The sequence below is a fragment of the Salmo trutta genome, chromosome 13, assembly GCF_901001165.1.
Source record: "Salmo trutta chromosome 13, fSalTru1.1, whole genome shotgun sequence".
Lineage (NCBI taxonomy): Eukaryota > Metazoa > Chordata > Actinopteri > Salmoniformes > Salmonidae > Salmo > Salmo trutta.
This window is the reverse complement of record NC_042969.1, coordinates 36,445,459-36,589,637: the sequence shown is the minus strand read 5'-3', so window position 1 is coordinate 36,589,637 and position 144,179 is coordinate 36,445,459. Positions and strand designations below refer to the sequence as shown.

Here is a 144,179-nt window from a genome sequence, read left to right as displayed (position 1 = left end):
TGTACCTGCTGGAGCGCGTGCTACGGGTGGGTGCTGCTATGGTGACCAGTGAGCTTAGATAAGGCGGGGCTTTACCTAGCAAAGACTTGAAGATGACCTGGAGCCAGTAGGTTTGGTGACGAGTATGAAGTGAGGGCCAACCAACGAGAGCGTACAGGTCGCGGTGGTGGGTATTATATGGGGCTTTGGTGTCAAAACAGTTTGTCATAAATATTCAATCATATTTCAACCGGACAATATCTTCGTCAAAAGAAAAGGAAAAACAAGAAAGGCACGCTCCCGGTCACGCTCTGGACTCATGTTTGGAAATGTCCACTGTCCACTCATTGAAAGTGCTGTTTCTCCATAATTTTTCAGAGTAAAAGCCTGAAACAATTCCTAAAGACTGGCCACATGTTGTGAAAGCCATAGGGATCGTGAACTGCGTCATAAGTCTTTGTATGGTGGATATGCTTTCAATGGAATAACAGGCTTTTCAAAATATAGGCACTTCCTGGATGGATGTTCCTCAGGTTTTCGCCTGCCATGTCAGTTCTGTTATACTCACAGACATTATTTTAACAGTTTTGGAAAATTTAGAGTGTTTTCTATCCAAATCTACCAATTATATGCATATCCTAGCTTCTGGACCTGAGTAGCAGGCAGTTTACTTTGGGCACGCTTTTCATCCAAAATTCCAAATGCTGCCCCCTACCCTAGTGAGGTTAACACAGTGTCCAAAGAAGGGCCAGAAGTATACAGAATGGTGTCGTCTGCGTAGAGGTGGATCAGAGAATCACCAACAGCAAGAATGACATCATTGATGTATACAGAGAAGAGAGTCGGCCTGAGAATTGAACCCTGTGGCACCCCCATAGAGACTGCCAGAGGTGCGGACAACAGGCCCTCCGATTTGACACACTGAACTCTATCAGAGAAGAAGTTGGTGAACCAGGCGAGGCAGTCATTTGAGAAACCAAGGCTGTTGAGTCTGCCGATAAGAATGTGGTGATTGACAGAGTTGAAAGCCTTGGCCAGGTGATGAATATGGCTGCACAGTAATGTCTCTTATCGATGGCGGTTACGATGTCGTTTAGGACCTTGAGCGTTGCTGAGGTGCACCCATGACCGGCTCTGAAACCAGATTGCATAGCGGAGAAGGTACGGTGGGATTCGAAATGGTCGGTAATCTGTTTGTTAACTTGGCTTTCGAAGACCTTAGAAAGGCAGGGTAGGATAGATATAGGTCTGTAGCAGTTTGGGTCTAGAGTGTCTCCCCCTTTGAAGAGGGGGATGATCGGGGCAGCTTTCCAATCTTTGGGAATCTCAGACGATTGCGAAAGAGAGGTTGAACAGGATACTAATAGGGGCTGCAACAATTCCAGCAGATCATTTTAGAAAGAGTGGATCCAGATTGTCTAGCCCGGCTGATTTGTAGGGGTCCAGATTTTGCAGCTCTTTCAGAACGTCAGCTATTTGGATATGGGTGAAGGAGAAATGGGGGAGGCATGGGCAAGTTGCAGTGAGGGGTGCATGGCAGTTGACCGGGGTAGGGGTGGCCAGGTGGAAAGCATGGCCAGCCGTAGAAAAATGCTTATTGAAATGTTCAATTATAGTGGATTTATCGGTGGTGACAGAGTTTCCTCTCTTCAGTGCAGTGGGCAGCTGGGAGGAGGTGCTCTTATTCTCCATGGACTTTACAGTGTCCCAGAACTTTTTTTGAGTTAACAGTGTAACAGTATGTATCTCTCAAGTCTGTATAACAGTAGGTCTGTATAACAGTATGTATCTCTAGGTCTGTAGAACAGTATGTATCTCTCTCTAGGTCTGTATAACAGTATGCACCTCTAGGTCTGTATAACAGTATGTATCTCTAGGTCTGTATAACAGTATGTAGCTCTAGGTCTGTATAACAGTATGTATCTCTAGGTCTGTATAACAGTATGTATCTCTAGGTCTGTATAACAGTATGTATCTATAGGTCTGTATAACAGTATGTATCTCTAGGTCTGTATACCAGTATGTATCTCTCTCTAGGTCTGTATAACAGTATGTATCTCTAGGTCTGTATAACAGTATGTATCTCTAGGTCTGTATAACAGTATGTATCTATAGGTCTGTATAACAGTATGTATCTCTAGGTCTGTATAACAGTATGTATCTCTCTCTAGGTCTGTATAACAGTATGTATCTCTAGGTCTGTATAACAGTATGTATCTCTAGGTCTGTATAACAGTATGTATCTCTAGGTCTGTATAACAGTATGTATCTCTAGGTCTGTATAACAGTATGTATCTCTAGGTCTGTATAACAGTATGTATCTCTAGGTCTGTATAACAGTATGTATCTCTAGGTCTGTATAACAGTATGTATCTCTAGGTCTGTATAACAGTATGTATCTCTTTCTAGGTCTGTATAACAGTATGTATCTCTTTCTAGGTCTGTATAACAGTATGTATCTCTAGGTCTGTATAACAGTATGTATCTCTAGGTCTGTATAACAGTATGTATCTCTTTCTAGGTCTGTATAACAGTATGTCTCTCTAGGTCTGTATAACAGTATGTATCTCTAGGTCTGTATAACAGTATGTATCTCTAGGTCTGTATAACAGTATGTATCTCTAGGTCTGTATAACAGTATGTATCTCTAGGTCTGTATAACAGTATGTATCTCTAGGTCTGAATGACAGTATGTATCTCTAGGTCTGTATAACAGTATGTATCTCTAGGTCTGTATAACAGTATGTCTCTCTAGGTCTGTATAACAGTATGTCTCTCTAGGTCTGTATAACAGTATGTATCTCTAGGTCTGTATAACAGTATGTATCTCTAGGTCTGTATAACAGTATCTCTCTCTAGGTCTGTATAACAGTATGTATCTCTAGGTCTGTATAACAGTATGTATCTCTTTCTAGGTCTGTATAACAGTATGTATCTCTAGGTCTGTATAACAGTGTGTATCTCTAGGTCTGTATAACAGTATGTATCTCTCTCTAGGTCTGTATAACAGTATGTATCTCTAGGTCTGTATAACAGTATGTATCTCTCTCTAGGTCTGTATAACAGTATGTATCTCTAGGTCTGTATAACAGTATCTCTCTCTAGGTCTGTCTAACAGTATGTATCTCTAGGTCTGTATAACAGTATGTATCTCTCTCTAGGTCTGTATAACAGTGTGGACAGTTGGATGATTGTCCCCAACATCAAGCAGAACCACTACACGGTGCACGGTCTGCAGAGTGGAACACGTTATGTCTTCTTTGTCAAGGCCATCAACCAGGCAGGCAGCCGCAACAGCGAACCAGCTCGCCTCAAAACCAACAGTAAGTCCCCCAGCCCTCTGGTCCCTCTGTCCCTTCAGCTCGCCTCAAAACCAACAGTAAGTCCCCCAGCCCTCTGGTCCCTCTGTCCCTTCAGCCCGCCTCAAAACCAACAGTAAGTCCCCCAGCCCTCTGGTCCCTCTGTCCCTTCAGCCCGCCTCAAAACCAACAGTAAGTCCCCCAGCCCTCTGGTCCCTCTGTCCCTTCAGCCCATCTCAAAACCAACAGTAAGTCCCCCAGCCCTCTGGTCCCTCTGTCCCTTCAGCTCGCCTCAAAACCAACAGTAAGTCCCCCAGCCCTCTGGTCCCTCTGTCCCTTCAGCCCGCCTCAAAACCAACAGTAAGTCCCCCAGCCCTCTGGTCCCTCTGTCCCTTCAGCCCGCCTCAAAACCAACAGTAAGTCCCCCAGCCCTCTTATCCCTCTGTCCCTTCAGCCCATCTCAAAACCAACAGTAAGTCCCCCAGCCCTCTGGTCCCTCTGTCCCTTCAGCCCGCCTCAAAACCAACAGTAAGTCCCCCAGCCCTCTGGTCCCTCTGTCCCTTCAGCCCGCCTCAAAACCAACAGTAAGTCCCCCAGCCCTCTGGTCCCTCTGTCCCTTCAGCCCGCCTCAAAACCAACAGTAAGTCCCCCAGCCCTCTGGTCCCTCTGTCCCTTCAGCCCGTCTCAAAACCAACAGTAAGTCCCCCAGCCCTCTGGTCCCTCTGTCCCTTCAGCCCGCCTCAAAACCAACAGTAAGTCCCCCAGCCCTCTTATCCCTCTGTCCCTTCAGCCCATCTCAAAACCAACAGTAAGTCCCCCAGCCCTCTGGTCCCTCTGTCCCTTCAGCCCGCCTCAAAACCAACAGTAAGTCCCCCAGCCCTCTGGTCCCTCTGTCCCTTCAGCCCGTCTCAAAACCAACAGTAAGTCCCCCAGCCCTCTGGTCCCTCTGTCCCTTCAGCCCGCCTCAAAACCAACAGTAAGTCCCCCAGCCCTCTGGTCCCTCTGTCCCTTCAGCCCGCCTCAAAACCAACAGTAAGTCCCCCAGCCCTCTTATCCCTCTGTCCCTTCAGCCCATCTCAAAACCAACAGTAAGTCCCCCAGCCCTCTGGTCCCTCTGTCCCTTCAGCCCGTCTCAAAACCAACAGTAAGTCCCCCAGCCCTCTGGTCCCTCTGTCCCTTCAGCCCGCCTCAAAACCAACAGTAAGTCCCCCAGCCCTCTGGTCCCTCTGTCCCTTCAGCCCGTCTCAAAACCAACAGTAAGTCCCCCAGCCCTCTGGTCCCTCTGTCCCTTCAGCCCGTCTCAAAACCAACAGTAAGTCCCCCAGCCCTCTGGTCCCTCTGTCCCTTCAGCCCGCCTCAAAACCAACAGTAAGTCCCCCAGCCCTCTGGTCCCTCTGTCCCTTCAGCCCGCCTCAAAACCAACAGTAAGTCCCCCAGCCCTCTGGTCCCTCTGTCCCTTCAGCCCGCCTCAAAACCAACAGTAAGTCCCCCAGCCCTCTGGTCCCTACGTCCTTCACAGCTTCTTACCCCAGCATTGGGTTCTGCTCTCTTGGTTAGCTCAGTTAGTAAGTCCCCGCACCCTCCAGGCCTCTGCCCCTTCAGCCCTCCTCAAAACCAACACTAAGTCCCCCAGCCTTGTTGCCCCACCATACCGCCAGGCTCCCGGCCCTCCAGACCCTGTCTTCACAGCTGCTTACCTCAGCCTGGGGCTCTACTCTCTGGGTAGACCCACTGGCCCCTGGCCTCCAATTAGATCTGTTCTTCCAGACATTAGAGAACAGCCACTGGCTAGACAGATGAGAGAATAGGCTTTATTGGTATACCATACATGGACCGGCGCCACCCAACCAGTGATAATGACTTCATTAGACCCATCACTCACTTTCCCTCTCTCCCCCTCCCTCTATCTCCCTCCCTCTGTCCCTCTCTCTCCCTCCCTCTTTCCCTCCCTCTCTCTCCCTCCCTCTCTCCCTCCCTCCGTCCCTCCCTCCCTCTTTCCCTCTCTCCCCCTCCGTCCCGCCCTCTTTCCCTCTCCCTCCCTCTCTCCCTCCCTCCCTCTCCCTCCCTCCCTCCCCCCCTCCCTCCCTCCCTCCCTCTCCCTCCCTCCCTCTCTCTCTCTCTCTCTCTCTCCCTCCCTCCCTCCCTCTCTCCCCTCTCTCTCTCTCTCTCTCTCTCTCTCTCTCTCTCTCTCTCTCTACCTCCGTCCTGGTCACACGATAGGTTGGCTAATGCCAAGATCTCTCCCTCCTCAGGTACAGCATCACACCTCTACAGCCCTGCCTGTCTGCCTCTCTCTCGCTCAGGGCTTCAATTACTTACAAATGCCCCTGTTACAGCCGGATAGGTGCTGACAGCATTCACATGGATTATTGCATCAGCGAGGCTATGGAGTCACCCGGGGGGAGGTTTGGAGGTGAAACACAGGGTATCTGGAGCTAGCAGTGAGTTAGCATGTCCTCCCTCTCTCATCCCTCCGTCCCTCTCTCATCCCTCTATTCCCTGTCGGTAGAGCCGTAGGCTGCCAGAGGTTTATCACTGGGCCCAGCAGCTAGGCTAAGCTCACACACACACACCCACACACACCCACACACACCCCCACACACACACACACACACACACACACACACACACACACACACACACACACACACACACACACACACACACACACACACACACACACACACACACACACACACACACACTGTCTCGCTGTATCTCTCGTTATGATGCCTACTGGTTTGCGCCCACAGCATCAGCCAAGTCGTGGCATGCAGTCCTCTGTCTCTCCTTCCCTGCTCTCCTCTCCTCCCCTCCCCTCCTCTCTTCCCCTGTCCCCTCCTCTCCTCTCCTCTCGCCTCCCCTGCTCCTCTTCGCCTGTCCCCTCCCCTCCTCTCTCCTCTCCTAGATATATATATATAGAGAGAGATGAATAGATTAGTGTAGCAGCCTGTCCTCCCACTCTATCTCTCAGATTTAATGCAGATTAAGCCCTGTATACTATACTGGATTGGCACCTGGCATTTCTCTTCATTATCAGAATCAGCCAACTAGCATAATAACACAAAGATAGATGCTATTCTCTCTCTCACTCTTTCTCTCTCTTTCTCTCTCTGTCTGTCTGTCTGTCTGTCTCTCTCTTTCTCTGTAATTAATATACACAGAAGAAGCTTTTCACTACCATGTAGAGGTAGAGAGAAAATGGGTCACAACAATCAAGAAACATTCATGGTGTATGGTTGGTCCCTCTCCTCAAGCACACAGCCAGCAGCCATTGAGACGAAGTGTCGAAGCCTTTAAGTACCACAGGATACGTTTTAGTCAAAGCCTGAGGCCTCAGCAGTAAGATGGGAGGATTTTCTTGGTTGTTGTCATATTTTCAGACGGATGAGCAAGAAGCGGCTTAGAGATTTTAGCTTGTCACATTTCAGGGTTGCTGAAACACGTTTCACAAATAACAGTGACATGTAATGTTAATCCCTAAACTCCTTCCACTAGAATACTACTGTGAAACAAGTTGAAACATGAATGCTGTACTCCTGATGGGTATACTGTACATAGGCCGAGCTGTTATCTACTCTATTACTAGGTAATCATTTAAGACAACCAGACATAAATAGAATCACTTGATGTACTTATAAAGGCTGTGACTTCACATTGACAGGCTCGGACATTCATCATCATTCTCAGTAGAAAAAGAGTTCATCAATGAATAATACTGGTGTAGTGAGAATGGAGGAGGAGGATGAGGATGGGGAGATATAGGGAGGATGAAGGAGGAAGATGAGGAAAGATATATAGATATATATATATATATATATAGGGAAGAGGAGGAGGAGGAGATATAGGGAGGAGGAGGAGGAGGGATATATAGGGAGGAGGAGGAGGAGGAGGAGGAGGGATATATAAGGAGGAGGAGGAGGAGGAGAAGGAAGAGGAGGAAGGATATATAGGGAGGAGGAGGAGGAAGGATATATAGGGAGGAGGAGGAGGAGGAGGGATATACAGGGAGGAGGAGGAGGAGGGATATATAGGGAGGAGGAGGAGGAGGAAGGATATATAGGGATGAGGAGGAGGAGGAATAGGGATATACAGGTAGGCGGAGGAGGAGGAGGACGAGGACGAGGATGGGGAGATATAGGGAGGATGGAGGAAGAAGATGAGGAAAGATATATATATATATATATATATATATATATATATATAGGGAAGAGGAGGAGGAGGAGATATAGGGAGGAGGAGGAGGAGGAGGGATATATAGGGAGGAGGAGGAGGAGGAGGAGGAGGGATATATAGGGGGGAGGAGGAGGAGGGGGGATATATAGGGAGGAGGAGGAGGAGGATGAAGGATATATAGGGAGGAGGAGGAGGAGGAGGAGGGATATATAGGGAGGCGGAGGAGGAGGAGGACGGATATATAGGGAGGAGGAGGAGGAGGAGGAGGAGGAGGAGGAGGGATGCAGAAGGAGGATGGAGGAGGGGGTTGAGGGATGCGTTGCAGAGGGCTTGCTCTGGTCTGGTCGCCTTGTTCTCTGGGGCAGTGTCCTTGTGCTTTCTGCTTGTCTCTCTGACCCTCAGCCTGCAACCATGGCACATCATCTCACTGCCCTCCCTATCTCCTCCTTCTCCTCCATGCCATCTGTCCATCTCTCTGTCTGTGTGTCCCGAGGATAGAGCTGTCATCTAGTCCAGGTCTCTCTCTCTCTCCATCTCTCTCTCTCTCTCTCTCTCTCTCTCTCTCTCCTGTAGCAGGGAGCGTGATAGTGTAAGCCAGACTCCCTCTCCTTGCCTCTGACAGGTTTACTCCAGCACTCATAAAGTGTGTGTGTGTGTGCTTTTGAAATGCATTTTCCATAATTTCCCTTCCTCTGATAGCTAGATACACAACCAGAATGGGTACACAGCTGACACAGAAACACATTGCTCCAGCTTTCATTCCATCTCCTCAGTGCCTCAACAATACACAGACACTAATAGAACGGTGAGCATCAGTGAATTACACGTCTGTCATTTATAAAGTATTGTAGGAAAGATGAAATGTCTAATCTTATTTGTGAAAAAATCCCATGTCTGTTCCCTCAAATAGTTGTATTATTTATCCCGCAGAGGGAAGCCCTTCAACTATGGACTGACACCTCTGTCCTCTCTGACATCTCTCTGTGTCCCAAATGACACCCTATTCTATATATTATATAGTGCACTGGCATTTTGGGTTGCAAACCCGGTCTCCGTGGTAACAGGATGGAACCCTGTAATGAGGTAGTGATGACATTAAGTAACACCTTGGCTCTGTCTGTCACAGCCCTTTGATTTACAGCTCTGTAGGTGTTGGAATACACTGGTAATGAGAGGGAGGGCGTGCGTGTGTTTGTGATGACTGTTTCTGGTTTGTTGTTTGCCATGTCGGTGTGCGTCAGTGTGTACACGCCTGTGTGTGCGTTTTTTGTACCTCTGTTGCCCGTGCACGTGCAGCAGCTTCAGTCCCCCTCCTCTTCTCACTCAGCCAGCCAGACCCGCTCTCAGGAGCAGTCCCCAGGAAACCTGTGACAGAGCCAGTGTGTGTTTGAAAATGGCTGCGCTCGTCGAGATAAGCAGATCAAAGCATGCTATTCATGTAATTGGCTTTCAGAAGCACACAGCCAAACCGTCTCATATCCATGTGCAGTAACACTCAGTCGGAAGGGAGATTATTGGGGCAGGCAGGCAGGGAGAGAGAGAGGAGGAGGGGAGTGCATGGAGGGAGCTTCATTGTTGCTCATTAAAGCCGTGGAAGACGAGGAGGAGAAGCAGGGATGGAGGAAAAGGAGATTGGAGGTGTCCAGAGTTAAATGTCAGGTCGTTCAGGACCAAGAACAACCTCCAAGTATCCTATACATAGACAGAGAAAGATGCTACTTTGTCATTTTATACCCACACTACCCGTTTCATCCCCAATTCTCTTTCTTTCTGTTTTCCCACTTTCTCAATCGATGACCTCAAATGAAAATGTTCCATGGGCATGTTGTTATAGATGTAAATATGATGTTCCCTGTCATAAAACTCACAGTAATATTCACAATATCCTATTTCTGATGTTCATCTGAGACACTTGACCTGAGGCTGAGTGTCCGCCTGTCTTTCTTCTGCTGCTGATGTTGAATGCTACTGTCTGCTAGACCTAGAGAACCTCTGTGAAGCTAAACGTCTCCCCTGTCTTCTGCTCCACCGCACTTCCAGGTCAGCCTTTTAAGCTTGACCCAAAGACGGCCCACAAGAAGCTGCGTCTGTCCAACGACTGCCTGACCATGGAGAAAGATGAGAGCTCCCTGAAGAAGAGCCACACTCCAGAACGCTTCAGCAGCACGGGGTCATATGGAGCAGCAGGAAACGTCTTCATCGACAGCGGCTGTCACTACTGGGAGGTGTTGCTGGGCGCCTCCACCTGGTGAGTTGTGATATTGATAATACTGTATGTAAACTGTTCGTTGCCACACGACTTCATGCAGAAACACTTGATTTTCCTCCCATCGATCATATAGTGGTGGAATAAGCTTTATCGATACAACATATGTATACTGAATAAAATATATAAACGCAGCAGGCAATAATTTCATATATTTTACTGAGTTACAGTTCATATAAGGAAATAATAGTAAATAATGTATTATTTATTTCATAAGGCCCTAATCTATACATTTCACATGACTGGGAATACAGATATGCATCTGTTGGTCACAGATACTTAAAACAAAATGGGCCTCACGATCTCATCTGTGCATTCAAATTGCCATTGATAAAATGTAATTGTGTTTGTTGTCCGTAGTTTATGCCTTCCTGACACTCTGTAATCCCCTCTGACAGGTACGCTGTGGGCGTGGCTTACAAGTCCGCCCCTAAGAACGAGTGGAGTGGTAAGAACTCCTCCTCCTGGGTGTTGTCCCGCTGTAACAACAACTTCATGGTGCGTCACAATGGCAAAGAGATGCTGGTGGAGGCCAGCCACCAGCTCAGACGTCTGGGAGTCCTTCTGGACTACGACAACAACTCCCTGTCCTTCTACGACGCCATGAACTCCCAACACCTGCACACGTTTGAGGTCAGCTTCCTGCTCCCCGTGGCGCCCACCTTCATGATCTGGAACAAGTCAGTGATGATCCTGTCGGGGCTTCCGGTGCCGGACTTTGTGGACTGCCCTGAGGAACACCAGGAGGGGATGATGACCCTGTGTCGTCAGCAGGAGTCACCCTACATGTCGGGTCTGAAGGGCTGTCACTGAGTCCGGGACAGGGGTGACTCCCAGTCCCGGAGACCGACAAGGGCTTGGACTGGGCTAGACTCACTTACTTCCTGGGTTTGTGGGCCAATGGGGTTGAATCTTTCTTCTCCTCAGTTTCCTACTTCCTCCTCTTCCTCATTTTACCCAGCTTTCCTCTTTTCTCTTCGTGGATGGTTTGTTACATTACCTACTACTTGTCTCAGTGTGAGGATGTGTGTTGTTGTTTATGATATTTACAAATCAACACAGAAGCTTGACTTGCATTGTGTGACTACTAGTCTTGTATTATAAGAAACTTTATTGATCATGATTGATTAGAGGAAAACATGTTAATTATTTATGAATAATAAGTTGGTTTGCTTTTATTTTCTTCTCAATCTCAATGTATTCATGGGACACTTTTTAGATTGGTCTTTATTTCCTCCGTGTTTAAAAAAAGACAGAAAATGTATTTGGACATGGTTGTTCTTCCTCTAGATAGCATAGTGGATTTATCTTCTATAGAAATGGGGTAAGATTATGACGTTTATGCGATTTTTAACACAGTGAAATTAACAAAACTGACGGATAAAAAAAATTACGAAAGTTGAATATTCAGGGAGGGAAGAGAGGGTTATAACATTCGATTTGCTATCGGTTTTGATGTCATAGCATGATATGTATTTCCTCTGTGATTGGTTCACACTTCATGTTTTGTTTAGTTCTGTTTTGCTGTGAGAAAAGCATGCTGCATTATAGGATCCCACTTCACTGCCCTTCACTGGTTCACTTCCAGGTTATCATGAGGTAATTCTTGACTCCTGACTTATAGAATCCCTCACTGGTTCACTTCCAGGTTATCATGAAGTAATTCTTGACTCCTGACCTATAGAATCCCTCACTGGTTCACTTCCAGGTTATCATGAGGTAATTCTTGACTCCTGACCTATAGAATCCCTCACTGGTTCACTTCCAGGTTATCATGAAGTAATTCTTGACTCCTGACCTATAGAATCCCTCACTGGTTCACTTCCAGGTTATCATGAGGTAATTCTTGACTCCTGACCTATAGAATCCCTCACTGGTTCACTTCCAGGTTATCATGAAGTAATTCTTGACTCCTGACCTATAGAATCTCTCACTGGTTCACTTCCAGGTTATCATGAGGTAATTCTTGACTCCTGACCTATAGAATCGCTCACTGGTTCACTTCCAGGTTATCATGAGGTAATTCTTGACTCCTGACCTATAGAATCCCTCACTGGTTCACTTCTAGGTTATCATGAGGTAATTCTTGACTCCTGACCCATAGAATCCCTCACTGGTTCACTTCCAGGTTATCATGAGGTAATTCTTGACTCCTGACCCATAGAATCCCTCACTGGTTCACTTCCAGGTTATCATGAGGTAATTCTTGACTCCTGACCCATAGAATCCCTCACTGGTTCACTTCCAGGTTATCATGAGGTAATTCTTGACTCCTGACCTATAGAATCCCTCACTGGTTCACTTCCAGGTTATCATGAGGAAATTCTTGACTCCTGACCTATAGAATCCCTCACTGGTTCACTTCCAGGTTATCATGAGGTAATTCTTGACTCCTGACCTATAGAATTCCTTACAGTCACCGCGGAGCTCCACCACCTCCCCTCACATCCAATCCTTGGTCGAAGTTTACCTATTCCAAAAGGGGTGTGTTGTTATTGGCCGTTGATTTGTATAAAGTCCCAAGACAATGTAGATCTGTTATTTGTCTACCTACCAGTTACCATCCCGATATTCTATCTCTCATAGAAACCATCAGATTTCTATTCAAGAAAATCCCAAAACATTTCACCAGATATGGTTAAGATTCCACAGGGAAGACCTTGTAGCTCTATGACATCATCATTCAAAAAACGTAAAGCGTTACATCATCAGATACTTATTATTTATTTTGGCTTTTTCTTTATGTATAGCTTTGGTGGTGTGGACTATGATTTTTACTGATTTTCCTCTGATTTAATATTCAGGGATTGAATACGTAGTGGGTCTGATCAAGACAATCAATAGTATATCTATTATGCAGAGAAAACATAAGTAGTGTGTAGCTTGAAAAACCACTGAACTAGCATGATGTAATACTTTAGATACTAACTGTTAACTTTCTGAAAACCTACGGATGCTTTATTTTTTTCATCGAATTAAACGTAGTAGTGAGGATATTGGGAACAGACAGACTCGTACTACTGATGACGCCACCGTCCTGATGCCGGTGGTTCAATCTCTCACCACACATCAAGGTATTTAGCGCGTGTCCCAAATGGCACCCTATTCCCTATATAGTGCACTACTTTTGAATGTAAAAAATAATAAATGATGCACTATGTATGGAATAGGGTGCCATTTCAGACACAGATTTAGTTTTCCATGCTAAATGTCATATTTCCTGTTTTTTAAGTTTTCTGTTTTTAATTCGAAAGCACAAACTAACCATCATGCAGATTTGTCTTTGGCACCGTGAAAGTGGGAGACAGAGAGACAGACATATGAATGGGTCTGGAGCTAACTGGTCCGTCCTCAAGCTTCTTCAAAGAAACAATAGCTACTTTAAGGCTGGAGTGAGTCTTGAGTTCCATTATGGACCCAACAGAACACAATGGTTCAATAGTAAGATGAGAATGGTAGTTCCATTATGGACCTAACAGAACAGCAGTTCAAGCCAATGAGAATGGTGAGTTCCATTATGGACCCAACAGAACACAGCGGTTCAATAGTAATATGAGAATGGTGAGTTCCATTATGGACCTAACAGAACACAATGGTTCAATAGTAAGATGAGAATGGTAGTTCCATTATGGACCTAACAGAACAGCAGTTCAAGCCAATGAGAATGGTGAGTTCCATTATGGACCCAACAGAACACAGCGGTTCAATAGTAATATGAGAATGGTGAGTTCCATTATGGACCTAACAGAACACAATGGTTCAATAGTAATATGAGAATGGTGAGTTCCATTATGGACCTAACAGAACACAGCGGTTCAATAGTAATATGAGAATGGTGAGTTCCATTATGGACCTAACAGAACACAGCGGTTCAATAGTAAGATGAGAATGGTGAGTTCCATTATGGACCCAACAGAACACAGCGGTTCAATAGTAATATGAGAATGGTGAGTTCCATTATGGACCTAACAGAACACAATGGTTCAATAGTAATATTGGAATGGTGAGTTCCATCATGGACCCAACAGAACACAATGGTTCAATAGTAATATGAGAATGGTGAGTTCCATTATGGACCCAACAGAACACAATGGTTCAATAGTAATATGAGAATGGTGAGTTCCATTATGGACCCAACAGAACACAGCGGTTCAATAGTAAGATGAGAATGGTGAGTTCCATTATGGACCTAACAGAACAGCAGTTCAAGCCAATGAGAATGGTGAGTTCCATTATGGACCCAACAGAACACAGCGGTTCAATAGTAATATGAGAATGGTGAGTTCCATTATGGACCCAACAGAACACAATGGTTCAATAGTAAGATGAGAATGGTGAGTTCCATTATGGACCCAACAGAACACAGCGGTTCAATAGTAATATGAGAATGGTGAGTTCCATTATGGACCTAACAGAACAGCAGTTCAAGCCAATGAGAATGGTGAGTTCCATTATAGACCCAACAGAACACCAGTTCAAGCTGATGAGAATGGTGAGTTCCATTATAGACCCAACAGAACACCAGTTCAAGCCGATGAGAATGGTGAGTTCCATTATAGACCCAACAGAACACCAGTTCAAGCCGATGAGAATGGTGAGTTCCATTATAGACCCAACAGAACACCAGTTCAAGCCGATGAGAATGGTGAGTTCCATTAAAGACTCAACAGAACACCAGTTCAAGCCGATGAGAATGGTGAGTTCCATTATGGACCCAACAGAACACAATGGTTCAATAGTAAGATGAGAATGGTGAGTTCCATTATGGACCTAACAGAACACAGCGGTTCAATAGTAATATGAGAATGGTGAGTTCCATTATGGACCTAACAGAACACAGCGGTTCAATAGTAAGATGAGAATGGTGAGTTCCATTATGGACCTAACAGAACACAATGGTTCAATAGTAAGATGAGAATGGTGAGTTCCATTATGGACCTAACAGAACACAGCGGTTCAATAGTAATATGAGAATGGTGAGTTCCATTATGGACCCAACAGAACACAGCGGTTCAATAGTAAGATGAGAATGGTGAGTTCCATTATGGACCTAACAGAACACAATGGTTCAATAGTAATATGAGAATGGTGAGTTCCATTATGGACCTAACAGAACACAGCGGTTCAATAGTAAGATGAGAATGGTGAGTTCCATTATAGACCCAACAGAACACCAGTTCAAGCCGATGAGAATGGTGAGTTCCATTATAGACCCAACAGAACACCAGTTCAAGCCGATGAGAATGGTGAGTTCCATTATAGACCCAACAGAACACCAGTTCAAGCCCATAAGAATGGTGAGTTCCATTATGGACCCAACAGAACACCAGTTCAAGCCGATGAGAATGGTGAGTTCCATCATAGACCCAACAGAACCCCAGTTCAAGCCGATGAGAATGGTGAGTTCCATTATGGACCTAACAGAACACCAGTTCAAGCTGATGAGAATGGTCTTCCATTTAAAGAGCTAGCTGAATACTGGACTCAAGAGGTCAGAGGTCTTTTAAATAACACTGCTTTGATTATAACAGGTGGTAACACTTCACTTAACCCTTACGTATGCATTCATAAAGCCTTTATAACAGCTACATAAGACATAACAGCAGTTAAATGCTGTTTTAAGGGTAATATCAGTGCTGACTGAAGGGGAGGTGTTGTTTGTGCTTTCATTTTTCTTTTTTAGTCTAGCAGCAGATTTGTGAATGTTAGCCCTTACAAAAAAAAAGATTGGGGTTTTAAAACTGTAGTAAAAGTGTAGTAACTACAGTCGACTGTGGTATTTTGGACGCAGTGATTGCAGAATAACTGCAGTGTTCTGCAGTTGAACTGCAGTTATACTACAGTGTACTGCAGTTATACTGCATTCTAACTACAGTTGTACTACAGTGTACTGCAGTTATACTACATTTTAACTACAGTTTACTGCTACAATACTGCATTATAACTACAGTTATACTACAGTGTACTGCAGTTATACTGCACTCTGACTGCAATCTTTTTTCGTAAGGGACGTTTCTTGAATTATCAGAAAGACGATCAATTTGAAGAAAACATCAGAGGTGATAACTGTGGCTGCTGATTTCTGGGCTGAACTGACAAGATACCTATTATTTGTACAAGAAGTGCATTTGACTGGGTCACCTACTGCATGCATGACTTGGTCCATACAGTCTGTGTATCTCATGAAGGTTTTATAGAAACAGATTCACAACAAAATGTCCATTTGAAATAGATAACTTTATTGAGACATGTGTGTTCATGCATATCATTCAGGTAGTTTTGCTGTGCTTTGTGCTACTACTACCGGTCAATAAACATACTGAGAATAATTGACTCTCTTTGTAGTTCAGTCAGTATACAGTACCTTCTAGACATGATGGAATAGATCATCATTTTGCATTTCTTTTGTGTTTCTAAAAGGAATAATTTTTTACAACTCTAGAAATAGATTCTTTACTTCCTCTGATATTTGAATCAAAACAACAGCTCTATGTTCAGTAAAACAACATCAACATAACACTTTTGTTTCAAAAAGATCTCTGACTCGTAGAAAGACAATGTATTATATACAATATACAATATTATATAACATTTTATAATATACAAAAATATATTAACTCATGTTATTTATGTGAACTTAAAAAGTCCAATTTAAAAGTCGTATTCCAAAGTCATTAGTTATTGTATTCTGTTATTATCCTCACTGTCCTTCGCATTTTCCACAGATAGGTCTGTTGTGTAGCCGTCACATGGAGATATTAGTAGATAACATCTGCCCGAGACACTGGACTCAGAACGGAGGACCTTCTAACTTCCATGATGGACAGAAAGATATGGCATGCCATCATTCAGCAAGTAGCTAAGCATCTCATGGGTTTGTAGGAAGGGGTTGTCTAAGCCTGCATTTTCAGGCCTGGGGGTTGTGGGCATGGTTATGAGAGAGGCCTGCTGGGCTGGCAGGGCATACAGGGCCCAGGGTTAGTTGGAGGGGCATCGCCCTGTACCCCTCATCTGCTGTCCCTGGCACTGGGAATTAATGTGCACTTCAGGTCTCTCTTTCTGCCCTGAATGTAATTGTTTTTATTCTAGGCATGGAATGGCTCATAGGTCCCTGTCTGCTCCATGCCAAGTCAAATGACGGCAGAACACCCTTGTGTAGTAACGGCTGTTATCATTGTCAACATGCAATGCATTTGGGGAAAATCCTCCCAGAAAAATGAAACATTTATATTCCTCTCATTAGTGGCTTTTTAATTGCTTTGCCTCTTGCAGCTGCACGATGCTGGCAACCAGAAACTCAACTTCCCAGTCAGAAGGAAAACCAACCAAATTACGAGCCACTAACAAAATGTTCACTGCATGTGTGCATCCGCCTCTATCCACATGAAATGTTGATCTAATTACATATCAAAGGCAGCGTTAGATAACACTACCCTTCATTAGCCATTCATGAGTCATGTTGAAGGCAGGTAGCCTAGTGGTTAGAGCGTAGGGGCGGCAGGTAGCCTAGTGGTTAGAGCGTAGGGGCGGCAGGTAGCCTAGTGGTTAGAGCGTAGGGGCGGCAGGTAGCCTAGTGGTTAGAGCGTAGGGGCGGCAGGTAGCCTAGTGGTTAGAGCGTAGGGGCGGCAGGTAGCCTAGTGGTTAGAGCGTAGGGGCGGTAGGTAGCCTAGTGGTTAGAGCGTAGGGGCGGTAGGTAGCCTAGTGGTTAGAGCGTAGGGGCGGCAGGTAGCCTAGTGGTTAGAGCGTAGGGGCGGTAGGTAGCCTAGTGGTTAGAGCGTAGGGGCGGCAGGTAGCCTAGTTGTTAGAGCGTAGGGGCGGTAGGTAGCCTAGTGGTTAGAGCGTAGGGGCGGCAGGTAGCCTAGTGGTTAGAGCGTAGGGGCGTCAGGTAGCCTAGTGGTTAGAGCGTAGGGGCGGCAGGTAGCCTAGCGGTTAGAGCATAGGGGCGGCAGGTAGCCTAGTGGTTAGAGCGTAGGGGCGGCAGGTAGCCTAGTGGTTAGAGCGTAGGGGCGGCAGGTAGCCTAGTGGTTAGAGCGTAGGGGCGGCAGGTAGCCTAGTGGTTAGAGCGTAGGGGTGGCAGGTAGCCTAGTGGTTAGAGCGTAAGGGTGGCAGGTATCCTAGTGGTTAGAGCGTTGGACTAGTAACCAAAAGGTTGATAGATCGAATCCGCGAGCTGACAAGGTAAAAATCATCATTCTGCCCCTGAACAAGGCAGATAACCCACTGTTTTTTAGGCCGTCATTGTAAACAAGAATTTGTTCTTTTTATTTTATTTTATTTCACCTTTATTTAACCAGGTAGGCAAGTTGAGAACAAGTTCTCATTTACAATTGCGACCTGGCCAAGATAAAGCAAAGCAGTTCGACAACATACAACAACACAGAGTTACACATGGAGTAAAACAACATACAATCAATGATGAAGTAGAAAAAAATAAGACTATATACAATGTGAGCAAATGATGTGAGATAAGGGAGGTAAAGGCTAAAAAAATGCCATGGTGGCAAAGTAAATAAAGTATAGCAAGAAAAACACTGGAATGGTAGATTTGTAGTTTGAAGAAAGTTCAAAGTTAAAATATAAATAATATGGTGCAAAGGAGTAAAATAAATAAAATAAATAAATACAGTAGGGGAAGAGGTAGTAGTTTGGGCTAAATTATAGATGGGCTATGTACAGGTGCAGTGATCTGTGAGCTGCTCTGACAGCTGGTGCTTAAAGCTAGTGAGGGAGATAAGTGTTTCCAGTTTCAGAGATTTTTGTAGTTCGTTCCAGTCATTGGCAGCAGAGAACTGGAAGGAGAGACGACCAAAGGAGGAGTTGGCTTTAGGGGTGACCAGAGAGATATACCTGCTGGAGCGCGTGCTACAGGTGGGTGCTGCTATGGTGACCAGTGAGCGGAGATAAGGGGGGACTTTACCTAGCAGGGTCTTGTAGATGACCTGGAGCCAATGTGTTTGGCGACGATTATGAAGCGAAGGCCAGCCAACGAGAGCGTAAAGGTCGCAGTGGTGGGTAGTATATGGGGCTTTGGTGACAAAACGGATGGCACTGTGATAGACTGCATCCAGCTTGTTGAGTAGGGTATTGGAGGCTATTTTGTAGATGACATCGCCGAAGTCGAGGATTGGTAGGATGGTCAGTTTTACGAGGGTATGTTTGGCAGCATGAGTGAAGGATGCTTTGTTGCGAAATAGGAAGCCAATTCTAGATTTCACTTTGGATTGGAGATGATTGATGTGAGTCTGGAAGGAGAGTTTACAGTCTAACCAGACACCTAGGTATTTGTAGTTGTCCACAAATTCTAAGTTAGAACCGTCCAGAGAAGTTATGCTGGACGGGCGGGCAGGTGCAGGCAGCGATCGGTTGAAGAGCATGCATTTAGTTTTACTTGTGTTTAGGAGCAGTTGGAGACCACGGAAGGAGAGTTGAATGGCATTGAAGCTCGTCAGGAGGGTTGTTAACACAGTGTCCAAAGAAGGGCCAGAAGTATACAGAATGGTGTCGTCTGCGTAGAGGTGGATCAGAGATTCACCAGCAGCAAGAGCGACATCATTTATGTATACAGAGAAAAGAGTTGGCCCAAGAATTGAACCCTGTGGTACCCCCATAGAGACTGCCAGAGGTCCAGACAGTAGGCCCTCCGATTTGACACACTGAACTCTGTCAGAGAAGTAGTTGGTCTTAACAGACTTGCCTAGTTAAATAAAAAATAAAAAAAATAAAAAATAGTTCAGTAGTACTCTGTAGGTAGGAGGAGAGGACTGGTCTCTGATGACTGTTTAGTTCAGTAGTACTCTGTAGGTAGGAGGAGAGGACTGGTCTCTGATGACTGTTTAGTTCAGTAGTACTCTGTAGGTAGGAGGAGAGGAATGGTCTCTGATGACTGTTTAGTTCAGTAGTACTCTGTAGGTAGGAGGAGAGGAATGGTCTCTGATGACTGTTTAGTTCAGTAGTACTCTGTAGGTAGGAGGAGAGGAATGGTCTCTGATGACTGTTTAGTTCAGTAGTACTCTGTAGCGAATTAGAGCAATTTCTCTCTCTGAGAACATCAGTATTGCTTGTTGAGATCTGGAAGACATCTCTTAAAGCTGGGCCAATGCTAAGGACTGTTAAATTAAACAATAGCAATCAATGTTTAAAGATAACAGCTCAGGGAAAGCAAATGGTAAAATGGTTAAATGACTTCAAACATACACTGTATTTCATTGGTCAAAAACAAGAGATGTGAAATGGATATTTGTACAATACAGCACGTGTTGTCTGCATGACGGATCCTTCCAATAGCATACCGATCTCACCACTACTCCTTCTCCACCACCTCCTCCACCTTCTCCTCCACCTCCTTCTCCCGCTCCTCCTCCTCCACCTCCTCCTCCAGCTCCTCCTGCAGCTCCTCCTCCTCCACCACCACCACCTCCACCTCCTCCTCCCCATCCTCCTCCAGCTCCTCCTCCTCCCCATCCACTCCTCCTCCTCAATCTCCTCCACTTCCTCCCCATCCACCTCCTCCCCATCCACCTGTTCCACCTCCTCCCCATCCTCCACCTCCTCTTCCCCATCCTCCTCCAGCTCCTCCTTCTCCTCCACCTCATCCTCCTCCTTCACCTCATCCTCCTCCTCATCCTCATCCTGCTCCTCCACCTTCTCCTCCACCTCATCCTCCTTTTCCCCATCCTACTCTTCCTCAATCTCCTCCATCTGCTCCCCATCCTCCACCTCCTCCTCCTCCTCCTCAACCTCCTCCTCATCCTCCCCATCCACCTCCACCTCCACCTCATCCTCCTCCTCCCCATACTCCCCATCCTCCTACTCCTCAACCTCCTCTTCCTCATCCTCCTCCTCCTCCACCTCATCCTCCTCCCCCCATCCTCCCCATCCTCCTCCTCCACCTAATCCCCCACCTCCCCATCCTCCTCTTCCTCAACCTCCTCCTCCACCTACTCCCCATCCTCCTCCTCCTCCTCCACCACCTCCTCCTCAACCTCCTCCGCTTCCTCCCCATCCTCCTCCTCAACCTCCTCCGTTTCCTCCCCATCCTCCTCCTCCTCCTCAACCTCCTCCCCCTCCTCCTCATCCTCCTCCTCCTTCTCCTCCACCTCCTCCTCCTCCTCCCATCCTCCTCTTCCTCAACCTCCTCCATCTGCTCCCCATCCTCCACCTCCTCCTCATCCTCCTCCTCCTCAACATTCTCCCCATCCTCCTCCTCCTCCTCCACCTCACCCTCCTCCTTTCCATCCTCCTCTTCCTCAACCTCCTCCTCCACCTGCTCCCCATCTTCCACCTCCTCCACCTCCTCCTCCTCCTCCTCCTCATCCCCATCCTCCACCTCCTCCTCCACCTCCTCCTCCTCATCCTCCTCCTCCTCCTCCTCCTCCTCATCCCCATCCTCCTCATCCTCCTCCTCCTCCTCCACCTCCACTTCATCTTCCTCCTCCTCATCAACCTCCTCCCCATCCTCCCCATCCTCCTCATTCTCCTCCTCCCCATCCTCCTCCTTCTCCTCCACCTCATCCTCCTCCTCCTCATCCACCTCTTCCTCAACCTCCTCCACCTGCTCCCCATCCTCCACCTCCTCCCCATTCTCAACCTCCTCCTCATCCTCCTCCTCCTCCACCTCCTCCACCTCGCCTCCTCTTCCTCAAACTCCTCCTCCACCTGCTCCCCATCCTCCCCATCCTCCTCCTACTCCACCTCCTCCCATCTACCATCAGCTGATATAGGCCAGTTATACACATAAACATATCAATCTGTCTGTGATCTATAGGCTCTAGTCAGGGACGCTCATAACTATCCACCATCCACAATACTTTTAAGGCCTCTCTCTCTCTCTCCAGCTGCCAGTTCCATTTCCATGGGAGCAGATTCTGCTGAGATCTATCTAAAATATCCAGCTCCATCACTCTCTGTCACTGGGTATTATAAAGGACTGGGGCTCTCAGTCCATCTCCTCTATCTCTCTCTTGCCTTCTCTCTCGCTCCCTCTATTTCCCTCTCTCTCTCTCTCTCTCTCTCTCTCTCTCTCTCTCTCTCCCCTCTCTCTCTCTCCCCCTCCCTCCCTCTCTCTCTCCCCCCCCTTTCTCTCTCTCTCTCTCTCCCCCCTCCCTCCCTCTCTCTCTCCCCCCCTTTCTCTCTCTCTCTCTCTCTCTCTCTCACCTCCTCTCTCTCTCCCCCCACTCTCTCTCTCTCTCTCTCTCTCAATCCCCCCTCCCTCTCTCTCTCTCTCCTCCCCTCTCTCTCTCCCTCTCTTTCTCTCTCTCTCTCTCCTCCTCCCTCTCTCACTCCCCCTCTCTCTCTCTCCTCCTCTCGCTCTCTCTCTCTTCATCTCTTGGTGGCTGGTTTGATGGATTCCCACCTCAGGAGATGAATCTGGATGGAGTTGTGTGGAGCAATGATCTACTGCCTGTTTAGATCCTATTTTCCTGAGACTCTGAGTCCCTCACCATCAGCCTCCCCTCCCCTCCCACACCCTCCCCTCCCCCACAACGCCATGGGCTAGACGCCAAGTCCTCCTCCTCAGCCTGAATTGTTCACTTACAAAGGTAAAGCCTTCCTCGGCCTCCCCCACTATAGCACACATCTCTACTGTAGTGAATAACTGTCTCACAAACGACGACCCACAGAGAGACAGATTATGTGGATTCATGATATTTTGCTGTATGCTTCTTTTGAATGTCAAACTAGGAAGTGGTACTTTATTAACTGGAAGGTGTTATTCTGTCTGTTGATTTGTGTTTACTGTGGCAGCACCATTTCATCTCATCTAATTCTGGCTAAATGAAAATCTACTTGGTGAATTTTGAATTCTGATTGGTATTTTGGTGTGTCATTTAAGTGTGTTGTCATGTGGAGCTGTAGCAGGTGATAGTGGAGCTGTAGCAGGTGATAGTGGAGCTGTAGCTAGTGATAGTGGAGCTGTAGCGGGTGATAGTGGAGCTGTAGCGGGTGATAGTGGAGCTGTAGCGGGTGATAGTGGAGCTGTAGCTAGTGATAGTGGAGCTGTAGCGGGTGATAGTGGAGCTGTAGCAGGTGATAGTGGAGCTGTAGCAGGTGATAGTGGAGCTGTAGCGGGTGATAGTGGGGCTGTAGCGGGTGATAGTGGAGCTGTAGCTAGTAATAGTGGAGCTGTAGCGGGTGATAGTGGAGCTGTAGCAGGTGATAGTGGAGCTGTAGCGGGTGATAGTGGAGCTGTAGCGGGTGATAGTGGAGCTGTAGCGGGTGATAGTGGAGCTGTAGCAGGTGATAGTGGAGCTGTAGCGGGTGATAATGGAGCTGTAGCGGGTGATAGTGGAGCTGTAGCGGGTGATAGTGGAGCTGTAGCGGGTGATAGTGGAGCTGTAGCGGGTGATAGTGGAGCTGTAGCGGGTGATAATGGAGCTGTAGCGGGTGATAGTGGAGCTGTAGCGGGTGATAGTGGAGCAGTAGCGGGTGATAGTGGAGCTGTAGCGGGTGATAATGGAGCTGTAGCGGGTGATAGTGGAGCTGTAGCGGGTGATAGTGGAGCTGTAGCGGGTGATAGTGGAGCTGTAGCGGGTGATAGTGGAGCTGTAGCGGGTGATAGTGGAGCTGTAGCGGGTGATAATGGAGCTATAGCGGGTGATAGTGGAGCTGTAGCGGGTGATAGTGGTAAACCAACCAGCTGGATCTTTATTTAGTTTTCTGCTCTTAAGTCCAGAAGTGACCCTCCCAGCCAGTTATGATACACACACACACACACACACACACACACACACACACACACACACACACACACACACACACACACACACACACACACACACACACACACACTGTCATGACCCATTCCCAAAACACAGGAAATGGGGTCTACTGGTGGTACACTGATAATTCTGTTCTGACAGTTTTAGTGCATGATCCTTGGGCAACAGGTTTACCCTTCACCCCCCCCCTCCCTACCTCTCTCCCTCCCCCCCAACCCCCTAGCCCGTATCTAATGAATATGTTGTTTTACACCACGTTAGTGGCCGGGTCACAAATGATCTAACGAGCTACTAACGGGCTGTCTGTAATTGGTTCTGCAATTAGACATGTAATTATGGGGTGCTCATACTGCTGGCTGCCTGGATGGGTGTGTGTGTGTGTGTGTGTGTGTGTGTGTGTGTGTGTGTGTGTGTGTGTGTGTGTGTGTGTGTGTGTGTTTGGTTTTACTATCCTTGAGGGGACCGGAAGTCCTCACAAGGATAGTAAAACAAGGAGAATTCGGACAAGTAGGGACATTTCGCTGGTCCTAACAAGGAAAAAAAGGCTATTTTAGTCTTAGGGGTTAGGTTTAGCAGTTAAGGTTAGTGTTAGGTTTATGGGTTAGGGAAAATATGATTTTGAACTGGAATCAATTGTTTGGTCCCCACAAGGATAGTACAAATAAATGTGTGTGCTTGTGTGTGCATACAGAACCAGAGTTAACATCACATTTAGCTACTGGCCAATCTGTCACACATAAACAGTAAGAATATCCTAGCCATGATTCCATAGACACTGTTATGGAGGCTACAGCCATATCAGGGCTAAGGATATCCTATGGAGGCCACAGCCATATCAGGGCTAAGGATATCCTATGGAGGCCACAGCCATATCAGGGCTAAGGATATCCTATGGAGGCTAAAGCCATATCAGGGCTAAGGATATCCTATGGAGGCTACAGCCATATCAGGGCTAAGGCTATCCTATGGCTACAGCCATATCAGGGCTAAGGCTATCCTATGGAAGCTACAGCCATATCAGGGCTAAGGATATCCTATGGAGACTACTGCCATATCAGGGCTAAGGCTATCCTATGGAGGCTACAGCCATATCAGGGCTAAGGCTATCCTATGGAAGCTACAGCCATATCAGGGCTAAGGATATCCTATGGAGGCTACAGCCATATCAGGGCTAAGGATATCCTATGGAGACTACAGCCATATCAGGGCTAAGGATATCCTATGGAGGCTACAGCCATATCAGGGCTAAGGATATCCTATGGAGGCTACAGCCATATCAGGGCTAAGGATACCCTATGGAGGCTACAGCCATATCAGGGCTAAGGATATCCTATGGAGGCTACAGCCATATCAGGGCTAAGGATACCCTATGGAGGCTACAGCCATATCAGGGCTAAGGCTATCCTATGGAGGCTACAGCCATATCAGGGCTAAGGATACCCTATGGAAGCCACAGTCATATCAGGGCTAAGGATATCCTTTGGAGGCCACAGCCATATCAGGTCTAAGGCTATCCTATGGAAGCCACAGCCATATCAGGGCTAAGGATATCCTATGGAAGCCACAGCCATATCAGGGCTAAGGATATCCTAGCTACCATCACACGGTGAGAAACTACACTGACTATAGAACAATATCTACTGTTTAGAATTTCCACATGGGTGCTCGGAATTGGAGTATGCATTGCTTGCTTCGAATATACCTTCAAATATACTGTATGTATGTATGTATGTATGTATGTATGTATGTATGTATGTATGTATGTATGTATGTATGTATGTATGTATGTATGTATGTATGTATGTATGTATGTATGTATGTATGTATGTATGTGCGTGCGTGCGTGCGTGTGTATGTATACACTATGTATTTATGTGTGTAGACTTGAGAACCATGTCCTTGGTTACCATCTATTAGGCTGTGTGTTATAATCCAGCATCCTAATCTGAACGAAGCATCATTATGACAGTCGATTCTCTTACGGAATGCTTCAGGAGGTGCTGATTCTGCAGGTACCAGACTACGTTTGAACCTGGCGAAATGTGAAAGCTATCATACTATAAAACTGGATATGGCTGACATCAAAGAGATGAAAAGCTTTGAGAAGCGATCTGTGGTCTTTTTCCTCGCTTGCATCCGCTTTGTGTCCCAGTAGCTTCCCGCCAATGTTTTGCCCTCGGAGGAAGCAAGAAATGAGTTTGTTAGTGAATCATTGATCAACTATGGATGCCGGTTTGGATAAGTGAGGGGGTGGGGGTGGATCATTCCAGCCTGCTGCAGTGGGTGAAGGTGGTTTTACTTCCTGTGAGACACACACCAACACACACACCCACACCAACACACACTCACACACACACACACACACACACACACACACACACTCACACTCACACACACAGGCATTGGTTTTCTTCTGAGAGCAATGCTTCTGGAACAGTGGGATGTCGTTGAGCGTTTTGAGAGGAGAGAAACTGCTGGAACGTCTCAAATGGCACCCTATTCTCTTCATACTCTTCAAACCTGGGGGCCCACAAGGCTCTGATCCGATGTGACGTGGGGGCCCACAAGGCTCTGGTCCGATGTGACCTGGAGGCCCACAAGGCTCTGGTCCGATGTGACCTGGAGGCCCACAAGTCTCTGGTCCGATGTGACCTGGAGACCCACAAGGCTCTGGTCCGATGTGACCTGGGGGCCCACAAGGCTCTGGTCTAATGTGACCTGGAGGCCCACAAGGCTCTGGTCTAATGTGACCTGGGGGCCCACAAGGCTCTGGTCCGATGTGACCTGGGGGCCCACAAGGCTCTGGTCCGATGTGACCTGGGGGCCCACAAGGCTCTGGTCCGATGTGACCTGGAGGCCCACAAGGCTCTGGTCCGATGTGACCTGGAGACCCACAAGGCTCTGGTCCGATGTGACCTGGGGGCCCACAAGGCTCTGGTCTAATGTGACCTGGAGGGCCACAAGGCTCTGGTCTAATGTGACCTGGGGGCCCACAAGGCTCTGGTCCGATGTGACCTGGGGGCCCACAAGGCTCTGGTCCGATGTGACCTGGGGGCCCACAAGGCTCTGGTCCGATGTGACCTGGAGGGCCACAAGGCTCTGGTCTAATGTGACCTGGAGGCCCACAAGGCTCTGGTCCGATGTGACCTGGGGGCCCACAAGGCTCTGGTCCGATGTGACCTGGAGGCCCACAAGGCTCTGGTCTAATGTGACCTGGAGGCCCACAAGGCTCTGGCCTAATGTGACCTGGAGGCCCACAAGGCTCTGGTCTAATGTGACCTGGAAGCCCACAAGGTCTAATGTGACCTGGAGGCCCACAAGGCTCTGGTCTAATGTGACCTGGAGGCCCACAAGGCTCTGGTCTAATGTGACCTGGAGGCCCACAAGGCTCTGGTCTAATGTGACCTGGGGGCCCACAAGGCTCTGGTCCTATGTGACCTGGAAGCCCACAAGGCTCTGGTCTAATGTGACCTGGAGGCCCACAAGACTCTGGTCTAATGTGACCTGGAGGCCCACAAGGCTCTGGTCTAATGTGACCTGGAGGCCCACAAGGCTCTGGTCTAATGTGACCTGGGGGCCCACAAGGCTCTCGTCCGATGTGACCTGGAGGCCCACAAGGCTCTGGTCTAATGTGACCTGGAGGCCCACAAGGCTCTGGTCTAATGTGACCTGGAGGCCCACAAGGCTCAGGTCTAATGTGACCTGGGGGCTCCCGAGTGGTTTAGCAGTCTTAGGCACTGCATCTCAGTGCTAGAGGTGTCACTACAGACCCTGGTTCGATGCCAGGCTGTATCACAACCGGCCGTGATTGGGAGTCCCATAGGGCGCCGCACAATTGGCCCAGCGTTGTCCGGGTTAGGGTTTAGCCGGGGTAGGCCGTCATTGTAAATAAGAATTTGTTCTTAACTGACTTTCCTTGTTAAATAAAGGTTAAAATAATAATAATAATTAATTTTGTAAGTGATAGAGGGAAGAGGGTGTCATTTGGGATGCACATACTGAAAATCTTTGTCAAAGTCTGGATAGCTGGCTGGCTGGCTGGGCTGGCTGACTGTGCTGGCTGGCTGGCGAGCTGGCTGGCTGGCGAGCTGGCTGGCTGGCTGGCAGGCTGGCTGGGCTGGCTGGGCAAGCTGTTATATTGTCTCTGTTGTATTAGTGGTGTTATATGTTATATTGTCTCTGTTGTATTAGTGGTGTTATATTATCTCTGTTATATTAGTGGTGTTATATGTTATATTGTCTCTGTTGTTTTAGTGGTGTTATATTGTCTCTGTTGTATTAGTGGTGTTATATGTTATATTGTCTCTGTTGTATTAGTGGTGTTATGTTATATTGTCTCTGTTGTTTTAGTGGTGTTATATTGTCTCTGTTATATTAGTGGTGTTATATGTTATATTGTCTCTGTTGTTATAGTGGTGTTATATTGTCTCTGTTGTATTAGTGGTGTTATATGTTATATTGTCTCTGTTGTATTAGTGGTGTTATATGTTATATTGTCTCTGTTGTTTTAGTGGTGTTATATTGTCTCTGTTGTATTAGTGGTGTTATGTTATATTGTCTCTGTTGTTTTAGTGGTGTTATATTATCTCTGTTATATTAGTGGTGTTATATGTTATATTATCTCTGTTGTTTTAGTGGTGTTATATGTTATATTGTCTCTGTTACATTAGTGGTGTTATATGTTATATTATCTCTGTTGTATTACTGGTGTTATATGTTATATTGTCTCTGTTGTATTAGTGGTGTTATATTGTCTATGTTGTATTAGTGGTGGTATATGTTATATTGTCTCTGTTGTATTAGTGGTGTTATATTGTCTCTGTTGTGTTAGTGGTGTTATATTGTCTCTGTTGTATTAGTGGTGTTATATTATCTCTGTTGTATTAGTGGTGTTATATTGTCTCTGTTGTATTAGTGGTGTTATATTGTCTCTGTTGTATTAGTGGTGATATATGTTATATTGTCACTGTTGTATTAGTGGTGTTATATTATCTCTGTTGTATTAGGGTGTCATGATATATTGTCTCTGTTGTATTAGTGGTGTTATATTGTCTCTGTTGTATTAGTGGTGTTATATGTTATATTATCTCTGTTGTATTAGTGGTGTTATATGTTATATTGTCTCTGTTGTATTAGTGGTGTTATATGTTATATTATCTCTGTTGTATTAGTGGTGTTATATGTTATATTGTCTCTGTTGTATTAGTGGTGTTATATGTTATATTGTCTCTGTTGTATTAGTGGTGTTATATGTTATATTGTCTCTGTTGTATTAGTGGTGTTATATTATCTCTGTTGTATTAGTGGTGTTATATGTTATATTGTCTCTGTTGTATTAGTGGTGTTATATTATCTCTGTTGTATTAGTGGTGTTATATGTTATATTGTCTCTGTTGTATTAGTGGTGTTATATTATCTCTGTTGTATTAGGGTGTCATGATATATTGTCTCTGTTGTATTAGTGGTGTTATATTATCTCTGTTGTATTAGTGGTGTTATATGTTATATTATCTCTGTTGTATTAGTGGTGGTATATGTTATATTGTCTCTGTTGTATTAGTGGTGTTATATTGTCTCTGTTATATTAGTGGTGTTATATGTTATATTGTCTCTGTTGTATTAGTGGTGTTATATTATCTCTGTTGTATTAGTGGTGTTATATGTTATATTGTCTCTGTTGTATTAGTGGTGTTATATTGTCTCTGTTGTATTAGTGGTGTTATATTGTCTCTGTTGTGTTAGTGGTGTTATATTGTCTCTGTTGTATTAGTGGTGTTATATTATCTCTGTTGTATTAGTGGTGTTATATTATCTCTGTTGTATTAGTGGTGTTATATTATCTCTGTTGTATTAGTGGTGTTATATGTTATATTGTCTCTGTTGTTTTAGTGCTGTTATATTATCTCTGTTGTATTAGTGGTGTTATATGTTATATTGTCTCTGTTGTTTTAGTGGTGTTATATTATCTCTGTTGTATTAGTGGTGTTATATGTTATATTGTCTCTGTTGTTTTAGTGGTGTTATATTATCTCTGTTATATTAGTGGTGTTATATGTTATATTGTCTCTGTTGTATTAGTGGTGTTATATGTTATATTGTCTCTGTTGTTTTAGTGGTGTTATATTGTCTCTGTTATATTAGTGGTGTTATATGTTATATTGTCTCTGTTGTATTAGTGGTGTTATATGTTATATTGTCTCTGTTGTATTAGTGGTGTTATATTGTCTCTGTTATATTAGTGGTGTTATATGTTATATTGTCTCTGTTGTATTAGTGGTGTTATATGTTATATTGTCTCTGTTGTATTAGTGGTGTTATATTGTCTCTGTTGTATTGGTGGTGTTATGTGTTATAATAAATTGGATGCAGTCTATCACAGTACCATCCGTTTTTTCACCAAAGCCCCATATTCTACCCACCACTGCGACCTGTACGTTCTCGTTGGCTGGACCTCGCTTCATACTCGTCGCCAAACCCACTGGCTCTAGGTCATCTACAAGACCCCTCTAGGTAAAGTTCCCCCTTATCTCAGCTCGCTGTTCACCATAGCAGCACCCACCTGTAGCACGCGCTCCAGCAGGTATATATCTCTCTGGTCAACCCCAAAGCCAATTCCTCCTTCTGCCACCTCTCCTTCCAGTTCTCTGCTGCCAATGACTGGAAGGAACTACAAAAATACCTGAAACTGGAAACACTTATCTCCCTCACTAGCTTTAACCTCTCTGGGCAAGGTGGGACGTTTGCGTTACCTCATAAATGCTATAACTTCAATTTCTCAAACATATGACTATTTTACACCATTTTAAAGACAAGACTCTCGTTAATCTAACCACACTGTCCGATCTCAAAAAGGCTTTACAGCGAAAGCAAAACATTAGATTATGTCAGGAGAGTACCCTGCCAAAAATAATCACACAGCCATTTTCAAAGCATGCATGTATGTCACAAAAACCAAAACCACAGCTAAATTCAGCACTAACCTTTGATGATCTTCATCAGATGACACTCCTAGGACATTATGTTATACAATACATGCATGTTTTGTTCAATCAAGTTCATATTTATATCAAAAACCAGCTTTTTACATTAGCATGTGATGTTCAGAACTAGCATACCCACCGCAAACTTCCGGTGAATTTACTAAATTACTCACGATTAACGTTCACAAAATACATAACAATTATTTTAAGAATTATCGATACAGAAGTCCTTTATGCAATCGTGGTGTCAGATTTTAAAATAGCTTTTCGGCAAAAACACATTTTGCAATATTCTGAGTAGATAGCTCGCCATCACGGCTAGCTAATTTGACACCCACCAAGTTTGGCCCTCACCAAACTCAGATTTACTATAAGAAAAATTGGATTACCTTTGCTGTTCTTCGTCAGAATGCACTCCCAGGACTTCTACTTCAACAACAAATGTTGTTTTGGTTCGAAATAATCCACAGTTATATTGAAATAGCTCCATTTTGTTGGTGCGTTGAGGTCAGTATCCGAAGGGTGACGCGCGGGCGCATTTTGTGACAAAAAAATTCAAAATATTCCATTACCGTACTTCGAAGCATGTCAAACGCTGTTTAAAATCAATTTTTATGCGATTTTTCTCATAAAATAGCGATAATATTCCAACCGGGCGACGTTGTATTTGTTCAAAGAGAGAAAGAAAAACATGGAGTCCTCTCGTGCACACGCGCTCCAGTGTCAGTGTTCCCTGCATGACCACTCACAAAATCTCCTGCTGTTTTTCACCCAGAGACTGCAGAGCTCTCATTCCACTTTCTGGCGCCTTCTGAGAGCCAATGGAAGCCTTAGAAAATGTCACGTTACAGCAGAGATGCTGTATTTTTGATAGAGATGCCCTAGAAGGACAACAAATTGTCAGACAGGGCACTTCCTGCATGGAATCTTCTCAGGTTTTGGCCTGCCATATGAGTTCTGTTATACTCACAGACACCATTCAAACAGTTTTAGAAACTTCAGAGTGTTTTCTATCCAAATATACTAATTACATGCATATTCCCATGTCTGGGTAGGAGTAGTAACCAGTTTAAATCGGGTATGTTTTTTATCCGGCCGTGAAAATACTGCCCCCTAGCCCCAACAGGTTTTAAGCACCAGCTGTCAGAGCAGCTCACAGATTACTGCACCTGTGCATAGCCCATCTATAATTTAGCCCAAACAACTACCTCTTCCCCTGCTGTATGTATTCATTCATTTATTTTGCTCCTTTGCACCCCATTATTTCTATTTCTACTTGCACTTTCTTCCACTGCAAATCTACCAAATCTACTATTCCAGTGTTTTACTTGCTATATTGTATTTACTTTGCCACCATGGCCTTTTTTGCCTTTACCTCCCTTATCTCACCTCATTTGCTCACTTTGTATATAGACTTGTTTTTCTACTGTATTATTGACTGTATGTTTGTTTTACTCCATGTGTAACTCTGTGTCGTTGTATGTGTCAAACTGCTTTGCTTTATCTTGGCCAGGTCACAATTGTAAATGAGAACTTGTTCTCAACTTGCCTACCTGGTTAAATAAAGGTGAAATAAAAAATGAATAAATATGTTATATGATATATTGTATATGTTATATGCTATATTCTATATGTTGTATGTCATGCTATATTCTATATGTTATATGCTATATTCTATATGTTATATTCTATATGTTATATGCTATATCAAATCAAATCAAATCAAATTTATTTATATAGCCCTTCGTACATCAGCTGAAATCTCAAAGTGCTGTACAGAAACCCAGCCTAAAACCCCAAACAGCAAGCAATGCATGTGAAAGAAGCACGGTGGCTGGGAAAAACTCCCTAGGAAAAACTCCTGAGAAAGGCCAAAAACCTAGGAAGAAACCTAGAGAGGAACCAGGCTATGAGGGGTGGCCAGTCCTCTTCTGGCTGTGCCGGGTGGATATTATAACAGAACATGGTCAAGATGTTAAAATGTTCGTAAATGACCAGCATGGTCAAATAATAATAATCATAGTAATTGTCGAGGGTGCAACAAGCACGTCCGGTGAACAGGTCAGGGTTCCGTAGCCGCAGGCAGAACAGTTGAAACTGGAGCAGCAGCATGGCCAGGTGGACTGGGGACAGCAAGGAGTCATCATGCCAGGTAGTCCTAGGGCTCAGGTCCTCCGAGAGAAAGAAAGAAAGAAAGAGAGAATTAGAGAGAGCATATTTACATTCACACAGGACACCGGATAAGACAAGAGAATACTCCAGATGTAACAGACTGACCCTAGCCCCCCGACACATAAACTACTGCAGCATAAATACTGGAGGCTGAGACAGGAGGGATCAGAAGACACTGTGGCCCCATCCGATGATACCCCCGGACAGGGCCAAACAGGCAGGATATAACCCCACCCACTTTGCCAAAGCACAGCCCCCACACCACTAGAGGGATATCTACAACCACCAACTTACCGTCCGAAGACAAGGCCGAGTATAGCCCACAAAGATGTCCGCCACGGCACAACCCAAGGGGGGGGCGCCAACCCAGACAGGAAGACCACGTCAGTGGCTCTACCTACTCAAGTGACGCACCCCTCCCATGGACGGCATGGAAGAACACCAGTAAGTCAGTGACTCAGCCCCTGTAAAAGGGTTAGAGGCAGAGAATCCCAGTGGGAAGAGGGGAACCGACAAGGCAGAGACAGCAAGGGCGGTTCGTTGCTCCAGCCTTTCCGTTCACCTTCACACTCCTGGGCCAGACTATACTTAATCATAGGACCTACTGAAGAGATAAGTCTTCAGTAAAGACTTAAAGGTTGAGACTGAGTCTGCGTCTCTCACATGGGTAGGCAGACCATTCCATAAAAATGGAGCTCTATAGGAGAAAGCCCTACCTCCAGCCGTTTGCTTAGAAATTCTAGGGACAATTAGGAGGCCTGCGTCTTGTGACCGTAGCGTACGTGTAGGTATGTACGGCAGGACCAAATCGGAAAGATAGGTAGGAGCAAGCCCATGTAATGCTTTGTAGGTTAGCAGTAAAACCTTGAAATCAGCCCTTGCCTTAACAGGAAGCCAGTGTAGGGAAGCTAGCACTGGAGTAATATGATCAAATTTTTTGGTTCTAGTCAGGATTCTAGCAGCCGTATTTAGCACTAACTGAAGTTTGTTTAGTGCTTTATCCGGGTAGCCGGAAAGTAGAGCATTGCAGTAGTCGAGCCTAGAAGTAACAAAAGCATGGATTAATTTTTCTGCGTCATTTTTGGACAGAAAGTTTCTGATTTTTGCAATGTTACGTAGATGGAAAAAAGCTGTCCTTGAAGCAGTCTTGATATGTTCTTCAAAAGAGAGATCAGGGTCCAGAGTAACGCCGAGGTCCTTCACAGTTTTATTTGAGACGACTGTACAACCATCCAGATTAATTGTCAGATTCAACAGAAGATCTCTTTGTTGTATGTCATGCTATATTCTATATGATATATGCTATATTCTAGATGTTATATGCTATATGTCATGCTATATTCTATATGCTATATTCTATATGCTATATTTACATTTTAGTCATTTAGCAGACGCTCTTATCCAGAGCGACTTACAGTAGTGAATACATACATTTCATTTCATTTCATTAATTAAAAAAATAATAATAATTCTGTGCTGGCCCCCCGTGGGAATCGAACCCACAACCCTGGCGTTGCAAACACCATGCTCTACCAACTGAGCTACAGGGAAGACGTATATGTTATATGCTATATGCTATATTCTATATGTTGTATGTCATGCTATATTCTATATGTTGTATGTCATGCTATATTCTATATGTTATATGCTATATGCTATATTCTATATGTTATATGCTATATTCTATATGTTATATTCTATATGTTACATGCTATATCCTGTTGGGGCTAGGGGGCAGTATTTGCACGGCCGGAAAACACTCTAAAGTTTCTAGAACTGTTTGAATAGTGTCTGTGAGTATAACAGAACTCATATGGCAGGCCAAAACCTGAGAAGATTCCATGCAGGAAGTGGAAATCTGATTTGTGGAATCACCTTCAACACTTTGCCTATGAAACACACCGTGAGTTAGGATTCATTTAGCACTTCCTAAGGCTTCCACTAGATGTCAACAGTCTTTACAAAGTGGTTTGAGTCTTCTCCGGTAGAAACTGACCGAACAAGAGGCCTGGAAAGTTGGTGATAGGGGGGGCCATTACTACTATGACGCGGGCGCCCGTGGGTACCCTTTTGTTCTGAAACGTTTAGTAAGACAATGCAATCGTTCGTCTTGAATATTATTGAAGCTCTGATTGAAAAAGGCCCTAAAGATTTATGTTATACAACGTTTGACATGTTTGAACGAACGTAAATATATATTTTTTGCACATTCGTGACAACAAGTCCCGCGCGCCTCGTACATTATGAGTAGCCTTCAGAACGCGTTAACAAGAAGGAGCTATTGGGACATAAATTATTAACTTTTTCGAACAAAACTACATTTGTTGTGGACCTGGGATTCCTGGAAGTGCCTTCTGATGACAAAGGTAAGGGAATATTTACAATAGTATATTTGATTTTAGATGGTTCCAAGATGGCGCTAACCTGTATCGCCTAGCTTATTTTTCTGAGCATAGCACCTCGTTTATTGCAAAGTGTGATTTCCCAGTAAAGTTATTTTTAAATCTGGCAATGCGGTTGCATTCACGAGATGTTAATCTATAATTCTTTGAATGACAATATTACATTTTAACAATGTTTTCGAATAGTAATTTTGTAAATTTTAGCGCTAATTTACCGGAAGCATTTCAGGGAAAATATTTTCTGAACGTCACGCGCCGATGTAAAATGCTGTTTTTATATGTACAAAAACAAATGCATGAAATGAAATGAAATGTATGCATTCACTACTGTAAGTCGCTCTGGATAAGAGCGTCTGCTAAATGACTAAAATGTAAATGTAAAAATATATAAATATGAACTTTATCGAACAAAAAATGCATGTATTGTGTAACATGATGTCCTAGGAGTGTCATCTCATGAAGATTGTCAAAGGTTAGTGCTGCATTTAGCTGTGTTTTGGGTATTTGTGATGCATGCTAGTTGCTTTGAAAATGGCAGTGTGATTATTTTTGGCTAGGTACTCTCTTAACATAATCTAATGTTTTGCTTTTGCTGTAAAGCCTTTTTGAAATCGGACTATGTGGTTCAATCCAGGAGAGGTGTATCTATAAAATGGTGTAAAATAGTCATATGTTTGAGAAATTGAAGTTATAGCATTTATGAGGTATTTGTATTTCGCGCGACACGATTCCACTGGCTGTTGACTAGGGTGGGACGCAAGCGTCCCAGGTTCCCAGACAGGTTAAGCTATGTTCTATATGTTATATGCTATATTCTATATGTTATATGCTATATGCTATATTATATATGTTATATGTTATATGCTATATTATATATGTTATATGCTATATGCAATATGCTATATTGTCTTTATATTAGTGCTGTTGGTTGGCAGGCAGTGTTGGGATCATCAGCGCAGTGAGAAATCAAGGCCACGGGGATATCATTTCAACTGTCATGACTTCCATCGAAGTCGGTTCCTCTCCTTGTTCGGGCGACGTTCGGCGGTCGGCGTCACCGGTCTTCTAGCCATCGTCGATCCACTTTTCATTTTCCATTTGTTTTGTCTTGTTTTCCTACACACCTGGTTCTCATTTCCCTCATTTAGTGTTGTGTATTTAACCCTTTGTTTCCCCTATGTCTTTGTGTGGAATTGTTTGTTGTAAGTGTTTGTGCACATGTTTACTGGTGCACGTCGGGTTTTTGTACCCATGTTGGTTATTCCTTTATGACGTTGGTTTTGAAATTAAACTGCTCCGGCTATTAACTAGTTCTGACTTCACAGCCACCAGTTACGCACCCCTTTACATTAACAATGAAGTGCAAGGATTATATTTGCAGTGTTTTAATGACCTTGCTTTGAATTCCTGTGACCGGATCCCCAAGAACATCTCTCTACAATGTAGCAACATCTTAATCTGATGTTCCCCTGATTCCGTCCAACAGAGTCAAGGAGGAAAAACACTTAAAAACTTGCATACTCACAACGCTATATTGACCAGCGTCATTTTGTCAATACATTTTTTGGGGGGGAGAGGTGTTTAACTCACCTTGCTGTGCTTAATTGATGGATCAAATGATGATAATCAGTTTATGACCGACTGACCAATATCTACAGATCAGTGTTCCTCCATGTCACGTTAATGTCGATCACCATCACCCTTCCCTTCTCCCCCTCTCCTGCTTTTCAAATGTAAATTGCAGAGAGGTGGAGAAGTGACAGACCCCCCCCCCCATTTTTAGATCCCACATCAGAAGGCAGGGCAGCAGCTACACACTCATTACAGCTGCTATATGTCACTTTTTTTGCTCGACTCTACCAAATTCACATAGAAATGTCTGTTATAGATCTGTCATTCTCATTGAAAGCAAGTCTAAGAGGCATTACATCTGTTCTGATTTGTGCTATTTGTATGGTTCCCGCGCTTAAGTTTAGTTTTTGTGCATCTTTTACTTTCGGTTTTATACACCAGCTTTAAAACAGCTGAAAGAACAATGTGTTTGGTTATGAAAAATATATTTCACTGTAACTGCTGTCGTATAGAAGGGACCAAGGCGCAGCGTGTTGAGTGCTCATAATGACATTTATTTAAACTCAGAACACTAAAGAAAATAACAAAGAGAAAATGATCAGCTAACAGTTCTGTCAGGTACTGAAGACTACACAGAACACAACTAAACAGAATACAACTGCCCACAAACACAATAGATAAAACCCCAACATATATATGATCTCCAATTAGAGACAACGCGAGCCTGCTGCCTCTAATTGGAGATCATCCCAAAAAACTCCAACATAGAAATAGAATACTAGAACTAAACATAGAAATAGAAAACAGAAAACCACCCAAAACACCCCCTGTCACGCCCTAACCTACTCTACTATAGAAAATGACATCTTACAAGGGTCAGGATGTGACATTTCACAGTGCTTTAGATGGTACAATGATTCTCTACACTATACTTGCTTGTTTTGTCACATAAACTGAAATTAGGTGAACTATTACAATTTTAACAACCATGAAACAGTGGAGCGATTTCTTCCTCGTGCATCTTTAACTTGACATTTAACGGGAGGAGCTGACATTAAAATGATGCTTTCAGCCACAACATCTGTATGTCAGCTTAATCATATCTGTTTCTCCATTAGAGCACTGCTCCTCGTGTTCCCTGTCAATCATAGACGGAGAGGAGAGGAGAGGAGGGGAGGGGAAGAGAGGAGAGGAAAGGAGATGAAAGGAGAGGAGGGGAGAGGAAGGGAGAGGAAGGGAGGGGGAGGGAGGAGAGGAAAGGAGATGAAAGGAGAGGAGGGGATTGGAGGGGAGACAACACCACAAACATTACATTAAGTGACAGCAGCCAGCCTGTTACAGCTCTGTTTCATTGATCTGACTGCTAAATCAGTGTGTGGACATGCTGAACATTTAGTTACAGTGGACCATAACTCGATGTGATGCAAAATACACCTTTTTCACTCTGAAGTCAGATATTTTCTGGAAACATAGTCCTACAGTTGAATCAAACCATGAATACACTTGAAAATAAATTGTCCAGTAGTACAGTGGACTATAGGAAGCCCTGGATAAAGGAATTGTCCAGTTGAACAGTGGACTATAGGAAGCCCTGGATAAAGGAATGGATGGGTCAGATCAGAGATGGGTCAGATCAGAAATGGGTCAGATCAGAGATGGGTCAGACCAGAAATGGGTCAGATCAGAGATGGGTCAGATCAGAAATGGGTCAGATCAGAGATGGGTCAGATCAGAGATGGGTCAGATCAGAGATGGGTCAGACCAGAAATGGGTCAGATCAGAGATGGGTCAGATCAGAGATGGGTCAGATCAGAAATGGGTCAGATCAGAAATGGGTCAGATCAGAGATGGGTCAGATCAGAGATGGGTCAGATCAGAAATGGGTCAGATCAGAAATGGGTCAGATCAGAGATGTGGAGGTAGATGTTAGATCAATGCACTTTACCAAATATTCTTGCAAATACAGTTTACAACAATAAAGAGGAGAGTTTACTCAAACATGTGAACAGTTCAACTATAAATCTGTGTGGTTTTTCTTCTGTGTTACTTCCAGATTGAGGACAGAAGCTCAATATAATGCCTCAAGGTGCATTATTTTGCTAATCGTGTTGTCGATACATAATGTATAGGCCGTAATACATCATTCATACATAATGCAGTGTTTGTTGTTGTCATGCAGCTGACCATAGAATGTCACTTACACACTGTTGGCTATTCACCTCACTACTGTTGGTGCTGCACGTCCACTCTCTCCAGCTGGATTGGGGGAGGCTGTTTTCACATAGTGGTTGGGTTGGACTAAAGCATATCCCTTAGGAGGGGGCTCTCAGACCTGTCTTAATCTGAAACCCAGGCCACTCTCAGACCTGTCTTAATCTGAACCCCAGACCACTCTCAGACCTGTCTTAATCTGAACCCCAGACCACTCTCAGACCTGTCTTAATCTGAACCCCAGACCACTCTCAGACCTGTCTTAATCTGAACCCCAGACCACTCTCAGACCTGTCTTAATCTGAACCCCTGCTCTCTGGAGAGGATGAGGGAGTGGGTTATAAGGCAAACCAAAGATATATGTCATTCTATTACATCCCATCATGCTCCACTCACATGTCATAGGAAAGCAATTCCTAGTAGTGGAGAAAAAAACCTACAAAATCAATTTCCAATCTCATGTTGCAGGGATTTAAAACATCTGTTTTCTTAGCAGGTCAGGGGACATTAGCTATGTATTTATGTTCCCTGTTCAACATGTGCACGTGTTCATACAGTAAAATGGGAAACTGCCCCAGAATGTTGTTCAGTTGAATGCTGTTTGTGTTGTTTCCCTGGTGGTAATCCAAGCAGATAGTAGCTATGCTCACTGACCTGGGGATAAATCTGTCTGTATTAATATACATTGGCTGTAGCACCACTAGCCCATGAATACACCCCGTGACCTGTAGCACCCCATGAATATACCCCGTGAACTGTAGCATACCATGAATATACCCCGTGACCTGTAACACTACATGAATATACCCCGTGACCTGTAGCACCACATGAATATACCACGTGACCTGTAGCACCACATGAATATACCCCGTGACCTGTAGCACCACATGAATATATCCCGTGACCTGTAGCACCCCATGAATATACCCCGTGACCTGTAGCACCCCATGAATATACCCCGTGACCTGTAGCACCCCATGAATATACCCCGTGACCTGTAGCACCCCATTAATATACCCCGTGGCCTGTAGCACTATATGAATATACCCCGTGACCTGTAGCACTACATGAATATACCTCGTGACCTGTAGCACCCCATGAATATACCCCGTGACCTGTAGCACTACATGAATATACCCCGTGACCTGTAGCACCACATGAATATACCCCGTGCCCTGTAGCACCACATGAATATACCCCGTTACCTGTAGCACCACATAAATATACCCCGTGACCTGTAGCACCACATGAATATACCACGTGACCTGAAGCACTACATGAATATACCCCGTGACCTGTAGCGCCCCATGAATATACCCCGTGCCCTGTAGCACCACATGAATATACCCCGTGACCTGTAGCGCTACTGTAGATGGGGTCATGTACAGGTAGACTACACTCTGTATCAGTGGTGGAAAAACTACCCAATTGTCATACTTTGAATAAAAGTAAAGATACCTTAATAGAAAAGTCTAAAAGTATTTTTGTTTTAAATACAGTGCATTCGGAAAGTATTCAGACCCCATTACTTTTTCCACATTTTGTTACTTTACATCCATTCTAAAATTGATTCAATCTACACACAATACCCCATAATGACAAAGCAAAAACAGCTTTTTAGAAATGTTTGCAAATTTTTATTAAACAGAAATATCACATTTACATATGTATTCAGACCCTTTACTCAGTACTTTGTTGAAGAACCTTTGGCAGCGATTACAGCCTCGAGTCTTCTTTGGTATGACGCTACAAGCTTGTCACACCTGTATTTGAGGAATTTCTCCCATTCTTCTCTGCAGATCTTCTCAAGCTCTGCCAGGTTGGATGGGGAGCTATTTTCAGGTCTCTCCTGAGATGTTTGATTGGGTTCAAGTCTCTGGCTGGGCCACTCAAAGACATTCAGAGACTTGTCCCGAAGCCACTTCTGCATTGTCTTGGCTGTGTTCTTAGGGTCATTGTCCTGTTGGAAGGTGAACCTTCGCCCCAGTCTGTGGTCCTGAGCACTCTGGAGTGGGTTTTCACCAAGTATCTCTCTGTACTCCGCTCATCTTTCTCTCAAAGACTCGTCTCCCAGTCCCTGCCACTGAAAAACATCCCCACAGCATGATGCTGCCACCACCATGCTTCACCGTAGGGAGGGTGCCAGGTTTCCTCCAGACGTGACGCTTGGCATTCAGGCCAAAGTGTTTAATCTTGGTTTCATCAGACCAGAGAATCTTGTTTCTCATGGTCTGAGAGTCTTTAGGTGCTTTTTGACAAACTCCAAGCAGGCTGTCATGTGCCTTTTACTGAGGAGTGGCTTCCATCTGGCCACTCTACCATAAAGGTCTGATTGATGGAGTGATGCAGAGATGGTAGTCCTTCAGTACTCGTTACAATTTGAATGCTTAGCATGACAGACAATGGTCCAATTCACAGACTTATCAAGAGAACATCCCTGGTCATCCTGTGCCTCTGATCTGGCGGACCCACTAAACACAAATGCTTAGTTTGTCTGAGTGGTGGAGTGTGCCCCCTGTCTGTCAAAAAAATAAGATAATAATAAGGAAGTCATGCCGTCTGGTTTGCTTAATATCAGGAATTTGATGTATAGATTTTACTTTTACTTTGTACTTTTACTCAAGTATGACAATTCAAATCAAGTTGTATGTGTCACATGCGCCAAATACAACAGGTGTAGAACTTACAGTGAAATGCTGAATACAACAGGTGTAGACCTCACAGTGAAATGCTGAATACAACAGGTGTAGACCTCACAGTGAAATGCTGAATACAACAGGTGTAGACCTCACAGTGAAATGCTTACTTACAAGCCCTTAACCAACAATGCTTTAAGAAGTTAAGCATTTTTTTTAATAAGTGTTAATAAGTTAAAAAAAATAGATAAGTAAAACATTTAAAATAAAAGTAACAAATAATTCATCAGCAGCAGTAAAATAACTAGCGAGGCTATATACAGGGGGTTCCGGTACAGAGTCAATGTGTTAGTTGAGGTAATTCAGGTAATATGTACATGTAGGTAGAGTTAAAGTAACTATGCATAGATAATAAACAGAGAGTAGCAGCAGCGTAAAAGAGGGGTCTGGGTAGCGCTTTGATTAGCTAACAGTGTACATGACTAACAGGAGGAGACCTACCTAGCTAGCATAGCTAACAAGTTAGCATGAAAACGGTTAAAACCAAAATACATTTCACATTACAACAAACTACATGTCATTACGTTGTACATTAGTTCATAGAACTTCTGTGACAGTTTGAACATAATTATATATCATCACACAACATAATAATATTTATATGTTCCCTACATTTACAGCATCAAATGCCCTCTGGTCACCCTGTGTTGTTGTCTGTGCATGACTGGCCTTCTCATTAGGCAGGATTAGGTGGCGGTCTATGGCCAAGATGCTGTCACGGTTGTCGTCGGTGATGGAGGACCAAAACGCAGCAGGTATGTGTATGCTCATCTTGAGAATTTATTAACTTCAAAAAATGAACGTACAAAATAACAAAACAAAAGAATGAACGAACAACTACAAACAGTCTGGCCAAGCAAAGCTCAACACAGAACAATCACCCACAAATACCAAACACAAACACACCCTACTATATGGGACTCTCAATCAAAGGCAGATAGACAACACCTGCCTTCAACTGAGAGTCCCAACCCCAATTAACCAAACATAGACATACACTCACTAGACTCCACATAGAAATACCTAAACATAAACCAAAACCCGGAATTACTAAATCAAACACCCTTTTAACAAAACACACCACCCTGAACCACATAAAACAAATACCCTCTGCCACGTCCTGACCAAACTACAAAACAATTAACCTTATACTGGCCAGGACGTGACAGATGCACCTCCAACAACACATAAAACCTCACATAATTCTGCCCCAAAAAAAACAATTACAATTTCTCTCAACCTGTGGCATATGAGCTTTATATGCCGCCCTGTGATAAGCAGTGCCCACTTTGTCAAAGGCAAGGGACACAACATATTTCTCATGTACACTCCCAGCTCACCTCTCCAGGGTGCTGTTGGAGAGATGCATCGCTGAGGCGTTCCACTAACGTTCCGTCAAGAAAACCATCTGACATAAATCATGTAGCAGATGGAGGATATGGTAGAAAGAGTATGTGGCCTTTTCTGTAGCCTACAGACTGGCGATAAAATGGACGACAATGTAATGAGACGGACACTTTTTACATCATGCAAGTTTCTCCGATTGGGTAGCCTAACCTAAATGACGCCCAATCAAATAAAAAAATGCACTTACATGTTAACAAACAACATATCCTAAAAACAGGTCAGGTCAAAGTATAATGGATAATATGGAATGGACAACCAGGCTACTCACAACTGCTGTCCAGGAGTTTATTCCCGTGGGCTAAATTGTCATGATCAGTGGTTTCAAGTTTGTATCTGTACATTTTTTTTGCGAGCTGATCATAGCGGGAAAATTAAACACTTCTGCATTTCCCGTTGTGTAAACACACTGCAAATAGGCTCAGAATAACTCCTCCTGATAAAGTTGGATAGCTGATTTTCAGAGCTTAAATAGCCACATTGATTAGTCACAGGAATCAGGACTAATAAAGTCAATGCAACGGCTTTTTTTTTTACAAACGATAGGCCTACCACCTAGATGTCGACACTGTAGGCTATACCTCAATAAGCATGGTCCGATGCTGATGCCGGTCTGGACGTCTGTTTTTGGTCCTGTCCGGACAAGCCTTAATTTCCCGTTTGCAGACGTTGTGTTTTTGTGTCCGGTCAACTTTCATTCAGAACTGAACATTTTACCTGATTTCAACATCTAGAAAATACTTATTTTCAAAGTCTGGAAAATATGTATTTTCAACTTTAATTCAGAACCTAAATCTTCAACTTCTGGAAAATACGTATTTTAGACATCTTTTCAACGTAATTTTACCTACTGGGACTATTCTAGTTTTATAGGGGGGCAGAACGGCCAGGACCGGCCCTGTGTGTGTGTGTGTGTGTGTGTGTGTGTGTGTGTGTGTGTGTGTGTGTGTGTGTGTGTGTGTGTGTGTGTGTGGTGTGTGTGTGTGTTTGTGACCTCAGCATTGCCCTCTGCTCAGTGTTAATGCCCTGAGTCTGTGTTCTCTATAGCTCATGTCATCAGCATGGTATTTTACCAACCTCCTGCTGGCTTCTGGCTGTTCCTAAGGTCCACACACACACACACACACACACACACACACACACACACACACACACACACACACACACACACACACACACACACACACACACACACACACACACACACACACAGAGAGAGACACAGACACACACACAGACAGACATACACACACATACACATACACATACACACACACACAAACACACACACACACACTGAAACAAATAGAAAATTAGTCTTGTGAGAGTATGCAACAGAAGCTCGAGATCAACCAGAGAGAACCAAGAGAGGGACAGTCATCAACTCGGCAACACTTCCGAATAGAAACCCAATACGCAATAGCCTGAAAGTGTTGCCCTTATGAACACATGCGTAATGTTTCCCCTTCAAAAAAACAAACAATCTCTGTTATGTCTTCAGTTACCCCAGCAGTCTCATCTAATTTCCGACATTATGATCTGAGAAACTAACTAATGTTTTTATTAGAGCTCAGTCCCTTGGTCTCTGGAGAGATGACGTGTGCAGAGATGACAGCTGTAAAGGTTATTTGTTAAAGTCTGTCTTCCCTGTTCCCTGCAGTCATAATTAGGAACGAAGGTTCACAGACACACACACACACACACACACACGGTTCAACACAGATAAGGTTAATTGCCGTCCATATTATCATCCTGGCACAGCAAAGATGTTTTCCGTCACAGGGTTTGGTTCTCGGAAAATGTTAATTCTGAAATGTTAATTCTGAAATGTTAATTCTAAAATGTTAATTCTAAAATGTTAATTCTACAATCTGAGTTAGACAGTTATTTGCTGTATCATAAAGGCTTTAGAATAATCCATGACTGATGTTCACTGAAATACTGGGATGTACTTACCCCTTATATTTCATGGTGTTGGGTTCACATACAACAAGTTTCTTAAAGGGGTGAATCTGTTGCATAGGAGGGCAAGGGGGGGGGCAGACTCAGTGGGCTGTTTTGAAAACTGTACACTGTGTTCATGTACCTCAGATATCAAATATTTATCTATCTATCTCTGAACAGCTCCATCACAGAGATTCTGTCTATGGGCCCGATTCAGACTTAGGACATTTACGCCTTTACTACGCACTTCTCAGTAGTTGGTATTCACACTTACCTTACGCAGGTGCATAATGGGCTTTGCAGGCATGGTTCCCTTGAGTACTGAATACATGTAATTCAACCGCTGAAAACCATCCTACATACTGGCCAACAAGATTTTCTAATGGAGTTTTAATTTAATAGGGTTTTCAGTACATTTATCTAAAGCCATCACTTTCAATATGGTTTTCTCGACAGACACTACAGTACATGGAGAGAATGGTTGAGAATATCAGGGACCAATGAAACAAAGCCATGTAGGCCTAAATACAGAAATATTAATAATCTCCTTTTCAACACTAATTGGTTGATTTAAAAATACTCTGATCTTGTATATTATTTAGGGTTAGGAAAGTATTTATGAAATCAAAAAAAAGAAAATGGAGAGCCTTTACACACAAAATATATTAGTGAATCAAAAAGACAATAGCTTGACTCATCCTAAAAGTTGCCCTATTTAATTGTTCAATCCATGAAATATTGGAAGGTGATAACAGTGTACAATAGGGGTTAAACAGTATTCCTATAAAACGATAATAATCCTCACTAACCATGGAACTGATGACATAATATTGGAGCGGAACACCTGCTCCAATATCCAATGATGGGCGTGGCGCGAAATACAAAAAACTTCAATTTTTCAAACATATGACTATTTTACACCATTTTAAAGACAAGACTCTCCTTTATCTAACCACACTGTCCGATTTCAAAAAGGCTTTACAGCGAAAGCAAAACATTAGATTATGTCAGCAGAGTACACAGCCAGAAATAATCACACACCCATTTTTCAAGCTAGCATGTAATGTCACAAAAAACAAAACCACAGCTAAATGCAGCACTAACCTTTGATGATCTTCATCAGATGACACTCCTAGGACATTATGTTATACAATACATGCATGTTTTGTTCAATCAAGTTCATATTTATATCAAAAACCAGCTTTTTACATTAGCATGTGACGTTCAGAACTAGCATACCCACCGAAACTTCCAGTGAATTTACTAAATTACTCACGATAAACGTTCACAAAAAACATCACAATTATTTTAAGAATTATAGATACAGAACTCCTTTATGCAATCGCTATGTCCGATTTTAAAATAGCTTTTCGGTGAAAGCACATTTTGCAATATTCTGAGTAGATAGCTCGCCATCACAGGCTAGCTAATTTGACACCCACCAAGTTTGGCCCTCACCAAACACAGATTTACTATAAGAAAAATTGGATTACCTTTGCTGTTCTTCGTCAGAATGCACTCCCAGGACTTCTACTTCAATAACAAATGTTGGTTTGGTTCCAAATAATCCATAGTTATATCCAAATAGCGGCGTTTTGTTGTGCGTTCAAGACACTATCCGAAGGGTGACGCGCCCGCCACGTTTTGTGACCAAAAAATTCGAAATATTCCATTACCGTACTTCGAAGCATGTCAACCGCTGTTTAAAATCTATTTTTATGCGATTTTTCTCGTAAAAAAGCGATAATATTCCGACCGGGAAACCCTGTTTTCGTTCAAAGACGAAAAAATAAAAACATGGTGTCGGCTCGTGCACGCACCCCCAGTCTCAATGTTCTCTGATCGACCACTATCCAAATGCGCTACTGTTTTTCAGCCATGGCCTGCAAAGGCATCATTCAACGTTTTGCCGCCTTCTGAGAGCCTATGGAAGCCGTAGGAAGTGTCACGTTACAGCAGAGATCCTCAGTTTTCAATAAAGAGAGTGTAGAAGGCCAAGAAATGGTCAGAGAGGGCACTTCCTGTAAGGAATCTTCTCAGGTTTTGGCCTGCCAAATGAGTTCTGTTATACTCACAGACACCATTCAAACAGTTTTAGAAACTTTGGAGTGTTTTCTATCCAAAGCTAATAATTATATGCATATTCTAGTTTCTGGGCAGGAGTAATAATCAGATTAAATCGGGTACGTTTTTTATCCGGCCGTGAAAATACTGCCCCCTATCCATAACAAGATAATTAAAACATTCTAGAAATCATAAATCAACTTGGTAGGTTTGGCGCTGTACTGTCATTTGTGCATGGTTACGGAAGCCTACAGCTTGGCTCTCCACATTTCATCCCTGCAGGTCATAAGGCCAGCATTTCATAAACTTCACTGTGGAAAAGGTGATATGTTGATATGCTTCAGTTGTCTGCGGTTATGACTGGTTTCACAGACATCATAAATGTAGATCTAAAACATGTCATTTATATTTAAAATCCCCTCATCCCAACGGATTACTCATTAACCCAGCTCTTATCAACAGCTCTTATCAATGGCTTTTATCAATAGCTCTTATCAATAGCTCTTATCAATAGCTCTTATCGATCGATAGCTCTTATCAATAGCTCTTATCGATCGATAGCTCTTATCAATAGCTCTTATCGATAGCTCTTATCAATGGCTCTTATCGATCGATAGCTCTTATCAATAGCTCTTATCGATAGCTCTTATCAATAGCTCTTATCGATCGATAGCTCTTATCGATAGCTCTTATCGATAGCTCTTATCAATAGCTCTTATCAAGTTGTAAATGACAGTCATGGAGAATGGTAGGAACCAATAGGTTTCTGGACCTTATTCATCGTTTCATCGCTGCCTGCACCTGCCCGCCCGTCCAGCATCACTACTCTGGACTGTTCTGACTTAGAATATGTGGACAACTACAAATACCTAGGTGTCTGGTTAGACTGTAAACTCTCCTTCCAGACTCACATCAAACATCTCCAATCCAAAGTTAAATCTAGAATTGGCTTCCTATTTCGCAGCAAAGCATCTTTCACTCATGCTGCCAAACATACCCTCGTAATACTGACCATCCTACCGATCCTCGACTTCGGCGACGTCATTCACAAAATACCCTACTCAATAAATTGGATGCAGTCTATCACAGTGCCATCCGTTTTGTCACCAAAGCCCCATATACTACCCACCACTGCGACCTTTACGTTCTCGTTGGCTGGCCCTCGCTTCACACTCGTCGCCAAACCCACTGGCTCCAGGTCATCTACAAGACCCTGCTAGGTAAAGTTCCCTCTTATCTCAGCTCGCTGGTCACCATAGCAGCACCCACCTGTAGCACGCGCTCCAGCAGGTATATCTCTCTGGTCACCCCCAAAGACAATTCCTCCTTCGGCCGCCTCTCCTTCCAGTTCTCTGCTGCCAATGACTGGAACGAACTACAAAAATCTCTGAAACTGGAAACGCTTATCTCCCTCACTAGCTTTAAGCACCAGCTGTCAGAGCAGCTCACAGATTATTGCATCTGTACATAGCCCATCTATAAATTAGCCCACACAACTACCTCTTCCCCTACTGTGTTTATTTTGCTCCTTTGCACCCCATTATTTCTATTTCTACTTTGCACTTTCTTCCACTACAAACCTACCATTCCAGTGTTTTACTTGCTATATTGTATTTACTTCGCCACCATGGCCTTTTTTGCTTTTACCTCCCTTATCTCACCTCATTTGCTCACTTTGTATATAGACTTATTTTTCTACTATATTATTGACTGTAGGTTTGTTTTACTCCATGTGTAACTCTGTGTTGTTGTATGTGTCAAACTGCTTTGCTTTATCTTGGCCAGGTCGCAATTGTAAATGAGAACTTGTTCTCAACTTGCCTACCTTGTTAAATAAAAGTGAAATAAAGTCAAGGTCAAAATATTTCAAACTCTGTAGACACACCTCCTCCACATCTTCATTTCTTAGATCTCCAGATGGAGGAGAGGGATGAGGAGAGGGATGAGGAGAGGGATGAGGAGAGGGATGAGGAGAAGGATGGAGGAGGGGGATGAGGAGAGGGATGAGGAGAGGGATGGGGGAGAGGGGTGGAGGAGAGGGATGGAGGAGAAGGATGAGGAGAGGGATGGAGGAGAGGGGTGGAGGAGAGGGATGGAGGAGAGGGATGAGGAGAGGGATGGAGGAGAGGGGTGGTGGAGAGGTATGGAGGAGAGGGGTGGAGGAGAGGGATGGAGGAGAGGGATGGAGGAGAGGGATGAGGAGAGGAATGGAGGAGAGGGATGAGGAGAGGGATGGAGGAGAGGGATGGAGGAGAGGGGTGGAGGAGAGGGATGGAGGAGAGGGGTGTAGGAGAGGGATGGAGGAGAGGGATGAGGAGAGGGATGGAGGAGAGGGGTGGAGGAGAGGGATGGAGGAGAGGGATGGAGGGATGATGAGAGGGATGAGGAGAGGGATGGGGGAGAGGGATGAGGAGAGGGATGGAGGAGAGGGATGGAGGAGAGGGATGAGGAGAGGGATGGAGGAGAGGGGTGGAGGAGAGGGATGGAGGAGAGGGATGGAGGGATGAGGAGAGGGATGAGGAGAGGGATGGAGGAGAGGGATAAGGAGAGGGATGGAGGAGAGGTGTTAAATGGGATGATTCAAGGTTACATCTCAAGTGTAACTATTGATTAGATTGGACTGATTTACTGTACCAGTACTGTACATACCTGTCTCTGGTGAAGGGCAGGTTTCCCAGATACAAACTGCCCTTAGTGTTCTGTTTTCTACTTTGTTTCCTGACTGTAGGTTAACTTGAGAAGAAAGACATGTTTGTTGAGGAATGATAGCCTGTTTAAACCAGACTGAAATCTGTAGCTACACTGGTTTAAGTCTTTCAGTCTGATTTAACCAGGCTATGGAAATTTGTAAACTGGTTTACATCCATCTAGGTCTCCAGTTGCCTTCCAGAGCTGTGCTCCGCAACACAACAGCTTTCAAATGTCAACCAGACCTTTGTCTCCTCCGTATTGAGCCTTCACAGTGCATTCAGAGTGAACCAAAAAAGATTACTTACAAGTACCACAGAGTTCCTAATGTCTCAGAGAGCGGTGAACTGGAGAATGGCCAAAATAGGATTACTGAAGCTTGAATGCCTTGGATGTACTGTAGTGTCACTATCTCTATCTCCCCTGCAGGTCTCACAGGGAAGTCCTTCTACTGTTAGAGTACATCGTACAGGGAAGTCCTTTTACTGTTAGAGTACATCGTACAGGGAAGTCCTTTTACTGTTAGAGTACATTGTACAGGGAAGTCCTTTTACTGTCAGAGTACATCGTACAGGGAAGTCCTTCTACTGTTAGAGTACATCGTACAGGGAAGTCCTTCTACTGTTAGAGTACATCGTACAGGGAAGTCCTTTTACTGTCAGAGTACATCGTACAGGGAAGTCCTTTTACTGTTAGAGTACATCGTACAGGGAAGTCCTTTTACTGTCAGAGTACATCGTACAGGGAAGTCCTTCTACTGTTAGAGTACATCGTACAGGGAAGTCCTTCTACTGTTAGAGTACATCGTACAGGGAAGTCCTTTTACTGTCAGAGTACATCGTACAGGGAAGTCCTTTTACTGTCAGAGTACATCGTACAGGGAAGTCCTTTTACTGTCAGAGTATATCGTACAGGGAAGTCCTTTTACTGTCAGAGTACATCGTACAGGGAAGTCCTTTTACTGTCAGAGTACATCGTACAGGGAAGTCCTTTTACTGTCAGAGTACATCGTACAGGGAAGTCCTTTTACTGTCAGAGTACATCGTACAGGGAAGTCCTTCTACTGTTAGAGTACATCGTACAGGGAAGTCCTTCTACTGTTAGAGTACATCGTACAGGGAAGTCCTTTTACTGTTAGAGTACATCGTACAGGGAAGTCCTTTTACTGTCAGAGTACATCGTACAGGGAAGTCCTTTTACTGTTAGAGTACATCGTACAGGGAAGTCCTTTTACTGTTAGAGTACATCGTACAGGGAAGTCCTTTTACTGTTAGAGTACATCGTACAGGGAAGTCCTTCTACTGTTAGAGTACATCGTACAGGGAAGTCCTTTTACTGTTAGAGTACATCGTACAGGGAAGTCCTTTTACTGTTAGAGTACATCGTACAGGGAAGTCCTTTTACTGTTAGAGTACATCGTACAGGGAGTCCTTTTACTGTTAGAGTACATTGTAGTGAGGTGTGCCTGGCAATCCAACTCGACAGTTAGCTCCTAAACCATGCAGAGATTATGGAAACAGTAGTTTGGGGGGGGGGGGTGGAAAACAGAGTTTAATACCAAGAAGTTCATGCATTATAAAATGTAATATCTCTCATCATCTTCTCTCTTATATGGATTAATGGGATTTTTGATCCCAAATATATATATATATTTTCCTCAAATAATCCCTCTATGAACTAAATACTGTAACGGCCTAAACGATTTTAAAGATATGAAATGGTGAAAAAGCACAATCAGTCCAGTGATCCTACCAGTGAAGTTTAAAGTGTGTGAAGACTATGGGCCCTTGTTTAAAGTAGTGCACTATAAAGGGAATAGGGTGCCATTTGGGATTTACCCCATGAGTCAAGGACAAGCAGGTTGTGAAGCTGAGAACGTCCCGTCCCCCCCTTTTTTTCTTTTACACAACCTAATAAGTCATATAGGGTTGAGAATCAACCTAATAAGTAATATAGGGTTGTGAATCAACCTAATAAGTCATATAGGGTTGAGAATCAACCTAATAAGTCATATAGGGTTGAGAATCAACCTAATAAGTCATATAGGGTTGAGAATCAACCTAATAAGTCATATAGGGTTGAGAATCAACCTAATAAGTAATATAGGGTTGAGAATCAACCTAATAAGTCATATAGGGTTGAGAATCAACCTAATAAGTCATATAGGGTTGAGAATCAACCTAATAAGTCATATAGGGTTGTGAATCATCAACATATCGTCAATCATACAAATATCAATCGATTAACAACATAAAGTTTCAAATTGCTGGCGGTGCAAAGAGTTGTCGTATGCAGCCCACTCCACTCAGTCTACAGTACAGACAATCATCTTAAAAAACTAAAGCTTCTATGTATTTACTTAAACCTTTATTTAGCCAGGGATCAGGAGACGTGAGTCAAAGCGCAACCTTCTTGTGCCCTTCTTTTGGAAAACACTATAATACGTCATGTAAGGCGAGAAAATAATCATATACATATCAATTGATTATAACATACATTTGGAGATTGCTTGTGCTCCTTGGTTCACAGATTTCTCGATCTATACGCAGCTGTCTTCAACTTTAGAGTAAGTACTACAGTACAGACAAACTGCTGGGGAACACTGTTCTTGACTCAGTCGCCAAGCCACTGCCAGAGTTTACTAGATTGCTGTTGACAAAGATAATTTGCAAGGGCATCTGTAATCGATCAGGTAGAGACTCTCATTACCTCCGCTCCGTTTCCACACACACACGCATGCACACACATACACACAAACACACACACACAGAAACAACCCCCAGAGCTGTAAGTAAAGCCAATACTGTGGCCCGGTATACCCACAGACTCAAGGTCTCCTTCATGACTGAGGAACTCTGGGTAATAAAGTGGAATTATGGGTAATGACACCTCAACATAATGAGCACTTGGGACTGTAAGGTTCTATCCACAAAAAGATCATTCTGAGATACACTATACAGTGCCTTTGGAGGCTATTCAGACCCCTTCACTTTTTCTACATTTTGTTACATTACAGCCTTATTCTAAAATGTATTATATAAAACAATTTCCTCAGCAATCTACACACAATACCCCATAATGACATCACAATACCGAATAATGACATCTCAATGCCTCATAATGACATCACACTACCCCATAATGACATCACAATACCTCATAATGACATCACAATACCTCATAATGACATCACAATACCTCATAATGACATCCCAATACCCCATAATGACATCACAATACCCCATAATGACATCACAATACCCCATAATGACGTTTTTAGAAATGTGTGCAAATATATTACACGTTTCAGACTCTTTGCTATGAGACTCGAAATTGAGCTCAGGTGTATCCTGCTTCCATTGATCATCCTTGAGATGTTTCTACAACTTGATTGGAGTCCACCTGTGGTAAATTCAATTGATTGAACATGATTTGAAAAGGCACACACCTGTCTTTATAAGGTCCCACAGTTGACAGTGCATATCAGAGCAAAAACCAAGACATGAGGATTGTACTTCTACACAATCCTGTCTCAGAGCTCTGCGGACAATTCCTTGGACCTCATGGCTTGTTTTTTGCTCTGACATGCTCTGTCAACTGTGGGACCTTATATAGACAGGTGTGTGCCTTTCCAAATCATGCCCAATCAATTGAATTTACCACAGGTGGACTCCATCTCAAGGATAATCAATGGAAACAGGAAGCACCTGAGCTCAATTTCGAGTCTCATAGCAAAGGGTCTGAATACTTATGTAAATAATGTATTTCTGTTTTCTATTTTTAATACATTTGCTAAAATTTCTAACAGCCTTTTTTGGTTTTATCATTATGTGGTATTGTGATGTCATTATGTGGTATTGTGATGTCATTATGTGGTATTGTGATGTCATTGTGTGGTATTGTGATGTCATTATGTGGTATTGAATATTTAATACATTTTAGAAATAAGGCTGTAACGTAACAAAATGTGCAAAAAGTCAAGGGGTCTGAATACTTTCCTAATGCACTGTAGGTAAGGAACATTGAACAGAAAACGGTTTAGTCAATAACTCAAATGTTGACACAAATCCGGATAGAACCTTATAGTCCCAAACTCTCGATATTGAAGACTTTCTGTGATCTGCTGTGCACCTGATCTGAGATGGAGCTCTAACAGGAAGAAACAGATCACTTTATAGACTAGAGACGTACTAGCAGATCACTTTATAGATGAAGTGTTTGGACTGTATATCTTGTTCAGTTGAACCTTAACTGGCCAGGTGGGTGTAGCAACCTCAGTAACAAAGGGAAAAAGCAGCCGCAGTTTTGTTAATTGCTAACGTTTCAGCCTCACTTTATGACAGTGAACTTTTACAGACATGAGGACCTTTGGTTTGATTTGTGTACATGACAATAATGACAACGATTAGTTACAAGGATGGACCATAGAGACAGTAATTATCACTATGACACTAAAAAGTACCGACTTCTCATACTTGAGTAAATGTAGATACCTTAATAGAAAATGACTCAAGTAAAAGTCAAAGTCACCCAGAAAAATTTAGCAAAAATCTAAAAGTATTTGGTTTTAAATATACTTAAGTATTCAAAGTAAATGTAATTGATAAAATATTCTTAAGTATCAAAAGTATAAACCATTTAAAATTCCTTATATTAAGCACCATTTTCTTGTTTTTTATTTATTTACGGATAGCCAGTGGCATGCTGCAACCCTCAGATATAATTTACAAACGAAGCATGTTTTTTTTTGTGTCTGCCTAGCATTCATAAATGTAACGAGTACTTTTGTGTGTCAGGGAAAATGGATGGAGTAAGAACTATATAATATTCTTTAGGAATGTAGTGAAGTATAAGTAAAAGTTGTCAAGAATATAAATAGTAAAGTAAAGTACAGATACACCCAAAAACTACTTAAGTTGTACTTTAAAGTATTTTTACTGAAGTACTTTACGCCACTGCTCTCATACGTCCAGTGTATGGAGGTGACATAGGATTAGGACTAGGATTACATAAACCTATTTTCTGAGGTAAAAACAGAGAAAATAACTGGGTTTCAGTGTGTTGAGAGGTTTCTAGTGAGACGTGCTTTCCTCTGGGAGTCAGACTGAGAAGGTTAAAGTGCAATCTACTGTCACCTCCGTCCTTCCTCCTGCCTCGCTCTGCTAATGCTGCACACACACACACACACACACACACACACACACACACACACACACACGCGCGCGCACACACACACACACACACACACACACACACGCACACACACACACACACACACGCACACACACACACACACACACACACACACACACACACACACACACACGCACACACGGACAGACACACGCAGACACACGCAGACGCACGCACACAAACACACACACAGACAGACACACGCAGACACACGCAGACGCACGCACACAAACACACACACACGGACAGACACACACACACACAGACAGACACAAACACACACACACACAGACAGACACACGCAGACACACACACACAGACAGACACACGCAGACACACGCAGACACACGAAGACACACACACACAAACACACACACAAACACACACACAAACACACACACATACCTTCCACTATCTTCGGTTTCTCCTGATGGGAACTAGCTTTCACCTTGAGGAGAGGTCATGCTGGATGATCCCATGTTAAAATAACATCTAACACTATTTGCATTGACTCTGTACCAGTACCCCCTGTATATAGCCTCCACATTGACTCTGTACTGGTACCTGTATATAGCCTCCACATTGACTCTGTACCGGTACCCCCTGTATATAGCCTCCACATTGACTCTGTACCGTAACACTCTGTATATAGCCTCCACATTGACTCTGTACCGTAACACCCTGTATATAGCCTCCACATTGACTCTGTACCGTAACACCCTGTATATAGCCTCCACATTGACTCTGTACCGGTACCCCCTGTATATAGCCTCCACATTGACTCTGTACCGGTACCCCCTGTATAGAGCCTCCACATTGACTCTGTACCAATACCAGCCTCGCTACTGTTATTTACTGCTGCTCTTTAATTATACGTTAGTCTTATTGCTTACTTTTTGGGGGATGTGGGGGTTTATTTTTCTTAAAACTGCATTGTTGGTTAAGGGCTTGTAAGTAATCATTTCACTGTAAGATCTACACCTTTTGTATTCGGCACATGTGACAAATACAATTTGATTTGATTTGAAGAGTAGAACATTCATTTATGTTGAGGCCTGTAGGTGTTAGATGTGGTTAAGGAAGAGAGGGGAAAACAGAAATTGCTTTTCTGTAAAGAAACAAAAAACGTTACTGTACAGTCGTGGCCAAAAGTTTTGAGAATGACACAAATATTAATTTTCACAGTCTGCTGCCTCAGTTTGTATGATGGCAATTTGCATAAACTCCAGAATGTTATGAAGAGTGATCAGATGAATTGCAATTAATTGCAAAGTTCCTCTTTGCCATGCAAATGAACTGAATCCCCAAAAGTAATTTACACTGCATTTCAGCCCTGCCACAAAAGGACCAGCTGACATCATGTCAGTGATTCTCTTGTTAACACAGGTGTGAGTGTTGACGAGGACAAGGCTGGAGATCACTCTGTCATGCTGATTGAGTTCGAATAACAGACTGGAAGCTTCAAAAGGAGGGTGGTGCTTGGAATTATTGTTCTTCCTCTGTCAAACATGGTTCCCTGCAAGGAAACACATGCCATCATTGCTTTGCACAAAAAGGGCTTCACAGGCAAGGATATTGCTGCCAGTAAGATTGCACCTAAATCAACCATCTATCGGATCATTAAGAACTTCAAGGACAGCGGTTCAATTGTTGTGAAGAAGGCTTCAGGGCGCCCAAGAAAGTCCACCAAGCGCCAGGACCGTCTCCTAAAGTTGATTCAGCTGCGGGATCGGGGCACCACCAGTACAGAGCTTGCTCAGGAATGGCAGCAGGCAGGTGTGAGTGCATCTGCATGCACAGTGAGGCGAAGACTTTTGGAGGATGGCCTGGTGTCAAGAAGGGCAGCAAAGAAGCCACTTCTCTCCAGGAGAAACATCAGGGACAGACTGATATTCTGCAAAAGGTACAGGGATTGGACTGCTGAGGACTGGGGTAAAGTCATTTTCTCTGATGAATCCCCTTTCCGATTGTTTGGGGCACCCGGAAAAAAGCTTGTCCGGAGAAGGCAAGGTGAGCACTACCATCAGTCCTGTGTCATGCCAACAGTAAAGCATCCTGAGACCATTCATGTGTGGGCTTGCTTCTCAGCCAAGGGAGTGGGCTCACTCACAATTTTGCCTAAGAACACAGCCATGAATAAAGAATGGTACCAACACATCCTCCGAGAGCAACTTCTCCCAACCATCCAGGAACAGTTTGGTGACGAACAATGCCTTTTCCAGTATGATAGAGCACCTTGCCATAAGGCAAAAGTGATAACTAAGTGGCTCGGGGAACAAAACATCGATATTTTGAGTCCATGGCCAGGAAACTCCCCAGACCTTAACCCCATTGAGAACTTGTGGTCAATCCTCAGGAGGCGGGTGGTCAAACAAAAACCCACAAATTCGGACTAACTCCAAGCATTGATTATGCAAGAATGGGCTGCCATCAGTCAGGATGTGGCCCAGAAGTTAATTGACAGCATGCCAGGGCGGATTGCAGAGGTCTTGAAAAAGAAGGGTCAACACTGCATATATTGACTCTTTCCATCAACATCATGTTATTGTCAATAAAAGCCTTTGACACTTATGAAATGCTTGTAATTATACTTCAGTATTCTTCCATTGTAACATCTGACAAAAATATCTAAAGACACCGAAGCAGCAAACTTTGTGTCATTCTCAAAACTTCTGGCCACAACTGTATTAGACAAACTCTGAGTTATGTTCTATGTTTTTATGCCAGTGATGCATCATCATTTAAATTAATCACACTATCTTGCCTGTAATGTTACTGTGGACAGGTACCACATAGCCACATAGATACACTGGAAGGAAAAAAGACAAGAGAGGTGTCGTCCCAATGTGTCAAAACGTGACAAGGAGGCAATTAATCACGTTGTCTTTCTAACCTCCTCATACATGATCAAACATATTTTCATCTCACTGATATCATTCTGTTTGTCTTTGACAGCTCAAAGTCCCCCAGATGGTGTTCTGATCAATCAGGTCAGGATTTCTCAATAGGCTGTGTGTTTTAATGTGGGAAACACGTGGGTGGAGGATATCGACTGATTCCATTTGCCAAGCTAATCATCATCCGTCTACGGATGAATTTGTTCCACAACAGTGTGTCAGATCATAGGGAAAGTTATTTCTTCAGTCATTTAAAGCAGCGAAGAAGAAAATATGTTCAGTGACTATTGGTAAAGCCTGGTGTTCCGTCTACGGAGGCCATTTTTAACCACAACTACAGTTTTATCAGTCATATTATACGCTGAGTGTACAAAACATTAGGAACACCTGCTCTTTCCATGACATAGACTGACAAGGTGAATCCAGATGAAAGTTATGATGCCTTATTGACGTCACCTGTTAAATCCACTTCAAATCAGTGTAGATGAAGGGGAGACAGGTTATAGAAGGATTTATAAGCCTTGAGACAACTGACAAATGGATTGTGTATGTGTGCCTTTCAGAGGGTGAATGGGCAAGACAAAAGATTGAAATGCCTTTGAACGGGGTATGGTAGTAGGTGCCAGGTGCACTGGTTTGTGTCAAGAACTGCAACGCTGCTGGGTTTTTCACACTCAACAGTTTCCTGTATGTGTCAAAAAACATTCAACCAACTTGACACAACTGTGGGAAGCATGGGCCAGCATCTCTGTGGAACGCTTTCAACACCTTGTAGAGTCCATTTCCCCGATGAATTGAGGCTGTTCTGAGGGCAAAAGGGGTGCAACTCAATATTAGGAAGGTGTTGCTAATGTTTTATACACGTACTGTACGTGTAGTATAATGATTAAACCATATGAGAGTTATAGTACTTAAGAACAATCATTAACAAAAATGTTATATTATTCCATTCCCATATTGAAAACAAATGGATATTTGAGAAGAAAGCACATTATCTTGACATAGTCGATGCCTCTCAGAGTCTTTAAGATAAAGATGGATGAAGGGATGAAACACTGACCAGATCTTAAGTGTCATCGGGCAGACAGAGATATAGTGAAGGGATTGCTGGTAAGAAGAGAGGAGTCGAGGAGACGAGTCGAGGAGGAGAGGAGGAGACAAGGAGTTGAGGAGTCGAGGAGGAGAGGAGGAGAGGAGGAGAGGAGGAGAGGAGGAGACAAGGAGTTGAGGAGAGGAGGAGAAGAGAAGAGGAGAGAAGGAGAGGAATAGAGGAGAGGAGGAGAAGAGGAGAGGAGGAGATGAGGAGACAAAGAGTGGAGAGGAGGAGAAGAGGAGAGGAGGAGACAAGGAGAGGAGAGGAGAGGAGCGGAGAAGAAGTGGAGAGGAGAGGAGAGGAGAGGAGAAGAGAAGAGGGGAGGAGAAGTGGAGGAGAGGAGAGAAGGAGAAGAGGGGAGGAAAAGTGGAGGAGGAGAGGAGGAGAGGAGAGGAGGAGAAGAGGAGAGGAGGAGAAGATGAGAGGAGAGGAGGAGAGGAGAGGAGTATAGGAGGAGGAGTGGAGAAGAGGGGGAGAGGAGATGAGGAGTGGACAGGAGGAGATGAGGAGAGGAGGAGAAGAGGGGAGGAGGAGTGGAGGAGAAGAGGAGTATAGGAGAAGAGGAGAGGAGAGGAGGAGAGGAGTATAGGAGGAGGAGTGGACAGGAGGAGAGGAGAGAAGGAGTCGAGGAGAGGAGAAGAGGTGGAGAAGAGGGTGCGGTCCAAACACTTAAAAGACACACCCTATCCCCTCAGTCCTCAAATTAAGTGTACACTTCTGATGACGTGTCATGACGTCTGACGAGTATACACTTGCAGGGCGAGGGAGGAAGGAATGATTTTTAAATGGAACACCGCGGGACCGGAAATTCGTCACTCGTTCATTCCGCGACGATTGTGTTTTCAGCCACCGGTAGCTTGTGGGTGCTTTATATGCGCTACAGTCAATTATGAGTGCATGTCTACATATTTTAAATATCTAATTACTAATATACACCTACTGTATGATAGCTAGTAAATGGATTAGCTAACTAACGTTAGCCTGCCTAGCTGGAACTTCTGAAGAAGAAGGAAAATGTTTTATTTCTACAATTTCCAAAAGATAACCAAACAAAAACATATTTACCTTTTACGAGACGTGTTTGTGCCGTCATGTTCATTAGTAGCACCATTTCTATCTTATTTGCATTTGTTTTTACACTTGTATGTTGACTTCTCCATTGATGTTGTTTTTAAGTTTTCGCTGTGAACATAATTGAACACTCGCAAAGCCGACTAAAAACGAGGGCTGAGCAGCTTACGTTGCGAACTTCCCTTGCTTGGCTAATCAATTGGACCACCCTCCAAGATGGCGACGGGGATTCCCCCAAGGGCATAAGGCGAGGGTAAGTGGACGAGGGTGTGTCTTTTAAGTGTTTGGACCGCAGCCCTGGTTATTGTTCTCTACTGACTATTCTGCAGTCAGTACACAACGGCACTTACAGTGATGCACAGTGGGAAATAAATAAACACAATGTGCATCCACACACACACACACACACACACACACACATACACACATCCCCTGGGAACATAACCTGAAACGTCTCATGTTTCAACCCTTTCCCCCTGGGAACATAACCTTGAAGAACACAGTGTGTTTTCCAAGGGTTCCTGCTGAATCTTTTATGACAAAAGTTGTTTTCCCCCCTGCTGTGATGACCCACCCTTACTGGAGTTCAAGTGAAGTGCAATTTCTTTATTTGCTCCATGGGATTTCAAAGCCAATGTACATCTATGTATTCACTTCAGCTAGTTTACACAGACACGCTACTGGTTTGGTGCATAGCAGCAGTATCTCAGCTAGTTACCACCAGGGCTTCTACAGACTCTATCTCCTGGTTTCTCTGGGGAACTCTGACAGCAGCAGTATCTCAGCTAGTTACCACCAGGGCTTCTACAGACTCTATATCCTGGTTTCTCTGGGGAACTCTGACAGCAGTATCTCAGCTAGTTACCACCAGGGCTTCTACAGACTCTATCTCCTGGTTTCTCTGGGGAACTCTGACAGCAGTATCTCAGCTAGTTACCACCAGGGCTTCTACAGACTCTATCTCCTGGTTTCTCTGGGGAACTCTGACAGCAGAATCTCAGCTAGTTACCACCAGGGCTTCTACAGACTCTATCTCCTGGTTTCTCTGGGGAACTCTGACAGCAGCAGTATCTCAGCTAGTTACCACCAGGGCTTCTACAGACTATATCTCCTGGTTTCTCTGGGGAACTCTGACAGCAGTATCTCAGCTAGTTACCACCAGGGCTTCTACAGACTCTATCTCCTGGTTTCTCTGGGGAACTCTGACAGCAGCAGTATCTCAGCTAGTTACCACCAGGGCTTCTACAGACTCTATCTCCTGGTTTCTCTGGGGAACTCTGACAGCAGTATCTCAGCTAGTTACCACCAGGGCTTCTACAGACTCTATCTCCTGGTTTCTCTGGGGAACTCTGACAGCAGTAGTATCTCAGCTAGTTACCACCAGGGCTTCTACAGACTATCTCCTGGTTTCTCTGGGGAACTCTGACAGCAGCAGTATCTCAGCTAGTTACCACCAGGGCTTCTACAGACTCTATATCCTGGTTTCTCTGGGGAACTCTGACAGCAGTATCTCAGCTAGTTACCACCAGGGCTTCTACAGACTCTGTCTCCTGGTTTCTCTGGGGAACTCTGACAGCAGTATCTCAGCTAGTTACCACCAGGGCTTCTACAGACTCTATCTCCTGGTTTCTCTGGGGAACTCTGACAGCAGAATCTCAGCTAGTTACCACCAGGGCTTCTACAGACTCTATCTCCTGGTTTCTCTGGGGAACTCTGACAGCAGCAGTATCTCAGCTAGTTACCACCAGGGCTTCTACAGACTCTATCTCCTGGTTTCTCTGGGGAACTCTGACAGCAGTATCTCAGCTAGTTACCACCAGGGCTTCTACAGACTCTATCTCCTGGTTTCTCTGGGGAACTCTGACAGCAGCAGTATCTCAGCTAGTTACCACCAGGGCTTCTACAGACTCTATCTCCTGGTTTCTCTGGGGAACTCTGACAGCAGTATCTCAGCTAGTTACCACCAGGGCTTCTACAGACTCTATCTCCTGGTTTCTCTGGGGAACTCTGACAGCAGCAGTATCTCAGCTAGTTACCACCAGGGCTTCTACAGACTATCTCCTGGTTTCTCTGGGGAACTCTGACAGCAGCAGTATCTCAGCTAGTTACCACCAGGGCTTCTACAGACTCTATCTCCTGGTTTCTCTGGGGAACTCTGACAGCAGCAGTATCTCAGCTAGTTACCACCAGGGCTTCTACAGACTCTATCTCCTGGTTTCTCTGGGGAACTCTGACAGCAGTATCTCAGCTAGTTACCACCAGGGCTTCTACAGACTCTATCTCCTGGTTTCTCTGGGGAACTCTGACAGCAGCAGTATCTCAGCTAGTTACCACCAGGGCTTCTACAGACTCTATATCCTGGTTTCACTGGGGAACTCTGACAGCAGTATCCTTCTGAAAAGTTCTTATTTGTCTTAATTCTGGTGCGGCAATAAAAAACAACTAAACAAAACATGAAAGGCCCACTGAATATTCCTAACAGGTCATTACATTGAATCTACCAATATACCTTTTTACAAACATACAGTAACATACAGGCGATAGACACAGCTGTACTATTTGGAGGTAACTAACGTAGGAGAAAACCTATAGCATGAACTGCCACTTTCTATTGTGCTAACTTTCTATTGATCAGATCCCGATGGGCCCTGGTGAAAGTAGTGCACTATATAGGGAATAGGGTGCCATAGTGTTTTGGTCTAAAGTAGTGCACTATATAGGGAATAGGGTGCCATTTGAGGCTCATCCTGTTTGCAGTGAAGTCGTTGTTTTTTTGTTTTTTTTAACTTTATTTAACTAGGCAAGTCAGTTAAGAACAAATTCTTATTTTCAATGACGGCCAAGGAACAGTGGGTTAACTGCCTTGTTCAGGGGCAGAACAACAGATGTATTTACCTTGTCAGCTCAGGGATTCGATCTTGCAACCTTTCGGTTACTAGTCCAAACCCCTGGAGCAGTGTCCCTGTTAGTAGTGAAGTCCTTGTGAAGGCCAAGCCCCTGCAGCAGTGTCCCTGTTAGTAGTGAAGTCATTGTGAAGGCCAAGCCCCTGCAGCAGTGTCCCTGTTAGTAGTGAAGTCATTGTACAGGCCAAGCCCCTGCAGCAGTGTCCCTGTTAGTAGTGAAGTCATTGTGAAGGCCAAGCACCTGCAGCAGTGGAAGGACATAACACAACAGACTGTCTTTAGTGGAACACCAATTACATTCAACCCCTGGAGTTTCTCCAGTCTGCTAGTCTGTTACTAGGGATGAAACGCAATGCGTTGTGTTCCTCCTGCTTCTAAATGCTGTTTGGTATCATTTCATCAGCTCATATTTTGCCGCTTTTAAAGATGTCTAGTCTTTCAGCATGCCAGCATTGTTTGTGGGGAGCACTTCTGTAAATCACATTGCATACCAAGATGGCTGGGTAGCTAACGATATTTATTATAACAAAGCCACGTTTTTATTATGAACACTATGCAGGATCTTAAATACTGTATTTGTGTCAAACAAGCGTCAATAAAACATATTTGGCTATAGACTGACATCTAGTGACCATGAATGGACAGCATTCCAAAGATGGTATTTAACCAACATTCTGGTAGGAATCAGATTTGGAACTCTCTCAAGTAGCATTGGTACCATCTAGTGGATGTGTACGGAACAACATCACATCTTTAACAGGCCAGGAACATAATGTACACATCCTCCTACAACTGAGCTATAATTGACTCCTTCCAGCTAAGGTTAGATATGATTGGTTTGGTTGGTGGAAGTGTAACAGCGATCAGATTATATTTGTTTTTTTGGGTTGAACATGTCCACTGATATTTGTTGTGAGGCCTTCCTCTTCTCCTTCTCCTCTTCTCTTCTTCCTGTTCTCCAATTTCATCTTTTATAACCACACAATCAAACACAGCCTGAAACCAACTGTGATTCACTCATACACAGGCATAACTGTGTCCCTCCATCACAGTGAAACAGTGAATGTGGTGCCTCAGTCACACACTGGTTGAATTCTCTCTGCATCCAGCTCCCCCCCGTAAACATTGTAAAAGGGGGGCTAAAGCCAGAAGCAGTCTAGCCTACAGACCAGAGCTGTTCCAGTCCAGCCCTGGAGGGCCAATACACTTCTCGTTTTTGTTTCTACCTGGTAGTTAATTGCACTTACCTGGTGTCCCAGGTCTGAATTAGTCCCTGATTAGAAGGAGAGGATAAAAACCAGAAGGGTTTGGCCCTCCAGGACAACATTGAACAACCCTGCATATATATATGTACACTACTATTCAAAAGTTTGGGGTCACTTAGAAATGTCCTTGTTTTTGAAAGAAAAGCACACACATAAAATTGATCGGAAATACAGTGTAGACATTGTTAATGTTGTAAATGACTATTGTAGCCGGAAACAGCAGATTTTTAATGGAATATCTACATAGGCGTACAGAGGCCCATTATCAGCAACCATCACTCCTGTGTTCCAATGGCACTCCTGTGTTCCAATGGCAAGTTTATCATTTTAAAGGCTAATTGATCATTAGAAAACCCTTTCGCAATGAAATTATCACAGCTGAAAACTGTTGCTCTGATTAAACAAGAAATAAAACTGTCCTTCTTTAGATTAGTTGAGTATCTGGAGCATCAGCATTTGTGGGTTCGATTACAGGCTCAAAATGGCCAGAAACAAACAACTTTCTTCTGAAACTCGTCAGTCTATTCTTTTTCTGAGAAATGAAGGCTATTCGATGCGAGAAACTGCCAAGAAACTAAAGATCTCGTACAACTCTGTGTACTACTCTCTTCACAGAACAGCGCAAACTGGCTCTAACCAGAATAGAAAGAGGAGTGGGAGGCCCCGGTGCACAACTGAGCAAGAGGACAAGTACATTAGAGTGTCTAGTTTGAGAAACAGACGCCTCGCAAGTCCTCAACTGGCAGCTTCATTAAATAGTACCCGCAAAACACCAGTCTCAACGTCAACAGTGAAGAGGCGACTCCGGGATGCTGGTCTTCTAGGCAGAGTTGCTAAGGAAAAGCCAAATCTCAGACTTGCCAATAAAAATAAAATATTCTGATGGTCAAAAGAACACAGGCACTGGACAGAGGAAGATTGGAAAAAAAGTGATATGGACAGATAAATCTAAGTTTAATGTGTTCAGATCACAAAGAAGAACATTCGTGAGACGCATTGGACTTCTGCCTGGCCGGCTCCCCTCTCTCCACTGGGATTTTCACCCTCTAACCCTATTACGGGGGCTGAGTCACTGGCTTACTGGTGCTCTTCCATGCCGTCCCTAGGAGGGATGCGTCACTTAAGTGGGTTGAGTCACTGACGGGATCTTCCTGTCCGGGTTGGTGCCGTGGGGGAGATCTTTGTGACCTATGCTCGGCCTTGTCTCAGTGTAGTAGGTTGGTGGTTGAAGATATCCCTCTAGTGGTGTGGGTAGGTATGCTCCCTCTAATTCTCTCTTTTTCTCTCTCTCTTTCTCTCTCTCTCTTTCTCTCTTCTCTCGGAGGACCTGAGCCCTAGGACCATGCTTCAGGACTACCTGGCCTGATGACTCCTTGCTGTCCCCAGTCCACCTGGTCATGCTGTTGCTCCAGTTTCAACTGTTCTGCCTGCGGCTATGGAACCCTGACCTGACCTGACATTAACTCCTGAGGTGCCGACCTGTTGCACCCTTTATAACCACAGTGATTATTATTATCTGACCCTGCTGGTCATCTATGAATGTTTGAACATCTTGGCCATGTACTGTTATAATCTCCACCCGGCACAGCCAGAAGAGGACTGGCCACCCCTCAGAGCCTGGTTCCTCTCTAGGTTTCTTCCTAGGTTCTGGCCTTTCTAGGGAGTTTTTCCTAGCCACCGTGCTTCTACATCTGCTTTGCTTGCTGTTTGGGGTTTTAAGCTGGGTATCTGTATAGCACTTTGTGATATCTGCTGATGTAAAAAGGGCTTTATAAATACATTTGATTGATTGAATGTGATGTTCTGGGGGTGCTTTGGTGAATGTAAAGTGGGAGATTTGTAAAACGGATCTTGAAGAAGGAAGGCTATCACTCCATTTTGCAATGCAATGGTTTGTCTGACAGATGTTATTTCTATGTAAAATATTCTGTAACAAGTGTTTTTTTGTGCTCAATGGTGGATCTATTCATATTCCTGTGGACGGCGCTTAATTGGAGCCAATTTCCTCCTACAACAGGACAATGACCCAAAGCACAGCTCCAAACTATGCAAGAAGTATTTAGGGAAGAAGCAGTCAGCTGGTATTCTGTCTATAATGGAGTGTCCTGCACAGTCACAGGATCTCAACCCTATTGAACTGTTGTGGGAGCAGCTTGACCGTATGGTACGTAAGAAGTGACCATCAAGCCAATCCAACTTGTGGGAGGTGCTTCAGGAAGCATGGGGTGAAATGTCTTCAGATTACCTCAACAAATTGACAACTAGAATGCCTAAGGTCTGCACCGCTGTAATTGCTGCAAATGGAGGATTCTTTGATGAAAGCCAAGTTTGAAGGACACAATTATTATTTCAATTAAAAATCATTATTTATAACCTTGTCAACGTCTTGACTATATTTCCTATTCATTTTGTTACTCATGTCATGTATGTTTTCATGGAAAACAAGGACATTTCTAAGTGACCCCAAACTTTTGAACAGTAGTGTATATATATTTATTTTATTTAACCTTTATTTAACTAGGTAAGGCTATGATAAGTAAGGATACTATAGTATAAAGCCCCTTGCCTGCCAAAAGTCACTGTGAGAGAATGTGAGACAAGAGACAACATGACAATGTGAGAATATAACAATTTGATATGACAATGGTAACTATGAACACAACTCTGCTTTGATTCACTCCAGGATGTCATCCTGAACTTTCACCTAAAACTTGATATTGTGTCTAGCCCTCAAATCAAACATTACAACCAAAGTATCTATTGACCAGACCATTCATACACAGTGCCAGTGTAAACGTTGCACCTTTTTATTTAACTCAAGGGAATAAAATCATGAAATGAGCAAAAGCATAATTTACATTTTAGCAGATGCTCTTATCCAGAGCGACTTACAGTAGTGAATACATACATTTCATACATTTTTTTTTCTCTGTACTGGTCCCCCGTGGGGATCAAACCCACAACCCTGGTGTTGCAAACACCATGCTCTACCAACTGAGCCACACGGGACTATTGTTCGTCTCTAGACCCTACATCCTCTGCAGGGGAAGTAGATACAACAATTCCACTGGTTCAGCAGCTGTATAGCCTATATACTGTATATGATGGCCCAGTATTAATCATTATTAATCAAATGGCCAGCCGGACTATTTACATTGACACCCATTAGTAGTTTGTACACTGCTGCTACTCGCTGTTTATTATCTATGCATAGTCACTTCACAAATTACCTGGACTAACCTGTAGCCCCACACATTGACTCGGTACCGGTACCCCCTGTATATAGCCTCCACATTGACTCTGTACTCTGTACTTTTTGCTATTTAATTTTCTTGTGTTACTTTTTTTATATATAATTTTTTTCATTAACTTCTTAAAGCATTGTTGGTTAAGGGCTGGTAAGTAAGCATTTCACGTTAAGATTTACACCTGTTGTGACAAATAAACTTTAATTTGATTTGAGTATGAGCTCTCCTGAGGATGGGTAAAGGTTTCCAAAAAACAAAAAGCCCCATCTCCGTGGCCATGCCATCTGACCACGAGCATTGAACTTTGGAAGTTGTGTTGTAACTGAGTTAAATGTCAAACCAGTTATCAACTACACACAGCAGGCTACATATTGACATTGTGTGTGTCACCAAGGCCAGCCACGAGCGGGCTAGCCGTCTCTCTTTCTCTCTTTCTCTCTCTCGCTCTCTATCTCTCTCTGTCTTTCACACACACAGGTCCCCTACTCAGACTTTGCATGAATCAAAGGTTGCGTGTCACGTCATTGAATGTGTAATCGACTGACAGATTGCTATAACATATGATGTGGTTAACTGATAGGTAAAATACCTATCCAGGCGTTGTAAGATTTGGAAGCCAGCATCTCTGCTCCGGACCATACCCCTCCCAGAACACGAGGTACTGAAGGCCCCTCGTCCGACGTCTCGAATCCAGTATGGAACGAACGGAGTACGCCGGGGCCCCCTCGATGTCCAAAGGGGGCGGAGGGGGTGGAGGGGGTGGAGGAACCTCCCGTACCTCAGACTCCTGGAGCGGGCCAGCCACCACCGGCCTGCGGAGAGACACATGGAACGAGGGGTTAATGCGGTAATCGGAGGGAAGCTGTAACCTGTAACAAACCTCGTTCAATCTCCTCAGGACTTTAAATGGCCCCACAAACCGCGGACCCAGATTCCGGCAGGGCAGGCGGAGGGCAGGTTTCGGGTCGAGAGCCAGACCCGGTCCCCCGGTGCGAACACCGGGGCCTCACTGCGGTGACGGTCTGCGCCCACTTTCTGGTGCAGTACGGTGCGCTGAAGGTGGACATGGGCAGCCTCCCATGTTTCCTCCGTGTGCCGGAACCACTCGTCCACCGCAGGAGCCTCGGTCTGACTCTGATGCCAAGGAGCCAGAACCGGCTGATACCCCAATACACACTGGAAGGGAGAAAGGTTAGTGGAGGAGTGGCGGAGCGAGTTCTGGGCCATCTCTGCCCAGGGCACGAATGCTGCCCACTCCCCCGGCCCGGTCCTGACAAGAAGACCTCAGAAACCTACCCACATCCTGGTTAACTCTCTCCACCTGCCCGTTACTCTCGGGGTGAAAACCTGAGGTAAGGCTGACCCAGACCCCCAGACGTTCCATGAACGCCTTCCAGACCCTCGACGTGAACTGGGGACCCCGATCAGACACTATATCCTCAGGCACCCCGTAGTGCCGGAAGACGTGCGTAAACAAGGCCTCCGCAGTCTGTAGGGCCGTAGGGAGACCGGGCAATGGGAGGAGATGGCAGGACTTAGAAAAACAATCCACAATGACCAGGATCGTGCCATCAGGCAAGAGGCCGGGAGTATGGGAGTGGGATCCATGGGCCACTCCTCTGTGTCATACAGCCGGGACAATGCGTCTGCCTTAATGTTCTGAGAGCCTGGTCTGTAGGAAAGGGTAAACACAAAACGGGTGAAAAACATGGCCCACCTTGCCTGGCGAGGGTTCAGTCTCCTCGCCGCCCGGATGTACTCCAGATTGCGGTGGTCAGTCCAGATGAGAAAAGGGTGTTTAGCCCCCTCAAGCCAATGTCTCCACGCCTTCAAGGCCTTGACGACAGCCAACAGCTCCCGGTCCCCCACATCATAGTTTTACTCCGCCAGGCTGAGCTTCTTCGAGAAGAAGGCACAGGGGCGGAGCTTAGGTGGCTGAGAGACCACCGCTCCTATCCCAGCCTCGGATGCGTCCACCTCCACTATGAATGCCAAAGAGGGATCCAGATGGGCCAACACGGGAGCCGAGGTAAACAGAGCCCTCAGGTGACTAAAAGCCCTGTCCGCCTCAGCTGACCACTGCAAGCGTACCGGGCCCCCCTTCAGCAGTGAGGTAATGGGAGCCGCCCCCTGACCAAAACCCCGGATAAACCTCCGGTAGTAGTTGGCAAACCCTAAGAACCACTGCTCCTCCTTTACCGTGGTGGGAGTCGGCCAATTACGCACGGCTGCAATGCGGTCACTCTCCATCTCCACCCCTGAAGTGGAAATGCGATACCCTAGGAAGGAGACGGACTGCTGGAAGAACAGCCATTTCTCACAGTACGTCTCAGCCTTGACATACAGGTCATGCTCCAACAGGCGACCAAGCACTCTGCGCACCAGGGACACATGCTCAGCGCGTGTAGCGGAGTATATCAAAATGTCATCAATATACACCACTCCACCCTGCCCGTGCAGGTCCCTGAAAATCTCATCTACAAAGGCTTGGAAGACTGATGGCGCATTCATCAACCAGTATGGCATGACGAGGTACTCATAGTGCCCAGAGGTGGTACTGAAAGCTGTCTTCCACTCGTCTCCCTCTCGGATACGCACCAGGTTGTAAGCGCTCCTGAGATCTAGTTTAGTGAAGAAGCGTGCATTGACTCTATCGCTGTGGCTTTGAGCGGTAGCGGGTAGCTATACCTCACAGTGATCTGATTCAGACCCCGATAGTCAATACACGCCATAGACCTCCCTCCTTCACAAAAAAGAAACTCAAGGAGGCGGGTGAAGTGGAGGACCGAATGTACCCCTGACGCAGGGATTCGGAGACATATGTTTCCATAGCCTCCGTCTCCACTTGTGAGAGGGGATACACGTGACTCCTGGGAAGTGCAGCATCTACCAGGAGATCTATCGCACAATCGCCCCATTGATGAGGTGGTAATTGAGTCGCCTTCAAATCGGCATATTCAGGGGGAATGCACACGGTGGAGACCTGGTCTGGACTTTCCACCGTAGTAGCACCAATGGAACCCCTAAACACCTACCTGAGCACTCTCGCGACCACCCCGTGAGAGCCCTCTGTTGCCATGAAACAGTGGGGTTATGACAAGCTAACCAGGGTAGGCCCAGCACCATGGGAAACAATAAGGAAGACACTAATTCTCTCCGTATGACCCCCCTGCGTCACCATGCCCAACGACGCGGTGACCTCCCTAATTAACTCTGAACCTAATGGTCAACTATCTAAGGTGTGAATGGGGAAGGGCACATCCACGGGAACAATAGGGATCCCTAAGCTATAGGCTAAAGCATTATCAATAAAATTCCCAGCCAGGCCTGAATCGACGAGCGCCTTATGCTGGGAATGCGGGGGAAATTCAGGGAACGTAACAGACACAAACATATGTACAACAGAGGGCTCTGGGTGAGAATGGTGCCGGCTCACCTGGGATGATGCCAGAGCGCCCTGCCTGCTGCCTTGATTCTCAGAGGAACCAACCCGGCACCAACCGGCAGTGTGACCTCTGCGGCCACAGATGGTGCATGAGCGGGGACCCCCTCCGGTCTCCCTGCGCACTGCCCCTCCCAGCTCCATGGGTATTGGAGAGGGGGTGCGGGAGGATGGAACCACCAGACCCCGATCTGAACGTCCGCGAGTAGCCAGCAGGTTGTCCAGCCGGATGGACAGGTCCACCAGCTGGTCAAATGTGAGGGTGGTGTCTCTGCAGGCCAGCCGCCGACAGACGTCCTCGTGCAGACTGCAACGATAATGGTCGATCAGGGCCCTGTTGTTCCATCCCGCGCCGGCAGCCAGGGTCCTAAACTCCAGGGCAAACTCCTGGAAGCTCCTCATCTCCTGCCTCAGATGGTAGAGGCGCTCACCCGCCGCTCTACCCTCTGGCGGGTGGTCGAAGACTGCCCGGAAACGGCGGGTGAACTCCTCAAACTGGTCCAACGCCGCATCTCCCTCTCTCCACATGGCGTTGGCCCACTCCAGGGCTCTCCTGGTGAGGCACGAGACGAGGGCGGACACCCTCTCACGGTCCGATGGAGCCGGGTGGACGGTGGCCAGATAAAGGTTTAACTGTAACAAGAACCCCTGGCAGTTTGCAGCCCTCCCGTCGTACTCCTGGGGCAAGGAGAGACGGATCCCACTGGGTTCCTGCGGGAAAGGGGTGATCAAGAGAGACCCCGGCTGTGCGGGTGGAGGCGCTGGAAGAACTCCAGCGGTCCATTGTCTGGACAACGCGATCCATGGCGACGCCAAGATGGTGAAGCATAACTGCATGCTCTTGGACGCACTCCTCCACCTCAATGGCCGGGGTACCTTCTCCTGCTGACTCCATAGTTGTGGTCGGAGATTTTGTAATGGGTGCGTGTTGGTGGCAGGGAAGTCAGGTGCAGGAGAACGAACTCGGTATAAACAGAGTCGTTTAATAAGTGCTCACAAAACTCCGAAAACCAAAACATATAAAAACAACAGTGGGTACAAAAGTGGGTACAAAACCCGTTGCACACCAACACATACTAGCACAATCACATACAATAAAACAATCTCCGACAAGGACATGAGAGGAAACAAAGGGTTAAATACACAACATATAATTGATGGGATTGGAACCAGGTGTGAAGGAAGACAAGACAAAGCCAATGGAAAATGAAAAATGAATCAGTGATGGCTAGAAGGTCGGTGGCGTTGACCGCCGAACACCGCCCGAACAAGGAGAGGGACCGACTTCGGTGGAAGTCGTGACATGTTTACATTGCCAAAGCAAGTGAAATAGATAATAAACAAAAGTGAAATAAACAGTAAACATTACACTCACAAAAGTTCCAAAAGAATAAAGACATGTGTCACGGGTGTCGTTGTGTAGAGATGACCAAAATGCAGCGGGGAAATGTGCACTCATCTTCTTTATTATATTCGGACAAGAAGGAGAACCAAAATAAACACGTACACAAAGAAAACACAACGACTATTCACAGGCTGGTAAGGCACAAGCTATACACAGAACAATATCCCACAAAGCACTCAACAAACACATACCTATATATAGGACTCTCAATCAGAGGCAACTAGAAAACACCTGCCTCCAATTGAGAGTCCAACCCCAATTAACAAAGACTAGACAGAACATAGAAATACACTAACATAGAACAGTGCTCAAAAACCCCCGGAATACATAAATCAAATACCCTACTAAACAAACCACCACCCCGAATCACATAAAACAAATACCCTCTGCCACGTCCTGACCAAACTACAATAACAAATAACCCCTATTACTGGTCAGGATGTGACAACATGTCAAATGTCATATTATGTATGTATACAGTGTTGTAATGATGTGCAAATGGTTAAAGTACAAAAGGGAAAATAAATCAACATAAATATGGGTTGTATTTACAATGGTGTTTGTTCTTCACTGGTTGCCCTTTTTTATGGCAACAGGTCACAAATCTTACTGCTGTGATGGCACACTGTGGTATTTCACCTAATAGATATGGGAGTTTATCAAAATTGGATTTGTTTTCGAATTCTTTGTGGGTCTTTGGCTCTCTCTCTCTCTCAATTCAATTCAAGTCAAGGGACTTTATTGGCATGGGAAACATATGTTAACATTGCCAAAGCAAGTGAGGTAGATAATATACAAATTCTCTCTCTCTTTCTCTGTCTCTGTCTCTCTTTCTCTCTCTCTCAACGTGAATTTTATTAAGTAACTTATTGTGATTATGTCCATTATAAAACTGATTTGCTTCTCATAACACCTGTCCTCACATTATGGAAAGAAAATGTGTAATTCCTAATAAAAAAAATAATTAACATTTAAAATTGTCGTTTGGTCACGCTGTAATCTGTTGCATGTGTTTCATCATTATTAATCTGAACCATGCGCCTCCTGCCTCAGGCTGGCCCTTTAAAGGCCACGCTTTTGCAGAAAGCAGCTGCATGAGGCAATATTGCGCAATCCTCGCATGCATGCCACACCACACATGAGCGGCTCCCATCCGAACCGTGTCAGCACATTCTGGACGAACGGGACTCGTTTCAACCGCGGTAAAATAACGCACGCATATGCACTTTGCTCAGACCACCGGCTATATCTTTAATACACCCTAATGTACATACAACTAAATCTTATTTTTTTACTTCCACATGGATGGATGACTCAATATCGCCTTATCTCCTCCTCTGAATGATTGACATATCACCAGATCCGTTCATCGACAGTCAAGGTCTGGTTATACGGTAAGGGAAATCCCGTCCTAACATAACGCGTCAGATAGCAGACACCGAAGACCCCCATTTTTTTACCCAGATGATTATTCATGCGTAATTGTTCTCTCCCCTCCCTTATTCCGCGCATCAGTATGGTCAGTTCTGCACCTTATGGATGTGGAAAGCCAACTCATACACGCGCATTATGGTCAACGCTTATTTAAACACGAGCACTCAACAAGTTTCCATTAGTCTGCCAGTAATAACACTCAACATTCCATCGGCTGATAATTGATGCTGTTAGTATCACTAAATACTAACAGTAATAGTTATTCTGAGCCCTTTTTGTTCTCTCAATATATATATATATATTTTAAGCATCAAACATGGACACCAAAGGTAAGAATGAAATGGTTTACATCCTCTATCGACTGTAAATAACAGTGTGGGTTTATTCAATGTGGTTGACATTTTCTTATCAGACGTTAATAATACAAGGTTTTTTTGGCCCAACATGTGTTCTGAGTTTAGTATATTCACGCAAATGATGGAAGTAACGCAAACTGCTGTAGATGAGTTCTGGAGTGTTTTTACATTCCAGTTTACTACTGGATGATACATTGATAGTTGATACGTTGATAGTAGGCTAGTTGGCTACTAATCGAGATTGCTGCTGCAGTTTTATTGCCTGGCTACCCAAACTCCTTTCTCCCTCCAAACGCTATGCCAAACCCACGAACCCGAACGACAGAGCAGCGGAATAATTCAGTTTGAGTCGTCAGGCTGTTATAGTGATTTATGAATGATTATGACCTGTTATGTGACCGTTATATAACCTGTTAGCAGTAGTTGTGATTGTTGTTATTTTGGTTCATATTGCTTTTAGGTATTTGAGGTTGTGGTGGTAGTATATGACAGTAATTGACGTGACAAACGTTTTCATTGTGTTGGCATTCTTTACAAAACAGTGGTTGATTTCTACAATATTTTGTTCCAGTGATTTAGAGTTTTGGAGAGTAGTACCTCTTGTTGTTGCTCTCGTTCTATTGTAACACTACAGTATCAAACTCAGTTTACCACTTCCTGTAGTCTACAATAGCTTTAAAATAGAATAGCATAGAATAACATAGCATAGAATATAATAACATAGCATATAATAACATAGAATAGAAGGGCATAGAATATAATAACATAGCATTTAATAACATAGAATAGAATAACATGGCATAGAATAGCATAGAATATAATAACATATAATAACATAGAATAGCATAGAATAGCATAGAATATAAAAGAATAGCATAGAATAGAATAGCATAGAGTATAATAACATAGCATGAAATAACATAGCATAGAATAGCATAGTATAGCATATAATAGCATAGAATATAATAACATAGCATAGAATAGAATAGCAAAGAATAGCATAGACTAGAATAGCATAGCATAGAATATAATAGAATAACTTATCATAGAATAATATAGCATAGAAAATAATCACATATCATAGAATATAATAACATACCATAGAATAACAGAATATAATAGTATAGAATATAATAACATAGCATAGAATAGAATAGCAAAGTATAGCATAGAATAACATAGCATAGAATAATATAGCATAGAATGCATAGAATAGAATCACATAGCATATAATAACATAGAATAGCATAGAACAGAATAGCATAACATAGAATAACATAGCATGGAAAACATAGCATAGAATAGCATAGAATAACATGGAATAGAATTGAATAACATAGCATATAATATTATAGCATTGAATATAATAGAATAGCATAGAATAGAAAAATGTAGCATAGAATGACAGAATAGAATAGCATAGAATAACATAGCATAGCATAGAATAGAATGGCAATTCCTAGCAAAATAACTCACAGACTGGGTACATAAAACAATATACAAATACAGTATGTTGTTGTTGGTGTTATTGTTGTTGTGTATTTGTCCAGCAGTTTGCTTTAGTTCTTCTCTCCACTCTGAGTAAAGAGGAGTACGATGACAGAGTTCTGGAAGGAGCACAGCCGCCAGGCCACGGTTGAGGAAATGATGTTGGACTCTCATGCCCAGGAGCTGACCCAGCACGAACTGCCTGAGATCCTCTCCCTGCTGCCCAGCCTTTCCGGTCAGAGGGTCCTGGAGCTGGGCGCCGGCATCGGGTCAGTGGGTCTATTGAACTATATCCATAAAACAACTGACCAGATAGACCGTTAATAACAACAAGCATATACTGCGTCATGATCTCTGTAGAGACATGAGGTTTAACTGACCATGTGACCTGACAGGTAAAACTCCGTGGCCCTGGGCTATGATGGGAACCTGTTTTTCCTGGTCAGGTGACATTGACTCTTGTTGACAGTTGGCAGTTGACTCTCGCTGTCTGATGTGGAGGTGTTTGACCTTTGTGTTTGTTTGTTTGGTCTCTTCCAGTAGATTCACCAGCCACCTGTTGACCCAGGCCAGTCACGTGACAGCGGTCGACTTTATGGAGAGCTTCGTGGAGAAGAACAGACAGGACAACAGTCACCATGGCAACGCCTCCTTCCTCCAGGCAGACGTCACCAAGCTAGACTTCCCCAAAAACAGGTCTGCTGTTTGATAGGATGTGTATAATATAATAATATTATAATAATATATTATACAAGAGGTTTACATAGTTTACCACAGTTACCAAAATCTTCTGTAATTTTGGTAATTAACAGGTAAATCTATGGCAATTTGGAAAAAATGTATTAATATATATGATATTTTTTTTTATACCTGTGGCCATATTGTCAATGTGTTTCTAGTGGATGGACCAAATGGTTCAAGAGAAAATAGCCTAATTAATGAAAGAACTCTGCAACTCTTCCTACTGTTGACTTGTTTCATAACTGCCATCAGTTTGGCCCCAAAACATCAACAACAACACATAGTGACATAGTAAAATAAATACAAGAGTATGAAAAAATATGTCAAGGATATTTCATGCTGAAACCCTCATATTAAACAAAAAAATTATTCACTAAGTTGATGGTATATATTTAAGATAATGTTTTACAGCTTTGCCATACTATTGATTATTTTAAAATCATCTTATATATTTTCCATGTGATAAGGCCAACAAAGGGCCAGAGATCATTACAGACACCTGTGATAATCTGTAGTACCAAAAAAGGACACTAGATTTCATCTTCTAAGATTCCATTTATTAATCGAAAGATACCAAAATTCTGTCAGGTTACTGGTAAGCTTCAAAAGTTACTGGTAAACTTCGAAAGTTTCCAGTAATATACCATCCTCTCTTTGCACCTCTAGGCCTGCGTCTCAGTATAAATTCTCTGTTGGGATTTTGGGGTGTTTTGTTGGCTCCCGAGTGGTGCAGCGGTCTAAGGCACTGCATCTCAGTACAGAAGGTGTCACTATAGTACCTGGTTTGAATCCAGGCTGTATCAGATCTGGCTGTGATTGGGAGTCCCATAGGGCGGCGGCACAATTGGCCCAGCGTCGTCAGGGTTTGGCCGGAGTAGGCCGTCATTCTAAATAAGAATAGGAACTGACTTGCCTAGTTAAATAAAGGTTAAATAAGAAAATACATTAATCTGTTGACATTGTGACTTTGGATTGATAAGGCTAAGGTTATTGTTTGGCTAAGGTTGGCTAAGGTGATTGTTTGGCTAAGGTTGGCTAAGGTTATTGTTTGGCTAAGGTTGGCTAAGGTGATTGTTTGGCTAAGGTTGGCTAAGGTGATTGTTTGGCTAAGGTTGGCTAAGGTGATTGTTTGGCTAAGGTTGGCTAAGGTGATTGTTTGATGAGATGTCTCACCTACACCTTTAGCATTCCGTTATCCACTGGGTTGGTGTCGCTATTTCTTCACTCTTAATAAAGGCCAGGACATATTTTGGAAACACTCAATTTCTCAATGAATCTCTTGGAACTGAAAACACCGATATGAGGTAACAAATTAGTGCTGTGTTCCAGATGGTGCCCTATTGCTCAGGTAGTGCACTACTGTAGACCAGGACCAATAGGGTAGTGCACTACTGTAGACCAGGACCAATAGGGTAGTGCTCTACTGTAGACCAGGACCAATAGGGTAGTGCACTACTGTAGACCAGGACCAATAGGGTAGTGCTCTACTGTAGACCAGGACCAATAGGGTAGTGCACTACTGTTGACTAGGGCCCTTAGGGTAGTGTACTACTGTTTACCAGGGCCAATATGGCTCTAAAGTAGTACAATATAAAGGGAATACGGTGCCATTTTTGACACAGGGGTTGCATAAAGCTGATGGGTACCCCCCATCAGTTATGATGTTATTCTGATGTGTACCCCCCCCCATTAGTTATGATGTTATTCTGATGTGTACCCCCCCATCAGTTATGATGTTATTCTGATGTGTACCCCCCATCAGTTATGATGTTATTCTGATGTGTACCTGTTATTCTGATGTGTACCCCCCCATCAGTTATGATGTTATTCTGATGTGTACCCCCCATCAGTTATGATGTTATTCTGATGTGTACCCCCCATCAGTTATGATGTTATTCTGATGTGTACCCCCCCCATCAGTTGTGATGTTATTCTGATGTGTACCCCCCATCAGTTAGGATGTTATTCTGATGTGTACCCCCCCATCAGTTATGATGTTATTCTGATGTGTACCCCCCATCAGTTATGATGTTATTCTGATGTGTACCCCCCCATCAGTTATGATGTTATTCTGATGTGTACCCCCCCATCAGTTATGATGTTATTCTGATGTGTACCCCCCATCAGTTATGATGTTATTCTGATGTGTACCCCCCATCAGTTATGATGTTATTCTGATGTGTACCCCCCCCATCAGTTATGATGTTATTCTGATGTGTACCCCCCCATCAGTTATGATGTTATTCTGATGTGTACCCCCCATCAGTTATGATGTTATTCTGATGTGTACCTGTTATTCTGATGTGTACCCCCCCATCAGTTATGATGTTATTCTGATGTGTACCCCCCATCAGTTATGATGTTATTCTGATGTGTACCCCCCATCAGTTATGATGTTATTCTGATGTGTACCCCCCCATCAGTTGTGATGTTATTCTGATGTGTACCCCCCACCAGTTAGGATGTTATTCTGATGTGTACCCCCCCATCAGTTATGATGTTACTCTGATGTGTACCCCCCATCAGTTATGATGTTATTCTGATGTGTACCCCCCATCAGTTATGATGTTATTCTGATGTGTACCCCCCCATCAGTTATGATGTTATTCTGATGTGTACCCCCCATCAGTTATGATGTTATTCTGATGTGTACCCCCCCCATCAGTTATGATGTTATTCTGATGTGTACCCCCCATCAGTTATGATGTTATTCTGATGTGTACCCCCCCCATCAGTTATGATGTTATTCTGATGTGTACCCCCCCATCAGTTATGATGTTATTCTGATGTGTACCCCCCCATGAGTTATGATGTTATTCTGATGTGTACCCCCCATCAGTTATGATGTTATTCTGATGTGTACCCGCCATCAGTTATGATGTTATTCTGATGTGTACCCCCCCCATCAGTTGTGATGTTATTCTGATGTGTACCCCCCATCAGTTATGATGTTATTCTGATGTGTACCCCCCCCCCCATCAGTTATGATGTTATTCTGATGTGTACCCCCCATCAGTTATGATGTTATTCTGATGTGTACCCCCCCATCAGTTATGATGTTATTCTGATGTGTACCCCCCCATCAGTTATGATGTTATTCTGATGTGTACCCCCATCAGTTATGATGTTATTCTGATGTGTACCCCCCCCCCATCAGTTATGATGTTATTCTGTTGTGTACCCCCCTCAGTTATGATGTTATTCTGATGTGTACCCCCCCCATCAGTTATGATGTTATTCTGATGTGTACCCCCCCATCAGTTGTGATGTTATTCTGATGTGTACCCCCCATCAGTTGTGATGTTATTCTGATGTGTACCACCCCCATCAGTTATGATGTTATTCTGATGTGTACCCCTCCCATCAGTTATGATGTTATTCTGATGTGTACCCCCCCATCAGCTATGATGTTATTCTGATGTGTACCCCCCATCAGTTTTGATGTTATTCTGATGTGTACCCCCCATCAGTTATGATGTTATTCTGATGTGTACCCCCCCATCAGTTATGATGTTATTCTGATGTGTACCCCCCCATCAGTTATGATGTTATTCTGATGTGTACCCCCCATCAGTTATGATGTTATTCTGATGTGTACCCCCCCCATCAGTTATGATGTTATTCTGATGTGTACCCCCATCAGTTATGATGTTATTCTGATGTGTACCCCCATCAGTTATGATGTTATTCTGATGTGTACCCCCCCATCAGTTATGATGTTATTCTGATGTGTACCACCCCATCAGTTATGATGTTATTCTGATGTGTACCCCCCCATAAGTTATGATGCTATTTTGATGTGTACCCCCCCATCAGTTATGATGTTATTCTGATGTGTACCCCCCATCAGTTATGATGTTATTCTGATGTGTACCCCCCCATCAGTTATGATGTTATTCTGATGTGTACCCCCCATCAGTTATGATGTTATTCTGATGTGTACCCCCCTTCAGTTATGATGTTGTTCTGATGTGTACCCCCCATCAGTTATGATGTTATTCTGATGTGTACCCCCCCATCAGTTGTGATGCTATTTTGATGTGTACCCCCCATCAGTTATGATGTTATTCTGATGTGTACCCCCCCATCAGTTATGATGTTATTCTGATGTGTACCGCCCCCATCAGTTATGATGTTATTCTGATGTGTACCCCCCCATCAGTTATGATGTTATTCTGATGTGTACCCCCCCCATCAGTTATGATGTTATTCTGATGTGTACCCCCCCATCAGTTATGATGTTATTCTGATGTGTACCCCCCCATCAGTTATGATGTTATTCTGATGTGTACCCCCCATCAGTTATGATTTTATTCTGATGTGTACCCCCCATCAGTTATGATGTAATTCTGATGTGTACCCCCCCATCAGTTATGATGTTATTCTGATGTGTACCCCCCATCAGTTATGATGTTATTCTGATGTGTACCCCCTCATTAGTTATGATGTTATTCTGATGTGTACCCCCCCATCAGTTATGATGTTATTCTGATGTGTACCCCCCCATCAGTTATGATGTTATTCTGATGTGTACCCCCCCATCAGTTATGATGTTATTCTGATGTGTACCCCCCATCAGTTATGATGTTATTCTGATGTGTACCACCCCATCAGTTATGATGTTATTCTGATGTGTACCGCCCCATCAGTTATGATGTTATTCTGATGTGTACCCCCCATCAGTTATGATGTTATTCTGATGTGTACCCCCCCATCAGTTATGATGTTATTCTGATGTGTACCCCCTCATCAGTTATGATGTTATTCTGATGTGTACCCCCCCTTCAGTTATGATGTTGTTCTGATGTGTACCCCCCCCATCAGTTATGATGTTATTCTGATGTGTACCCCCCCATCAGTTATGATGTTATTCTGATGTGTACCCCCCCATCAGTTGTGATGCTATTTTGATGTGTACCCCCCCATCAGTTATGATGTTATTCTGATGTGTACCCCCCCTTCAGTTATGATGTTATTCTGATGTGTACCCCCCCATTAGTTATGATGTTATTCTGATGTGTACCCCCCCATCAGTTATGATGTTATTCTGATGTGTACCCCCATCAGTTATGATGTTATTCTGATGTGTACCCCCATCAGTTATGATGTTATTCTGATGTGTACCCCCCCATCAGTTATGATGTTATTCTGATGTGTACCACCCCATCAGTTATGATGTTATTCTGATGTGTACCCCCCCATAAGTTATGATGCTATTTTGATGTGTACCCCCCCATCAGTTATGATGTTATTCTGATGTGTACCCCCCCCATCAGTTATGATGTTATTCTGATGTGTACCCCCATCAGTTATGATGTTATTCTGATGTGTACCCCCATCAGTTATGATGTTATTCTGATGTGTACCCCCCCATCAGTTATGATGTTATTCTGATGTGTACCACCCCATCAGTTATGATGTTATTCTGATGTGTACCCCCCCATAAGTTATGATGCTATTTTGATGTGTACCCCCCCATCAGTTATGATGTTATTCTGATGTGTACCCCCCATCAGTTATGATGTTATTCTGATGTGTACCCCCCCATCAGTTATGATGTTATTCTGATGTGTACCCCCCATCAGTTATGATGTTATTCTGATGTGTACCCCCCTTCAGTTATGATGTTGTTCTGATGTGTACCCCCCATCAGTTATGATGTTATTCTGATGTGTACCCCCCCATCAGTTGTGATGCTATTTTGATGTGTACCCCCCATCAGTTATGATGTTATTCTGATGTGTACCCCCCCATCAGTTATGATGTTATTCTGATGTGTACCGCCCCCATCAGTTATGATGTTATTCTGATGTGTACCCCCCCATCAGTTATGATGTTATTCTGATGTGTACCCCCCCCATCAGTTATGATGTTATTCTGATGTGTACCCCCCCATCAGTTATGATGTTATTCTGATGTGTACCCCCCCATCAGTTATGATGTTATTCTGATGTGTACCCCCCATCAGTTATGATTTTATTCTGATGTGTACCCCCCATCAGTTATGATGTAATTCTGATGTGTACCCCCCCATCAGTTATGATGTTATTCTGATGTGTACCCCCCATCAGTTATGATGTTATTCTGATGTGTACCCCCTCATTAGTTATGATGTTATTCTGATGTGTACCCCCCCATCAGTTATGATGTTATTCTGATGTGTACCCCCCCATCAGTTATGATGTTATTCTGATGTGTACCCCCCCATCAGTTATGATGTTATTCTGATGTGTACCCCCCATCAGTTATGATGTTATTCTGATGTGTACCACCCCATCAGTTATGATGTTATTCTGATGTGTACCGCCCCATCAGTTATGATGTTATTCTGATGTGTACCCCCCATCAGTTATGATGTTATTCTGATGTGTACCCCCCCATCAGTTATGATGTTATTCTGATGTGTACCCCCTCATCAGTTATGATGTTATTCTGATGTGTACCCCCCCTTCAGTTATGATGTTGTTCTGATGTGTACCCCCCCCATCAGTTATGATGTTATTCTGATGTGTACCCCCCCATCAGTTATGATGTTATTCTGATGTGTACCCCCCCATCAGTTGTGATGCTATTTTGATGTGTACCCCCCCATCAGTTATGATGTTATTCTGATGTGTACCCCCCCTTCAGTTATGATGTTATTCTGATGTGTACCCCCCCATTAGTTATGATGTTATTCTGATGTGTACCCCCCCATCAGTTATGATGTTATTCTGATGTGTACCCCCCATCAGTTATGATGTTATTCTGATGTGTACCCCCCCATCAGTTGTGATGCTATTTTGATGTGTACCCCCCATCAGTTATGATGTTATTCTGATGTGTACCCCCCCCATCAGTTATGATGTTATTCTGATGTGTACCGCCCCCATCAGTTATGATGTTATTCAAAATCAAATCAAATCAAATGTATTTATATAGCCCTTCGTACATCAGCTGAAATCTCAAAGTGCTGTACAGAAACCCAGCCTAAAACCCCAAACAGCAAGCAATGCATGTGAAAGAAGCACGGTGGCTGGGAAAAACTCCCTAGGAAAAACTCCTGAGAAAGGCCAAAAACCTAGGAAGAAACCTAGAGAGGAACCAGGCTATGAGGGGTGGCCAGTCCTCTTCTGGCTGTGCCGGGTGGATATTATAACAGAACATGGTCAAGATGTTAAAATGTTCGTAAATGACCAGCATGGTCAAATAATAATAATCATAGTAATTGTCGAGGGTGCAACAAGCACGTCCGGTGAACAGGTCAGGGTTCCGTAGCCGCAGGCAGAACAGTTGAAACTGGAGCAGCAGCATGGCCAGGTGGACTGGGGACAGCAAGGAGTCATCATGCCAGGTAGTCCTGAGGCATGGTCCTAGGGCTCAGGTCCTCCGAGAGAAAGAAAGAAAGAGAGAAAGAGAGAATTAGAGAGAGCATATTTACATTCACACAGGACACCGGATAAGACAAGAGAATACTCCAGATGTAACAGACTGACCCTAGCCCCCCGACACATAAACTACTGCAGCATAAATACTGGAGGCTGAGACAGGAGGGATCAGAAGACACTGTGGCCCCATCCGATGATACCCCCGGACAGGGCCAAACAGGCAGGATATTATTCTGATGTGTACCCCCCCATCAGTTATGATGTTATTCTGATGTGTACCTGTTGTTCTGATGTGTACCGCCCCCATCAGTTATGATGTTATTCTGATGTGTACCCCCCATCAGTTATGATGTTCTTCTGATGTGTACCACCCCATCAGTTATGATGTTATTCTGATGTGTACCGCCCCATCAGTTATGATGTTATTCTGATGTGTACCCCCCCATCAGTTATGATGTTATTCTGATGTGTACCCCCCATCAGTTATGATGTTATTCTGATGTGTATCCCCCCATCAGTTATGATGTTATTCTGATGTGTACCCCCCCATTAGTTATGATGTTATTCTGATGTGTACCCCCCTTCAGTTATGATGTTGTTCTGATGTGTACCCCCCCCATCAGTTATGATGTTATTCTGATGTGTACCCCCCCATCAGTTATGATGTTATTCTGATGTGTACCCCCCCCCCCCCATCAGTTATGATGTTATTCTGATGTGTACCGCCCCATCAGTTATGATGTTATTCTGATGTGTACCCCCCATCAGTTATGATGTTATTCTGATGTGTACCCCCCATCAGTTATGATGTTATTCTGATGTGTACCCCCCATCAGTTATGATGTTATTCTGATGTGTACCCCCCATCAGTTATGATGTTATTCTGATGTGTACTCCCCATCAGTTATGATGTTATTCTGATGTGTACCCCCCCATCAGTTATGATGTTATTCTGATGTGTACCCCCCCATCAGTTATGATGTTATTCTGATGTGTACCCCCCCATCAGTTATGATGTTATTCTGATGTGTACCCCCCCATCAGTTAGGATGTTATTCTGATGTGTACCCCCCCATCAGTTATGATGTTATTCTGATGTGTACCCCCCCATCAGTTATGATGTTATTCTGATGTGTACCCCCCATCAGTTATGATGTTATTCTGATGTGTACCCCCCATCAGTTATGATGTTATTCTGATGTGTACCCCCCCATCAGTTATGATGTTATTCTGATGTGTACCCCCCCATCAGTTATGATGTTATTCTGATGTGTACCCCCCCATCAGTTATGATGTTATTCTGATGTGTACCCCCCCATCAGTTATGATGTTATTCTGATGTGTACCCCCCATCAGTTATGATGTTATTCTGATGTGTACCCCCCCCATCAGTTGTGATGTTATTCTGATGTGTACCCCCCCATCAGTTATGATGTTATTCTGATGTGTACCCCCCCCATCAGTTATGATGTTATTCTGATGTGTACCCCCCATCAGTTATGATGTTATTCTGATGTGTACCCCCCCATCAGTTATGATGTTATTCTGATGTGTACCCCCCCATCAGTTATGATGTTATTCTGATGTGTACCCCCCATCAGTTATGATGTTATTCTGATGTGTACCCCCCCATCAGTTATGATGTTATTCTGTTGTGTACCCCCCTCAGTTATGTTATTCTGATGTGTACCCCCCCATCAGTTATGATGTTATTCTGATGTGTACCCCCCCCATCAGTTATGATGTTATTCTGATGTGTACCCCCCCATCAGTTATGATGTTATTCTGATGTGTACCCCCCATCAGTTGTGATGTTATTCTGATGTGTACCCCCCATCAGTTATGATGTTATTCTGATGTGTACCCCCCCATCAGTTGTGATGTTATTCTGATGTGTACCCCCCATCAGTTATGATGTTATTCTGATGTGTACCCCCCCCCATCAGTTATGATGTTATTCTGATGTGTACCCCCCATCAGTTATGATGTTATTCTGATGTGTACCCCCCCATCAGTTATGATGTTATTCTGATGTGTACCCCCCCATCAGTTATGATGTTATTCTGATGTGTACCCCCCATCAGTTATGATGTTATTCTGATGTGTACCCCCCCCATCAGTTATGATGTTATTCTGTTGTGTACCCCCCTCAGTTATGATGTTATTCTGATGTGTACCCCCCCCATCAGTTATGATGTTATTCTGATGTGTACCCCCCCATCAGTTATGATGTTATTCTGATGTTTACCCCCCCATCAGTTATGATGTTATTCTGATGTGTACCGCCCCCATCAGTTATGATGTTATTCTGATGTGTACCCCCCATCAGTAATGATGTTATTCTGATGTGTACCCCCCCATCAGTTATGATGTTATTCTGATGTGTACCGCCCCATCAGTTATGATGTTATTCTGATGTGTACCCCCCATCAGTTATGATGTTATTCTGATGTATACCACCCCATCAGTTATGATGTTATTCTGATGTGTACCCCCCATAAGTTATGATGTTATTCTGATGTGTACCCCCCATCAGTTATGATGTTATTCTGATGTGTACCCCCCCCATCAGTTATGATGTTATTCTGATGTGTACCCCCCATCAGTTATGATGTTATTCTGATGTGTGCCTGTTGGTCTGATGTGTACCCCCCATCAGTTATGATGTTATTCTGATGTGTACCCCCCATCAGTTATGATGTTATTCTGATGTGTACCCGCCATCAGTTATGATGTTATTCTGATGTGTACCCCCCCATCAGTTATGATGTTATTCTGATGTGTACCCCCCCATCAGTTATGATGTTATTCTGATGTGTACCCCCCCATCAGTTATGATGTTATTCTGATGTGTACCCCCCCATCAGTTATGATGTTATTCTGATGTGTACCCCCCCATCAGTTATGATGTTATTCTGATGTGTACCCCCCCATCAGTTATTATGTTATTCTGATGTGTACCCCCCCATCAGTTATGATGTTATTCTGATGTGTACCTACCCCATTAGTTATGATGTTGTTCTGATGTGTACCCCCCCATCATTTATGATGTTATTCCAATGTGTACCCCCCCATCAGTTATGATGTTATGCTGATGTGTACCCCCCCATCAGTTATGATGTTCTTCTGATGTGTACCACCCCATCAGTTATGATGTTATTCTGATGTGTACCGCCCCATCAGTTATGATGTTATTCTGATGTGTACCCCCCCATCAGTTATGATGTTATTCTGATGTGTACCCCCCCATCAGTTATGATGTTATTCTGATGTGTACCCCCCCATCAGTTATGATGTTATTCTGATGTGTACCCCCCCATCAGTTATGATGTTATTCTGATGTGTACCCCCCTTCAGTTATGATGTTGTTCTGATGTGTACCCCCCCCCATCAGTTATGATGTTATTCTGATGTGTACCCCCCCATCAGTTATGATGTTATTCTGATGTGTACCCCCCCATCAGTTGTGATGCTATTTTGATGTGTACCCCCCCGTCAGTTATGATGTTATTCTGATGTGTACCCCCCCCATCAGTTATGATGTTATTCTGATGTGTACCCCCCCATCAGTTGTGATGCTATTTTGATGTGTACCTGTTGTTCTGATGTGTACCCCCCCATCAGTTATGATGTTATTCTGATGTGTACCCCCCATCAGTTATGATGTTATTCTGATGTGTACCCCCCATCAGTTATGATGTAATTCTGATGTGTACCTGTTGTTCTGATGTGTACCCCCCCATCAGTTATGATGTTATTCTGATGTGTACCCCCCATCAGTTATGATGTTATTCTGATGTGTACCCCCCCATCAGTTGTGATGCTATTTTGATGTGTACCCCCCCATCAGTTATGATGTTTTTCTGATGTGTACCCCCCATCCCCATCAGTTATGACATCATCTTCTCCAACTGGCTGCTGATGTATCTGAGTGACGTGGAGCTGAGGTCACTAACAGAGAAGATGTTGGGATGGCTCCGCCCCGGAGGATACCTGTTTTTCAGGGAGTCCTGCAACCACCAATCAGGTACGAGCTTTAATATCACCTGAATATCTATTGTGAGTCTTACAGTCGAGCTGAGAGGTTCGAGTCTGATGAATCCCTAAAGCCTCCCATAGAGCTGAGAGGTTTGAGTCTGATGAATCCCTGGAGCCTTCCGTAGAGCTGAGAGTTTCCAGTATGATGAATCCCTAGAGCCTCCTGTAGAGCTGAGAGGTTCCAGTCTGATGAATCCCTAGACCCTCCTGTAGAGCTGAGAGGTTCCAGTCTGATGAATCCCTAGACCCTCCTGTAGAGCTGAGAGGTTCCAGTCTGATGAATCCCTAGACCCTCCTGTAGAACTGAAGATGTTACAGTCTGATGAATTCCTAGACGCTCCTGTAGAGCTGAGAGGTTTGAGTCTGATGAATCCCTAGACCCTCCTGTAAAGCTGAGAGGTTCCAGTCTGATGAATCCCTAGACCCTCCTGTAGAGCTGAGAGGTTCCAGTGTGATGAATCCCTAGAGCCTCCTGTAGAGCTGAGAGGTTCCAGTCTGATGAATCCCTAGACCCTCCTGTAGAGCTGAAGATGTTACAGTCTGATGAATTCCTAGACGCTCCTGTAGAGCTGAGAGGTTTGAGTCTGATGAATCCCTAGACCCTCCTGTAAAGCTGAGAGGTTCCAGTCTGATGAATCCCTAGACCCTCCTGTAGAGCTGAGAGGTTCCAGTGTGATGAATCCCTAGAGCCTCCTGTAGAGCTGAGAGGTTCCAGTCTGATGAATCCCTAGACCCTCCTGTAAAGCAGAGAGGTTCCAGTCTGATGAATCCCTAGACCCTCCTGTAGAGCTGAAGATGTTACAGTCTGATGAATCCCTAGACCCTCCTGTAGAGCTGAGAGGTTCCAGTGTGATAAATCCCTAGAGCCTCCTGTAGAGCTGAGAGGTTCCAGTCTGATGAATCCCTAGACCCTCCTGTAAAGCTGAGAGGTTCCAGTCTGATGAATCCCTAGACCCTCCTGTAGAGCTGAAGATGTTACAGTCTGATGAATCCCTAGACGCTCCTGTAGAGCTGAGAGGTTTGAGTCTGATGAATCCCTAGACCCTCCTGTAAAGCTGAGAGGTTCCAGTCTGATGAATCCCTAGAGCCTCCTGTAGAGCTGAGAGGTTCCAGTCTGATGAATCCCTAGAGCCTCCTGTAGAGCTGAAGATGTTACAGTCTGATGAATCCCTAGAGCCTCCTGTAGAGCTGAGAGGTTCCAGTCTGATGAATCCCTAGACCCTCCTGTAGAGCTGAGAGGTTCCAGTCTGATGAATCCCTAGAGCCTCCTGTAGAGCTGAGAGGTTCCAGTCTAATGAATCCCTAGACCCTCCTGTAGAGCTGAGAGGTTTGAGTCTGATGAATCCCTAGACCCTCCTGTAAAGCTGAGAGTTTCCAGTCTGATGAATCCCTAGACCCTCCTGTAAAGCTGAGAGGTTCCAATCTGATGAATCCCTAGAGCCTCCTGTAGAGCTGAGAGGTTCCAGTCTGATGAATCCCTCGACCCTCCTGTAAAGCTGAGAGGTTCCAGTCTGATGAATCCCTAGACCCTCCTGTAGAAATGAGAGGTTTGGATAGGTGTAAGCAACATGGGGATATATCTACACAGATACTCTTCTCATCCTGTCGTCCTCTCATAATTTAATACCTTACTTAACAGATCACTATTCAGTCCACTTTCACCTTCATGAGTTACATAAATTCACGTCAGATAGTCTACTATCTGACGTGAATTTAAGCCTACTAGAGAGCATGTGCACTCAGGCCTGGTGGGAAGCACTCAGGCCTGGAGGGAAGTCATTCACATCCCACACATTCATAGAAAATCGCAAAGAAAATTGTATTGGACTCGTGGTAGCTTCCTACATGGTCACTTTTATGATTACAAACAGACTATATAAGCAGTGAGTGGAGTTACAAACAGACTATCTGCAATGAAAATCGTATTGGACTCGCGGTAGCGGCGTAATGCTAGCTAGCGTATTAGCTCAATTTGGGCCTACCCCCACACCAAAGCTAGTTAGCGTTGCTAGCTAACGAATCAGAATAATGACCAAACTCACCACTGGATGTGTCAATTGCCAACAACTAACCCAGAAAGTCGCTGAATTGGAGGGTAAAGTGTCTATTCTTCATCAGATTAAAGAAGATGAACAGCTGATTGACTCTTTGCTTGAGTCTGCCAAAAATGTGGTGAACGAAGCCACTTGCCCATGGCTTGTCGCCACGGCCTCAGAAGAGCCTGCAGCTGTAAGAAATGCTTTGATCCCGCTAGAAGAGCCTTGGCCATTACCGGGAGCTATACTCAAGCACCCGGTCTGCTCCACTCCCTCTGCTCCACCTCAGGAGCCATGGATTACTGTACGGAAAATCGCCATGGATTACTGTACGGAAAATCGCCATGGATTACTGTTCGGAAAATCGCCATGGATTACTGTACGGAAAATCGCCATGGATTACTGTATGGAAAAACGCCATGGATTACTGTACGGAAAACGCCATGGATTACTGTACGGAAAAACGCCAAGGCAAAGTGATGCCTTGGAACTGGGAAACAGATACCGGGTATTGGAAGAGTCTGAGATTTCTGCCTCTGGCCCCAAAAGAACAAACAACTTTGCCCGAAAGCAAGTGATACCCCTGCCATCTAAACAATTTACAACGAAACAGCTCTACAACTAGCCCCAAACAACTTTCTAGGAGGAAGATAACTCAAGAGAGACGCAACTTAAAAAAATTACCAAGCAGTAGTACCACTGTCCTTATTGTGGGCTCATCTATGATCCAAAATGTTTCTATTAGGAAAGCAGAGACCATCTGTTACCCGGGTTCCTGGACCCAGGACATGGACTGTATGATCCCGCTACTCATTAGTGAACGCCCAACTGCTTCAGCTATCACTGTCCATGTAGGGTCAAATGATATTAAACTACAGGAATCTGAGCAACTTAAAAATTACTTTAAATCACTGATTCATACTCTACTTAAATCAGGTAAACAACGCATTATTTCAGGTCCATTCCCGTCTCCACGCTCTACGGAAAGTCATTTCAGTTGTATACGCCAGCTACACATCTGGCTTAAAGGTTATTGTGGTTCAATAAGCATACAATATGTGGACAATTTTACAGCTTTTCTACATCGACCAAATGTATTTCTCCGGGATGGATTACATCTGAATAGATATGGTACAAGCATTCTCTCCTCAAACCTGGCTCTCACTATAGCCTCAAACAGGGCATGTGAGAATTGACAATATATAGCCATGGGGGTTGATACTCGGAATTGGTCGATTTCCCATCAGGCTATACTCACTGCTCCCCCCATAGCTTTAAATAGCTCTACAGGTGCTGCGAACATGGATGGAACTGTGGATGGACTTTATGTTATTGTTACACTACTGTCAAGGTACCGTGTTGCCACTTCCTCGTACAGGCAGAGGGATATTGTTAGAAGTAATCTCGTCTCCATCCAACTCAGGCCTGTCAGTAGCTACACGAGGAAGCCTCGCTCATCTAATATTACCTTGAATGCTCCATCTGATATGAGCTCTCGAAATAGTGGCCTTGGATTTGTTCATTTGAATGCTAGAAGCTTGATCCAGAAGTTAGATTTTATTGAAATACTTGTCTCACAATCACATGCTGACATATTGATTATATCTGAATCCTGGCTCTGTATCTCTGTTTCAGACTCAGATGTTCTGTTAGCTGGGTATAATGTCTACAGAGCAGACAGAGTGGGTAGAGGTGGAGGTATTGCCATACCTCCATACATAGGTGGGGTATCTGTACTTTTTACTTACATTTTCCCTGACAACCAAAAGTACTTGTTACATTTTGAATGCTTAGCAGGACAGGAAAATGGTTCAAATTCAAGCACTTATCAAGAGAACAAGTAGTCATCCCTACTGCTTCTGGCCTGGCGGACTCACTAAACACAAATGCATGTTGTGTAAATAATGTCTGAGTGTTGTAGTGTGCCCCTGGCTATCTGTACATTTTAAAAGCAAGAAAATGGTGCTGTCTGCTTTTCTTAATATAAGGAATTCTTAATTATTTATACTTTAATTTTGATAATTAAGTATATTTAAAACCAAATACTTTTAGACTTTTCCTCAAGTAGGATTTTACTGGGTGATTTTTACTTCTACTTGAGTCACTTTCTATTAAGGTATCTATACTTTTACTCAAGTATGACAATTGGGTAGTTTTCCACCTACTGGTTATTTCACTCAATAGATATTGGAGTTTATCAAAATTGGATTTGTTTTTCGAAGTATTTGTAGGTCTGTGTAATCTGAGGGAAATATGTGTCTCTAATATGGTCATACATTTGGCATGAGGTTTTGTGGGCAGTGTGCACATAGCCTGTCTTCTCTTGAGAGCCAGGTCTGCCTACGGCGACCTTTCTTAATTACAAGGCTATGCTCACTGAGTCTATACATAGTCAAAGACTTCCTTAATTTTGGGTTTCACAGTGGTCAGGTATTCTGCCACTGTGTACTCCCTGTTTCAGGCCAAATAACATTCTAGTTTGTTCTGTTTTTTTGTAAATTCTTTCCAATGTGTCAAGTAATTATGTTTTTGTTTTCTCATAATTTGGTTGGGTCTAATTGTGTTGATGTCTTGGGGCTCTGTGGGTTCTGTTTGTGTTTATGAACAGAGCCCCAGGACCAGCTTGCTAAGGGGGCTCTTCTCCAGGTTAATTTCTCTGTAGTTGATGGCTTTGTTATGGAAGGTTTGGGAATCACTTATTTTTAGGTGGTTGTAGAATTTAACATCTCTTTTCTGGATTTTGATAATTAGCGGGTATCAGCCTAATTCTGCTCTGCATGGATTATTTGGTGTTTTACATTGTACACAGAGGATATTTTTGCTGAATTCTGCTTGCAGAGTCTCAATTTTGTGTTTGTCCCATTTTGTGAAGTCTTGGTTGGTGAGCGGACCCCAGGCCATGAAGGGCAATGGATTCTATAACTGGGTTCTGTAACTGATGCAACTGATTCAAGTATTTTCAGACAGATCCTAATTGGTATGTTGAATTTTATGTCCCTTTTGATGGCACAGAAGGCCCTTCTTCCTCTCTCAGATCGTTCACAGCTTTGTGGACGTTACCTGTGGTGCTGATGTTTAGGACGAGGTATGTATAGTTTTTTGTGTGCTCTAGGGCAACGGTGTCTAGATTGAATTTGTATTCGTGGTCCTGGCAACTGGACCTTATTTGGAACACCATTATTTTTGTCTTACTGAGATTTACTGTCAGGGCCCAGGTCTGGCAGAATCTGTGCAGAATATCTAGGTGCTGCTGTAGGCTCTACTTGGTTGGGGACAGAAGCACCAGATCATCAGCAAACAGTAGACATTTTACTTCAGATTCTAGTAGGGTGAGGCCGGGTGCTGCAGACTGTTCTAGTGCCCTCGCCAATTTGTTGATGCCAGAGCTGAGGATGATGTTAAAGAGTTTAAATATAGCCAATTGGAATTTGTGGTCTGTATATGTTATAATTTCATTTAGGATACCATCAACCCCACAGGCCTTTTTGGGTTGGAGGGTTTTGTGTTTTGTCCTGTAGTTCATTCAATGTATTTGGAGAATCCAGTGGGTTCTGGTAGTCTTTAATAGTTGATTCTAAGATGTGTATTTGATCATGTATATGTTTTTGCTGTTTGTTGTTTGTTGTTTGTTATTGAGACAAAACGATTGGAAAGGTGGTTTATCCAAACATCTCCGTTTTGGATAGATAACTTCCCGTGTTGTTTGTTTAGTGTTTTCCAATTTTCTCACAAGTGGTTTGATTCTATGGATTCTTCAATTACATTGAGCTGATTTCTGATGTGCTGTTCCTTCTCTTTCCGTAGTGTATTTCTGTATTGTTTTAGTGATTCACCATAGTGAAGGCGTAGACTCAGGTTTTCTGGGTCTCTATGTTTTTGGTTGGACAGGTTTCTCTATTTCTTTCTTAGGTTTTTGCATTCTTCATCAAACCATTTGTCATTGTTGTTCATTTTCTTAGGTTGTCTGCTTGACATTTTTTGATTTGATATGGAAGCTGAGGTCAGATATACTGTTTAGGTTTTCTACTACCATGTTTACACCTTCACTATTACAGTGAAACATTTGGTCCAGGAATACCATAGGAGTCCCCTCGACGCCTACCATTGGCTATATACATAACCAGCGTCCAACAGAGCTGCAGGACTTGTGACCCGTTTTTGTTGGTTATGTTTTCATAGTTGTGTCTCTAGGGGAATATGGGGGAGGGAATACTGTCACCTCTATGTAGGTGTTTGTCCTCCTGTGTGCTGAGGCTGTCAGGTTCTTGTCTAGTTCTGGCATTTAGGTCGCCACAGACTAGAACATGTCCCTGGGCCTGGAAATTGTTGATCTCCCCCTCTAGGATGTAGAAGCTGTCATCGTTAAAGTATGGGAATTCTATTGGGGGGATATAGGTAGCACACATGAGGACATGTTTCTCTGTTGAGATCATTTCCTTATTCATTTCTAGCCAGATGTTAAATGTTCCTGTTTTGACTAATTTAATAGAGTGGGTTAGGTCTGCTCTATACCAAATTAGCATACCCCCTGAGTCTCTTCCCTGTTTCACACCTGGTAGTTTGGTGGATGGGACTACCAGCTCTCTGTAACCTAGAGGGCAACCAGTGGGTCCATCTCCTTTATACCTGTCTCTCTCTGTCTCTCTGTCTCTCTGTCTGTCTGTCTCTCTCTCTCTATCTCTCTCTCTCTCTCTCTCTCTCTCTCTCTGTCTCTCTCTCTCTCTCTCTCTCTCTCTCTCTCTCTCTCTCTCTCTCTCTCTCTCTCTCAAGGTGACTGTAAGAGGACATTTAACCCCACCCACTACAGATCGTCGGCCAACTACAGTCACCTGATGACAACAACACTGTGGGAGGAGTCAGAGGGGGCGGAGAAGCAGGTGTTTGGCTTTGACATCGTGCTCAATAAAATCGTGCAGACATACATCAAGGTAGGTTGCTTTACTGTGTGTGTGTGTGTGTGTGTGTGTGTGTGTGTGTGTGTGTGTGTGTGTGTGTGTGTGTGTGTGTGTGTGTGTGTGTGTGGCATATTACTCTCCCCATATCTTCCTGTCTCTTCCCCTCTTCAGATGAAGAACAACCAGAACCAGGTGTGTTGGTTGTTGGAGAAGGTGGGTCGGGACACCGCCTGTCAAGAGGGCTTCAGAACCTTCCAGCAGTTCCTGGACAACCAGCAGTACACACGCAACGGCATCCTGCGATACGAGAAGATGTTTGGGGCAGGATACGTGAGCACTGGCGGACCCAGCACTACCAAGGTAGGGGGGAGTCCTGCACACACTCACACGGGCATACACACAGTCACGCATGCACACACACATAGCCAACATAGGTTTGGGACATCAAGACCCAGAGTAGAAAGGTTGTTTTTTTCCTATGGACAGATGGATATGTGAACCACGACAAAGTTTAATAAAAATCACTGAAACATGGAAGGACAACACACTGGAGAGGCTGTGTAGTTACTGTTTAGACAGGGTTACACAGACTGCTGAAACATGGAAGGACAACACACTGGAGAGGCTGTGTAGTTACTGTTTAGACTGGGTTACACAGACTGCTGAAACATGGAAGGACAACACACTGGAGAGGCTGTGTAGTTACTGTTTAGACAGGGTTACACAGACTGCTGAAACATGGAAGGACAACACACTGGAGAGGCTGTGTAGTTACTGTTTAGACTGGGTTACACAGACTGCTGAAACATGGAAGGACAACACACTGGAGAGGCTGTAGTTACTGTTTAGACAGGGTTACACAGACTGCTGAAACATGGAAGGACAACACACTGGAGAGGCTGTAGTTACTGTTTAGACAGGGTTACACAGACTGCTGAAACATGGAAGGACAACACACTGGAGAGGCTGTAGTTACTGTTTAGACAGGGTTACACAGACTGCTGAAACATGGAAGGACAACACACTGGAGAGGCTATGTAGTTACTGTTTAGACTGGGTTACACAGACTGCTGAAACATGGAAGGACAACACACTGGAGAGGCTGTGTAGTTACTGTTTAGACTGGGTTACACAGACTGCTGCCACAGTACTGTGCTCTTTTGGCCTTCTCTACATACAAATACCAGACATGTGTGTGTAGTTATTATTGGAATGGGCTTGACACTTTCTGTTTTTTAACTTTGTGGTAAAAAAGGAGTTTGTGGACCTGCTGAACTTGAAGCCTGGGATGAAGGTGCTGGATGTGGGGTGTGGCATCGGTGGCGGAAACTTCTACATGGCAAAGGTCAGCCCAAGTGACATTAGTATATAGGAGAAATGGTCCAGTCCACTATATGCACATTCACATTATAAACAATAGGATCGGGTTAGGTCATATATCCCAATGATGATTATGATCATGATGACAATGATGTTCTGCAGGCCTTCGGCGTGGAGGTGCTGGGCCTGGACCTGTCAGCCAACATGGTGGATATCGCCACAGAGAGGGCCATGGAGGAGAAGCTTCCATTGGTGAGTCTGATTGGTCCCCGTCATCAGTTGAATAAGATCATGTTCCTGCTCTCATCTGGACCTTGAAGTGTTTGATGATGAAACATTTGTCCCATTCCTTGAAGTTATTTCGGTGTGTTTCACATACTAGGTTAGGGTTAGGGTTGGTGGGTCTACAATGAGAAACATACTAGGTTAGGGTTACTAGGTTTACAATGAGAAACATACTAGGTTAGAGTTACTAGGTCTACAATGAGAAACATACTAGGTTAGAGTTACTAGGTCTTCAATGAGAAACATACTAGGTCAGAGTTACTAGGTCTACAATGAGAAACATACTAGGTTAGAGTTACTAGGTTTACAATGAGAAACATACTAGGTTAGAGTTACTAGGTCTACAATGAGAAACATAGTAGGTTAGAGTTACTAGGTTTACAATGAGAAACATACTAGGTTAGGGTTACTAGGTTTACAATGAGAAACATACTAGGTTAGAGTTACTAGGTCTACAATGAGAAACATAGTAGGTTAGAGTTACTAGGTTTACAATGAGAAACATACTAGGTTAGGGTTACTAGGTTTACAATGAGAAACATACTAGGTTAGGGTTACTAGGTCTACAATGAGAAACATACTAGGTTAGAGTTACTAGGTCTACAATGAGAAACATACTAGGTTAGAGTTACTAGGTCTACAATGAGAAACATACTAGGTTAGAGTTACTAGGTATACAATGAGAAACATACTAGGTTAGAGTTACTAGATCTACAATGAGAAACATACTAGGTTAGAGTTACTAGGTCTACAATGAGAAACATACTAGGTTAGGGTTACTAGGTCTACAATGAGAAACATACTAGGTTAGAGTTACTAGGTCTACAATGAGAAACATACTAGGTTAGGGTTAGAGTTACTAGGTCTTCAATGAGAAACATACTAGGTTAGAGTTACTAGGTCTACAATGAGAAACATACTAGGTTAGAGTTACTAGGTCTACAATGAGAAGCATACTAGGTTAGAGTTACTAGGTCTACAATGAGAAACATACTAGGTTAGAGTTACTAGGTCTACAATGAGAAACATACTAGGTTAGAGTTACTAGGTATACAATGAGAAACATACTAGGGTAGAGTTACTAGGTCTACAATGAGAAACATACTAGGTTAGAGTTACTAGGTCTACAATGAGAAACATACTAGGTTAGGGTTACTAGGTCTACAATGAGAAACATACTAGGTTAGTGTTAGTGGGTCTACAATGAGAAACATACTAGGTTAGGGTTAGAGTTACTAGGTCTACAATGAGAAACATACTAGGTTAGAGTTACTAGGTCTACAATGAGAAACATACTAGGTTAGGGTTAGGGTTACTAGGTCTACAATGAGAAACATACTAGGTTAGGGTTACTAGGTCTACAATGAGAAACATACTAGGTTAGAGTTACTAGGTCTACAATGAGAAACATACTAGGTTAGAGTTACTAGGTTTACAATGAGAAACATACTAGATTAGAGTTACTAGGTCTACAATGAGAAACATACTAGGTTAGAGTTACTAGGTTTACAATGAGAAACATACTAGGTTAGAGTTAGGGTTACTAGGTCTACAATGAGAAACATACTAGGTTAGAGTTACTAGGTCTACAATGAGAAACATACTAGGTTAGAGTTACTAGGTCTACAATGAGAAACATACTAGGTTAGAGTTACTAGGTCTACAATGAGAAACATACTAGGTTAGGGTTACTAGGTCTACAATGACAAACATACTAGGTTAGGGTTACTAGGTCTACAATGAGAATCATACTCGCTTAGGGTTACTAGGTTTACAATGAGAAACATACTAGATTAGAGTTACTAGGTATACAATGACAAACATACTAGGTTAGGGTTACTAGGTCTACAATGAGAAACATACTAGGTTAGAGTTACTAGGTCTACAATGAGAAACATACTAGGTTAGGGTTACTAGGTTTACAATGAGAAACATACTAGATTAGAGTTACTAGGTATACAATGACAAACATACTAGGTTAGAGTTACTAGGTCTACAATGAGAAACATACTAGGTTAGGGTTACTAGGTATACAATGAGAAACATACTAGGTTAGAGTTACTAGGTCTACAATGAGAAACATACTAGGTTAGGGTTACTAGGTCTACAATGAGAAACATACTAGGTTAGGGTTACTAGGTCTACAATGAGAAACATACTAGGTTAGAGTTACTAGGTTTACAATGAGAAACATACTAGGTTAGGGTTACTAGGTTTACAATGAGAAACATACTAGGTCAGAGTTACTAGGTCTACAATGAGAAACATACTAGGTTAGAGTTACTAGGTCTACAATGAGAATCATACTAGGTTAGAGTTACTAGGTATACAATGAGAAACATACTAGGTTAGGGTTACTAGGTATACAATGAGAAACATACTAGGTTAGAGTTACTAGGTCTACAATGAGAAACATACTAGGTTAGGGTTACTAGGTATACAATGAGAAACATACTAGGTTAGAGTTACTAGGTCTACAATGAGAAACATACTAGGTTAGAGTTACTAGGTCTACAATGAGAAACATACTAGGTTAGAGTTACTAGGTTTACAATGAGAAACATACTAGGTTAGAGTTACTAGGTCTTCAATGAGAAACATACTAGGTTAGAGTTACTAGGTTTACAATGAGAAACATACTAGGTTAGAGTTACTAGGTCTACAATGAGAAACATACTAGGTTAGAGTTACTAGGTCTACAATGAGAAACATACTAGGTTAGAGTTACTAGGTCTACAATGACAAACATACTAGATTAGAGTTACTAGGTCTACAATGAGAAACATACTAGGTTAGAGTTACTAGGTCTACAATGAGAAACATACTAGGTTAGAGTTACTAGGTCTACAATGAGAAACATACTCGGTTAGAGTTACTAGGTTTACAATGAGAAACATACTAGGTTAGAGTTACTAGGTCTACAATGAGAAACATACTAGGTTAGAGTTACTAGGTTTACAATGAGAAACATACTAGATTAGAGTTACTAGGTTTACAATGAGAAACATACTAGGTTAGAGTTACTAGGTTTACAATGAGAAACATACTAGGTTAGAGTTACTAGGTCTACAATGAGAAACATACTAGGTTAGAGTTACTAGATCTACAATGAGAAACATACTAGGTTAGGGTTACTAGGTCTACAATGAGAAACATACTAGGTTAGAGTTACTAGGTCTACAATGAGAAACATACTAGGTTAGAGTTACTAGGTCTACAATGAGAAACATACTAGGTTAGAGTTACTAGGTCTACAATGAGAAACATACTAGGTTAGGGTTACTAGGTATACAATGAGAAACATACTAGGTTAGAGTTACTAGGTCTACAATGAGAAACATACTAGGTTAGGGTTACTAGGTTTACAATGAGAAACATACTAGGTTAGAGTTACTAAGTCTACAATGAGAAACATACTAGGTTAGGGTTACTAGGTTTACAATGAGAAACATACTAGGTTAGAGTTACTAAGTCTACAATGAGAAACATACTAGGTTAGAGTTACTAGGTCTACAATGAGAAACATACTAGGTTAGAGTTACTAGGTTTACAATGAGAAACATACTAGGTTAGAGTTACTAGGTCTACAATGAGAAACATACTAGGTTAAGGTTACTAGGTCTACAATGAGAAACATACTAGGTCAGAGTTACTAGGTCTACAATGAGAAACATACTAGGTTAGAGTTACTAGGTCTACAATGAGAAACATACTAGGTTAGGGTTACTAGGTCTACAATGAGAAACATACTAGGTTAGAGTTACTAGGTCTACAATGAGAAACATACTAGGTTAGAGTTACTAGGTCTACAATGAGAAACATACTAGGTTAGAGTTACTAGGTCTACAATGAGAAACATACTAGGTTAGGGTTAGAGTTACTAGGTCTACAATGAGAAACATACTAGGTTAGGGTTACTAGGTTTACAATGAGAAACATACTAGGTTAGGGTTACTAGGTTTACAATGAGAAACATACTAGGTTAGAGTTACTAGATCTACAATGAGAAACATACTAGGTTAGAGTTACTAGGTCTACAATGAGAAACATACTAGGTTAGAGTTACTAGATCTACAATGAGAAACATACTAGGTTAGAGTTACTAGGTCTACAATGAGAAACATACTAGGTTAGGGTTAGAGTTACTAGGTCTACAATGAGAAACATACTAGATTAGAGTTACTAGGTTTACAATGAGAAACATACTAGGTTAGGGTTACTAGGTTTACAATGAGAAACATACTAGGTCAGAGTTACTAGGTTTACAATGAGAAACATACTAGGTTAGAGTTACTAGGTTTACAATGAGAAACATACTAGGTTAGAGTTACTAGGTCTACAATGAGAAACATACTAGGTTAGAGTTACTAGGTTTACAATGAGAAACATACTAGGTTAGAGTTACTAGGTTTACAATGAGAAACATACTAGGTTAGAGTTACTAGGTCTACAATGAGAAACATACTAGGTTAGAGTTACTAGGTTTACAATGAGAAACATACTAGGTTAGAGTTACTAGGTCTACAATGAGAAACACACTAGGTTAGAGTTACTAGGTCTACAATGAGAAACATACTAGGTTAGAGTTACTAGGTCTACAATGAGAAACATACTAGGTTAGGGTTAGAGTTACTAGGTCTACAATGAGAAACATACTAGGTTAGGGTTAGAGTTACTAGGTCTACAATGAGAAACACACTAGGTTAGAGTTACTAGGTCTACAATGAGAAACATACTAGGTTAGAGTTACTAGGTATACAATGAGAAACATACTAGGTTAGAGTTACTAGGTCTTCAATGAGAAACATACTAGGTTAGAGTTACTAGGTCTACAATGAGAAACATACTAGGTTAGGGTTACTAGGTCTACAATGAGAAACATACTAGATTAGGGTTACTAGGTCTACAATGAGAAACATACTAGATTAGAGTTACTAGGTCTACAATGAGAAACATACTAGGTTAGAGTTACTAGGTCTACAATGAGAAACATACTAGGTTAGAGTTACTAGGTCTACAATGAGAAACATACTAGATTAGAGTTACTAGGTCTACAATGAGAAACATACTAGGTTAGAGTTACTAGGTCTACAATGAGAAACATACTAGGTTAGGGTTACTAGGTCTACAATGAGAAACATACTAGGTTAGGGTTAGGGTTACTAGGTCTACAATGAGAAACATACTAGGTTAGAGTTACTAGGTCTACAATGAGAAACATACTAGGTTGGAGTTACTAGGTTTACAATGAGAAACATACTAGGTTAGAGTTACTAGGTCTACAATGAGAAACATACTAGGTTAGAGTTACTAGGTATACAATGAGAAACATACTAGGTTAGAGTTACTAGGTTTACAATGAGAAACATACTAGATTAGGGTTACTAGGTCTACAATGAGAAACATACTAGGTTAGAGTTACTAGGTTTACAATGAGAAACATACTAGATTAGGGTTACTAGGTCTACAATGAGAAACATACTAGGTTAGAGTTACTAGGTCTACAATGAGAAACATACTAGGTTAGGGTTACTAGGTCTACAATGAGAAACATACTAGGTTAGAGTTACTAGGTTTACAATGAGAAACATACTAGGTTAGGGTTAGAGTTACTAGGTCTACAATGAGAAGCATACTAGGTTAGTGTTAGTGGGTCTACAATGAGAAACATACTAGGTTAGGGTTAGAGTTACTAGGTCTACAATGAGAAACATACTAGGTTAGGGTTAGAGTTACTAGGTCTACAATGAGAAACATACTAGGTTAGGGTTAGAGTTACTAGGTCTACAATGAGAAACATACTAGGTTAGGGTTAGGGTTACTAGGTCTACAATGAGAAACATACTAGGTTAGGGTTACTAGGTCTACAATGAGAAACATACTAGGTTAGGGTTGCTAGGTCTACAATGAGAAACATACTAGGTTGGAGTTACTAGGTCTACAATGAGAAACATACTAGGTTAGAGTTACTAGGTCTACAATGAGAAACATACTAGGTTAGAGTTACTAGGTATACAATGAGAAACATACTAGGTTAGAGTTACTAGGTATACAATGAGAAACATACTAGGTTAGAGTTACTAGGTCTACAATGAGAAACATACTAGGTTAGAGTTACTAGGTATACAATGAGAAACATACTAGGTTAGAGTTACTAGGTCTACAATGAGAAACATACTAGGTTAGAGTTACTAGGTTTACAATGAGAAACATACTAGGTTAGAGTTACTAGGTCTTCAATGAGAAACATACTAGGTTAGAGTTACTAGGTCTTCAATGAGAAACATACTAGGTTAGAGTTACTAGGTATACAATGAGAAACATACTAGGTTAGAGTTACTAGGTCTTCAATGAGAAACATACTAGGTTAGGGTTACTAGGTCTACAATGAGAAACATACTAGGTTAGGGTTACTAGGTCTACAATGAGAAACATACTAGGTTAGGGTTAGAGTTACTAGGTCTACAATGAGAAGCATACTAGGTTAGTGTTAGTGGGTCTACAATGAGAAACATACTAGGTTAGGGTTAGAGTTACTAGGTCTACAATGAGAAACATACTAGGTTAGGGTTAGAGTTACTAGGTCTACAATGAGAAACATACTAGGTTAGGGTTAGAGTTACTAGGTCTACAATGAGAAACATACTAGGTTAGGGTTAGAGTTACTAGGTCTACAATGAGAAACATACTAGGTTAGGGTTAGAGTTACTAGGTCTACAATGAGAAACATACTAGGTTAGAGTTACTAGGTCTACAATGAGAAACATACTAGGTTAGAGTTACTAGGTCTACAATGAGAAACATACTAGGTTAGAGTTACTAGGTTTACAATGAGAAACATACTAGGTTAGAGTTACTAGGTCTTCAATGAGAAACATACTAGGTTAGAGTTACTAGGTATACAATGAGAAACATACTAGGTTAGAGTTACTAGGTCTTCAATGAGAAACATACTAGGTTAGAGTTACTAGGTATACAATGAGAAACATACTAGGTTAGAGTTACTAGGTCTACAATGAGAAACATACTAGGTTAGAGTTACTAGGTCTACAATGAGAAACATACTAGGTTAGAGTTACTAGGTTTACAATGAGAAACATACTAGGTTAGAGTTACTAGGTCTACAATGAGAAACATACTAGGTTAGAGTTACTAGGTTTACAATGAGAAACATACTAGGTTAGAGTTACTAGGTCTTCAATGAGAAACATACTAGGTTAGAGTTAGGGTTACTAGGTCTACAATGAGAAACATACTAGGTTAGGGTTAGGGTTACTAGGTCTACAATGAGAAACATACTAGGTTAGAGTTACTAGGTCTACAATGAGAAACATACTAGGTTAGAGTTACTAGGTCTTCAATGAGAAACATACTAGGTTAGAGTTACTAGGTCTTCAATGAGAAACATACTAGGTTAGAGTTACTAGGTCTACAATGAGAAACATACTAGGTTAGAGTTACTAGGTCTTCAATGAGAAACATACTAGGTTAGAGTTACTAGGTCTACAATGAGAAACATACTAGGTTAGGGTTACTAGGTATACAATGAGAAACATACTAGGTTAGAGTTACTAGGTCTACAATGAGAAACATACTAGGTTAGGGTTACTAGGTCTACAATGAGAAACATACTAGGTTAGAGTTACTAGGTCTACAATGAGAAACATACTAGGTTAGGGTTGCTAGGTTTACAATGAGAAACATACTAGGTTAGAGTTACTAGGTCTACAATGAGAAACATACTAGGTTAGAGTTACTAGGTCTACAATGAGAAACATACTAGGTTAGAGTTACTAGGTCTACAATGAGAAACATACTAGGTTAGAGTTACTAGGTTTACAATGAGAAACATACTAGGTTAGGGTTACTAGGTATACAATGAGAAACATACTAGGTTAGGGTTAGGGTTACTAGGTTTACAATGAGAAACATACTAGGTTAGGGTTAGAGTTACTAGGTCTACAATGAGAAACATACTAGGTTAGGGTTACTAGGTCTACAATGAGAAACATACTAGGTTAGGGTTAGGGTTACTAGGTTTACAATGAGAAACATACTAGGTTAGGAGTTACTAGGTCTACAATGAGAAACATACTAGGTTAGAGTTACTAGGTCTTCAATGAGAAACATACTAGGTTAGAGTTACTAGGTCTACAATGAGAAACATACTAGGTTAGAGTTACTAGGTCTACAATGAGAAACATACTAGGTTAGGGTTACTAGGTCTACAATGAGAAACATACTAGGTTAGAGTTGCTAGGTCTACAATGAGAAACATACTAGGTTAGAGTTGCTAGGTCTACAATGAGAAACATACTAGGTTAGAGTTACTAGGTCTACAATGAGAAACATACTAGGTTAGGGTTGCTAGGTTTACAATGAGAAACATACTAGGTTAGAGTTACTAGGTCTACAATGAGAAACATACTAGGTTAGGGTTACTAGGTATACAATGAGAAACATACTAGGTTAGGGTTAGAGTTACTAGGTCTACAATGAGAAACATACTAGGTTAGGGTTACTAGGTCTACAATGAGAAACATACTAGGTTAGGGTTAGGGTTACTAGGTTTACAATGAGAAACATACTAGGTTAGAGTTACTTGTTCTACAATGAGAAACATACTAGGTTAGAGTTGCTAGGTCTACAATGAGAAACATACTAGGTTAGAGTTGCTAGGTCTACAATGAGAAACATACTAGGTTAGAGTTACTAGGTCTACAATGAGAAACATACTAGGTTAGAGTTACTAGGTCTACAATGAGAAACATACTAGGTTAGAGTTACTAGGTTTACAATGAGAAACATACTAGGTTAGAGTTACTAGGTCTACAATGAGAAACATACTAGGTTAGGGTTACTAGGTTTACAATGAGAAACATACTCGGTTAGAGTTACTAGGTCTACAATGAGAAACATACTAGGTTAGGGTTACTAGGTCTACAATGAGAAACATACTAGGTTAGAGTTACTAGGTTTACAATGAGAAACATACTCGGTTAGAGTTACTAGGTCTACAATGAGAAACATACTAGGTTAGGGTTACTAGGTCTACAATGAGAAACATACTAGGTTAGAGTTACTAGGTTTACAATGAGAAACATACTAGGTTAAAGTTACTAGGTCTACAATGAGAAACATACTAGGTTAGAGTTACTAGGTCTACAATGAGAAACATACTAGGTTAGAGTTACTAGGTCTACAATGAGAAACATACTAGGTTAGAGTTACTAGGTCTACAATGAGAAACATACTAGGTTAGGGTTAGTGGGTCTACAATGAGAAACATACTAGGTTAGGGTTAGGGTTGGTGGGTTTACAATGAGAAACATACTAGGTTAGGGTTACTAGGTTTACAATGAGAAACATACTAGGTTAGAGTTACTAGGTTTACAATGAGAAACATACTAGGTTAGGGTTAGTGGGTTTACAATGAGAAACATACTAGGTTAGAGTTACTAGGTCTACAATGAGAAACATACTAGGTTAGGGTTAGGGTTACTAGGTCTACAATGAGAAACATACTAGGTTAGGGTTACTAGGTCTACAATGAGAAACATACTAGGTTAGGGTTACTAGGTCTACAATGAGAAACATACTAGGTTAGAGTTACTAGGTCTACAATGAGAAACATACTAGGTTAGAGTTACTAGGTCTACAATGAGAAACATACTAGGTTAGAGTTACTAGGTCTACAATGAGAAACATACTAGGTTAGAGTTACTAGGTTTACAATGAGAAACATACTAGGTTAGAGTTACTAGATCTACAATGAGAAACATACTAGGTTAGAGTTACTAGGTCTACAATGAGAAACATACTAGGTTAGGGTTAGGGTTACTAGGTCTACAATGAGAAACATACTAGGTTAGAGTTACTAGGTCTACAATGAGAAACATACTAGGTTAGGGTTAGAGTTACTAGGTCTACAATGAGAAACATACTAGGTTAGGGTTAGGGTTACTAGGTCTACAATGAGAAACATACTAGGTTAAGGTTACTAGGTCTACAATGAGAAACATACTAGGTCAGAGTTACTAGGTCTACAATGAGAAACATACTAGGTCAGAGTTACTAGGTTTACAATGAGAAACATACTAGGTTAGGGTTGCTAGGTCTACAATGAGAAACATACTAGGTTAGGGTTGCTAGGTCTACAATGAGAAACATACTAGGTTAGAGTTACTAGGTCTACAATGAGAAACATACTAGGTTAGGGTTGCTAGGTCTACAATGAGAAACATACTAGGTTAGGGTTACTAGGTCTACAATGAGAAACATACTAGGTTAGGGTTACTAGGTCTACAATGAGAAACATACTAGGTTAGGGTTGCTAGGTCTACAATGAGAAACATACTAGGTTAGGGTTACTAGGTCTACAATGAGAAACATACTAGGTTAGAGTTACTAGGTTTACAATGAGAAACATACTAGGTTAGGGTTACTAGGTCTACAATGAGAAACATACTAGGTTAGAGTTACTAGGTCTACAATGAGAAACATACTAGGTTAGAGTTACTAGGTATACAATGAGAAACATACTAGGTTAGAGTTACTAGGTCTACAATGAGAAACATACTAGGTCAGAGTTGCTAGGTCTACAATGAGAAACATACTAGGTTAGAGTTACTAGGTCTACAATGAGAAACATACTAGGTTAGGGTTACTAGGTCTACAATGAGAAACATACTAGGTTAGGGTTACTAGGTCTACAATGAGAAACATACTAGGTTAGAGTTACTAGGTATACAATGAGAAACATACTAGGTCAGAGTTACTAGGTCTACAATGAGAAACATACTAGGTTAGAGTTACTAGGTATACAATGAGAAACATACTAGGTTAGAGTTACTAGGTCTACAATGAGAAACATACTAGGTTAGAGTTACTAGGTCTACAATGAGAAACATACTAGGTTAGAGTTACTAGATCTACAATGAGAAACATACTAGGTTAGGGTTACTAGGTCTACAATGACAAACATACTAGATTAGGGTTAGGGTTACTAGGTCTACAATGAGAAACATACTAGGTTAGAGTTACTAGGTCTACAATGAGAAACATACTAGGTTAGGGTTAGGGTTACTAGGTTTACAATGAGAAACATACTCGGTTAGAGTTACTAGGTCTACAATGAGAAACATACTAGGTTAGAGTTACTAGGTCTACAATGAGAAACATACTAGGTTAGAGTTACTATGTCTACAATGAGAAACATACTAGGTTAGGGTTAGAGTTACTAGGTCTACAATGAGAAACATACTAGGTTAGAGTTACTAGGTCTACAATGGGAAACATACTAGGTTAGGGTTAGGGTTACTAGGTCTACAATGAGAAACATACTAGGTTAGAGTTACTAGGTCTACAATGAGAAACATACTAGGTTAGGGTTAGGGTTACTAGGTTTACAATGAGAAACATACTAGGTTAGAGTTACTAGGTCTACAATGAGAAACATACTAGGTTAGAGTTACTAGGTTTACAATGAGAAACATACTAGGTTAGGGTTACTAGGTCTACAATGAGAAACATACTAGGTTAGAGTTACTAGGTCTTCAATGAGAAACATACTAGGTTAGAGTTACTAGGTCTACAATGAGAAACATACTAGGTTAGGGTTAGTGGGTCTACAATGAGAAACATACTAGGTTAGAGTTACTAGGTCTACAATGAGAAACATACTAGGTTAGAGTTACTAGGTTTACAATGAGAAACATACTAGGTTAGGGTTACTAGGTTTACAATGAGAAACATACTAGGTTAGAGTTACTAGGTCTACAATGAGAAACATACTAGGTTAGAGTTACTAGGTTTACAATGAGAAACATACTAGGTTAGGGTTACTAGGTCTACAATGAGAAACATACTAGGTTAGAGTTACTAGGTCTACAATGAGAAACATACTAGGTTAGAGTTACTAGGTCTACAATGAGAAACATACTAGGTTAGGGTTAGGGTTACTAGGTCTACAATGAGAAACATACTAGGTTAGAGTTACTAGGTCTACAATGAGAAACATACTAGGTTGGAGTTACTAGGTTTACAATGAGAAACATACTAGGTTAGAGTTACTAGGTCTACAATGAGAAACATACTAGGTTGGAGTTACTAGGTTTACAATGAGAAACATACTAGATTAGAGTTACTAGGTCTACAATGAGAAACATACTAGGTTAGAGTTACTAGGTTTACAATGAGAAACATACTAGGTTAGAGTTACTAGGTCTACAATGAGAAACATACTAGGTTAGAGTTACTAGGTCTACAATGAGAAACATACTAGGTTAGAGTTACTAGGTCTACAATGAGAAACATACTAGGTTAGAGTTACTAGGTTTACAATGAGAAACATACTAGGTTAGAGTTACTAGGTCTACAATGAGAAACATACTAGGGTAGAGTTACTAGGTCTACAATGAGAAACATACTAGGTTAGAGTTACTAGGTCTACAATGAGAAACATACTAGGTTAGAGTTACTAGGTTTACAATGAGAAACATACTAGGTTAGAGTTACTAGATCTACAATGAGAAACATACTAGGTTAGGGTTACTAGGTCTACAATGAGAAACATACTAGGTTAGAGTTACTAGGTCTACAATGAGAAACATACTAGGTTAGAGTTACTAGGTCTACAATGAGAAACATACTAGGTTAGAGTTACTAGGTTTACAATGAGAAACATACTAGGTTAGAGTTACTAGGTCTACAATGAGAAACATACTAGGTTAGAGTTACTAGGTTTACAATGAGAAACATACTAGGTTAGAGTTACTAGGTCTACAATGAGAAACATACTAGGTTAGGGTTAGTGGGTTTACTATGAGAAACATACTAGGTTAGGGTTAGTGGGTCTACAATGAGAAACATACTAGGTTAGAGTTACTAGGTTTACAATGAGAAACATACTAGGTTAGGGTTGGTGGGTCTACAATGAGAAACACACTAGGTTAGAGTTACTAGGTCTACAATGAGAAACATACTAGGTTAGGGTTACTAGGTTTACAATGAGAAACATACTAGGTTAGAGTTACTAGGTTTAAAATGAGAAACATACTAGGTTAGGGTTAGAGTTACTAGGTTTACAATGAGAAACATACTAGGTTAGAGTTACTAGGTCTACAATGAGAAACATACTAGGTTAGAGTTACTAGGTCTACAATGAGAAACATACTAGGTTAGAGTTACTAGGTTTACAATGAGAAACATACTAGGTTAGAGTTACTAGGTCTACAATGAGAAACATACTAGGTTAGAGTTACTAGGTCTACAATGAGAAACATACTAGGTTAGAGTTACTAGGTTTACAATGAGAAACATACTAGGTTAGAGTTACTAGGTCTACAATGAGAAACATACTAGGTTAGAGTTACTAGGTCTACAATGAGAAACATACTAGGTTAGAGTTACTAGGTTTACAATGAGAAACATACTAGATTAGAGTTACTAGGTCTACAATGAGAAACATACTAGGTTAGAGTTACTAGGTTTACAATGAGAAACATACTAGGTTAGAGTTACTAGATCTACAATGAGAAACATACTAGGTTAGGGTTACTAGGTCTACAATGAGAAACATACTAGGTTAGAGTTACTAGGTCTACAATGAGAAACATACTAGGTTAGAGTTACTAGGTCTACAATGAGAAACATACTAGGTTAGAGTTACTAGGTTTACAATGAGAAACATACTAGGTTAGAGTTACTAGGTCTACAATGAGAAACATACTAGGTTAGAGTTACTAGGTTTACAATGAGAAACATACTAGGTTAGAGTTACTAGGTCTACAATGAGAAACATACTAGGTTAGGGTTAGTGGGTTTACTATGAGAAACATACTAGGTTAGGGTTAGTGGGTCTACAATGAGAAACATACTAGGTTAGGGTTGGTGGGTCTACAATGAGAAACACACTAGGTTAGAGTTACTAGGTCTACAATGAGAAACATACTAGGTTAGGGTTACTAGGTTTACAATGAGAAACATACTAGGTTAGAGTTACTAGGTTTAAAATGAGAAACATACTAGGTTAGGGTTAGAGTTACTAGGTTTACAATGAGAAACATACTAGGTTAGAGTTACTAGGTCTACAATGAGAAACATACTAGGTTAGAGTTACTAGGTCTACAATGAGAAACATACTAGGTTAGTGTTAGTGGGTCTACAATGAGAAACATACTAGGTCAGAGTTACTAGGTATACAATGAGAAACATACTAGGTTAGGGTTAGTGGGTTTACTATGAGAAACATACTAGGTTAGAGTTACTAGGTTTACAATGAGAAACATACTAGGTTAGGGTTAGTGGGTCTACAATGAGAAACATCCTAGGTTAAGGTTAGTGGGTCTACAATGAGAATCATACTAGGTTAGAGTTACTAGGTCTACAATGAGAAACACACTAGGTTAGAGTTACTAGGTCTACAATGAGAAACATACTAGGTTAGGGTTACTAGGTATACAATGAGAAACATACTAGGTTAGAGTTACTAGGTCTACAATGAGAAACATACTAGGTTAGAGTTACTAGGTTTACAATGAGAAACATACTAGGTTAGGGTTAGAGTTACTAGGTCTACAATGAGAAACATACTAGGTTAGGGTTACTAGGTTTACAATGAGAAACATACTAGGTTAGGGTTACTAGGTCTACAATGAGAAACATACTACGTTAGGGTTACTAGGTCTACAATGAGAATCATACTCGCTTAGGGTTACTAGGTTTACAATGAGAAACATACTAGGTTAGAGTTACTAGGTCTACAATGAGAAACATACTAGGTTAGAGTTACTAGGTTTACAATGAGAAACATACTAGATTAGAGTTACTAGGTTTACGATGAGAAAGGGCATGAAGTTCAAGCTGTCTATTTTATTTATATCAATAGTTCTGTTGTCATGAAAATGTTACGTTCTACATGTCTTTTAATGCTACATAGATAATGGTCATGTTAATTGAATTATATTGAAATGCTTTAACAGTCTGAGTTCAAGCTGTTTTAGTGACAGGTTTTGCATGCCTATTCCTGCAGGTCCATTTCGAGGTGGCTGACGCCACTAAGAGAGAGTTCCCAGAAGGGTCGTTTGATGTGGTCTACAGTCGAGACACCATCCTGCACATAGACGACAAATTGGCACTGTTCAAACGCTTCCATGTGAGTGTGTGTACACACACACACACACACACACACGCAACTACACAACTGCACAACCGCACACACCTTAACATCAATTCCAGACTGTATTATATTTTTTGCTGTTGGTTTTTACCATCCAAAACACTATGTATATTCATCTTCAGTCGTGGCTGAAGCCCGATGGCCAGGTCCTGATCACTGACTACTGCTGTGGAGAGAAGCTCTGGACTCCTCAGTTCCAGGAGTATGTCAAACAGAGAGGTTACATTCTCTACACCCCACCACAGTACGGCAAGGTAGGTCCAATCATAAATCTTTTAATACCCTGATAATGTCACCCTGACCTGACTTTTACCACATACGTTATAATATCTTAGAATTCGCCTATGTAACTCCATATACTGTGACTGTCTGTCTGCAGTTCCTACAGCAGGCAGGTTTCTCTAATGTACGTGCCGAGGACAGGACAGCTCAGTTCATGCAGGTGATCCAGACAGAGCTGGAGAGAGCAGCAGCCATGAAAGACGAGTTCATTAAGGTAAATCATGTACTCGCTTTCATTTTCTCTCTCTCTCTCTCTCTCTCTCTCTCTCTGTCTCTCTGTCTGTCTGTCTGTCTAACTCTCTCTCTCTGTCTAACTCTCTCTCTCTCTCCCTCTCTCTGTCTAACTCTCTCTCTCTCTCTAACTCTCTCTCCCTCCCTCCCTCTCTCTCTCACACACACAAACAGTTGTAATAGTGGTGTTTTCTTTAACGAGTCGGACACGAAGGATTTACTTCAGATACCGGACAAGGCCCAAATCCCTGTTATTCTCATGAAGAGGAGATGGAGACATCGGGGATGTAGGTCGGGGTACATTGTAAGAATCCGACGGCGAGTGAGTAACCCGCCTCTACCTTCCGTACTATTAGCCAACGTGCAATCATTGGACAATAAACGGGATGAGCTCCGATCAAGACTATCCTACCAACAGGACATTAAAAACAGTAATATCTTATGTTTCACTGAGTCATGGCTGAACAACGAAATTGATAAATTACAACTGGCTGGCTTCTCCGTGCATCGGCTGGACAGAACAGCTACGTCTGGTAAGATAAGGGGTGGCGGTCTGTGTCTATTTGTCAATAACAGCTGGTGCACAAAATCGAATATTAAGGAAGTCTTGAGGTTTTGCACGACCTGAGGTAGAGTACCTCATGATAAGCTGTAGACCACACTATTTACCAACAGAGTTTTCATCTATATTTTTCGTAGTTGTCTGTTTACCACCACAAACCGATGCTGACACTAAGACCATACTCAACAAGCTGTATAAGGCCATAAGAAAACAAGAAAATGCTCATCCAGAGGCAGCGCTCCTAGTGGCCAGGGACTTTAATGCAGGGAAACTTGAATTGTCTACAGTGGTTCTTCCTTTAAAAGCTTTGAGCTTATGCCACAACCATTTGTGGTAGATGGTGGCAGATTGTGGTAAATTGAGTCATTCTGTCATTACACCACACTACCACTAGGGGGAGTTAGAACGCTGATCTATACATAGTATAAACTGTGGCACATATGTACTATCTTTTCCTAAATGAATGGAGGTGTTTTCAGTCTGAGAGTCTCTCTTCTCTGGCACTAGAGTCCTGCATCAGGCAACAACAAAAATTAGCTGGCGGGTGGTCCTGGAGTTCAGAGAGAATTTAAATACAATGGCACAATTACACGATTTTTGAAAAATAGGCAAGGTGGGCATTTGGTTTCTTTATTGTATCTTTTTAGACAATACAAAACATACGCATCCAAACGACAACCACATCACACCTGCCCAGACCCACCTGTTCACAACCCCAATCTCCAGCTCCCACATCACTCTCTGCCACATTGCACCATTTTGTTTCTCCGTCGCCCACACAAACTTTAAATATTTGAATAATAAAGCATTTAAAGGCTGACATTTTGTTGATTTTAATACTACGGACAAATTTGTAACTCCACCCATAGCATGGATTATTATAACCTAACGTTTTTACTGTTTTGACCAAGTTAATCTGCTCATGTTGTGTGTGTTCAATTATTTTTGACATTGTGGTAACAATGAACAACATTGCTAACTCAATATCACAGACCAGATTTGCCCCAAAAGAAAAATGCATCAGGTATTATGTGCATTGTTTGATTTTGAGTGAATTCAATAATATATTTGTACCAGTTTAGATGCTGTGTTTTATTTACAGTGGTGATGATGTAATGATGATGTTGATTGACAGCTGGAGGCATTTTGAAAACATGTTTTCAAAACACTTGTTTTTTCACAAGTGTAGCAGGTTGTGAACTCTGCAAACAATGTTTCCATGATGGACTATTAGCAGGACAATAGACTCTTCATACCTCCATTTATTTACAAAATGGTCGTTTAATAGCCCGGCTACTGTAGGTGTGAAAATCCCCCCAACTTGCAATGTATTCGATGTTTAATTACTCTAAAGTCTTACATTTCTAACTCAAAACCTTACGCAACCGCAAAATGTCGGATAAAGGATATACGGTACAGTTTTTGTTCATCAACATCTTAATGCTTTTGATAATAAAATAAAGATAAAAGAAGACTTTTAAAATGCAGATGTTTATTTCTATTAGTGTACATCTCAGCTACATTTTAGTTGCACTTCCCCGCAGCTCCACGACCACAGGTAAAACCTTGCTGAGATGATCAATGTATTTGTTGCATTGTTGTATCGTCAGTTTCTCAATCCAAAACGTCTTGATGGCCTTCACCAGTTCATCTTTGCTTGTAGGCTTGGCAGAGTTACGGATGAATGTTTTCAGTTGATGCCAAACAAGTTTGATCGGGTTTAAATCAGGAGACCTACATATAGAGATTAAAAAAACATTTTTAGATATACTGTAGGCGACATGAGTCTCAGTAGTGTTGAGTAATGTGCTGTTAAAAGTGTTGTAGGTCTTTTATTTATTTTTATTTAACCTTTATTTAACTACATAAAGGTCTACTTACTCTGCTGGTGTCTCAAACCAGTTTATTCCCTCATTTGCAATGCAAACCCGTGCGGCAGTGTGTGTTGGGCCATTGTCTGCATTTGGAGAAGAAAAAAATACATTTAGCAGAACAGCCAACATTAGGTACAACACTAGAAATATACATGTAAATAGGCTTAAACATAACAAAATATTGCTATAATCCTACCTTGAAAGAAACGATGTGGTCCCAGAAACACCTCTCTGACATAGGGTCCAGCATATCTCTTGATGATTTCTTCCTCAAAGAAATCTCGAGCAACGATACCTGAAAAAGGAGGCAACAGTGATTTATTGTGGAACACGTAGCAGTCCGTGAGGTGTAGGCTACAATATTTGATTTACCTTTTGCTTTGTGAATAGTTCAACTTACCATCATAAATCAAATATGGGCCTGGTCCCTGGCGAGAAATTGCTCCCCACACATGGAGTTTGAGAGGATTCTTGGGACTCGGCTTGCTTGATCTTCTTCCTTTTTTTCTGGAGCAATTTTGAGCAAATTGCTCAAGGGTCACAGTTGATTCGTCTGTGAAGATGGCGTCATTGAATGTCTCGCCAGCAGTGATCCACGCATAGGCCTGCACCATGCGAAGTTCTTTGTTTGTCAGACGAATCCTTGTGTTGAAACTACAGAACAGTACAAAACAAGAGAACACGCGGTTAATGTTATGAAAAAAATCTATTATAATATATATAACATGTCTTACCGATCCGTTCCATAAGCCCACTCAAGTTTCTTCAACTGTCTCCTGACTACGTTTAGAGCGTTGTTTTTGCCGTACTGTGTTTCCAGCAGATTCCAGAGGGCCATTGTCGATCGCTTATCATCTTCGTCCATCAGTGGATCGATTGCTTGAATAGTCTTGCTGGAAATGGAATACAATGTAAAAAATGTGCAGCCGATAGTAAAGACCAGCAGTAGATTTATTGAAGCATTATTATGCCTACTTTACAGATTTGTAGCCTACTGTACCTGTTCATTTTCCTGGGCTTTCGTGTTCGGCGTAGCACAGACATCAGATGATAGTGTTTGCGAATAGCACTGTCCGTGACCAAAATCCTCAAGTATACCAGTATTTTTTTAAATGTCTCCAGTAGATTTTCCGTTCCTCCTGAAAGTCCTAATCTGTTCACTGAGATCCTGGTCCTACAGTATGTTGTTACAGCATAATCAAAGTGAGGACAATCGGCAATCTGCTGTGTACTTATGGTCTGTTGAAACCTGGAGTCACGCCTTTCCAGTACTCCTCTCCCCGCCCCAAACTCCACCCGTAACACAGTTACCATTCACCCTTGATCGGCTATCAGCAGGACAATAGACTCTTGCCGAGTTTAGGGACTTTAAATGTACACAGTATTAATGATGCTCCATTTCTAACAATCTATCACATACAGTCTGTTCTAACTAAAAAAAAAGGTTTTAAAGGCTCTAGTACAGCCAATATTAAAAAAACCCTGTATATAGCCTCCACATTGACTCTGTACCGGCACCCCCTGTATATAGCCTCCACATTGACTCTGTACCGGCACCCCCTGTATATAGCCTCCACATTGACTCTGTACCGGCACCCCCTGTATATAGCCTCCACATTGACTCTGTACCGGTACCCCCCTGTATATAGTCTCCACATTGACTCTGTACCGGTACCCCCTGTATATAGCCTCCACATTGACTCTGTACCGGTACCCCCTGTATATAGCCTCCACATTGACTCTGTACCGGTACCCCCTGTATATAGCCTCCACATTGACTCTGTACCGGTACCCCCTGTATATAGCCTCCACATTGACTCTGTACCGGTACCCCCTGTATATAGCCTCCACATTGACTCTGTACCGGTACCCCCTGTATATAGCCTCCACATTGACTCTGTACCGGTACCCCCTGTATATAGCCTCCACATTGACTCTGTACCGGTACCCCCTGTATATAGCCTCCACATTGACTCTGTACCGGTACCCCCTGTATATAGCCTCCACATTGACTCTGTACCGGTACCCCCTGTATATAGCCTCGCTATTGTTGACTTGTTAGCCCTTTTCTCTTCCCAATTTCGTGATATCCAATTGGCAGTTACAGTCTTCTCCCATTGCTGCAACTCCAGTATGGACACGGGAGAGGTGAATGTCGAGAGCCATGCTTCCTCTGAAACACGACCCCGTCAAGCTGCACTGCTCCTTGACACACTGCTCGCTTAACCCAGAGTCCAGCCCCACCAATGTGTCTGAGGAAACACCGTACAGCTGGCGACCGTAGTCAGCGTGCATGCACCCGGCCTGCCACAAGGAGTCGCTAGAGCGCGACGGGACAAGAACATCCCAGCCGGCCAAACCCTCCCCTAACCCGGACGACGCTGGGCCAATTGTGTACCGCCTCATGGGTCTCTCGGTCGCGTCCGGCTGTGCCACAGCCTGGGATCTAACCAGGGTCTGTAGTGACGCCTCTAGCACTGCGATGCAGTGCCTTAGACCGCTGCCCCACACAGGAGGCCCCAGTAAATACTTTCTTCAAACAAATGTTTCTAAAAACTGCATTGTTGGTTAAGGGCTTGCAAGTCAGCTTTTCACTTGTATTCGGCGCAGGTGACAAATACAATTTGATTTGATTTTGATTAATGTTGATACTTTGTTAGACTGTTAAACCCATGGTATCCTGTATCTTGGATCATTCCTAGGAGTTCTCAGAGGAAGACTACCTGGCAATAGTCAACGGCTGGAGCGACAAACTAAAACGCTGTAATACTGGGGACCAACGCTGGGGCCTATTCCATGCAACAAGGAACTGAGAGAGATGGAGAGAAAGAGAGGAGAACAGAGAGAGAAGTATCCCTTCAGGGGGGAGGGTTTAGTGCCTGGTCCCAGCTCCACTGCTAATAGATCAACTAGAGGACCTTACTAGACATCAGTACCCTCTAATCTGAGATGACATACCTTGTGGCACGTACAGATTGGGAAGTATTTGATAAATGGTTGTTATCCAGGGAGCAGTCTTAACTGGTGTCTTTGGTTTGAAAGGCGAAAATGATCTATTTACCAAACTAAATATTACTAGATGTTTTAACTTTGTGTAAATTTGACCAAACTATTGTTTTGTTATCAAATGTGAATGTGCATCATTTCCCAGTCTGTACTATCAACATACCATAGTTTGATAAGTTTTACAAATAAAATGTTGAAAACACTGTTGCCCTGGCTTGAATTAGTTTCTGTCTGTCCTTGTTGCTGTCTCTGCCTTATTGTTCTGCCTACATGGCAAAAATACCTCTGTATTTACTTGTATTTACTAGGTCTGCCACTAGGCAGTAGTAAAAGAGGTAGGCTAAGATTCAAATTTAATATGCAGTTTATTTAATAGCAGGATTCTATTGTGAATTATTAAGCCTGTTACGTTACATTGTGTTCCCAACTTCTAAAGGTATCACCATTATCACCATGGTCACCATTATCACCATGGTCACCATTGTCACATGTCACCATTATCACCATCCATAGTATGATGCTGCATTTTGCATCATATCAAATCAAATGTTTATTTGTCACATGCACCAAATAGGTGCAGGTGTAGACCTTACAGTGAAATGCTGAATACAACAGGTGTAGTAGACCTTACAGTGAAATGCTGAATACAACAGGTGTAGTAGACCTTACAGTGAAATGCTATGATGCTAAATGTTCTGTATTTTGAAAGTTGAAAAAGTCTTGAAAACTTGATTGCTGACATGCAAAACATTTTGGGACTGACAAAAGGCTCCTTAACAGCTTCTTCCCCCAAGCCATCAGACTGAACAATTAATCAAATGGCCCCCCGGACTATTTACATTGACCCCCCCACCCCTTTGTTTTTACACTGCTGCTACTACAGTATCTATTATCTATTCATAGTCACTTTAGTCGAGGTCACAAATGACCTCGACTAACCTGTACCCCCTGCACATTGACTTGATACCAGTACCCCCTGCACATTGACTTGATACCAGTACCCCCTGTATGTAGCCTCGTTATTGTTATTTTATTGTGTTACTTTTTATAAAAAATTGTACCTTAGTTTATTTAGTAAATATTTTCTAAACTCTATTTCTTGAACAGTTTTGTTGGTTAAGGGCTTGTAACTAAGCATTTCATGGTAAGGTCTACACCGGCTCATGTGACAAATAAAAATGTGATTTGATTTGGATGAACAATGGACGAATGAAACAAATACCAAAAGACCGTTTTTGGGTGGAGTTCTCCTTTAACTGGGAAACATAACCTACCCAACCCTGACTATGAAGTACGCTCCCTCTGACCAGAGTCCTATAGGGAATAGGGTCCCTCTGACCAGAGTCCTATAGGGAATAGGGTCCCTCTGACCAGAACCCTATAGGGAATAGGGTCCCTCTGACCAGAGTCCTATAGGGAATAGGGTCCCTCTGACCAGAACCCTATAGGGAATAGGGTCCCTCTGACCAGAGTCCTATAGGGAATAGGGTTCCTCTGACCAGAGTCCTATAGGGAATAGGGTTCCTCTGACCAGAGTCCTATAGGGAATAGGGTCCCTCTGACCAGAGTCCTATAGGGATTAGGGTCCCTTTTGGGGTACAACTTCTATCATCTCTCCTTTCTGTCTGTTCCTGTCCCATTCTACTCAGCATCACAATAGGCCAGCTGACGATCAGGGGTGCTGTTCTGTCCCCATACTGTTTCACAATAGGCCAGGTAATGATCAGGGGTGCTGTTCTGTCCCCATGCTGTTTCTCAATAGGCCAGGTAATGATCAGGGGTGCTGTTCTGTCCCCATGCTGTTTCTCAATAGGCCAGGTAATGATCAGGGGTGCTGCTCTGTCCCCATGCTGTTTCACAATAGGCCAGGTAATGATCAGGGGTGCTGTTCTGTCCCCATGCTGTTTCACAATAGGCCAGCTGACGATCAGGGGTGCTGTTCTGTCCCCATGCTGTTTCTCAATAGGCCAGGTAATGATCAGGTGTGCTGTTCTGTCCCCATACTGTTTCACAATAGGCCAGGTAATGATCAGGGGTGCTGTTCTGTCCCCATGCTGTTTCTCAATAGGCCAGGTAATGATCAGGGGTGCTGTTCTGTCCCCATGCTGTTTCTCAATAGGCCAGGTAATGATCAGGGGTGCTGTTCTGTCCCCATGCTGTTTCTCAATAGGCCAGGTATTGATCAGGGGTGCTGTTCTGTCCCCATGCTGTTTCTCAATAGGCCAGGTAATGATCAGGGGTGCTGTTCTGTCCCCATGCTGTTTCACAATAGGCCAGGTAATGATCAGGGGTGCTGCTCTGTCCCCATACTGTTTCTCAATAGGCCAGGTAATGATCAGGTGTGCTGTTCTGTCCCCATGCTGTTTCTCAATAGGCCAGGTAATGATCAGGTGTGCTGTTCTGTCCCCATGCTGTTTCTCAATAGGCCAAGTAATGATCAGGTGTGATGTTCTGTCCCCATGCTGTTTCACAATAGGCCAGGTAATGATCAGGTGTGCTGTTCTGTCCCCATGCTGTTTCTCAATAGGCCAGGTATTGATCAGGTGTGCTGTTCTGTCCCCATGCTGTTTCTCAATAGGCCAGGTAATGATCAGGTGTGCTGTTCTGTCCCCATGCTGTTTCTCAATAGGCCAAGTAATGATCAGGTGTGATGTTCTGTCCCCATGCTGTTTCACAATAGGCCAGGTAATGGTCAGATAATCAGTTTGCTAATATGTCTTGATTAGGTTCATTCATACACCCCCTTCCTACCCTATCTCCTTCACAGGGCCATTCTCACCTTCTCCCACCCCTGGTAACTCCTGAGGTCTCATTGGCCATGTAACCCCCAATGTAACCCCCAATCACTGGCTGGGGAAACACCTCCCCAACCCCACTCTATCCTGAGTCAACCAAGACCCCCCACCTATACAGACATCTATGATATATGACATAGCAGAACCTGAGACTTTTACATTGTAGTATTTAAGCCACTCCAGACACTGAAACCAATAGACTTGTGGGTCCTGCTGCTGGACTTTCCAGTGAGGAGGATTCTTCTTATTGCTTCTGTTTGATGGTAAGTGCTTTGTCATTTGTTTGGTTGTTGTTCTTCTTCCTAGATCTGTGTTGAAGCTAGTAAAACATGTATCTTACTGTGTATCTTTTATCTATTGTGTTATTGACTGTACGCTTGTTTATTCCATGTGTAACTCTGTGTTGTTGTTTGTGTCGAACTGCTTTGCTTTATCTTGGCCAGGTCGCAGTTGTAAATGAGAACTTGTTCTCAACTGGCCTACCTGGTTAAATAAAAAACTGTACATGATCAATGGCTGATGTAAACATGTTAGTCCTAAACTAAAAAACATCCTCAATGGAGAATCTCTATGTTTAATGTGGGTCTGGGATACAGCCACAAATAATGATTCAAAACGTGTTGTTCACAGAATGGAGACACTGTAAATAAAAAAAGTGTAACTCAACAACTGTAAAAGTGTACCTCACTTTTTGACCTTTGAACTTGTGTCTCTCTTGTTCCAGAGGCCATTACAGAGAAACTGACAAAATGACCTCCGGTTCCTTCTTCCAAGAAGAGGATTTCCTCTGTCCTGTGTGTTTTGATATCTTCAGGGATCCTGTGGTTGTCCCTTGCAGCCACAGTGCCTGTAAGACCTGCATGGAGGAATACTGGAAGCATAAAGACTATCAGGAGTGTCCAGTCTGCAGGAAGAGATCCTCCATGCCTTTCCCAGCGGTCAGCCTCACTCTGAAGAGGCTGTGTGAGGGATTCCTACAGGTGGAAGCTCTACCTATGACAATTAATGTGCCCCAAATGGGACCTTATTCCCTATTTAGTGCACTACATTTGACCAGAGCCCATAGGTCTGTGTAGGTATGTTTTTTTAAATTGTCAAATCAATCAATCCTACAGGAGAGAAGCTCCAGAGATACCGAGCCTGGGTCTGAGAGGCTCTGTGGTCAACATAAAGAGAAACTCAAGCTCTTCTGTCTGGAGGATGAACAGCCTGTCTGTTTGGTGTGTCGTGACTCAAGACGACACACAGGACACAAGTTCTGTCCCATAGATGAAGTTATCCAGAACCAGCAGGTATGACAAAACATACAGGGCTCTATTCAATCCGTAGCTCTGATGATCCACTCTATAGTGAGATTGACAATTAAAGCCAATGTTCCCACAGTCACGGAGACTGCAATCACGGTAAACGCAGCATATAATATGACGGAGCAATTTGAAATTCTTTTCACATTTTAACGCAGATCTTACGTGATACTTCGGCGGTACGGATTGAATCAGCCCAGAGCCTATCTGAGATATTTGAAGGTAGAATCGGTAATATGCCATCATTATACACAGAGGGGTGAGTTACTTCCTGGCTACAGAAACCAACAACAACATCATTAAAATCAGTCAAAGTCTGCCCCTATTGGCTCTTCCAAATGTGGGCGTGTCTTAATGTCTGTAACCAGGAAGTCGCCTCTTTATGTACAATGATGTCATATTACTGAGTCTACCTTAAAAATACATGAGATTGAGTTGCTTTGACTTATTAAAATCTATATTGCTTATAACATTAATATAGTATAACTTTGCAATTGTTTGAGTTGACTTTACTCAATTGATTTAGTGAGTTAGACAGTTATGTTTTACTGTGTAGGAAGAGCCATTCATGTGTTTGTCTGATTCCAGGAGAGAGTAAAGGCTGAACTGGAGCCCCTGAAGGAGAAGCTGAGACTTTACACTGAATCCAAACTAACCTGTAGTCAAACAGAAAAATACATCATGGTAATTATACAGGATGACATCGGGATGCAGTGTTACTCTTTAAACAGTCTTTCTGTTCATTTGGAGGTTAATACTTAATACTCATAGATATTTGGTGGGTGGGTTTCCAGACACAGGCCGCAGAGACACACAGGGAAATCAAGAAAGAGTTTCAACATCTTCATCAGCTTCTCGTAAAGGAAGAGGAGGCCAGGATAAACGCTCTGATGGAGGAAGAGAAGGAGAAGACTAGGATGGTAAAGGAGAAGACTAAAGAGATAAGCACCATAATTTCAACTCTTTCAGACAAGATCCAAGCTGTAGAGGAGAATCTAGAGGGTGACCATGTTACCTTTCTGCAAAGATACAAGGCCATTCTACACAAGGCCAGGTAAATGAGCTGCCTCTTGTCTCCTCTCTTCTTCTCTCGTCTCCTCTCTTCTTCTCTCGTCTCCTCTCTTCTTCTCTCGTCTCCTCTCTTCTTCTCTCGTCTCCTCTCTTCTTCTCTCGTCTCCTCTCTTCTCTCGTCTCATCTCTTCTCTCGTCTCCTCTCTTCTTCTCTCCTCTTGTCTCCTCTTGTTTCGTCTCCTCTCTTCATGTCTTCTCTTCTTCTCTCGTCTCTCTTCTCTCGTCTCCTCTCTTCTTCTCTCCTCTTGTCTTCTCCTCTCGTCTCCTCTCTTCTCTTCTCTTCTTCTCTCCTCTTCTTCTCTCCTCTTATCTTCTTACTTCTTCTCTGTGGTTCTGTACTCCCAACCTCACAGCAGCATTGACTCCTGAAATGTCTTCCAGGGACCAGGACACGGTGCCTGATCCACAGCTGGTCTCAGGAGCGCTGATAGTGGTGGCCAAACACCTGGGAAACCTGCAGTTCAGAGTCTGGGAGAAGATGCAGGAAGATATGAAATACTGTGAGTATTGTTCTGTTGAATGACATGGAGCACTCAACCATTCGTAACCATGTCCATAAGTCTACATTCAGTGGTTAATGTGTAAATCGGGAGGTCCAGGAACACATAGTGAGAGGGGGAGATCTGAGGTACCAGAACACATTGAGCAAAAAAAGTTTCAAACACAACTACTATCACTGTCTATGGTGGTGATTAAATCAAAGCATTTCCAGACATCAGTGTACAGCAACAATTTCAGATGTCACTTCAGAACACCCACCATATGCATATGCCCACATACTCAGCTGTAGGGCTAACAAGACACACATTTCATGACATTTTTTATTCAAGTCATGCAGTCATTTTTTATTTTTTTCTTCAAGTCAGTTCTTATTTACAATGACAGCCTACCGGGGAACAGTGGGTTAACTGCCTTGTTCAGTGGTAGAACAACAGATTTTTACCTTGTCAGCTCAGGGATTTGATCCAGCAACCGTTCAGTTACTGGCCCAACGCTCTAACCACTAAGTTACCTACCGCCATCAATGTAGCAGTAGAACAAATATCACAATATCGAAACATAACTTCAAATAAAATAAATCAATGTAGGCTACAGCAGAACACACATGACAATATATAGGCCCCCTGCCTATGTCATAATATGAAGCACATATTCACATTAACTTCACAGTACAGAACAAGTTTGTCAAGGAAAACATTTTCTATCTACCTTAGTTTTCAAACATCCCATAATGACTCTCCCCATGTCAAGTCCATTTAACTCCTGACGGTCAACTTCTGGCTCAAAGCCATGAACGGACCGGTGGCAGTGACGTTTAGTCTCCTTCTGAGGCTGATTTCTTTTCATTTTGAGTGTTAGCTATAACCTGGGTGTCCTCTCTAGCCTCGTCTACAAGGCTTGCTGCCACCAAATGCACCTTGGTTCGGGTGTGTACAAAAACCTGTTTTATGATGGCTCTTTGGTTTTTTTAACGTCTGAAGCAGAGGATGTTACAGTACATTCCATCCACACTTTTACTAGCTAGTTTAATCCCTCCAGTCGTTTCTAGACCCAAGCTCTTTACCTTTCTGCATGTTGTACAGCCCAGCTTTGAATTTTGCATGACAAGCCAGGTGTTATACATTTGCTTGTTCTTGAACTGCAAATTGAAGCTGCTCCGAGCACTTTGTTGGTGGATGCACTGCCCCTCAAGCATTAGCAACGTCAAAGTTAGTAAGGAAGGAAAAAGTCAAGTGTTAGTGGTCCTGGATCAATCTAGTTTGTTATCTGTAAAGAAGAATCACAGAGATGACATAACCACAAACTGACATCACAGAGATGACATAGTCACAAACTGACGTCACAGAGATTACATAATCACAAATTGACGTCACAGAGATTACATAATCACAAACTGACATCACAGAGATCACATAACCACAAACTGACATCACAGAGATCACATAACCACAAACGGACGTCACAGAGATTACATAATCACAAACTGACATCACAGAGATGACCTAATCACAAGCTGACATCATAGAGATGACATAATCACAAACTGACGTCACAGAGATTACATAATCACAAGCTGACATCACAGAGATCACATAACCACAAACTGACATCACAGAGATGACCTAATCACAAACTGACATCACAGAGATGACCTAATCACAAACTGACATCACCGAGATCACATAATCACAAGCTGACATCATAGAGATGACTTAATCACAAGCTGACATCACAGAGATGACCTAATCACAAACTGACATCACCGAGATCACATAATCACAAGCTGACATCATAGAGATGACTTAATCACAAGCTGACATCACAGAGATGACCTAATCACAAACTGACATCACCGAGATCACATAATCACAAGCTGACATCATAGAGATGACCTAATCACAAGCTGACATCATAGAGATGACATATCCACAAACTGACGTCACAGAGATTACCTAACCACAAACTGACATCACAGAGATGACAACCACAAACTGAGATCACAGAGATGACATAATCACAAGCCGACATCACAGACACACTGTGCAAAAACAGCATATTATAGAGCTAGGGCTCTATTCAGTCAGTATCGCCGGGAGTTCAGCGTTGCAGCGTGATTGAAATTTAAAGTCACTGTTACCTTTGCATTTCTGTTGGTCAATCTGTAACGCTTCAGTGATAGATAGATAGATAGATAGATAGATGGATAGATAGATAGATAGATAGATAGATAGATAGATAGATAGATAGATAGATAGATAGATAGATAGATAGATAGATAGATAGATAGATAGATAGATAGATAGGTCTACATAGATAGATAGGCCTACATAGATAGGCCTACAGATTGATATCACCACCCTGCATGGCTTGCCTCTGAAGCTAAGCAGAGTTGGGCCTGGCCGATCCCTGAATGGGAGACCAGATGCTGCTGGAAGTAGGGGTGTTAACCCTGGTGTCCTGGCTAAATACCCAATCTGGCATTCATACCATCACGGTCACCTAATCATCCCCAGCTTCCTATTGGCTCATTCATCCCTCCCTCCTCTCCCCTGTAACTATTCCCCAGGTTGTTGCTGTAAATGAGTCAACTTACCTGGTAAAATAAGCAATTAAAATGTAATGCAGCTCTTAATTACTGTATACATGTGGTACAGGTACTGTATGTATGTAGTGGATTTACTGTCTATGTGGTAGAGTTACCGTATTTATGTGGTAGAGGTACTGTATGTATGTAGTATAATTACTGTATGCATGTGGTAGAGGTACTGTATTTATGTGGTAGAGTTACTGTATTTATGTGGTAGAGTTACTGTGTAGGTGGTAGAGTTACTGTATGTATGTGGTAGAGCTACTGTATTTATGTGGTAGAGTTACTGTATTTATGTAGTAGAATTATTGTATGCATGTGGTAAAGGTACTGTATGTAGGTAGTAGATTTACTGTGTATGTGGTAGAGTTACTGTATTTATGTGGTAGTTACTGTATTTATGTGGTAGAGTTACTGTGTGTATGTGGTAGAGTTACTGTATGTGTGTGATAGAGCTACTGTATTTATGTGGTAGAGTTACTGTATTTATGTAGTAGAATTATTGTATGCATGTGGTAGAGGTACTGTATGTAGGTAGTATATTCACTGTGTATGTGGTAGAGTTACTGTATTTATGTGGTAGAGGTACTGTATTTATGTGGTAGAGGTACTGTGCTTGTAGTAGAGTTACTGTATTTATATAGCAGAGTTACTGTGTAGGTAGTAGAGTTACTGTGTATGTGGTAGAGTTACTGTATGTATGTGGTAGAGTTACTGTATTTATGTGGTAGAGTTACTGTATTTATGTGGTAGAGGTACTGTGTAGGTGGTAGAGTTACTGTGTATGTGGTAGAGTTACTGTATTTATGTGGTAGAGTTACTGTGTATGTGGTAGAGTTACTGTGTATATGGTAGAGTTACTGTATTTATGTGGTAGAGGTACTGTATTTATGTGGTAGAGTTACTGTGTATGTGGTAGTGTTACTGTATTTATGTGGTAGAGGTACTGTGTATGTGGTGGAGTTACTGTATTTATGTGGTAGAGTTACTGTGTATGTGATAGTGTTACTGTATGTATGTGGTAGAGGTACTGTGTATGAGGTAGAGTACTGTATTTATGTGGTAGAGTTACTGTATTTATTTGGTTGAGGTACTGTATTTATGTGGTAGAGGTACTGTGTATGTGGTAGTTACTCTATTCATGTGGTAGAGTTACCGTATTTATGTGCAAAAACATATACATTGTCATTATTAGACAGTACAATAACACACTGTCATTATTATACATTACAATAACACACTGTCATTATTATACATTACAATAACACACTGTCATTATTATACATTACAATAACACACTGTCATTATTATACATTACAATAACACACTGTCATTATTATACATTACAATAACACACTGTCATTATTATACATTACAATAACACACTGTCATTATTATACATTACAATAACACACTGTCATTATTAGACATTACAATAACACACTGTCATTATTATACATTACAATAACACACTGTCATTATTATACAGTACAATAACACACTGTCATTATTATACATTACAATAACACACTGTCATTATTATACATTACAATAACACACTGACATTATTAGACATTACAATAACACACTGTCATTATTATACATTACAATAACACACTGTCATTATTATACATTACAATAACACACTGACATTATTATACATTACAATAACACACTGTCATTATTAGACATTACAATAACACACTGTCATTATTATACATTACAATAACACACTGTCATTATTATACATTACAATAACACACTGTCATTATTAGACATTACAATAACACACTGTCATTATTATACATTACAATAACACACTGTCATTATTATACATTACAATAACACACTGTCATTATTAGACATTACAATAACACACTGTCATTATTATACATTACAATAACACACTGTCATTATTATACATTACAATAACACACTGTCATTATTATACATTACAATAACACACTGTCATTATTATACAGTACAATAACACACTGTCATTATTATACATTACAATAACACACTGTCATTATTAGACAGTACAATAACACACTGTAATTATTATACATTACAATAACACACTGTCATTATTATACATTACAATAACACACTGTCATTATTATACATTACAATAACACACTGTCATTATTATACATTACAATAACACACTGTCATTATTATACATTACAATAACACACTGTCATTATTAGACAGTACAATAACACACTGTCATTATTATACATTACAATAACACACTGTCATTATTATACATTACAATAACACACTGTCATTATTAGACATTACAATAACACACTGTCATTATTATACAGTACAATAACACACTGTCATTATTATACAGTACAATAACACACTGTCATTATTATACATTACAATAACACACTGTCATTATTATACATTACAATAACACACTGACATTATTAGACATTACAATAACACACTGTCATTATTATACATTACAATAACACACTGTCATTATTAGACATTACAATAACACACTGTCATTATTATACATTACAATAACACACTGTCATTATTATACATTACAATAACACACTGTCATTATTATACATTACAATAACACACTGTCATTATTAGACATTACAATAACACACTGTCATTATTATACATTACAATAACACACTGTCATTATTATACATTACAATAACACACTGTCATTATTAGATATTACAATAACACACTGTCATTATTATACATTACAATAACACACTGTCATTATTATACATTACAATAACACACTGTCATTATTATACAGTACAATAACACACTGTCATTATTATACATTACAATAACACACTGTCATTATTAGACAGTACAATAACACACTGTAATTATTATATATTACAATAACACACTGTCATTATTATACAGTACAATAACACACTGTCATTATTATACATTACAATAACACACTGTCATTATTATACATTACAATAACACACTGTCATTATTATACATTACAATAACACACTGTCATTATTAGACAGTACAATAACACACTGTCATTATTATACATTACAATAACACACTGTCATTATTAGACAGTACAATAACACACTGTCATTATTATACATTACAATAACACACTGTCATTATTAGACATTACAATAACACACTGTCATTATTAGACATTACAATAACACACTGTCATTATTAGACATTACAATAACACACTGTCATTATTAGACATTACAATAACACACTGTCATTATTAGACAGTGCAATAACACACTGTCATTATTAGACAGTACAATAACACACTGTCATTATTATACAGTACAATAACACACTGTCATTATTAGACATTACAATAACACACTGTCATTATTATACATTACAATAACACACTGCCATTATTAGACCATACAATAACACACTGTCATTATTATACATTACAATAACACACTGTCATTATTTTACATTACAATAACACACTGTCATTATTATACATTACAATAACACACTGTCATTATTATACATTACAATAATACACTGTCATTATTAGACAGTACAATAACACACTGTCATTATTATACATTACAATAACACACTGTCATTATTAGACAGTACAATAACACACTGTCATTATTAGACAGTACAATAACACACTGTCATTATTAGACAGTACAATAACACACTGTCATTATTAGACAGTACAATAACACACTGTCATTATTATACATTACAATAACACACTGTCATTATTAGACATTACAATAACACACTGTCATTATTATACAGTACAATAACACACTGTCATTATTATACAGTACAATAACACACTGTCATTATTATACATTACAATAACACACTGACATTATTAGACATTACAATAACACACTGTCATTATTATACATTACAATAACACACTGTCATTATTAGACATTACAATAACACACTGTCATTATTATACATTACAATAACACACTGTCATTATTATACATTACAATAACACACTGTCATTATTATACATTACAATAACACACTGTCATTATTAGACATTACAATAACACACTGTCATTATTATACATTACAATAACACACTGTCATTATTATACATTACAATAACACACTGTCATTATTATACATTACAATAACACACTGTCATTATTATACATTACAATAACACACTGTCATTATTATACAGTACAATAACACACTGTCATTATTATACATTACAATAACACACTGTCATTATTAGACAGTACAATAACACACTGTAATTATTATATATTACAATAACACACTGTCATTATTATACAGTACAATAACACACTGTCATTATTAGACATTACAATAACACACTGTCATTATTAGACATTACAATAACACACTGTCATTATTAGACATTACAATAACACACTGTCATTATTATACATTACAATAACACACTGTCATTATTAGACAGTGCAATAACACACTGTCATTATTAGACAGTGCAATAACACACTGTCATTATTAGACAGTACAATAACACACTGTCATTATTAGACAGTACAATAACACACTGTCATTATTAGACAGTACAATAACACACTGTCATTATTAGACATTACAATAACACACTGTCATTATTATACATTACAATAACACACTGTCATTATTATACATTACAATAACACACTGTCATTATTATACATTACAATAACACACTGTCATTATTAGACATTACAATAACACACTGTCATTATTATACATTACAATAACACACTGTCATTATTAGACCGTGCAATAACACACGGTCATTATTATACATTACAATAACACACTGTCATTATTATACATTACAATAACACACTGTCATTATTATACATTACAATAACACACTGTCATTATTATACATTACAATAACACACTGTCATTATTATACATTACAATAGCACACTGTCATTATTATACATTACAATAACACACTGTCATTATTAGACATTACAATAACACACTGTCATTATTAGACATTACAATAACACACTGTCATTATTATACATTACAATAACACACTGTCATTATTAGACAGTACAATAACACACTGTCATTATTAGACAGTACAATAACACACTGTCATTATTATACAGTACAATAACACACTGTCATTATTAGACATTACAATAACACACTGTCATTATTATACAGTACAATAACACACTGCCATTATTATACATTACAATAACACACTGTCATTATTAGACCGTACAATAACACACTGTCATTATTAGACATTACAATAACACACTGTCATTATTAGACAGTACAATAACACACTGTCATTATTATACATTACAATAACACACTGTCATTATTAGACAGTACAATAACACACTGTCATTATTATACATTACAATAACACACTGTCATTATTATACATTACAATAACACACTGTCATTATTAGACATTACAATAACACACTGTCATATTATACATTACAATAACACACTGTCATTATTAGACCGTACAATAACACACTGTCATTATTAGACATTACAATAACACACTGTCATTATTATACATTACAATAGCACACTGTCATTATTATACATTACAATAACACACTGTCATTATTAGACAGTACAATAACACACTGTCATTATTAGACATTACAATAGCACACTGTCATTATTATACATTACAATAACACACTGTCATTATTAGACAGTACAATAGCACACTGTCATTATTATACATTACAATAACACACTGTCATTATTAGACAGTACAATAACACACTGTCATTATTATACATTACAATAACACACTGTCATTATTAGACATTACAATAGCACACTGTCAGTATTATACATTACAATAACACACTGTCATTATTATACATTACAATAACACACTGTCATTATTATACATTACAATAACACACTGTCATTATTATACATTACAATAACACACTGTCATTATTATACATTACAATAACACACTGTCATTATTAGACAGTACAATAACACACTGTCATTATTAGACAGTACAATAATACACTGTCATTATTATACATTACAATAACACACTGTCATTATTATACATTACAATAACACACTGTCATTATTATACATTACAATAACACACTGTCATTATTATACATTACAATAACACACTGTCATTATTAGACAGTACAATAACACACTGTCATTATTAGACAGTACAATAACACACTGTCATTATTATACATTACAATAACACACTGTCATTATTATACATTACAATAACACACTGTCATTATTATACATTATAATAACACACTGTCATTATTAGACAGTACAATAACACACTGTCATTATTAGACAGTACAATAACACACTGTCATTATTATACATTACAATAACACACTGTCATTATTATACATTACAATAACACACTGTCATTATTATACATTACAATAACACACTGTCATTATTATACATTACAATAACACACTGTCATTATTATACATTACAATAACACACTGTCATTATTATACATTACAATAACACACTGTCATTATTATACATTACAATAACACACTGTCATTATTATACATTACAATAACACACTGTCATTATTAGACATTACAATAACACACTGTCATTATTATACATTACAATAACACACTGTCATTATTATACATTATAATAACACACTGTCATTATTATACATTATAATAACACACTGTCATTATACATTACAATAACACACTGTCATTATTATACATTACAATAACACACTGTCATTATTATACATTACAATAACACACTGTCATTATTAGACAGTACAATAACACACTGTCATTATTAGACAGTACAATAACACACTGTCATTATTAGACAGTACAATAACACACTGTCATTATTAGACAGTACAATAACACACTGTCATTATTAGACAGTACAATAACACACTGTCATTATTATACATTACAATAACACACTGTCATTATTATACATTACAATAACACACTGTCATTATTAGACAGTACAATAACACACTGTCATTATTAGACAGTACAATAACACACTGTCATTATTATACATTACAATAACACACTGTCATTATTATACAGTACAATAACACACTGTCTTTTCTCTGTGTTCAGATCCGGTGACTCTGGACCCCAACACGGCCCATCCAGACGTGCTGGTGTACCCCGATATGGTCACATTCAGATCCAGAAACTCCGGGGAGAGAGAAGAGATGGAGACGCCGGTTCCTGACACCCCAGAGAGGTTCAACCTCTATGAAGGAATCCTGGGCTCTGAGGGCTTCGATTCGGGGACACACACCTGGGACGTAGAAGTCAGGAATGAATATCTCCAGAGATACGGCTACAGCAGTGACTGGGCCCTGGGGGTGGTAGAGGAGTCTGTGTCCAGGAAGGGCGTGATAGAGAAGGGAGGCTGGAGATTAGAACAACATGGAGGAGTTTACACCGCACGCTCTGTCCCCGAATCTCCCATCACCCTCTTATTAAAGCTGAGACAGGAGCCCTCAAGGATCAGAGTGACATTGGACTGGGACGGAGGAACGCTGACCTTCTCTGATCCGCATTACAAGGAACATCTCCACACGTTCACACACACCTTCACAGAGAAAGTATTTCCGTATCTGAGCAATGGGTGTAAAACCTTTACTTTGAGGATTTTACCAGTGAAGGTCCATGCAGCAGCTGAACAGCCCAGTTAGAGCGGCCACCTCTGTATTCCACCTTTAACAGATTAAAATATCATTAAACATTTTTTTTTTTTCATTTTGGAGAGTTTCATGCAAACCCACTTTTACCACAGAATTTAAGTGAACAAAACTATTGATTGTTAAAGATTCCTGGACTTTTTATTTGATCCTGATACACCTGAACCAAACAAAGATACACTATGGTAAGACCCTCTCTATTTCTCTCTCCCCTCTCTATTTCTCCCCCCTCTCTATTTCTCCCCCCTCTCTATTTCTCCCCCCTCTCTATATCTCCCCCCTCTCTATTTCTCCCCCCTCTCTATATCTCCCCCCTCTCTGTTTCTCCCCCCTCCGGTAGTCTTAAATAAATCTTCTTTGAAACAAAAGTACACACCTCACACACGTGGTTATGGGCTTAAAAAATAAGACACCTGGACCATGTCAGATATAGAGTTGTAATGTATTATATTTTGAGTTTTCATCCCAATAGTACACTTTATATACGTCACAGAAGACTGAAATATAACAAAACCGTTGACATAGAAACCACATTTTCTGCAGATTTTTTAAAATAATGTTGATTAATTATGAAAAACATCTCACTCATGAGGCCACGAGGTCATTTGACTGCAGGAAATGGCTGCGGGCGTGGCCTTTTGTATAATTTAACCTTTATTTAACTAGGCAAGTCAGTTAAGAACAAATTCTTATTTACAATGACAGCCTGTCCAGCCAAACCCACACAACGCTGGGCCAATTGTGCACCGCCCTATGGGACTCCCAATCACGGCCGGATGTGAGGCAGCCTGGATTCGAACCGGGTACTGCAGTGACGCCTCTAGCACCGAGAGACCACTGCGCCACTCGGGAGCCCAAGTGTTTGTGAAGCCTTCCTGTTTGTGTCATTAAGGGGATCCCGTTACTATGTGCTGGTCGTCGTGCCCTGGGAGAACAGGAGCGGTGATGCTGTTTTTTAACAAAGTATGAGAAATAGGAATGATTGTAAATGTAGTGTTTTTAGGCGCCCATATTCTACCTAGACCAGCTCACCTTCTCCCTGGGCAAGCCCTCCGTGAGTGTTGCAACACATTATTATGGTCTGTTTGAGTATGTGAACTAAACGTATCAACCTAGTGATATTTAGTCTGTTTGAGTATGTGAACTAAACGTATCAACCTAGTGATATTTAGTCTGTTTGAGTATGTGAACTAAACGTATCAACCTAGTGATATTTAGTCTGTTTGAGTATGTGAACTAAACGTATCAACCTAGTGATATTTAGTCTGTTTGAGTATGTGAACTAAACGTATCAACCTAGTGATATTTAGTCTGTTTGAGTATGTGAACTAAACGTATCAACCTAGTGATATTTAGTCTGTTTGAGTATGTGAACTAAACGTATCAACCTAGTGATATTTAGTCTGTTTGAGTATGTGAACTAAACGTATCAACCTAGTGATATTTAGTCTGTTTGAGTATGTGAACTAAACGTATCAACCTAGTGATATTTAGTCTGTTTGAGTATGTGAACTAAACGTATCAACCTAGTGATATTTAGTCTGTTTGAGTATGTGAACTAAACGTATCAACCTAGTGATATTTGTCTGTGAGAAATCTGCTATTTCTACCAGTTGGAGTCTGTCTTGTAGGAGAGTTGTACACATCTCCTTGGAGCTAGAGATATATGGAGATTTATGACGCTGAAAAATGTAAATAAATAACTGTTGCATCCTGCTATTGTTGTCTGACTCCAGTCCATGTTGTAAAGAACCTGTGTTATGTTTAGCTTAGTCCCGAGGGCCTCACCTGGCATATATACAAGGTGATGTAGAATGGCTACAGGAATAGGTTTGATGTATTTCCCCCCCCCACGTTAAATAAATTGTACCGTATTGTAGCATATTATGAAATGATAATAAAGCACGGTCAAATGTGCTTATGACAAGTCTTATAATGCATTATAACTGTGTCCCAATGCATTATAGACCTCTATAGCTGTTAAGTAAAGTTTTTCTAAGCAAAAATGTCTGTTTCAAAATGGGTAATTCAGTATTATCTAATCTAATCCCTCCAGATGTGTTCTGAACTCACCTTGGCATCAGATAATGTCAACAGACAGGGGAGGTACTGTCGGCCAATTGGTCCTCAGCTGGATGACCTCATAGTAGGAGGGTACAAACAGCTGCTGGGGGGGGGGGGCAGACAACTGTTATACTGTGCAGCTTATATGGCGCCCTATTCCCTACATAATATACTACTTTTGAACAGAGCCCTATGGGAATAGGGAAAAGGGTGCTATTTGGGACTCAGGAGCTGTAGGTGGGCTTGTGTCTCAAAATTCATCCTATTCCCAAACCCCTATGTAATGCACTTCTTTGATCAAAGAAGGGGCCTATGGGCCCTGGTCAAATGTAGTGCACTACGTGAACAGGTCCCTGGTTGGCTGCTGCTGGGGAGCCGGGGTTGCTTTAGCTTTGGGTTTACCTGTTCTCCTCACTGGCTTACCGTTACTGGGTTTAGGCTTACGGCCTGGTGGGCGGGTCCGTCCCTCCTGTTCCCCTCACTGGCTTACCGTTACTGGGTTTAGGCTTACGGCCTGGTGGGCGGGTCCGTCCCTCCTGTTCCCCTCACTGGCTTACCGTTACTGGGTTTAGGCTTACGGCCTGGTGGGCTGGTCCGTCCCTCCTGTTCCCCTCACTGGCTTACCGTTACTGGGTTTAGGCTTACGGCCTGGTGGGCGGGTCCGTCCCTCCTGTTCCCCTCACTGGCTTACCGCTACTGGGTTTAGGCTTACGGCCTGGTGGGCTGGTCCGTCCCTCCTGTTCCCCTCACTGGCTTACCGCTACTGGGTTTAGGCTTACGGCCTGGTGGGCTGGTCCGTCCCTCCTGTTCCCCTCACTGGCTTACCGTTACTGGGTTTAGGCTTACGGCCTGGTGGGCTGGTCCGTCCCTCCTGTTCCCCTCACTGGCTTACCGCTACTGGGTTTAGGCTTACGGCCTGGTGGGCTGGTCCGTCCCTCCTGTTCCCCTCACTGGCTTACCGTTACTGGGTTTAGGCTTACGGCCTGGTGGGCTGGTCCGTCCCTCCTGTTCCTCTCACTGGCTTACCGTTACTGGGTTTAGGCTTACGGCCTGGTGGGCGGGTCCGTCCCTCCTGTTCCCCTCACTGGCTTACCGCTACTGGGTTTAGGCTTACGGCCTGGTGGGCTGGTCCGTCCCTCCTGTTCCCCTCACTGGCTTACCGCTACTGGGTTTAGGCTTACGGCCTGGTGGGCTGGTCCGTCCCTCCTGTTCCCCTCACTGGCTTACCGCTACTGGGTTTAGGCTTACGGCCTGGTGGGCTGGTCCGTCCCTCCTGTTCCCCTCACTGGCTTACCGCTACTGGGTTTAGGCTTACGGCCTGGTGGGCTGGTCCGTCCCTCCAGTTCCCCTCACTGGCTTACCGCTACTGGGTTTAGGCTTACGGCCTGGTGGGCTATTCTTTCAAATACACATAACCATAGTCACAAGCACATTATGCTTCAGGTTAATGCAACAAATAAAAGCATGAAGAGTCTAATGTTGATTTGCTAATGGAAACCATACCATAATGGAAACCATACTTTGGCAATAATAAGAATACCTTGCAAGGAATTAACTATACAGACAGACAGCATGAGGTGAAACCAAATGAAATGTAATGTAACTAACACAAGAAATACCATCAAAGTTCAAGTCAGAGTAACGCAACCATCTACTAATCTCCTCCTGCACCTCACTAGTCCACTGTACATTCAGGAATGCACATTATCCACAGCCACACACAGAGGATATAAAGTCACTTACCAAACTCCAGGTTTAACCCACAGATGAGGAGAGCCCCCAATAACACCAGCCTCCACTTCACCCCTGAGCCGTTTACTGCCACCATGGCTCCTGTGGTGTACAGATCAATGAACCCACCGACTGACTGACCGCAGGATTAACAGTTCAACAAGGTTCACAACCGCAGTACCACAGGGAACGCAACAAGGTGTGAAAGAAGGGGGTAGAGAGAGAAGGAGAGAGGGAGAGGGAGGTAGAGGTTGGGAGAGGGAGGGAGGGAGAGAGAAAGAAGGAGAGAGGGAGAGGGAAGGAAGGAGGAGGTTGGGTGCGTGACTGCGAAGTGAGTGGTCAGCTGTTCAGGCAAATCACACACATTCCTCTACTGTGACCAAAAGAGAATGGAAGAGAGAAAGAGAAAGAGAGAGGGAGAGGGGGATAGAGAGAGAAGCAGAGAGAGAGAGAGGGAGAGAGAGGGAGAAATAGAGGGAGAGGGAGAGAGAGGGAGGGAGAAGTAGAGAGGCAGAGAGAGAGGGAGAAGTAGAGAGAGAGGCAGAGAGAGAGGAAGACAGAAAGACAGATAGAGGGAGGAAGCGAGGGAGAGAGGGAGAGAGAGATAGAAAGAGAGAGATAGAGGTAGAGCTAGAGAGAAATATATATAGGGAGAGAGACACACAGACCCACAAAGAATTATAAAACAAATCCCATATCTATTGGGTGAAATACCACAGTGTTCCATCACAGCAGCAAGATGTGTGACCTGTTGCCACAAGAAAAGGGCAACCAGTGAAGAACAAACACCATTGTAAATACAACCCATATTTATGTTGATTTATTTTTCCTTCTGTACTTTAACTGTTTGCACATAATATTCTTTATTCTTTTGGAACTTTTGTGAGTGTAATGTTTACTATTATTTTTTTTATTGTTTATTTCACTTTTGTTTATTATCTAGTTCAGTGGTTCTCAAACTTTTCATAGTCCCGTACCCCTTCAAACATTCAACCTCAAGCTGTGTACCCCCTCTAGCACCAGGGTCAGCACACTCTTAAATGTTGTTTTTTTGCCATCATTGTAAGCCAGCCACACACACACTATACGATACATTTATTAAACATAAGAATGAGTGTGAATTTTTGTCACAACCCGGCTCGTGGGAAGTGACAAAGAGCTCTTATAGGACCAGGGCACAAATAATAATATAATAATAATCAATAATTTTGCTCTTTATTTAGCCATATTACATATAAAACTTTATTTATTCATCGAAAATGGTGAATAACTCACCACAGGTTAATGAGAAGGGTGTGCTTGAAAGGATGCACATAACTCTGCAATGTTGGGTTGTATTGGAGAGAGTCTCAGTCTTAAATCATTTTCCACACACAGTCTGTATCAGGAATCAAGGTAAGACCCACATGCAGACTGTGTTGAAGTAACAATGTTTATTACAGCAACAGAAGCAAAGGTACAGGACGGCAGGCTCAGGGTCAGGGTCAGGCAGAGGTCGGCAATCCAGAGACGGGGCAAAGGTACAGGATGGTAGGCAGGCAGTGTGGTCAGGTGGGTGGGTACAGGATCAGGACAGGCAAAGGTCAAAAACCAGGAGGACGAGAAAAGCAGGAGCTGACACAAAAAAAGGCTGGTTGTCTTGAACAAACAAGACAAACTGGCAAACAGAGAACACAGGTATAAATACACAGGGGATGATGGGGAAGATGAGCGACACCTGGAGGGGGGTGGAGACAATCACAAAGACAGGTGAAACAGATCAGGGTGTGACAGTCTATGTCTGTATTTAGTTTCCATGCTAATGAGGGCCGAGAATCCACTCTCACATAGGTACGTGGTTGCAAAGGGCATCAGTGTTTTAACAGCACGATTTGCCAAGGCAGGATACTCTGAGCGCAGCCCAATCCAGGAATCTGGCAGTGGCTTCTGATTAAATTACATTTTCACAGAATCGCTTGTTGCATTTTCGATGAGCCTCTCTTGTTCAGATATCGGTAAGTGGACTGGAGGCAGGGCATGAAAGGGATAATGAATTGTGTCATCCGTTTCGGGAAAGTACCTACGTAATTGCGCACCCAACTCACCCAGGAGCTTCACTATATCACATTTGACATTGTCTGTAATCTTGAGTTCATTTGCACAAAACAAATCATGCAAGCGGTCAGACAAGTGAAACTTATGGTCAGTAAAGAAAACTTGAAACTCGTCTCTCAATTCAAAAAAATGTGTCAATACTTTGCCCCTTGATAACCAGCGCGCTTCTGTATGTTGTAAAAGCGTTACATGGTCGCTGCCCATATCATTGCATGGTGCAGAAAATACAGGAGAGTTCAGCGGCCTGGCTTTAACAAAGTTAGCCATTTTCACTGTAGTGTCCAAAACGTCTTTCAAGCTGTCAGGCATTCCCTTGGCAGCAAGAGCCTCTCGGTGGATGCTGCAGTGTACCCAAGTGGCATCGGGAGCAACTGCTTGCACACGCGTTACCACTCCACTATGTCTCCCTGTCATGGCTTTTGCGCCATCAGTACAGATACCAACACATCTTGACCACCAAAGTCCATTTGATGTCACAAAGTTGTCCAGTACTTTAAAAAATATCCTCTCCTGTTGTCCTGGTTTCCAGTGGTTTGCAGAAGAGGATGTCTTCCTTAATTGACCCCCCATAAACGTAAAGGACATATACCAGGAGCTGTGCCAGGCCTGCCACGTCTATTGACTCATCCAGCTGTAGTAGTAACTGCGAAGTAGTAACTGTTTCAAAACATCTCCTACCATGTCACTGATGCGACGTGAAACAGTGTTGTTTGATTGGCTGTATAGTTGTATGCATTGTCTGTATAGTTTTTTTGGCCTTTTCCCCCAGCATTGTCCCAGCCATATCCGCGGCGGCAGGAAGAATTAAGTCCTCCACAATAGTATGGGGCTTGCCTGTCCTAGCCACTTGGTAGCTCACCATATAAGACGCTTCTAGCCCCTTCTTATTGATGGTATCTGCTGCTTTTATGCATGTCTTACTACTCAAATGTCGTCTTTATTCTCGCTCAAAAAACTCCTGTGGCTTATTTTTCAAATTGTCATGTTTCAGTTTCTAAATGTCTGCGCAAAAGTGAAGGTTGCCCGCGAGAGAGTAACGGTTAATGTGATTGGATGGTAATTATTTGACTAGGCTACCTGTATTTGACATTGTGTTGTTATTTCGCTGAACACTAGATGGTTTCATTTTATTTATGGCAGTGAAACGAGACTACACAGGCGAGAGAAAAAAAATCACCCAAATGCATAGCCCCGTTGGAAAAAATAAATGTACTGTTTGAAAATGTGAAGAATAAAAAAAATATATTTTTATGTACATTTTTTTTTATTATATTTTTTTTATTATGAATCACATTTTTATTGTTGGAAACATATGTTTCCCATGCCAATAAACATATGTTTCCCATGCCAATAAACATATGTTTCCCATGCCAATAAACATATGTTTCCCATGCCAATAAACATATGTTTCCCATGCCAATAAACATATGTTTCCCATGCCAATAAACATATGTTTCCCATGCCAGTCTCCACAAATTCCTCCTGTAATACTCAATGTAGACATTCAGGGGCCTGTGGTCCAATCAGCAGCCGGGAATGGAGGCCCCTCCGCCCAACTACTTCTGGGACTGCTGAGACTGTTTATTTAGCTGGAGAAGTGGAGTGAGAGAGAAAAAGAGCTTTACATAGTAGCAGTGGCCCTCTGAACTACCTTTAAGACATAAATAACAATAACGTCCTAGTGTTGACGTTGACGTGTTTTAGTTAGGTACTACCTTCAAAGGGACAGAAGTTTGAGGGAGGCTGAGACTATTTGTTTAGCTGGAGCAGTGAAGAAAGAGGGGCATGGCAGATTGGCAGTGGCCCTCTTAAGTACAGAAGCCATATATTTTAAAAGTTAACAACAGGGTCATTTCTAATACCACTCTTTTCATTAGATTTAGTTTGTTTAGCTGGAGAAGTGGAATAGAGGGAGAGGAGCATGGCCCTCTGAACTACCGTGCTGCAAACCTTGAAGATGGAAATATAGTATACTCTATAACAGGTTTTCCTAAAGCTCTTGTGTTTTGACCCAAAGCTTCTCTAAGGTTCAAATAAATGGATCAGATGTTTCTTGGAGTAAAGTATTGCACCGTTTAGGAAACAGGAAGCTAACAGCAATTATGTGTTTAACGCAGTGTTGGGCAAGCTACTCTGAAAAGATAGTTTACCAAGCTACCAATTACCTACACTAGAAGCAGTTAAGCTACACTAAAGTTACCCTTAAGAAAAGTATAGTTTACTAAAGTTACTTTAAAAAACGATTTTGTGACAAATTATCATATATAAATCTGAAATGTCATAGACTACAAATTGAAAGAACAGATCGATCTGGAGTCAGATGTTAACAGAATGTGTAATTTAGCCTATTAAACACAAATTAAGCAGGTCTGATTCTGAAAAAGAAAGGAAATGATTGCCTACTTCACCCATATTTTCGCAAAAGAAGTTGTGTGTAGTAGTTAGCTACATCGCTACATGGTAAAACAGTAGTGTGTAGTTCCAGTAGTTAGCTACACCGCTACATGGTAAAACAGTAGTGTGTAGTTCCAGTAGTTTGCTACACCGCTACATGGTAAAACAGTAGTGTGTAGTTCCAGTAGTTAGCTACACCGCTACAAGCTAAAACAGTAGTGTGTAGTTCCAGTAGTTAGCTACACCGCTACATGGTAAAACAGTAGTGTGTAGTTCCAGTAGTTAGCTACACTGCTACATGGTAAAACAATAGTCTGTATTTCCAGTAGTTAGCTACACTGCTACATGGCAACACTACACTACCAAGATCTGAATGTAGTTCAACTACCACCAAGCTACAGAAAAATGTAGTTCAATTACTAGATTAACTACATGCATATAACTACTCTCCAACACATGTTTAACGTGCATTTTTATGAATGGTACTGTATGGAAGGCCTAATGTAACATCTTACCCATTCATGACACTGTAACATCACACCCATGTGGGGGCCTCTGTTTATGGAAGCATATACAGTTGAAGTCGGAAGTTTACATACACCTTAGCCAAATATATTTAAACTCAGTTTCTCACAATTCCTGACATGTAATCGAATATGTAATTAAACAGTAGAGTATTGGAACGTATCCTGTATCGTGTAATTAAACAGTAGAGTATTGGAACGTATCCTGTATGGTGTAATTAAACAGTAGAGTATTGGAACGTATCCTGTATGGTGTAATTAAACAGTAGAGTATTGGAACGTATCCTGTATGGTGTAATTAAACAGTAGAGTATTGGAACGTATCCTGTATGGTGTAATTAAACAGTAGAGTATTGGAACGTATGCTGTATCGTGTAATTAAGCAGTAGAGTATTGGAACGTATCCTGTATGGTGTAATTAAACAGTAGAGTATTGGAACGTATCCTGTATGGTGTAATTAAACAGTAGAGTATTGGAACGTATCCTGTATGGTGTAATTAAACAGTAGAGTATTGGAACGTATCCTGTATGGTGTAATTAAACAGTAGAGTATTGGAACGTATCCTGTATGGTGTAATTAAACAGTAGAGTATTGGAACGTATCCTGTATGGTGTAATTAAACAGTAGAGTATTGGAACGTATCCTGTATGGTGTAATTAAACAGTAGAGTATTGGAACGTATCCTGTATGGTGTAATTAAACAGTAGAGTATTGGAACGTATCCTGTATCGTGTAATTAAACAGTCGAGTATTGGAACGTATCCTGTATGGTGTAATTAAACAGTAGAGTATTGGAACGTATCCTGTATGGTGTAATTAAACAGTAGAGTATTGGAACGTATCCTGTATCGTGTAATTAAACAGTAGAGTATTGGAATGTATCCTGTATGGTGTAATTAAACAGTAGAGTATTGGAACGTATCCTGTATCGTGTAATTAAACAGTAGAGTATTGGAACGTATCCTGTATGGTGTAATTAAACAGTAGAGTATTGGAACGTATCCTGTATGGTGTAATTAAACAGTAGAGTATTGGAACGTATCCTGTATGGTGTAATTAAACAGTAGAGTATTGGAACGTATCCTGTATCGTGTAATTTAACAGTAGAGTATTGGAACGTATCCTGTATGGTGTAATTAAACAGAAGAGTATTGGAACGTATCCTGTATGGTGTAATTAAACAGTAGAGTATTGGAACGTATCCTGTATGGTGTAATTAAACAGTAGAGTATTGGAACGTATCCTGTATGGTGTAATTAAACAGTAGAGTATTGGAACGTATCCTGTATGGTGTAATTAAACAGTAGAGTATTGGAACGTATCCTGTATGGTGTAATTAAACAGTAGAGTATTGGAACGTATCCTGTATGGTGTAATTAAACAGTAGAGTATTGGAATGTACTGTATCTTATATGGTGCTTCATTAACTCTACTGTACCTCAGGTCTAGATGTATGTGCTGTGTGAGTGCAATAAACCTTGCTTAAGGAATGACTTGCTAAGCCATGATTATGGCATGGCCTAGGTAAGAACATGTGAATGGTTCTATTGTTCCCCATGAACACAGAGTGGTAAGAGGCACGCTATGATCATGTCCCAAATTGTACCCTTTTCCCTATATAGTGCACTACTTTTGACCAGAGCCCCATAGGCCCCAGTCAAAAGTGGTGCACTATATAGGGAATAAACAATGACGTTTTCGTCTTTTGAGCTTCTAGTCATGAAATCTATGCAGCCTACTCACTCACTTTTTATAGCTACTGTTTACAGGCCTCCTGGGCCATATGCAGTGTTCCTCACTGAGTTCCCTGAATTCCTATCGGATCTTGTAGTCATAGCAGATAATATTCTAATTTTTGGTGACTTTAACATTCAAATGGAAAAGTCCACAGACCCACTCCAAAAGGCTTTCGGAGCCATCATCGACTCAGTGGGTTTTGTCCAACATGTCTCTGGACCTACTCACTGCCACAGTCATACTCTGGACCTAGTTTTGTCCCATGGAATAAATGTTGTGGATCTTAATGTTTTTCCTCATAATCCTGGATTATCGGACCACCATTTTATTGCGTTTACAATTGCAACAAATAATCTGCTCAGACCCCAACCAAGGAGCATTAAAAGTCGTGCTATAAATTCTCAGACAACCCAAAGATTCCTTGATGCCCTTCCAGACTCCCTCTGCCTACCCAAGGACGTCAGAGGACAAAAATCAGTTAACCAC

The 144,179-nt window shown here is 42.2% G+C and overlaps 3 protein-coding genes across 10 annotated transcripts in view; all 3 read left to right on the top strand.

Moving 5' to 3' along the window:
* Positions 1 to 16,049, top strand: part of LOC115205747 (probable E3 ubiquitin-protein ligase MID2) — a 128,782-nt gene extending 112,733 nt beyond the window's left edge. For both annotated transcript variants that reach the window (XM_029772032.1, XM_029772031.1), the window contains 3 exons: positions 3,141 to 3,302; positions 9,495 to 9,702; positions 10,119 to 16,049. In XM_029772032.1, coding sequence (XP_029627892.1) covers positions 3,141 to 3,302; positions 9,495 to 9,702; positions 10,119 to 10,533 — 785 coding nt within the window. In that variant the 3' untranslated portion in view covers positions 10,534 to 16,049. The remainder of the gene's footprint in view (positions 1 to 3,140; positions 3,303 to 9,494; positions 9,703 to 10,118) is intronic.
* Positions 16,050 to 73,181: 57,132 nt separating this feature from the next.
* On the top strand, positions 73,182 to 117,388 carry LOC115205744 (phosphoethanolamine N-methyltransferase 3). Of its 5 annotated transcripts, none has more exons than XM_029772027.1 (13): positions 73,182 to 73,290; positions 73,449 to 73,482; positions 75,466 to 75,635; positions 75,907 to 76,062; positions 87,365 to 87,501; positions 94,319 to 94,476; positions 94,615 to 94,803; positions 95,699 to 95,788; positions 95,926 to 96,015; positions 111,080 to 111,202; positions 111,349 to 111,480; positions 111,606 to 111,722; positions 116,878 to 117,388. In XM_029772027.1, exons 3-13 carry the CDS (start codon positions 75,475 to 75,477, stop codon positions 116,986 to 116,988), a joined length of 1,464 nt encoding a protein of 487 aa, XP_029627887.1. In that variant the 5' UTR covers positions 73,182 to 73,290; positions 73,449 to 73,482; positions 75,466 to 75,474; the 3' UTR covers positions 116,989 to 117,388. The 5 variants fall into 5 exon arrangements, with proteins under 5 accessions (XP_029627887.1, XP_029627888.1, XP_029627885.1 ...); XM_029772028.1 differs by having other exon boundaries at positions 73,268 to 73,290; positions 75,461 to 75,635; XM_029772025.1 differs by lacking the exons at positions 73,182 to 73,290; positions 73,449 to 73,482 and adding an exon at positions 73,534 to 73,851 and having other exon boundaries at positions 75,910 to 76,062.
* Positions 111,916 to 133,892, top strand: LOC115205745 (E3 ubiquitin-protein ligase TRIM39-like). 3 transcript variants are annotated; one of them, XM_029772030.1, is made up of 7 exons: positions 111,916 to 112,272; positions 120,701 to 120,956; positions 121,092 to 121,268; positions 121,869 to 121,964; positions 122,075 to 122,334; positions 122,733 to 122,851; positions 132,555 to 133,866. In XM_029772030.1, the coding sequence occupies exons 2-7, from the start codon at positions 120,726 to 120,728 to the stop codon at positions 133,139 to 133,141; spliced, it is 1,470 nt and encodes a 489-aa protein (XP_029627890.1). In that variant the 5' UTR covers positions 111,916 to 112,272; positions 120,701 to 120,725; the 3' UTR covers positions 133,142 to 133,866. The 3 variants fall into 3 exon arrangements, 2 of the variants coding, with proteins under 2 accessions (XP_029627890.1, XP_029627889.1); XM_029772029.1 differs by lacking the exon at positions 111,916 to 112,272 and adding an exon at positions 120,129 to 120,239; XR_003880670.1 differs by lacking the exon at positions 111,916 to 112,272 and having other exon boundaries at positions 120,708 to 120,956; positions 132,555 to 133,332; positions 133,853 to 133,892.
* Positions 133,893 to 144,179: the final 10,287 nt, after the last annotated feature.

What these genes read in the sequence shown, in the direction of transcription:
- LOC115205744 (XM_029772024.1), top strand. Translation starts at nt 73,747, where the DNA reads ATGCTGTTAGTATCACTAAATACTAACAGTAATAGTTATTCTGAGCCC. An exon ending in GAGCTGGGCGCCGGCATCGG is followed by an intron (nt 75,636 to 75,906) that starts GTCAGTGGGTCT and finishes GGTCTCTTCCAG; the next exon opens with TAGATTCACCAGCCACCTGT. An exon ending in CCCCACCACAGTACGGCAAG is followed by an intron (nt 111,481 to 111,605) that starts GTAGGTCCAATC and finishes GTCTGTCTGCAG; the next exon opens with TTCCTACAGCAGGCAGGTTT.
- LOC115205745 (XM_029772030.1), top strand. Translation starts at nt 120,726, where the DNA reads ATGACCTCCGGTTCCTTCTTCCAAGAAGAGGATTTCCTCTGTCCTGTG. An exon ending in AAGTTATCCAGAACCAGCAG is followed by an intron (nt 121,269 to 121,868) that starts GTATGACAAAAC and finishes GTCTGATTCCAG; the next exon opens with GAGAGAGTAAAGGCTGAACT. An exon ending in AAACAGAAAAATACATCATG is followed by an intron (nt 121,965 to 122,074) that starts GTAATTATACAG and finishes GTGGGTTTCCAG; the next exon opens with ACACAGGCCGCAGAGACACA.